Consider the following 144,179-nt stretch of genomic DNA (forward strand, 5'->3'; position numbering starts at 1 on the left):
AGGGAGAGTGGTTTAAAAAATTTTTACGGACGTCGTTAATGTATAGCTCCTAAGAGAAAATGGCTATCTGACATCTTGCGTAAGGAAAAAGATATCATTACGGCCATTTTTTTTTTCTCAAGCTAACAGGGAAAGGTCGTTTTTTTACATATAATATGTTTTTTTTATTTATTTTCCTTTCCCTTATGTTAGTTCAGGTTAAGAGGGGATAGAAAAGCTAGTGGTTAGAAAGTTTTACTATTTTGTTTTAAGGCTTAAGATCGTACTCTTCCAAAAACTGGATGTTCATGATGAAGTATTGAGTCAGGTGAGTAAATTGACAGCTGACAACAATACATAGGCTACCCCTTATAAATCTATCCTGGTGCCCCTGAATAGTCATGAGATATTTACTAATGAATTGTTAAGGCAAACATATGATTGATTATAGGAGGTTGTGCATGTTTAGGATAGTATGAAGTCATCCAATTTCATCTTTGAATTGTACAAGCCCTCTGCTATCTACAAGCTTCTTAACTATCCCAAAACCACGGTGTAGCGGGTCTTCAATACCTGGGAGGTCAAGGGGAAGGTCTGCCGCAAGGCTCACAACATGAAAAGTGACCGAATCCGCACTCCCCGCTTCCTTGAAGGCCTCCGGAAGTCCCTCAAGGCTTCGCCGGGGACTTCCTTATCCAGGTTGGCCAAGAGCCGTGGAGTGAGCAAGCAGCTGGACTCCGAGGCTGTGCATTGCCAAACAACACCTCCCTCACGGCATCCATGAAGGCCACCAGGCTCACCAACGGTAAGCGTCTCCTCAATGACCTGAAGAGCCATGGAGGAAGAATCATCTTCTTCTCCGACGAGAAGAACTGGACTGTCGACAGAAGCTACAACGTCCAGAATGACTGGTGGCTTGCCAAGGAGAGAGAAGAGGTCCCTGTGGTCTTTACCCCAAAGTTCCCGGCCTCCGTTATGACCCTGGGTGTCATCTGCAGCACCGGTGAGGTGATGCCTCCTTTCTTCTTCAATCCCAAGGAAAGGGTTAACGCGATAAGGTACTGCGAAGTCATGGAGGAGTTTGTCATCCCCTGGATGAAGGATACCGCCGCTGGGAGGGAGTTCATATTCCAACAAGACTCAGCACCCGCACACATCGCCATGAGGACAACTAACCTGTTCCACTCTCACAAATTTGGGGGGCTCCAACTCACCCGACCTCAATCCGTGTGATTACTACTGGTAGAGGAAGTTGAAGAGGGAGGTGTGCAAGGTCAGCCACACCGCATCGCGGCCCTGAAGTGTTCCATTACGAGGGAGTGGAATGCTGTCGATTCCGCAGAAGTCATCAGGGCATGCAAATCCTTTAGGGGCAGAATGGAGAAGATGGGGACTGCTGAGGGAGAACATGTTGAATAAATTTATTGCTTAATATCATGTCTAACTTTTTCATATTAATAAATACACTCCAAATTCCATTTTATTAAGCAGGTTGAATTTTAAGATAGTTCCACTTTATCGTGGACACCCTGTATAGCTAATCAAATGCAACATCAGGACAGCTAAGCCGCTCACCTCCAAAACATTCTTCAAATAGTCAGGGTTACCATATAGATTTTCGGTATATTCTTTAACATACCAAAAATGCTCACGATTTATATCCATAGCAATGGAGTAGATCAAAACTACATAGAATCTCCCTTTTAGCAATGTCGTTGATGATCTCATGATTAATTAGAAATTATCTACAATTTTATAGTTTGATTTTCAAGAAGTAGTTGATAAATATACAGTTAATTTTTTAAATCAACACATACAAGAGCATAACCAGGACATTTTAATGATTAATAACTGAAGAATTTAAGTGAATCTGAAAACGAGTACATTTTAGGATAAATGCTAAATATTTTGTACATACAATTCTTGAACCAATCATTATAATTAATCAAATAATTTCTTAGTATTCTTCTTCTTATTGAGCAACATTAACTTCAACATTTTGCTTCAATTTATTTTAACTATTGTCTCATTGTATTCTAACAAATGAGTTGGAGTTGAAATGTTATTTCCATTTGACTTTCCTTTCATGTGGAAAATGAATACTTTTTCCTTATCAATTCATCATAATACTTGATTCATGATGAACCATCAATCATTTCTTTTTTCCTTGTTTAATTGCCTTTATATGACACAATATGAATAGAATTTGGTTCACTCGCAACCTCGATGTAAAAAAAAAAGGAAAACTATATGAAACTTTGGCATGCTAAGCAAAGCGGTACCTTCTTAGCATAAAATTGTAGGTACGATGTATTTCGTTGTCAACTGTCTACTTTTTCTCTTTCTTTTACACCTTAACAAGAGGTAATTTGAGTTCAATCAATCAACATTCATAAGAAGAATAAAGGGAAATATGCAGAACCATCTACAGCTGACAACGAAATAAAGTCTATCAAGTGGTACATTAAAATCTTTACAATTTGAATTTTTAACTTCAAAGAAGTTATAAGTATTTTGCGTGTTCGGAGATTTTTGCTATCTCCATTTCTCTCTTCCATTGAGACAGTTGGGCTTTGGTTTCTATATCCTAACAATATAATCATAATTCGTCACCAGTTATGACCCTTTTTAGAAAATTAGGATCGTGATTGACGTCTGTCGACAGCTCATGAACGATGCTCATGCAACAATTCTATGGGTAAATATTAAACATTTTTAGAACAAACTTCGCTGACAATCGTCTGATGACCAAAACATTCGACAAAAAAAATTATGGCACCAGCAAACCGATGTGTCAATATCTTAAGTAACTTCTCTGGTAGTAATTTTCTTCACTGCTTCAACTTCTGCTTTTCTTCTGTTGTTGACGTTCTGGGGCGTCCAGATCTAAGAAGAGTTTGTACCACTTGTAAACATATTTTTTTTTCAAAAAGAATCACCGTATGCCACTGTCAACATTTCAAGTTTTTTGGAGCATTTACTTTCATTGTTATTAAAAATTGGATGCCAATTCTTTGATCCATGTATTTCAAAAGCAAAAAATTGCCGAACACACAAAATACTTATGAACTTCATGTCTCTCACAAACAAACTAAACATATTATATACCTGAAACAGTAAGTATATGTTCTTGGCGAGTGTACTGACATAAAAAAATAAATAATCGAGAATACCAAGTGTACCTTGCATGCAAAATTTGAAAAGTCATCTTACATTTTTGAACACACCTCGTATGTATTGGTAGAGCCTTTCAGTACATCTGTATGAATAGAGATGTATTAAAAATTAATTTTATAACAGTAAAAAATTTTAGAAATTATAAAAACAATAACATAATTATTAGATTTTTTGGAACTGCATTACCTATTAGTAGCTTAAATTGATATCAAACCTGCATCGTAGTTTTTTTTATGCTGTTTATTGTATTTTGATTAGACACACTATAAAAGAACATTTTTGGTCCCCCTAAAGATAACACCTCGTATCGGAGATTTTTTTTTTTTTTAATAAAAAGGATTAATATCCCTAAGAGACTTTCTCCACATATACTCGTGGAGATATGTCCGAAAAAGACTAACTTTATGTAGCAAAGTTATTTCCTTATTAATAAAAGTTGCAATGACTGAATTCCAACTTTCACTGTCTCCAATTTCGAAAGAGAAAGTATGACATATTGGCTATCTAATTATGTTACCTTCATACAGTGTATACTTATTTTATGTTTTGTAAGTAAATTTGAATATAACTTAGTTTCAGGTTATTAAAAAAAAATACATTATTAATAAGTTTGACAAAAATATAATTAAACAAAAAGTTGTAAAAAAGATGTATTTTTGTATAAAAATAATTTATTTAAAAAAGTAGGGATTTAATTATTTACAATATAGCAGCATAGATACAAATGAATAAAAGAAAAAACCATATAAAAACTTGAGGATGTAAAATTTTTCTTTGTCAAAAAAAAGTTATGATCACAATAAAACCAACTCAAGGGATCATGGATTTTTCATGATAATGGTTTGAGAACTGAATGGATGCATCATATAAAATAGTGATACACGGGTTACCCATGAGTAAGGTTGTGTATTTTCAACTCGCATTTCCAACAAAATGCAGTTCCTTCATCACAGTCAACATTTTTCCCTTCTAAGGAGGTCAAGTTTCATCAGTAAAAGACAAAGCTGACATCCGAGACTTGCTGAGGATCTCCGTATCTCCGAGGAACTTGTACTCGGCTGTCACAGTTTGGTTTCGTGGAATCAGTTGAAGATCTGACACTGTCTGGTGGCTGATAACAGCCAAAACCTGAATTTTCAGAGGAAATTTCCCAGTTGGAGTGGGTTCCACATCTCCCTTATCTCTTGCCCAACCCCGATCTGTTTGGGGATTTTGGGACATGAAATAGTTCAAATGGACTTTCATCACTGAAGAGGATACATTTCCAGTCATCTGCATTCCAAAATTTCCGCTCACGACAGAATTGAAGCCGGGCCTTCCTTTGGTTTTCTGAAAGTTTGGGGTGCAGACGAGGTTTGTATGGCAAAGCATTCAAGGAGTGCCTCAGGTAGTTGATTATAAATGACTTGGATATTGGATAGCCCTTTGAAGTCAATCTTTCTGCAATTTTCCTTGTGGATTGCCTCTTTTTGGTCAAAGATTTTTAAATCACCAGTTTGGAAACTTTGCTAATTTTTTTCTTCCTTCCTTGACCCTTCTGATTTGCAAGGGTTTGTCCATCCTTTCTTTTCTTACACCAATTCTCAATGGTCCTAAGAGAAATATGTAATCTTTGAGCAACGTTTCTCTGCCTTGATCTACCATCTAGCCTTGGCCTTGGTCTCCAAAGAGTGCTTTCTCACCATTTCGGATATTGAATTTTAACTAACATCCTGTGGTGGTTTCTGAGTCCTTTTATACTAATGTATGATACAATCATCGAAAATTATTGCGTCAGAAAAATCCAATATTGCCTAATAATTGTATCAGCCAAATTTCATTTTATTCCGACCAAAAATATTTTCAAGTATAAAACGGATATTTTTAATACATACCATCATCAATTTTTGGACATACTGTACGATAATGTACATTTTGCATTTTCTATTTGGATAGCGGGTGATGTCTTATATTGGTGGTATATTTTCCTGTTTTATTCACTTTAAAAAGGCTAACCAATCACATATGAGAGGAAACAGAAGGAAGAACAATTCCAGTTTTAATTAATACTATGTTATTATGTATTTCGCATCCTTCCTTTCATCGGAAAAAAATAGAAAATATAGCCCAGAATCATATGGTAGTTTTTCCATCTCTTGACAAATAATATAATTACTTTACTTTACACCACGATAGAGTAAATATGAGCCAATATTCCTGAAAATAATTTTCTTCAGGTCATTCTGTCCGTTTTCTAGTTGTTTGTCTTTTTTAGATAAAAAATTTTCGATATTGGATATTCACCCTTCTTGTAGTCAAGGAGAGACTCCCCAAAACTTTATCTTGTAATTCCAGCCTTTAACATTTCTTTGACTTACTATATATTATCAGCAGGCTTATAAACATTTAAACCTGCCACAGCTATCCTTACAGATACAAATTAATATAGAATTATTAATCATTTGTAGTAGCGTTTTTAAGCTCAACTGCTTTAAATAATACAAGATTCAACCCGTGAAAATAGCTGAAAGGTTAATGCATTGTATATTTAAAAAAACAAGTTGTGAATTATAAATTAATCGACAGCTGATAACAAAATACAAAGTATATTTTTATATAGGTGAGGATTTTCTGTTTCTTTTTCGGTGGAAGGTTGCGAGATACAATAAAAATAACGACGTGTCTACGATACATTTTAAGCAATTTACATGATTGATCATAATTTTATGTATGGGTATTGTATAGACATATAACGATGACGACTATAATTTATAAACGGCATATAAAGATGTTAATTTTTTTTAAATTACAGGGTGCACCAAATTTAAAATCACTTTAAGTTATTCAATTTTCGAGCAATTTCAAAACATTTTTTATGACGAACAAAATCTTATTGTATAATATATATATATATATAAAGGACACAAACCCCCTTAATTTTCAAAAAAACGGTCATTGGCCGAAACAAATTTTCGGAGACGTTCTTGAAAAATTATCCCACAGACTTTTCGATATAACCCAAATGCCGAAACCACTCGAATAAAGGGCCAAGACTACCTTCCAGCACTTTAATGGTCCTCTTTGATAGTCCGAATTTTAAAATAGTTATTGCATTGCAAAGCTGAGAAAATTAACAAATGATAAATGTAATTTTACTGGCCGTTTTCTATTTTTTTAAAACCTCTCTAACGTTTCCTCGTAAACAATTGATGACTTTTTGGTTTCGAACACTTTCTTGTCGTTGTAAATGTGACAAACGGGCTGTTTATTTTGTTATTAATTTTTAATTATTATTGCAACTTCCGAAATTTTTTGAAAAAAATCTACAACAACTAAAGCGGGATCATTCAAATGAAAACACGTTGGGCGCACCCTGTATATTATATACTATAATTTGTACTGTAAAGAGTGGTCCAGAATTAGAGTCCCATAAAAAAAAAATATTAACTCACAGATTAGGGTTTGTAATGGACTATGTATTAATACTATTTTGGTGGTTAATATTAACCTATAATTGACCAATATATAATTTAATGTTTTGGCTCTTGTCCTGAAGAATTCGGATGAGACACCTCGTCACCTAACTGGCAACCAGTTCGCAAAAAGTCCGGTATTCATACCCATGTAGACTTCAGGGATTACTTTCTGAGTGTGAAAACTGTGTTGCCCTCCCCTCGTCCATAACTTACCAAGTTAAGACAATTAATAGTTCCAAAGTGCTCAAAATTGTCTTATATATTCTTATATTTCATTCGTAGTGTGGGCTGGGAAATATATAGAGATGACAAGGAGTTTTATTTGACTTAGTTAGACATACCGACAATAAATATTTTGATCTTGAAATTTTTAATACAGTTGCTATATTTGGTGTAATTATATGTATGTTCTAATTCGAAAGGGAAAAAATGAATTTGATTTGACTCTATCTAAAGGAAAACATTTCTAATTATTTGAATCATTATCATAATTGTATTTACAGGAATATCTATTCAATTTATGTCTTTTCGGCGTTATTAATAAGTAATATATAAACAAATAATTGGTTGAATAAAGAAAGAGTTAAAATATTTGAACTATTAATTTCATGACGTTAAGGCTAATGGGATTTTAACTCAAGATCACCCTGTAATTATATCCCAATACGAAATAAGTGTTTTTGTTTTTTTATAATTCTACGTTGTTATCTTCAATTAATCTGTCTCTCTTCCAATTTAAAGTTACATCAATCAAACAATGTGTTTGTTCCGTCTTTTCCCTCAAGAGTTTACAGTCACTACAATATTTCCACACGCATTGTGTCTACTATACTAATGAAGGAAGTTATTCAATAGGATTGTTTGTATATAGGTAGTTTTGAATCTGTAAATACACATACATTACACAAAGATTAGGATTTTTAACTCTTTATTTAATAAGCTATTTTATCATAGTTTTTTTATTCCTGATCAAATAACAGTAAAACCCTTTTAAAGCGGTCAGGAAAGGGAAATTGAAAAGTGATTGCTTAATACATATGATCTCCGAAACCAAGTTTAGTATTTTTAAACAGTTCAAAAGTTGAAAATAGTGGATAAAAGAATACAATATATAAACAAATTTACGTCTGAGAAGTACTGGCTGAAATAACATTCATTCTGCGACAGAAAAGGATAGAAATGTGAGAAAAACTTTCATTTATGTACATCCCTACATATTATATTTATGATTTTGTCAAAAGAGGGTCTACTTATAAGTCTTACAGCTGTAGAATGCCCTCATAGTTACATTATTTCAATCCTATTAAACTTGATATTCCAATAATTTCTATAAACCGTTCATTGAATATATTCGAATTTGTTGAAACATTATTAATTATTGTGTCTAATTGCCTTGCAATTTAATTATGCATTTTAGTTATTTAACAGAAACATAAATTTCAATGTATGGCTTGAAATGAAAGAAGACGATTTCAAATTATGCAATAATTTGAACTTTAAAGGACTCAACATAAAATGAAATTAAGCCAAAGGGAACTAAATTTTGTTTTCATACTCACACTTAATTGAAGGTAGCTCTCACTTTAGATTCTACAAAGGCGTACGCAGGATTATATTTTTGGGGGGATTTTCTTTTTTTTTTTAACAAATCCAAAAATTTAATTATTTGAGAAAAAAATTGAAAAATTAAATTTCTTATTTAACATTTTTCGGCAAAAATTTCAAAAATCTATAGCTATTCGAATTTAAAGAATTAAATATCAAATATTAAATTTTCTTTTAAGAAGCAAAAGTTATTTCATTTGGGGAGTGCTCCAGACCCTTCAACACATCCCCTGCGAACGACTCTGCTCTATATTATAGCCCTAATGTTTAATGTTGTTACAAATAGGAAGGATGATCTATGATCATGATCTTCTATATAATAAAGTATGTATAATGTGTAATTTTACAACTATTGGCGATCTTAAAATTACAATTGGATTCTTGAGGAAGTATTTTTTTTATAGATAGATAGTTATAAAAATGAAGAATTTACAATACATATATATTTAGAAGGAATAAAATTCCATACGATGCTATAAAAGTTCATGTTATAAGCCTTGTCTCTTTTGATTTAAGTGAAACATTTTTATGGCTTATTCCAATACATATAATGGAAGAACTGGAACAGCTGCAACATACCTTTTTTTTTTGAATACCAATAAAGCTACATCCACAACATTTACATTATACCGGGTGCGGCAAAAATATATTTACACTTCGTTTTTGCTACATAAATCAAGGTGTTTGTGAATGTGGTAAAATTTCTTCCAAACAAATACTAAAAATAGACAAAAAAATGAAATAAACAAAAAAAAAATGAATAGATCTTCCTATGTGTCTTAGAAGCTGAGAAAATAGCATTTGATCGTAACCAACGAATTTTAGTGCGCACACTTTTGGAAGCTGGCAAGAAACCAACAGAGAAGAAGTTGTTAACAATCCAATTACCCGGACATAAACGTGGGGTTCCAGCAGGATGGAACGCCTGCACATACGTCCAAAAAGACCCAGAAGTAGTTGGAGGACACCTTGCCTTTCTGGCCAAATAAAATATGGGCCCCCTACTCACCAGATGCCAACCCATTGTACTTCACGTTTAGGGTGTATTTTGAGTCCAACACCATCAACCAGCACTGGGATACCATGTCTGAGGACTATATCTCCAATAGGTGCATGGCCTACCGTAGCCGCCTGGAAGCCATCATTGCTACCATTGGTGCTACATCGATGATTAGGGTAGCCATGACATGATATTAGTTATTTTTATTTTATTGCCATACCCTAGTACAACTGGTTGCTGAAATACATCTTGATAAAGTTTTAGATTGAAAGCTTTAAGCTTTTTTCGCCGCACACTGTAGTTGTAAAATGTATATATTTTTTTTTTTCTTTATTCCCTTTTAAAATATGGCAATATATACATATGCTTTCTTAATAATTAAAATAAAAACAATTCATAATCGAAATCAATTTTAAAGGATAAAATATAAAAAGAGAATGATTAAATAAGTAAAACAGGAATCATATAAAATATAGTAGTTGTATAATCTATTATAGAATAATTGTATTTTGGGAAAAAATTAGACATTTTTTTTGTTAACTATCGTTTGGGATACTAATTTTGAGGGGTCAAACTATTTTTGAGAGAAGTAATATTTTTGTAGGAGGTGTGCTGGAGCGGCTGTAGGAATTTTACTTTTTACTAGAAACTTTATAGCTCAGAATGAAAAAAAATTATGAAAAAATAGGGATCAAAATATTTTATCCAAAAATATATATTTGTAATTAAATTTTTTGAGAATAGCTATGAATTTTTGAAATCTTTTTTCCAAAAAAAAAAAAATTTAATATTTTGTAAATTGAAATTTGTTTTTCAAATATTGTTCAAAAACTAATAATGTAAATTTAATTTAAATTTTTTTAAATACATTGTGAAGAGCTATAGATTTTTGAATAAAATTTCCAAAAAAAATTAATTATAGATTTAAAAAAAAAAAAAAAAAAAAAAAAAAACAAGCTGAATAGTGTTGTCAGTTTTTCATTGTTTTTGGTCTAGCTTATAAAATTTGAATTATTTATTCTTTTGCAATCAGTTGTTATAATTTTTTTACCGCTCAATACTAACATACTCAGGAGAAATTAAAAGGAGTACAAAAAGGGGGGTTGTAACACTTTTTGTAACAGTTCCCATATTGTTTATAATTATATTTACGCTTCATTAGAATACAGACTGCATGTTAAATAAACATAGATAAGGTAAAATGAGTGCATTTGGCGTATACATATGTACCAAATGGCAACTGGCAAGGACATGAAGACTGAGGATGTTTGTGTGAGAGTAAGCTGCATTGAAGTGTAATAGCACATAATATCATTCGATAAAAAATATGCAATTTACAAAACTATTAATCTTCTCAATCTTAAAGCCACCAAGAATATTCACACCCCTATTTTCATCATACTCACTTCACCTTAAAAAGTATTTATGTTCAGGAAAATTCCTGGAGAGAAACTTCACATAAAAGAAATTTCACCATGAAAATAAGCAATATTTCAAGAATGTTTTTAGAACCAATTAAGTCTTTTAACATTTTACGTATTATAATTCATTTTTTAATGTTGATAATTTACTTTTATTTTCGCTGATTCTCATAGTTTTGAAATTAATTGCATATAATAGATTTAGATATATCTATTCAATTTTTTACATAGATATAACAATATGTTGTTCCAATTTATAAAAGCTAGGTATTGTTGGTTAGTCTTTGATTAGAGTAAAATTTTTGAGTTTCGGAGTTCTGAGTTGAATTGTGTTCGTGCTTTGTCAATATATCCATTTGCAAGTTCGGTCGATGAAATGTGATATCTCCTTCATAATACAAAACCTCATCTATTAATAAGAAAAAGAGTTTGTAGTTTCTTACCTTCCTTTTAAAAGATACTTGATATTTGACTAATCATTACTCGAATATTTCGATTTTATGATTATTCAAGATCAATTAAAGTCGGATTTTCCAAAATAAATATTTCGAGTAATTGGAGAAAAATTGTCTTCTTAAGTAAAGTCGAATTTTTTTTCGAGTTACAGTAATGTCGAATCCCACACTATTGAGAAATTTTACATACTTTCTTTGGTGTTTTGATATCCCGTTGTTTAAAAGTCGTATATATTTTCTCATTCACACGCTTTTTTATTCTTCCTTCAAAAGAAATCTAGGATTTTCTGGCTTTTTCTTGAATATTAATTATTCATTTTTTTGGCTCCTTCGGATCGAGGTTTTGTGTATTAAGAATATAACTATTGAATTATAATTAGCTTGAGTGTTGTAATTTATAAAAAAAAGAACGTCAGAGGAAAGAAGAAATTATATTCATAAAGGAGTGAATGAATTAATTGTCTTAACAATTTCGAAATTTACTTTTTATTCACAAATTCTTCAAGGGTTCATCAACTGTTTTTTTTTTTTTTTTTTTTTTTTTTTGTATAAAAGTTAAATACTCTTGCTTAAATAATATTGTTATATTTCATCTAAAAGAAACAAAATATTCCATTTAAGACCACTACAAATATGGTGTTTATATTTTCTCAGTGTTAATATCTGAAAAAAAAATCACTTTTATCGAAAAATAGTGAGATACAAAGTTACCATTTTTTTTCAGTTGTTCATAATTTGATCTGAAACATCTTAAAATAATAATTTTTTCTCGCCAAGGAACGACATATTTTTTTTAAGGGGCCGTTGGAAAGTAATCATGCCAGGATTTGGAGCAAAAAAAAACGGAGCTTTAATGAAATTTGTTTAAATAATTAATTACACTGTCCTACAGCAAAAATGGTACAAAAACAGAATTATCATTACTTCAACTCATTATCTTTATATTCATAAATTAATCTGACTAACCTGTCAGAGACGACACAAATTCTACCAAAAGATAGCAAAAACAACAATGACGATTTGTTGAGGAGTTTTAAATGCAAATTCTTGTTAGACTCGGAGTAGAATTGATAATCAACAATTGTGTAATTTCCGCTTTATATCATTGCTTAATACTTAGTACTGTTTATTTCCTTCATCTCGTTGCTGCTTGCAGCTAGTTTAACTTAATGCACTGATATATATGTTGCCCTTTTCTCTAATATCTTCAAACTATCAGGGTGACCACGTTAATTTTATTCGTGATCTTTAAGTGAATGCTCCTAGGGACTTATTTATTCAGTATATAATTAACTCTACATAATTGATAAAAAATACATGAGGTTGTGGATTGTTGGATGCAACTCACAAAGACATACATTTATATTATATATTCACATGTTTAATTGAGTTACCTTGGAGATAAATGAATAATGTATGTAGCACAGCTGCAAATAGTAAACCATCATTATAATCAAGCTAAAATGTACATAGTTCATATATTTCTCACTCTGTCTTAACACAAGTTATCACTTAAGATCGTGGATCGTGTAGCTTTACATAGCAGCTTTGTGATATGTCGGTTTTTCATTTATTAAGTAAGTAAAATCTGAATTCATTTGTAAACATCTGTTAATGGGAGACTAAGTATGACACTTTTTAATCTTCTGATGTACATACATGTCTATTCAAGTAAGGCTATAGAAACAATGGCAGAAGTTGTCTCATTTTGTTATTTCTAGTAGGTCTTAATTACTTGAATTAATGTCAATTACATTTATAAATATATTTTCAATATGTCTTACCTGAAAAAAGTATTTGGAAAAAAATTAAAATTATATAAGTAAAGATTCATCCAATGTAACGAATATCAAAGTTGTTGAGTTTACAGTGGTTATTCCTACTTAAGGTTTAGCAAATTATGCCTTTAAATATTATATAATGACCATTCCCTTTGTCGAAAGAATAGACAACTGTTTTTCAAATGTTAATCTTCATAATTACATCTCTCAACTTTTTCTCAAAAAACCCCTAAATTTTTTGTTGATAGTTGCGTAACTCTTCCCAACTGTTGCGTCGTTTTTATTTAATAATAGGGATATCTGCAACACAACGTGAAATTATTGGACTTTATTGACATATGCAGCTTTCATAGCAGAAATAAGAAGAAAAATAAACCAATAAACAAACGACAGTTGAAAAAAAAAATCTGTAGGAGATTTTGGTTGGATAACATTCTGTAAAGACAATGCTTTTTATTAATATGTACATATAAAAAACTCTTTAAATTTATCGTATCTCAATGCTTACCTTGAAGGAATAATCAAGAGGATTAGTATTTGAGCTATAGGATGGTTGCCATTTGAATTATCATATTCATTGATAGTTTCAGCCAAAAATTATTGCGTGATTTTGGCAGTGTGGGCAGGAGTTCCATTCTGCTTTCATTGTCATCAGATATTTATAAATTCAGGGGTGTCCCCAGGATTTTTTTAGTATATTTTGTGGGGCAGGGGACTTAGTTTAAAAGTTAAATTTTTTGAGCCAGGCCTGAATCTCATGACCTTTTCTTTTAAAAATAAATTATCTTTAAAAAAAAAAAATCCCAGTAATCATTTTTTTATTAAAACGAAAATCCCTTGTATTGGGGTTGTCCCTCCAGCCCTCCCCTTGCAGATCCCCCTGAAATTACTTAAAAAGTTTCTCTTGTCACTCCTATTAGCTTTGAAATCTTAGTTGGAATTTATTCAGCCTCTTTTGTTCCACTCTGATGCCATCCTTAGATCAATTAAAAAATAATAAATGTTTGCTGACAGTTGATATTTCACACAAGGCTGTGATCACCTGGAGAGGAGGCAATATTTTCCCCCCGAATTCACTTCAATTAGGCGCCCAAAAATAGAAATAAACTGTGATTACGACACAGCCGTAGGACCATAATTTTTAAACTCAGTTACTTATAATCTTATAATTTTTGAATTGTATGATGTTGTAAATTTTCAGTTTTCACCTGACATATAGATAAAATATGTGGTTACTTAAACATTACTCTGGGTTAACTTGATATACGTTATTTCTTTAACTTACCTTTTGATATTGTTTATATTCCTGCTATAATATTTCAATAAAACAATAACATCAACAACTTGATATTATGCTGATGATAAAGAGCTTTTAAATTTCTTTTCTTTACAAAAAAACACAAAAAGACAAACACAATAAACCAATGGATTTTCAAGGTTGTTCAAAGATCATTACAAAATTTGTATTTTAACGATTTATTGTAATGTTTACTTAAATGTGTATTATTTTTTTGTTCTTTAATTATCCAATTGATCATTAGAAGCATCATATCCATTTGCAAATACATACATATATATTAGTATTGTTTTTTGGTCCAAGTTCGATCTAGATCTGTTTCGTACTAAAATTCAATCTGCATAAACAATCAAAATCGATATTAAAGAAATAAATCCTCAAATTTGTTGAATGACTTTTAAAAAAAATGAAATTTTGGTCTGCAATTTCTATTTCGGTCCAAAGTTTTAGAAGATAAATAACAGCTATAAAGTGAAAAACCTTCAAGATTTAAAATAGTATTACCAAAATGACGACTTTTTTTTCCTTTTATTTAATTCAATAGTGTGATTTTTCGGCATAATATATCACATAGATGGTTAATGTCAGCTTTAAAAAATTTCGTCAAATGATAGTTGAAATATTTCAGGGTATAGAAAAAGTTTAAAAAAATGTATAATACCTTTAAAATGATCGAAATTTACACTTATTACTATTTTAATCTTGAAATTTGTACAAAAAACTTTTCTCTCCTACTAAAGTGGTTCCCAAACTTTTCTTAGTTCGACCCTTAAATTATGTGCCTAGACAATTTGCAACCCCTACACCTCTCATTGAGAGATCAATTTAAAATTTGGAATGCATTTTATGCAAATAAATGGCTTTAAGCCCATATAACCCCTATGAAGTTCAACCAAAAGGCAAATAGTATAAGTTTTTTAACTATATTGATCAAAAATATTCTGTATATTATATTGGGAAATATTTTTAAAAAAATAAGAAGAACTACAACTAAGAAATAATCGAATTTAATGTGAAAATAAAATCAGCGATATATATACTTCTTGGAATCATTTCTATACAACTGAATCTCTTTTGAGGGTGAATATAGTCTAAATTGATACTCACAAACAAATATTTTTACGGGCGGTGGGTGTGCAATTAAGTTTTTTAAAAAAATCAAAGTTTTTATATTTTAGTATTTAATAGATGTGTTATGTTTTTGTTTTCTTAATTTTTAAAGCCGTCTGATGAAGTTTATTCCAGATTTTGTCTATTTTACATAATCAATATATCAACTGTAGATTGGCAGCACTTCGGGTTATGATACAATCTGTGACATCAATTGAAATACACTCTTGAACTTCTTAACCTTTCTTCAAAACAAGAAAATAAAAAAGGCCAGAAATTCTTTGGTAATCAGCCAATTACATAATTTATCCCAACTGTTTGTAATTTGAGTTTTGTCGATAATTGGTAATTTAATTATATTTATAATTTTTTTTTTTTTTCATCAATATTTATCCCCATGCCAAATCGAAACAGTGATTGTATGAAGGTCAGACTAAACAATTTTCAATATTTTATCCACATTTTCAACAATTGGGATAAAAGAGTGGGGTACTTCTTTTACATCAAAATTACCGGAACGAAATCTACGGAACTAAAACTGAGCTTAAGTGGCTGTTACAGTATCAGGACCATAATCACTGTTCACATTTTCAGCCACTGGGCTGGTGTTTTTACCAATATCGAAGAAAAACTAAAAATCAGGGCAGTTTTTTCTATTTGCTGGTGTTCATCTTAGACGCACACTCAAACAATACTCTGTCAAACAACTACAAAACTCCCTATTAAGTTTTTTAATACAAATCTTATCATTTGTTGACCATCTAGCGTAAACTAATCGCACTTATACAACGCAAGATACACATTACTAAAGCCACATTATTGTAAAAATAATCTATTTCCTTTTACTATATGCATTGTGCGGCAGTTGTTTCACAACGAACATTGAGTGCATGTTCAGATATGACGTTTTTTGTTATTGTGGTGGCTAGCCAGAAGTGTTTGGCGTCGGTTAAAAAGGTATTTATTCCCCAATCGGGGAAAATTTAGTGTGCTTGTTGCAATCAACGCCGGACGATCTTGAGATTGCAAAAATTTTAAACACCTGGATCAATCACTTTTCTCAAGAATCTGGAGGTTAATGTGAATCAACAGCCTTACTGCAAATCAAACATTGATGTAGTTCTCAGACTCTTTTTTTTTTTTTTTTTTTTTTTTTTTTTTTTTGTTATGTTGGATCCAATGTTTTTGCCTCCAAGAGCGATACAACAACAGACCCTCCTGGAACACAAAATATGAGCTGATGTCAAGGATCTGGAGGAAATTCCGGAATCTACCAAAGGAAACTGCCATCAAGACCTACTCTAGCTTTTGAGGTCGAGTCGATACCGTTATCGACACCAAAGGTTGAATTCATTAATGACAATTTATTCCACTTCATTTGGCATTTGCTAATATGAAAAATGGAACGATTAGTTTAGGAGAAAATCTTCTTTTTTTTTATTTGAATCGTGTTGGTTGTTATATTGAAGTAGCACACTGTATATAAATTAGACATTTCATGTTTTACATCAAGACATTTGAACTATCATATAGAAATACAAATGTATAACTACGTTTTTTATAGTTATAATATAGTAAGGAATATAATACTGTTTTGGATTTTAAAATTATTAAATATATATATATGTAATTTATTGTAAAAATTGTTGAGAAATAATATGACAATGATAGTCTAGGAATACTAAAGAAAGAAAAAACACTTGATATGATTTCTCTATTTGGCTAATTATTAGATGAGTTTGGGCCTTCTTTCTCTTTCTTTTTGGTGGGAAAGTTGCGTTATAAAATAGAGGTAACAACGTGTTAATTAAAGCTTTTTTGAAAAAAAAATCCAAAACTCTACAAAATAAATTAAGTTTTACTAAATTTTTTCAAAGTTACTACCAAAAATTATTTTTTTTATAAAGAAATCTCAACAATGAAATCTTTTGGAAAAAAATTGATAGCTATTTACAAAAAGTTAAATTTTGAAAAAAATCTTTTTTTTTTTTTTTTTGGGGGGGGACAGGGAGGCTACAGCCCCTCTGTCCCTGCGGACGCCCTTGTAGATGTGTGTAGTTTTATTGAAATTATCTATGTTGATTTAAATGTAATTTCGAGAGTATGATTAAATAGTTTCTAGATGTTGTAGAACTTATATAATATCGTAGAAACAGATCACACTTAATTTTTGAAGGGCAAATTCATCGGTTAAAATATTATTATTACTATTATTATTTTTTTTTTTTGTTACTTTATAAAACTTTTTAACATATATTTACTTTGTTTTTTAGTCTTAATCATTACGAGGGTCTTTGATGCTCAGAGAAGCAGTGGCGGTGAGTAATAATCCACCTTTTGATCGAAAATGAGATTGATTGTCCAAATATAGTATAAATTTCAATGAAAATTCACACGACTATCAAATTGCTTGTAATTAAATTGTACCATTATCAAATCATTAGTGATCAAATTGCTTACAATTAATTGTTTAAAAACCCAATTTTCCAAAATTATTTTACCTGACAATATAAATAAAAGTAAATTGACCACTCTATTGTAAATTTGATAGATTGCCCGGGCATTTTGCAAAATTACCAATTTTCCACATTGCCCGTACCATATATATTCGCCCTCTTATTATTTATATACATATAGTTATACAAAATAAAAACTACGCTTTTAGAAAATATTACAAAGCAGTACTATAATAATCTAAGGAATAAAATTCAATGTAGATTTAAATATTACAAAATATATTTTAAAAATGGTGAATAAATAATATATGACGATAATAGTCTGGAAGTATACGAGATATATTGCAATTGGTGAGATTGACATATTTGGCTAACTTCAGATGATTTCGGGCTTTTTTTCTTGTTCCCTTTCGGAATAAAGGTTGCGCGATACAATGAAGGTAACGACGTGTTATCAGTCTTTTGTAGAAACTACAACAGCTGAAATGACGTAGTTACTATAGTAACTACGTCATTTTGAGTTGCTGAAGTTTCATCATAGTTCTTAACTTCTTTTGAAAGAGAAAAGATACCTGTAGGAGATGTGTGACTAGAAACGTATTATTATACGTTCTAGCTATCATTCATCATCTTCTTGGTTATTTCATTCTTCAATCTTTGCTATGAATGAAGAAAATAAAAATATAGCTAGTCCGTTGAATGGTAAAAAATTCGGACTAATAATTTAAAAAAAGACTGAAAGGGGCGGGGAAAAAAAGACTGTTTTGGCCATCAGTCTTAGGATGGGTCATGCCACTAGTGATGACTCATGAAGTAACACCGTAATATTGTTTCTTTAACCGTATTAATATACTAATATTAAAATAATCTAATACGATGCATCTTTATGTAAATAAAAGCCCAATAGTTTCCCTTTCTATAGAAATAATATATAAGCGGATTGTCAATCAGTTAATAAGAGCATAGAAACGAACTGTTTATCATATAATATTATTGTCAACTGTGTAGTCAGTAAAATGTTTACCACCACTCGAGAAAGAAATGACGACTATATCTATCAGACTAGCACCAACAATCATCATGAAGTAATTTAATAATTTAGCTCACATTTGTTGCTTTGAGGAGAAAAACAGGATTGATAACGAGTGTTAGTACAAACAGGCGTGCGCAAGACATTACATAATATCTTAAGGTTTTCCAAAATTTCCCTCATGTGATGATAAAGTGTGCAGTACATACATTTCTGTAAATGTTAATAGAAAAACAAGGTTATACTTATACCTAATGATGAAAATCCAGTGTAGTATGGGCATGTTAAAAAAACAACCGAAAATCAACATGGTAACACTGACAATTTAAATAATGTTTTGGAGCAAAGAAAAAGTAATGATCATAACGTTTCATTATATCTGCTACAATCAGCTGTGACAAAGGGGAAGGAAAATAGAACATTTGCTACAGTTACTCCAATACCGATCCCCAATTCTACTCTGAGTCCAAAAAGGACTTTCAATTATAACTCAACAACAAATCCTCAGGCTTACGCTCCGTGTTTTGTGAGAACACACGAATGTTCAATCAGTTTTTGAATATAATTGAATCCATTTACAAAAGGATGTTCATGACTCAGGAATTAAATAATAATGACAATTGCTAAGTAAATGAAAATTCATTCTTCAGACTACCAATTCCAAAAAACAGACCAGCTAAAAAATACTCCTTATTTCATCACTGTTTATACCCAAATTCATCTTTTACGTGAGGTTTTGACTTATACTCAATTTGATGTAATGTAACTACTCCTGAGCAAAACAGACAAATTTTGACGTCAAAGAGTATAAAAGTCAACAGAGGTACTCTAACAGTAATAAATAGTATATACTCTTTAACGTTACTATTAAAAAGCGTGGTGGAAGCATAGAGTCAGATAAAGTGATGATATGAAGAAGTATTTGACGCCGTCAAAGAAGAAGAAATAGAAGACAAAAACGTTGAAATTGTAATTGTTATGTATGTTTAAAACACAGATTTAAAAAAAATGATGGAACTTATAGCGAGAAATACAATGTTTTCGAATGTTTTGGTCAACTATCAATTTTCTCTCGTCTGCTGTCGGGGCGTCGTATAATTTCTCTTGCTATTTCTCAGTATTGTCACTCTTTGATGTATTTGATCTCTATAGGTGGAAGTCAAACATGTTACTTAATTCAGAAAAGTGTTATTACATTATAAGTTATAATTTATAACCCAAAGACATGTTTTACTAAAAGTAAAAAGTACTTATGTCTTTGCTTCTACCCCAGGACATCAAAGATAATTTCGAGTGTGTGTATTTATTTAGTAAACGGTACGTAATAGTATTTTTTTTTTTAAACTACGGTTACTAAATACTTTTTACAAAATAAATACACGCACTCGAATTTTCTTTCATGTCCAGGGGTAAAAGACGTCTTTGAGTGTATTTATAACCTTGTATTTCTATCAACCTTGCATTTTTGTTATTATTATTATTATGTTCTTACATATGTCTGCGTGTGTGATTTTGTTTCTTAGTTTCTTGCCATGTGTTCGTCCATAGGTGTATCGGTGTGCTGCAGCGTTCGGATGAGAAGAGAAAAATCTTCTTTGATCTACTAACTATTATAATAAAAATATAACAACTGACATCCATTGGTAGATAATAATAACTGAACAAGCAAGGAGAAGGATTTCGATTTATTTCGCCACAAAAGAATTGAGTAAGTTAATTAATATTTAAATAAATATGTTCATTAAAAGTTAGAACTCATTTCGACATTGATTCTATGCCATCATTCCATATTATAATATAGTGGCTTAGGAACCCCAGGGGCCTAGGTCCCTCAATAATATAATTTTTTAGAATCATTTTTGTACTCATAATTCATTAATATTTATTTAATTAAACATAACCATGATAACAGGGACGTGACTATGGGTAGACAAAATTTGGTTGAAAAGTATGATGTCACAATTTAAAATTAATCATTAATTGTTGTCAATTTTTTAAATTCTTCTTTTCTAATATAAATTAAAATTTATATCATGTTAAAATTTTTAAAGTTTAAAATAGGACTTATAATCTCATTTATGAGTCAATATATTTAATTTATTAGCTAAAATCTAATACTTTGTTGATGTGTAGGTATAGATTGGAAATAATCAATTTTGTGGTAGTATTCAAAATGAAATACTATCGTTCTGAATTCAAGTATCTACCCTAAATGAAATTGAAAAGGGTTTTTATTTTTAATTGAATCTTGTCGGTTTTTTTAAAATTTTTTACTTTAAAGTATAAAACAAAAGCTATTCTTAGATTAATTATTATCAATTAATCAAAATTTATTTTTATATACATATATTTTTGTCATTTCTACGTATAGTTCGCAAAAAGTTCTTGGATGATTTTGATAAAGCGTGTGAAATCATTAAAGACATAGAGGAACACTGAGGATTTGTCGGGGACTTATAAGTGTGAATTATGGTAGTACTCTGAGTAGAGTTGAAGATCGACAACGAAGTAATTCCTGCTTACCACTTTATTAGATTCGGTGGGATATTTGTGTTTATTTCCTTTAATGCATAATTACTTGCAGCTAATATACATAATTAATCTCTATGTTAAGTTGTTATTGTCCCCAACATTTTCCAAATTTGTCAAGGCTACCTTTTCATTTTTTGGGTGACTATGCCTTTGCCAAAATTAAAGCTAGGAGATTCAAATTTTGCTATCATCATTAGCATCCTCTAGTAATTAGATTGTAGTTTTCCTTTTTATATCACATTGATTCCACATCTTAGGTAAAAGTGTTTACTTAGATTTTACAGATTTTTTTAAATAGCAGTTGGTGTGATCAACTTATTATACTAACTACCAGATTATTTCGGGCTTTTTTCTTTTTCTTGTTCAAGGAAAGGTTGTGTGGTAAAATACAGGTAACAACGTGATATAGCTCATTATATCAATGTACGTAATGCACTAAAAATAAGAACTTTGAATGATGTAATGATATATGCCAAACCCTGTGCAAATTTATTTTTATAAATGTCATCCATTCAATCATTCATTGATTATATATATTGTATATATCTATCTACTTGTTTAGTTAGAGAACCATGGCAAATTACTCTGATGGTTAATTCAAACTTTAAGGGATTGTCTTAAGTTACAACGATTATTTTTATCATTTTAGTACTCTTAATTGCAATTAAATCGTATTAATACATATACAGTGCAATATACTTTTGTATTCTAAAATACATCTGCAGGGGGGAGGGAGCTGGAGGGATTGTTACCCTCTCCAAAAATGAAGGATTTTTTTTTAATCTCCGTTTTGAAAGAAAAAAAATTAATGAAGCAACAAGGGAGAATTTATATTTAAAAAAAATATATATATATAGTCCTGCGGACACCCCTGATCAAGGAAATAAAAGTATGAAAGAATACCATTTTATGGTTAGTAATTACGATTCTTTAAATATGAACTTTATCTTCAATAACATATCATTTGGCTGTACATTCAAATCCGTCAACTCCTCAGTTCCTTCAAAAATGTTGCTCTGATCCGAAGAGAGGAAACAAAATTCAATTTTTTGGTTACTTAAGTACAATCATAACCTCAACAATAAAATAGGAAAATTTATTAATAATTTCAAGGGATATTTCACATAGTCAGTTATTTATTTATTTGCTAAAGAAGGTTGATTATTATTCTTATTTTCAATTTTTCAACGGTGGGAATGTCAATTGAACGAATCTTCTTTCAACATTATAATAGAAAAATTAGCTCCAAAAGTTGCACTTAACTTTTCTGCTATGTAGTGTATATTGGAAAAATTTTCGAGTCCGAGAACAAATTGTTTTTATGTGAATTTTTTTCTTATCCGGATTTGACTATATTTCCACGGAGCGCTGGATAATTAATTATCTGCTGATTATGCACCAATATACACTGAATCTTCACAGGTTCCAATACCTTGATGCTAAGAACATTACCGGCGTTGAGTTAATTCTTATTTTGACTACTAGGTTTAGGAGTTTATATGTTTGCCATTAAATTATTAGCATAGGGATAGTCGTTTTTTCGCTCAGTGTTATAATACTAGCAAGTATATATCATTGAGCTTTTTTATGTGACGTCACCAAGTGTTACAAGAAAAAAAACGATTTTTTCATGAATATTAAGGAAAATAGTTAACCATTGCTTCGTATCTGGTTGTCAAAATGTGACCAACAAATAAAAGAACTTAACGCTTACTTTCTATCAAAAATTTTATCCCTGTTATGCCTAGTCTCATTATATATTATTCCCTAATATGTATTAAACATATTTTATTACCTCATTATTCTTATTTACTTAGTTTAGACAGTAAATAAACAAACTTTTATATTTGAGGGATGATATAATTTTCTCTTATTGTCCTACTTTTATCGTCCCAAACGCTTGATAAACTAGCTTTCAAAAACTTGACATACCTTGAACATTAACATGTTTTTAGGGGTACTCTGAGGTGTATAAAACCTGTCTTAAAAAGTGAGAACGACTATTTTGATTTTGCAAAGCTTCTATCATTATTATTTAATTCTTGTAGAACGAACATCTAAGTATAAAGAAACCACTATTGGGTATGCTTATGAATGACGTAGAGTGACATTGATTGTTTGCTCAATGGAAGTTATAAGTGTAAGTCCTTGTTGGACTTGGAGTAGAATAGAGTAATTCCAGCCTATATGTCCTATGTGTTTATTTCCTTCCTCTCATGATTGCTAAGCTGCTCTCCTCCTAAACTTACTTCAAATTTCCAGGATATCACATTAATTTTCGGTTTCTTTTATTTTACATACCGGTAGAAGGTTATACCACCATAACGCGTGTACGACTTATGTTTGACTTCCACTACATTTTATTCTAGCAATAGTGATGTCATAGACTATGATTGGTTGCGGGTTTTGTCAAAATCAGACTGTCCTGCCCAGCAGTCGGTTCGAAACATCAAATTCAAAATTCTAGCAAGCCCGATTACATGATGGTCTAACCTATGTTATCTGTACCACACAAATATAAATATGAATATACATGTTCCACTATTGCATATTTTGTTCTAGAAAAAATAGTATTTATTCGTAGGATTCGAAGAGTTTTCTTTTATCACATTGAAGTCATTAGTATTTGATCTACATATATAAATTTATATGTTAATTAATGTAACTTTTTTTCTACATCTTATGAAACTCTCACCTGTAACTACATATTTGCGTATCATTTATAAAACCAAGGGTAAAAGGTACAATGACATGAAAGGTTTTTACTAATTTTTTTTAGTAGACTTGAATACATTTAACTTTTTTAAGTAACTTACATATTTGCCGTATTTTAAGCGTAATTTACTTTCATTTTTAAGTGCATTAGAGTAAATGGTTCAACTTTTATAATATATTAAGTACATAATATAATTCATAAATATAGTATATATGTATGTACTTAAGTTGTTGATATAAGTCATAAAATATGTGCTTAGGTATGTATGCAGATATAAGGAGTGGTATTCCTGCGAAAAGGTTTCATGGGATTATATACTCGTTTTCTAATACTCGCCATATTCATTGTATTTTGGCAGCATCAATTTCATTTTGTGTTCGACCTTGTCCTCATTTTTTTTTTTTTTTTTGTTATTTCAAAAACAAAAACAAAATGGACTGCATCAACATATTATGAAGTAGATAATTCATATTTGTGACCTGATCAAACAAAAGTTAGCTAAAATAATTTGTATATTGAAACAAATTATATTTGTACATTTATATCAACAAATTATTCTGATTCTTTTATTCGAGGATCTGCAAATTGCACTTAATATAAGAAAAAATCATCGTCACCAAAAAAATAAATTATAAATGGATAGATTTTGTTTGAAAGGTATTGTAACGGGGGGACAAATTATGTATCATAAACCAAAAGAAGGCTCTAAACTAGTGATTTCCTATTGGGGCTTCACAGTGCATCGTTAAGAGCTCTGTCATGACCATCAAGAAATATCTTCTTCTTTTCATTTAAAGATCATCAAGAAATTTCTTCTTTTTTTTTAAACCTATATCATGTATATTGGACATTTCAGCTTTCTTGATTTTTGTTCAAGATTGTTTTTGTGTAATCTCACCACATTTTTACAAAGGTTTTTTCATTAAAATTGTCGTTCGTTGATGTAATTTGTTACAAATAACATAAGGAATGTACTGAAAAATTAAATTTATAAGCATTATAGTTGTGAAATAACTGTCCTATTCATTTTTTATCAAATAAAATAGTACTTGTTTTGACTGAATTAAAGCTTTTACACGATTATGAATTTTAATACATAGTATTCTCTCTACAAATAAAGGAAATATAAATACATTTGTGTTTTGCTCCAGACAAATAGACAACATTTATTTTAAAATATAGGTTTGTATGTATCTTTTCTTTATTTAATATGAAACACAAAGTTTCAGCGACACACACTCAATTAGTTACGTAGTCCTAAGATATTAAGCATTCACTCAAAAATGAGCCCTCCACAGGCCGACAAACTTTGCTTTATTAATAAAGATTTAATTCATTGAAATTTTCAATTCAACATGCTCAATATTTAAAAAAAAAATTGTAGATAGATTGTACTCCAAGTCATGGAAATTGTCTTTAAATTTAAATATAAAACACAGTGTACCTCACAGACTCAAAAAATAAGCTGTATTTTGTCGTCAGTTATGTATGTTTCTGTTTCTTTTCTCTTAACCTGTGTTCTTAAAGTTAATTAGTTGAATTCTAGTTAGTTTTATAAAGCTGAGATCAATTCCTAACAATTATAAAATAATAATTCCATAGTCATGAGGAATTGGCCAACTACCAACTATTTTTGTGCATTTTTCCTGTTTCTTTTTTGAGTGAAAGGTTGCGAAATACAATAAAGGTAACGCCGTGTGCACTCTTAATATTTAATATAGGAATAAACTTTTTTTGATACATGTTTTTCTTTGTACTGATTTTTAAATGATGTAATTTACAGTTCGACGCTAATAAATCATAACTAAATGTTATACATTTGATATCTAAACTAATGACTAATTAGTCAAATATTTGTGATGTACATGTGATATTAGTTATTAAATTACTGATGAAATTGACTGCTTATATATTTTGTCATTAAAATGGAATGTAACATAGTCTTTAGTCTGCTGCAGTTTATTTCATAGGTATTGTTCAGTCCAGACATGTTAATACGCAGTTTCTCATAGTAATTTTTTTGCCAGGGGTTGTTTGTTCCTGTGTATGTTCGTGGCATTGAGAATAGATAGAGTAACGAAATTTTAATTGAAGGTAGAGTTGGACGAAACGACTTATCATTGTGAGCCATCTTGAACACGAAAAAAGGACAATTTTTATATTTAAAAGATCTTCATCAGAGTTTACCATTTTCGTAATGCAGTAGGTAAGCATAAACTTGGTCATTATATTAAATTTTTTGGAACATAGAGCTCAGTTATTATGTGACATAGTGATCATTCAGTAACATGAGACTCACGCACTATTAAAACAAGTTTATGGTTCAAAAGTTTCTTTTTTAGTTGCATTATACCACCACGAGCACCTGTATTTACAACAACGTAGTCTTTTCCAATATAGTGGAATGTTTTATCAATTTATTTTAAGTTAAAAATGAAAATATAAAATTATGCTTTGATTTGGCATTTTTTCGTTCTGGAGTGACTTAGTTTGTACGTCAAAGTGATGTGTTTTTGTTCGAAAGATATATTTTTCTATTATCATCAAACAAAATTACATTTTTAAAATCAATTCGTCCATATAAAAATATACACTCAATTGGCTGACATCACACATAAACAAATCATAAGAGTTTGTATTTTTAAGAGTTAAAAAAAAAAAAAGTTGTTGTTGTCCAAAATGATAAATATATATAGTAAGGTTTCTTATTTAACATAAATGAACAATAAAAGTATATTTAATGATAATATATTACATATTTGTTCTCAAAATATTAGAATTGGGGAGTAAAAATAAAGAAATTATTAAATTTAAAACACGGTACAAAAATAGTATATAAATATTTTTGCAGCATGTTTGGGACTAAAATACTCATAACATGATGCAAATTAGAGAAGTCCTGTTATAATAATTTTGAAGTCTTAATTCAACTTATAAAAAATATAAGTCTCAGCATGAAAATTTCTTTTTTTTCGACATTTTAAAGATTTTCAAATCAAAACGATTCCATGAAAGACCTTTTTTTATGCAAAATAAAAAGTATCGTTTTATATTAAATTTCCAACTTTTGCCATTGCGGTACACTCTTTGAATATATAATTTATAAATTCAATCATAAATTACCCCACCTGCAATAGATGAACTTTTACACATCAGTCTTGATCGGTCCCACAATAATGAAATTTGATAAAAAAATAAAATAAAATTTACAGTATTTGGAATGAGAATAATGCAATAATTAAATATTTTTATGAATGTTCGACATATTAGTGGTCTAATTTTTCATTATTTTGATAAAAAATACTGAAATATAAGTATTCAGTGGCACATTATAAAGTTCAAATGGCCAGAGTGATATTACTCATAACACCACGTAATTTTAATAGATCAAAATGAAATGATGGTATCAATTAATAGTTGTAATTAGAATGACCAAGGTTGTAATTAATTAATGCATTTTAAAACGAAGAAATTGTAACTTGTACAATTTGCATGTACAGGTTGTAACTCGTACTGACATTGCAACTTGTACTCGACATGTATAATGTCAAAAAAGAAATTTGTCATTTCTCCTTTTCTTAATTTCTATTTAGGAATGTTTATAGGTCAATTCACTAGATATACCTTCTTATTAAAGTAAAAAAAAAAAATCCCCTTCAAAGCTCTGAAACAACTCTCCCGTTATTATAGGGGTTCCTGTAGTTAGCAAAAATTTAGTTATTTAATTGTAATTTGGTACTTGTGAAAAGGTAGTATAGGAGCCTTTTATAGCCTATTTATCTTTATATCTATTTCAATCTATTGTATTGATTCGATTATAAAACAATACTAAAAAAGTCTTCCATCTTATTCTTCCACATACGTTATTGTTTATTTGTTATTGTCGTCAAAAGATGAGATTTTCTTGTTTGATTGCTTTTAAAGATCCTGATTTGTGAATACAGCTCCCATGGTGATTCATACATTTTAATTTATATAATCTTACTTCCTAAATCAACCTATACTAAAGAGATACTCATTCAAATAAAACCCCAAGCGTCTTATATGTAAGTCAATCTTAAGTCCAACAAATGTAGGTTTGCCCGCCGTTCCCTGTGCCATTAAAAAATTAAAATTAATTATAAATTATTATGCTTCAAACAAAAGAAAAAATAAAGACCGTAAAATTTTAAGAATTATTTTCATTATTGTCAAATATCCTTTTTCTTATTCTTGTTTTCAGAAAAATGCTATTTTAAGGCCGTCATTGCCTTGAAGTACAAAAAAAAATTGTTCAACATAACTTTGTATTGAGCCATAAAAACCTACATGAAAAATTTCACCAAAATCCATTCATTGGTTTCATCGTGATTCCTGGACACACTCACATACTACTTTTATATATAGAAAAACAATTTCGATTCTTTGTTACTTTAGCGTTTTCAAAGTTATCCGGCTCAATATTGTTTCCTTTTATAAACAACTTATTATTTGTTTAGAGGTTTCTTTTCCTCTCAGAATATTTGGTCAATTCTTCAATTAAATACCTTATTGATTATGAGATTTAAGTACCTCCATCATTAATATTGTCTCTCTTTCAAATTAATTTATACTTGTGTGTAATTGGGGGCTTTGTACATTATAATAAATAGGAGTTGAAAGTTGTCGTTACGTATTTCTTTAATTTATTTTAATTTTATTGTGGTTAAAAATATTATTTTTTATATATATAGTGCTATGGTTATGAGCTCTTTGTTTACAGTAACTACACTTTGTTTAAATTCTAACCAAAGAACTGTACTTCAAATATTCTAAATATACCGGGTGTAAACTAAAAAATATACCCTCATTCCCTTTCAAAGCTCTTATATCTTCAGTCACTGATTTTATAAATTCACGTGCTAAATTGTATCTATGAAATAAGAATGGCATCAGAGTGGAACACAAGGAACTCAGTGTCAGCCCGACTGAGCTTTCAAAACTAATCGGAGTGGTCAGGAAGACTGATCCTTGATGGTAATTTAATCTTCCAACTGGATAGAGGATTAGAGCTATAGAAACAGTTTAGAAATAGTTTTGTATTAAGTTTTATTTGTATAACATACTCGTATATTATAAGAAATATATATAAAGCATTCCAGACTAACACAAGTCTACAATTAAACAATTTTAAATACCATACTCAAATCTAGTATTTGGCAAGCTGAATACGAATCTGTAATTAGTTTTTTTCGTATCAAATATTATTTTCAATTTGAAATCTTTGAGTATTTTTACCCTTTTTGTAGGCTTGAGAAAACTTTTGAGCATGACAAAAATCAATCATCTACAAAAAAGTTAGTTGATTTAGGTAAGTCTTATGATAATTTTGAATATGATCATTCAATACTGAAAAAATACAATTTAAATGTTTAAAAACAACTATATTTTAAGGGTCTTGTTTGAAAAGGAATCACACCTCGGTTTTTAAATTGTTATTGCACCAAATAAACTTTTTTTTAAGCATAAATAGTTAGCGTTTAATTTAATAAAAGGTCTAATTTAGCCACATTAGCAATTTCATTTCACTCGAATTGAGGGAAGAATCAATCAGAGGTTGATAAAATAATATTCAAAAGCTACATTATTTTGATTTCTTTCTCTTCTTTTTTTTTTTTTTTTTTTTTTTTTTTTTTGCATTAAAAAAATAAGTTATCCAAGAAATTTAAAAAAAAATCAATACTTAATCTCAATAAATTCTTATGTGTATTTTTGCAATATGTGTACAATGTATATTAAAAAATGTTATGCAACTAGTTTTCAAGTACAAACAAATATTTATTTCACTTATAAGTAACTTATGAGCAAATGTTATTTATGGGTGTCGATGATTCATCTTGCAAACTTAATAAAGTTACGAGTATTTGCATAAACATTACTTCAAAATCATACGTAAAAATTTACAATGTATTTGTTTGTCAGCTGTTTATTTGTTCGCTTCTTTTCAGTGGTACTCTGAATGTTGATTGGTTGAACTACAATTTACTGTTGTTTAGGTGACCAGCAATTGATAATTGAATCATTTTAATTCCATAGTTGGGAAGAATTAAATAATTAACTACCAATATATTTATGACGGTTTTATTTTCGTAGTAAAGTTTTCGATATACAACCAAGATAACGACGTGACATATGCATGAATATTGTATAGTCGGCACTGCGATACTTCACCAACACAAAAATATACATTGTATTTTGTTGTCAGCCGTTTATGTTTCTGCTTCTTATTCCCTTCTGAGGGTTGTTTGGTCGAATTAGAATTAGCTATTATTAAGCAGTGAAAACTTATCAAAAAATTTTGAATAAAAATTCCAATGTTGTGAAGTATTGGCTATCAATCAATAATTTTGGGCCTTTCTTTCTGTTTCTTTTCGTATGATAGTTTGTGTTATGCAATAAAGGTAACTACTTGTCGAGTCTTGTAGAAAAGGAAGCCTCTTTATAGGTACTCTGATGAGAACTTTGAAAATTAGGCCAAATCTTAATCCACTTTTCTAAAAATGGCCAAATGAACATTCCACTATATAGCTGATAAAGTATGTTGTTAGTTTAAGATGCTGTCGCTGTTTATTATGTATTTATAAATTTTTTTAACATTAAAATGTTATACGAGGGTCGTTTGAAAAGTCCGTGCTAAGTCCGGGAGATGGCATTACTGGCGCGTATCGAGGTTATGTTTAGTTTGTAGCATCTCTTAGTGGAACACACACCAATTTTCAGCCAGATCGATATATTTCTTTCTGTTTGGATTTCGTTTGAATCAACTGGAAAGATTATGGCGACTGTCTTTTGGATAGGGTAGGAATAATCTGGAAAAGGGTAAAAATATTCAAGGTGCATATTATTCATTTTTATTGGACCGTCGGAAAACTGAGTTGCAAGGAAAACGCCCACAAAAAAGTCATTTTCTATCAAGACAATACAGAAACTTACACCTCAGAAGTTGTGGGCTCAAAATTAATGTTAAAAGTGTTCCAACTCGAGATGCCCACTACACTAGCAATCTCATGCATCTTCATTCTTCTGTCATTCATCACCATATCATGTATAAATGATTTCTGGAGTATTAACCTCAACAGGGTGTCCAAAACGTTCAGCGTCACTTGTGCCCATATGGGCACTCCGAAAATTTTGAAACCACTTGTAAACTGCTCTAATCAAAGGCTCAGAGTCCCCATAATGTTTATCAAGATTCTTTTTCGTCCATTTTTTGAAAATCCTCCCACTTCCTCGATTCAGACGAATTCCAAACAGAAAGAAATATACCGATCTGGATGGAAGTTGGTGTGTGTTCTTCCAAGTAATGCTACGAACTGAACATAACCTCAATACGTGCCAGTAGTGCCATCCATAATAATAATATAGTAATTACAAGATTTATTAGGAGGAAAAAGAAAATGTATTCGTATTTTCTTTTTACTTATAATTTTTTTACGAAATATAATACATAAAGCCAATAGATTTTTATACCATTAACATGCTTTGAAGTGAATTTCGACATTAAATACATAAAAGCAACTTTATATATATGATTCTTTTTTTCTGCCTATATGATACAATTACTATCTTATCTAGTTTATGTACATTCTGTAAGAAAGAATTTAGAATCATTTAATTGCATTTTAGTAATTGTTTTCTTTAATAATGAGATTAACGACAACTCGACATGTTTAATTGATTAGATGAAGTTGCACCAGTTAGGTATAACTAAAGGGACTATAAGGGAAAGATGCGTCGTGTATATCAATCAATTTTGTCTTATCTCTAATTCTGATTCATCTAAAATGTTGTATGGGAACTATCTTCATCTCTTGCACAGTTAAGTGTACTACAATACCTTTACGTGTTAGATTTGTTTTCTAATTAGATTATAATGAGTTATTTCTATATAAAATAATGAAATTTAATTTGAATTTATCTTGTGTTATTTTTCTCCTGTCATATTATTTAAATAATGTTGCTATCAAGAAAGTAATTTATCATGAGTAGGTACATAGTATGTTTTATTCATGAAAGGGACTATGTATTGTATATATATACATAATATTATGCCTACTGAATAACAACATGAATTAATAATTTATTTAGTTCAAAAATGAGCGAAATTAACATTTCAAATTCATAACTTAATTGCCTTCATCTACGTAATATAATAGATCTATGTATTATACTAATAATAACTAGATAAATAAGTAGTGCATTTTAAGTTTTAATTATTTATCTACCATCCTACCTACGGGAATAATATGTTTCTTTCTCACACCATTTGTTTTATTATAACCATTTTACGTTTTCTTCCTTGTTGTAATTCATTTTATGGGTGTTCAAAAAATGCCCAAATTATTTTAATATTTAAGTTTTAACAATTATTATTAAATTGGTTTGTTTTTTTATCAATTGGACTAATTTAAATGATAAAAACATACTTCTGGAAAAAAGTACACTTGTAGGTCATGATATTACCCCCGAGTTCAACTTTCAATAAAGTTTTTTTAATACTTTGTTTTGTTTTTTTAATTTTTCAAATGATATCTCATTTTTCCGAATAAAATTTCATATTTTCTGACTCCTAATATGTTATGATTATGATTATTTTTTGAAAAGTAATTATTATTTTGTCATTTTAAGAAAAGGCTTTATTAATAAAAACTTTATTTATTATTTTAAAGAATATATTTAATTTTTTCAAAAGGACTTCTTTATATTTTTTCCAACTTTTTTGTTGTCATTGCATGGATAATCCAAATTTTCCTACTCTAATAATCCATTAGGGTGTCACCCCGCCCTCTATGGTACTGGCCCGTCTCCTAGGTACTCCATACATCCAAAACACCTAAATATATGTACATTTTCATTAGCTGCCGATTTGTTCACCGTGTCGCTCCTTTCATAAGTGTTATGAAGGTTGATTATGTTTTCTTAAGCTGTGAACAGTTCTATACTATTAAATAAACAGTCCTACAATTGAAAAAAGTGACAGAATATATTGTAAATATATATTCATTGTACATGGCGAAGACTCAAAAATTAGAAAATTTTAAAAGCCGTTTTCACTTCTACATATTTTTATTTTGTGCCATTTTTATTCATCAATTTTCAACACTTTTTGTTCAATATATCCCACCCCATTGTGAATGATAGCTTTAATACGGGGATGAACAGAAGCATAGCTGGCCTTGATGAAGACCGAGGACAAGTTCTTCCACTCCTCCGTGATCGGGGCCTTGAGTGCATCGACATTCAGGGAGAAGTCTTGTTCGTCTTACCCTCCAAGACGCACCAAAAAGCGAAGTCCAGGGGTTTTACGTCGAGTGAGGACGAAGGCCAGAAGTCTGCCGGCCAGAAACAGCTATGTTCTCCCTGCAGAAATGCTGGACCTTCTTTGACGTGTGTGCCGGGGCGCAATCTTGGGTAAAAATATAGTTGTTCCTGAGGAACGTGATATTCAACCATGGTATGACATGGTACCTGAGAACCTTGCAGTAGACGTCCGTGTTGACTTTCTCGTTGTCATGAAGGTTCCCTTGACCTGAGCTCTTGATTCAGCCAAGAAGCGATCAATTCTCCTGTTTAGAGGAGCGTCCACTGTGAAAATCTACCTGTCGGAGATCGACTTGTGCGCGGAGGAGATCAGACACCTTCTGCCGTTTTACTTGTTGCTCGGACTTTTTTATTACACAAAAACAAAACAAACATGAAATTGTAACTTTTTGTCAGTTCTTTCAAACGGCGCCTAGTACAAAGTTGTCAGACTTTTAGAACTGAAGCTAGACAACCTCAAAGATGATTATAATATTTGAGTCCTCACCCTGTAGCTACCGGTTGTAGAAAAAATAATGAGACCTTTTAAAACACAGTTTTGAATAGATGTTATTGATCAAATCTTAAAATTCCGATTATTTTTGCATAGCTTACATTCTAAGCCTTTGATTGATGCACTTGTTGTAAACAAAAATTATGTATATGTAACGATCAAGACAAGAAGAGCCATCATAGATAATTTAATCTGCGCCGAGAGGAACACCTCGGACATCATGAAGGCCTTAAGCAAGGCCTCTGTCTAGAGGGTCTGATGGGGACAACCTTAAAGACAACCCCAAGAATGCAAGACTCACCAAAGTGAAGCCTGATGACGTCATTGATGCCTTTTCAAACCCATGATGAAAATTTTAGATTACGTCCAAAAGAGGAAGGTACATCGGTCTTATGTGGCCAAGGCCATCTTGAAGGCTGGAGGAAGGTTGCTTAGAATCATTTAGAGGCTACCCCTGTTCCAATGTCCAAAAGAACTCCGTCTTCAGCAATGTCAACAACCCTTGAATGATCTGAAGCACAACAGCAGCCGGGTAAAAGACTATTACAGTTGACCCCGTCAAGAGAGCGGTTGGTATGCTTTTCAAGGCTGACAAAAGCATCAGGACTGTCACCTAGACCAAACTTCCGGCCTCTGTGATGATTGGGGCTGGGACATCAATTGGAGAAAAAATGTCTCCAATTTCGTTTCTTGTTGGATACCAATTACCCGTGAGCGACTACTTGATGGTGTAGAAGGAAAATGTGGTCCCATGTCACCAAGACCTTGAAGAAGTCCAACAAGGCCACGTACGTATTTCAGCAGGACGGGGCTCCAATCCATACAGCTAATATTGTACAAGAGTGGTAGTGTAGCAACATGAAATTCTGAGCAAAGAACCCAGATCTGTATACAATGGATTACTCCATTTGGTGGCAAATTGAGTTGAAGGACTGCAAAGTCCGCAACCAAATATTGATGCCCTGAAGACCTCGGTTAACCAGCAGTCAAGGATCATGAAAGAGGACTAGGTTGATAATGTGTGCAAGGGGTCCCCGAGGCGGTTGGAGGCTATCATTGAAGCTGATGGGGGCCAGATTCATAATTAATGTGCATTATAAAATAAAATTTTCCATGTAGAACATTATCTTGGTCAATTATTAGTATTTTAATGACTACTTAGAGGCAGGTCTCAGTACTTTTTCTACAGCCGGTATTATTAAATCTTTGATATTGCAAAGCCTTAATATCTTAAAACAATAATATAGCACTTCTTACATATTTTTTCTAGTCCCATGATACCGGCATTGGGAAAAATATATAATCAAAGATAAAAAAATACACGTTACACGTTATAAGACTGTTAACAAAATATTGATGCACTCATATCAATAAAAATTGATTCCTGCAATAAAAATGCACATCATCGATTTTTTTTTTCATGCAGGGTAATTCCATTTGAAACTATGATAAGTTTTTACATTTATTGACTTAAAAGCAGATGAGATAACCTGTTTCTACTTCTTGAAGTAGCTCTTCAGGCTAGCCCCATCAAAAACGCCCATGCAGACAACTGTCTTTGACACTGAGGCTAGATTACCGATGTTAGCCAATGAAATGAAATGTACCTTCTTGAATGCTTGGTCTTAATATTCTCCCATTTTGCCTCTTTCCTTTTATTTATGTTTAGTTCCATTTTTACTCTTAAAATCCCTCTGACCTATGAAAGATCCTTGATATACGTAGAATTGATATGAAACATTTTTTTTTTGCTTTAGTAATTGCAGCAATATACTCTTTGAAATATCAATCAATTATTTAGGAAATGCTCATGAGGGGGTATTGTCAATTTTCGTTTTAGACGATCCATTATATCACATACTACTAGCAAAACTCTAAAGTTCGTGACACAATTTAACTGAGTGTTTTAAATTAATTCTGGCAAATGAAGAATAATACTTAATCAAAAATGTTATATGACTGTAGACAAATAATAAATGGCATTTGTTGATTATTTTGAGTACTTTATAACAGGTTAGGTGTCTCCAATTTGAAACATTGTGGCTATAGATCATCAATTTATATTGATATATAGTAAAAATGTGGAAAAATGGCCATGTATGCTGTGAAAGCGTGACATTGGTTGGAAATGCATGAGTCTTACACCAAGTGCGTGATATCATCGGTAGTTAGATTTATCTGTTTTGATTTACATTTATTGAATTTTTTTTACATAGTTTCATGATATTTCATACGAAATTAGAAAAAGAGAATTCCAATAAATACCATGATTATTCAAGACATTTACATTATAAAGGAACGAAATATTAAAATCTGACATTACATTTTAAAACTTAATTTAAACGTAGGAAGTTATTCAATTTGTACATATAGAATATGATAGGGTTGTTAGCAGACTCTACTTAATCATATATTGAATATGTAATTAATCTTTACAACGAAGGAATATAATATTCGTTCGTTGTAAAGATTGATAATTATTTCACGTTCAAGTTAAAAAGGAACTTGTTTCATTTTAGTGTAGAAATGATAATTGAAACTAGTGTCGAGACTCGGTTCAAAATCAATTTTTTTACGGTTTGGTCTTAAATTATTTATTCTATACATACATTTCGGTCCTCACCAAAATTTATATCGAAAAATACTCCTTTTTTGCCTTCAATATATTTTCTGAAAGAAAAAAATTACGTGGGACTGGATCACTACCAATTTTTTTTTTTTTTTTTTTTTTTTTTTTTTTGTAGACTTAACTTTAATACGATACTGGTTCTAACCCAAGTTGGACCGCATTAGTTAAAATTATAATTATATCAGACTGGCCTAGGAATTCCGAAACGAATCCCAGCACTAGTGTCTATGTTATATAAAGTTCAATTATTGAGTCTTATCTCGAGTGTACTCGTATTTACATATTATAAACTTATGTTCATATATTTTTATTTATTTATAGTTTCCTTCCTCTCAAGTTGACGTCAACTCCTCGTTATAACTAACTCGTTTTGATGACATTTATTCATCATGCTAGGAAATAATAGCTTGTTTTGTTTCCTTTGGTCTTTGATTATGCTATGGACAAATGTCAACGGTGGAGCCATTGTACCCTCAGAAAGGTGTATTTATAATTCAACTTCTCCGAGTCAGAGAGGTAACACATTTATGATAGTGGGCCATGCTGGTGGGGATCCCATAAATCATTGTGAAAATACTGTGGAAGCAACAAGATCAGCTATTGCTTCGGGAGCGAACGCAATTGAAATCGATCTTAGCATTTCCAAGGATGGAGTTATTTTTCTTTGGCACGATCCTAATCCTTGGGATTTTTATAGTATAATTAGAAGGTAAGTATCGATTTACGAAAGATTCTAGCTTCAATTAATTATTATTTGTATATAAGCATATTTTTTAAACTACGAATGTTTATTTATTCGAGTTTAAACATTCTTCAACTGTTTCGGGATAAATGGGAAAAACTTGTTTTTTTATCTATTAAAAGAAGTATAAAATCATACTTTTTTACTTCATACTAAGTAAAACAATGATAAGTTAGATTTTGAAAGAAGTAAAAAGTTAAGTATAATTAAGTTTCCCAAGAAAAGTTTCAATTTCAAACAGACCCGTACATACTTTTCCCGTTCAGGACCTCATAAATTAATTTATTTCTGGTTTGTAAAAAAAAACGGGCAACTGATATGTTTTATCTAAATTTTAGTTGACTACGAAGAAACTTAGTTCCTTCGAGATGTCCATTTTGAAGTAACACAGATGAAAAACAATTGTTTTCCCAGAATTAACTTTTTGAATTTACAGAGATTGCGTAATAGATTGCGGGTTTAGCTTCGATTCCCGGTATGTCTTTGAAGAACATTTAAAATGAGTTAATAAATGAACACCGTTCAAATATTTATTTAATGGCTCAATTTTTTCCCGTTCAGTTGTTTAAAAATTAACAAAAATCATGAACGACGCTCATTTTCGCTTAATATCTTAGCCTTGTTTCTCGATTTACTTAAGGCATTATTGTCTAGGTCTATATTACATATTTCCATCAATGCCAAGTTTGGTTAAACAAATTAATTAATTATTAAAACTCTTTATAAAACTTATTTAAACTCATTTATTTTTTTCAGTAAGGTCAATTTATTGATACAAGGGCCTTTCAAGAGCTATCAATAATATGAATTGATTTATACATGAAAAATAATTTTTGAAAATTTGATATTTTGATCATACCTATAAATATATTTCTTATTAGTTATAACTAGGAAGGTGCCTAATGAAGTATTTTTTTACCATTTATTAAATAAAACAAAAACCGCTTGTTTTTCTCCGCCATTTTTGCTTTAATGTGGATGTTATTTTGATTATGTTTGCTCAAATTAAAGATTTATTTATATAATAAATAATAGGATATATAATAATAACAGGTTATTTTTTGTTTAGCAACCATTGGCTAATTAGTTGAAAATATAAGAAAAAAAATCATATTTACTCTTCTGTTTGTTTCTTACTAATTGAATTACAGACTTGTTGGCATTGTAATTGAATAGCTTCAAAAGTAATAATGATGTCTTAATAAAGCATTTTTTTTATTTATGTACTTGTATGTAGGTACTAAAGACGAATATCGATATTGTATGAAATATCAGAACTGGTGATATGCGATGATCAAAACTCGTCAAATGATACTCGAGTTTTATTAAGTAAACAAAAAAAAAAAGACACCAAAAACTCGGCTCGTATACTTGAAAGGCGAATATTTACTCGGAACTCGTTAAAAACTCGTAGCTTGTCCAAACTTAGGATTATCTCCTTTTTCTTTTTCGAGCACATTATTATCATACCATATAAATCTTCTTAGACTGACTTACATTCTCTGTAAATTTAGAATTTATGTTTTTCCACAGGAAACACTATGTTGATATGAACGTTTTCAAACTCCTTCTTTATTTCTTTTATTCGGTTTCAAAAAGTTTTGTGTCGATGCGATGAAGAAATCTGCTTAATCTGATCTCGTTAATTATTTCCATGTATTCCATAAGAATCTTTTATTATTACTTATTAAAGAATGATTTTTAAAATCGATTTCTCCTCTTTAAGAATGAATATTTAAGAAATATATGTTAGCTGTTTAAAAACATTTTTTTTTCTACAATCATTATTTATTAATAGCCATTCATAAAAAAATAATTTTTTCGACAAAAAAAAATCAAAAATCTATAGCTGTTCATGAAAAATTTCAAATATATTTTTTGAAAAAAAATTCAAATATTAAATTTTTTTGATAGAAAAATCAAAAATCTATAGCTGTTTACAGGAAATTTATATTTTTGGAAAAAAAATTCGAAAATCTAGCGCTTGTTTCATATAAAATCATTTGGGAAATTTTTTTGAAAATCCATAGCTATTAAAAGAAATTTAAGTTTTTTAGAAAAAAAATAAAAAATAAATTAAGTTTCATATATTAATTTTTTTTTTAAATATATGAAAATTCAATAAAGTTTCATATATTTAATTTTTTGGAAAAAATATTTTAAAATCCAGACTTGTTCTCAAAAAAAATCAAAAATCCAGAGCTGCTCTCAAAAAATTCATGTTTTGGAAAAAAAATTCGAATATTAAATTTTGTAGAAAAAAGATTCAAAAATCCATAGCTATTCACTTTTTGGAAGAAAAATTAAAAAAATGAATAAAATTTTCATGTAATAGCAAAAGTTCCTTAATTTGGGGGGGGGGGCTACAGCCACTCCAGCCCACCCCCGTGGATACCCCTCACATCCCAGTAAGTAGTATTGCGTCAGTCTTTATTTATTCAATCTAGTCTGAGGACTGGTCATTAAGACTTTCAGCCCTTCGCACTGTCTATACGTGAACTGATTAAAAAAGAAGAAATAAAGCTGAGTGGCATCATCAAGGACCGAACTTTATTTTTAGGACGGGACTGCAGTCTTTAGTCCTAAATAAGGGCTGACACAATGCTACCTATAAGTGCATGTCCTTAGATACATTTTGGTTTATATTTCAGTTGAAAAATTATGGAAATAACGATACAGAAATATTGGTAAACACTTCTTTATAGTAATTTGTTAATACTCTATTGTGATTTCAGACTCAAACATTTATGTTACGCTTTAAAATAATTTTAAAAAACTTGACACGCTTTGAAGGTACAATGAAGCCAAAAAGTATTGAAAATATAGGGTTTCTTTTTTATGTAATTACACTTGATATTTAATTAATCTCAGAATTCTCGGGGCAGACTAGGTTTTCTGACTTGAGTATTCCAAATTCAAAAATAATTGCTGTTTTTATTTGTTTTAATAAAAATGAAATCAATTTTAAATTAATTAAAAACCTATGGAAATAATATTTCCATAAGTGATAAATTGATTCAACCAAATTAAGTACTCATTTTCATACTATGCAGTCAATTTTTAGTTTAAATCAAGTTATAATATTAAGTTTATTTTAATTTCTTGAAGAAAAAAAAATAATGATATACTATTTCACTAGTCATTTTGAAATTTAAAATCTCTATTTGATTAAAAAAACTGTTATAGATACAACTATGGATTTGCTTTGTCAATCAATAACTATTTAATGTTAATCATCCAATTATGGATCAATAAAATTTATAATTATTCTTTTTCCCTCTTATTTTCACATTCAATAAATGCTTATTTATTTTTAATATCAATGTCAGTGCCGATCATAATAATACTATTTTTTGTTAATATCAATAGTAAAATTTTCAATATTTTAGCATTCCTTGTTTTATTGAATCAAGGAAATGAATAATTATTAAATATTTTCTTAATCCTAATAAAATATTTTGTAAATTGAATACAATTGTTTCTTTTAATTTAGTCTTGTGTGTGTAAGTTATTTGCTAATTTAAGGAGTATAATTATTTGAAAATTAGTCATGGATAGTTTATGCTTCGATTACTGGCATTTTATTGCTTCAATAGTTTTTAATTTTAAACCAAATTTAGACAAAATGTATTATTAGTTAATAATGATAGCTGTTTTCAGGATCAGGTATTTATTCATTGAATTAGCCATAATATTGCGGAAGTAATGATACTCTATTGTTATTCCCAGTTGTACTAGTCAATAAAGACTAAGTCTCTTGGAAAATATGCATCTTACCTTCTTCTTCCTCGTTATCTATGTTAAAGATGTGAATTATGCATCGTATCTACTAGCCAATTACTGTACTTTTGCATTGAACACGACTTCTTACTTTTTAAATCGTGAAATTCAAGTAAAGATAAAAATTGAGATCTATAAAATATATTGGCTGTATGAATTAATTAGGATTTGGAACCAAAACCTATCAAATTTTTATAATATACCTTAGCCGTAACTACAGCATGAGAGGCCGTGCCCACAGCCGAAACATTATTTAAATGCAGTTCTATGACAACTGCTTAATTGTGATCACATTCTTTATTGTTGTACATAATAACATAAAGGTAAAATAAATTGACTTTATAAAAAAAATATATTATGAAAATTTCCCATTTTATTTTTAACTAAGGTATTTAAAAAATTGCAAGAATATTATAAGTAATCTTAGGTTAGTTAACACCTAAATAAAAATCCTAGATACGGCTCTGGTTCTTCCTTGGATATGGGTATGGTTACGACGATGAGTTACTAAATATTTTGGGTAATTTTACGCCCAAAAAATGAAGACGGCTTATACTCATAGATGATATGATGAGTAGTGATAAAAACAAGGAGCAAACAGAGAGCTGTAGTAACCCCCCCTCTAAAAAAGGAATTTTTATTAGAAAATTTAATCTTAAATTTTTTTTATTCAAAAAATTCAAATATTTGAAATTTAATTTTTCAAAAAATTTTATAAATTTTTTTTCCATAAAAAATCATTTTTATTGAATATTTTTGAAAAATAATTCTAGAAAATTTAATTGTTTGAGAATGGCTATGGATTTTTCGAAATAATTTAATTTTGAGTCAAGAGCTGTGGATTTTAAATTTTTTTCCAAAAAAAATTTAATTTTTCAGATTAAAAAAAAAAAATCATATACCAAACTGGGGGAGGCTTGGTATATGAATTTTTAACTCCCTCCCCCTCAATAAAAAAAATATATAATCCTATGCACACCCTTGAATGACCATGGGGACAAACTTTGTGTTGCACTCTTTTTTACGAAGTACATAAGTCATAACAAATTCATTAAGTTAAGTCTTAGTTATCTGTGTATATATTATTTCCTGTCTACAAAAATTAAAAACAAAATTTTTCCCATTCTTTCTTTATGTCTGATTGTATCCTATCCAATATCCAAATAAATATAGAAATTTCTTCAATACAGATACGAAGCGGATATTGAATATTTTGTCCAATATATTCTGTTTTCCAATTTCAATTCGATTTATCAACTCACGTCTAATGTAAAATCGAAGTAATTTTTTACAAACCCAATTTCAAATCAACTAATCTCATTTATATTTGATATTGGTTATTAACACTCAGAATAATTAATTATGGAGATAAGATTCTTAAGTAAGCTTTAAAATAAAATGCAAATGTAATATAATTCTAACATAATTTATTTATTAATTATTTTATTTTTTTTTCTAAGTTTTACGGTTTTAAAAAAATGAGTAAAAGTCTTGGAAGGGAGCGCCTTCTTATTTTAGCATTTAAACTGGATGATTTTTTTATAAAAAAAGAGAAGATATCATCTCAATATTGTTGTTAATATTATTATTATAATATTTTACGTTTTTACACGTAGATAAATACCGAAGCAGTTCTGATTTTTTGTTACGTAATTGACAAGACAGTATTTTTATGCATAATAGAGTTCAAAGTACCGATTCCAATATTAGTTTCATCGCAAACGGACACATTTCTGGAAAAAATAACAAATATATTTTATGATGAATCATACTTATTATTATATTAATTATTTGCCATGAATTGCAATTATTAAAAGTTTATTTAACTTTTGAGGATGCTCCAAAGTTGCTGTCTAACCGCTATAGAACAGTTGCAATAAAATTTATAAAAATCCACCAATTAATTACGATCTTACCTCGCTAGTATTTAATGAATTAATTAAATGATAATAATTTAATGAACACTAAATGATTGCAATTCATGCATATTACTTAACATTTTATTTTTTAATATTGGAGTAACATGAATGGAAATCAAAATTACATTGTATTGCTGCATGAATCATCATAAAATATATTCATTATTTTTTTGCCGAAGTGTTTTAAAACCCAAATTAATATAAGGAAAATACTTAATTACCGTTAACCACCATAATACTCTCAACTAAAAATATAATAATTAATGTATTTTGCATGAATAAAATAAAATTATGTGGAAGTGGGATTCAATCGTGTTTTTAGCAATAATCGTGAATTCTTATTATAATGATAGATCTGTTTAGACTAAATGTAGGGGTATTCAAGAAAAATTATCTTTTAGTTGATTGTATTATGATAGTAAAACGGTAAAAAGATGTGTTTCCCTAAAAAATAAGAATAATGATATTAAATTCAGGGCTATTATAAAAAGTCATTAAAAAAATTTCATATCAAGCTGGTCAACTCCAGAGAAAACCCCTAGTCACAGCCCTGGTCCCTGCTAGAGTTTGGAGTGCCCCTCTTTGATGTTAGTTTGGTTACGGAACTGTCTCAAATTCTTATTCTTGAGTGAGTTGATTATGAACACTACAATAAAGAACGTAAATTATAATTTAGAAGTAAAATATTCACGTGTTAGCTTTATTGTATTTCGTAACCTTTTCTCCAGCAAGAAACTGAAAAAATGCCCAAAATTAGTTGGTAATACTCGTAAATTTACATATTTGTGAATTTGATGAATTTGGAATTAAAACATACCATTAAAAGTAGTACTTGTCCGGATTTGACTGTAAATATGTATAACTTTCCAGCTGTACAAATTACCAAGGTGCATCAATTATTGTGTCATTGGGATTAAGCATTTTATATAAAAGTTGTTAATCATTAATAACAAATGTATGTTTAGAGAAACGGCCTACTATGTTCTTTGATTATTTCGTTCGTATCAAGATGATTCTTTGAAAAATGTGTTTTTCGAAATTGATTTTATCATGTACGTTAAGATGACATGTGCGTTTCTTAGTCATCTATGTGTTCATGGGCGAGGGAATTCTTTATTTTTTTTTCACAGATACGTAATCATATTTTTTAGATAATATTTAACAGTAATTGAATGAAAGATTTTGTAATAATAAAGAAAGGCTTATGTGCAATTTGCTACAATCATTTGAAAGTTATTATTGTGAATAAATAAGGCATTATGAGAAGTACCAATTGTAATTTGTACAATTTTCTTATACAAGTTACTTATCATTCAAAAAATGGACAACTCAAATATATATTAGAGTTTGGCGTCGAGGTTATTTTGTTGAATTTACTTAAGATATTACAAATACTATTTTAAATCCCTCATGAAATTTTTGTAATATATAAATATATTACCCCTATTTGTGGTTTAGAGGTATTGGCTCATTTTAACGGTACTAAACTAATAGGTACTAGAAACAATACTTGTAGTTCCACTACATCATAACTGCCCCCCCATCCATCCAACGAAATATTTTGCAAATAGCGTTGTTTTTATGTCTTTTATAAGAAAAATTTTTATTCTACACCCAAAAAAAATCTGCCAAAAAAGGGAAAACACTCAAATATATTTATTTTGGCTTTTTATCTTCTATTGCCTTCCTTTTTAAAGTTTCTAAGTTGTACAATACATATATGTGCTGCAGTAACTTCTTCAAGAAATCACTATAAATAGAGCAAAACAAATGTTGCGTCAATATATTTGAGGATTTTTTATCTGTACAATGTATTTACAATAAATGAAATGGTTCAAATATGATATTCGTATTATTGTCAAAAATTGCAAAAATCATTTACATTTTTGAAATTGTGGAATAAATTATGTCATACAATCTACAACTTTTTTGAAATGTAAAGAAAACAAGTTCTGATATATATACAGTGACCCAGAATGAGAGACCCATTAATTTTAATGAAATTAAATGAAGAGTACTGTATGTAGAGATTTCGTGTTTTCAGAATCTGTGAGTATTCCTTCATGATAGATGCAAAGGCCACGTGAGCGAAATGTTCACGAAAACGTACTAACTGTGAGTCAATGATAAGGCAACTCCGCCCAGTTGTTGGGAACAAGGTGCCCTTGCACATTACATGAGATTTTGGTCCATTGGTGGGCAATATTAAACCTATTAACCATAGTAATATAAGTTAATTTTTTTGATGGTACTCTAATTCTCGAGTACCCTGTATGTTGAATCTGTTTTGGCATATTTTATGTGTTCTATTTTATATTTTGATGAAATTTTTTTACCAATTTGTGTCCCTTCATGCCTCCTTTGTATTATTATCTTATTTGAGTTCGAATTTGAAATGAAAATTGGTTAGAAGTAGTTCTTGTATGTATGTGCCAATCCATCATTTATGTGCCATAATATTTTATTGTCTTTTGATATATTATCAATTATATTATTTATTATTGAAGCATGGAATGAAAGTGTTGTTTATATTTCTAAATTTCACATCACAAGTTCATAATATGTGGTATATCAACACAAAAACAATTTGGAATAAATATCAAGAAGAGGATAAATTCGCAACTTAGGAAATATATATATTTAATAAATTGGTGTAAACAGCCCATGTTTTCATTGGAATATTATTGTTCAGGTCAATTATGAGCTTAATATTCCAATTTATAATATAATTTGAAATATCTAAGAAGCTTGGCCATAGCAAAGAGCAGTGGTTCCCAACTGTGACTTCTCGTAGACCTTGTGCTCCGCGGTACATTGTTATGGTCTCCGAAAAAGAATACATAAATAATAAATAATATTTGGTTGATTATATATTATATTTTTTAGGATCTTATAGGGCTCCGCTTGAGCCTTTATTTGATGTGTCCGACGTTATTTGGCTACAAAACATTTCAACCATTAATCTATTTATTTGTCTTTAATTGTGATAGGGATTTTTTTCTGTGCAATTTACGGAATTTCCAAAGGATTCATCATAATAAATTAAGGATGGAAACTCATTCTCATGGTGGTTTTAGGGTGGCATAATTATTTTGTATATCGCAGAGTAGAATAAAAATCAATGTTTAAAGCTTTTAGTCCAGCTATAGGGTTGAGAGTGCCGAAAGTTAAGGAAACTTTGAAAGAAAGATAGAAATGGAAGATGATTAATTATCACTATCCAACAAAATCACACTTTTTTTTTATGCACAAGAACAGCATATGCTCGACTTAGTACAATTTGATACTTTGATTCCAAATATAGCCTTTTTTTTTCATAGCCTTGTGGCCTTCAGAAAAAGGCAATACATTTTGGTTATTTTGGCTATTTTTAAGGTTCAAAGCTGTTTTAAGCCCTCAGTGTTGAAGATAGGGATAAATTATGTTAATATATTTTAAAGCCGAATGTTAAAAAATTCTAAAACCATTTTTAAAATGTTTGCATCATACTTTTAACTCAAATTATGTTTGTTTAAAGGGGAAAATAGGTGCTTTTTATTCAGAGGTACATAGGTTCAAGACGAATAGATCCAAAATGTTTTAAAATATTGTATTCGACAGCTGATAGTATGAATTTTATTTTATTTTAAAAAGCCTCTCCAAAAACACTGTATATCGTCGTCAATTTAAGATAAGGTCACGACAATATTAAACTCATTTTTGAATTGGTCTCATAATAAAAATCCATAAGTATTTGTATGCCCCAGCTAGAAGAAGATATAAATTAAATAATAAATTATTTCAAGCTTCATGGACACAAGAGGACTTGTTGCATAACCGTAGTGAGTGAAGAATTCCAAAAAAATGGAAATTCAAGGGGGTACTCGGAACAAATCCTTTCCTTTTTCTCTATCTTTGTTTCTATCTCTTTTATTCTTCTCTGTATTTGTTTCTATCTCTTCTAGCTGGGGCATACAAATACTTAACAACTTTTATTATGGGATCAATTCAAAAATGAGTTTTTCCCTTGAAATATTGTCGTGGACTTATCTTAAATTGACGACGATATAGAGTGTTTTTGGAGAGGTTCTTTTTTTTTTTAATTAAAATTCATACTATCAGCTATCGAATACAACATTTTTAAACTTTTTCAATCAATTCGTCTTGAAGCTATGAGTCTCTGAATAAAAAGCACCTATTTTCCACTTTAAACAAAGATAACTTGAGTTAAAAGTATGATACATACATTTTAAAAATGGTTTTAGAATTTTTTAACATTCGTCTTTAAAATATATTGACATAATTTATCCCTATCTTCAACACCGAGGGCTTAAAACAGTTTTGAACCTTAAAAATAGCCCAAAATAATAAAAAATGTATGTCCTTTTTCTGAAGGCTATGAGAGAAATAATAAGGCCATATTTGGAATCAAGAAACCAAGTTCTATTAAATAGAACATATACTGCTTATGTACCATTTTTGCTGTTGGACAGTAATTTATTTGAAGAACCACTGCCATGATAAGAATTTTTTTAGGGGGAGGGGCATTAAAATGTGACTATTTTTCACAGAAGGTTATACAGTGTTTTAAAGGGGTATTTTTAACATGGTGCTTAATTTTATATAAGACATTCTTGACCATTATATTAAAAATTTTGACAACATCGTATCATTTTTAGACACCTATATAGTTCCTTTTACACAAATTATATCAAATTAGACATTTTCGAGAAAAATCATCCTTACTTGGTGACATTACGCGTTGTATTTATTTTAATCCATATATTTTTAATCATTCCATGTGTTAAATATTATTACTCTAACAAAATAAACCTTTTAACGACTTTAGATTAACGGTTGTTTTAAGAAGTTCATACTTATGGATGGAATTATTTCAGGAATGCATAATAAAACATTGTAATGATTTTGTTGATTTTATTTGCCAATTGCTTTGTCATTTTTGCAATATTAATTGAAAATCTAGAGTGCCTAAAAAACACATAGATATTCCTTTATAAATGGCTACTTGAGCTTGAAATCCATTCATTGATATGTTGGCAATAACCTTTTTTATTGTTGTTCGGTTTTCTGGTACTTTAATGGTAGCGGGGTACTGACGTATTTAAAACAGTACCAGACTATATTTATATCGGAACCAGTATAACATCATAGACTATTGTAGCGCCGATGGTGTAACCCCCAAATTTAGGTACAGGACCCTACCCCCTTCTTTCCCTCCCCTAAAAAAATTGTACATTACTGTATTATCTACAAATTTCTTAGCTAGTCTCTATATATATCAGGAGAAGAATGGGACTAGTTGGCTCAGTTTTTCTATTTTTGAGATGTTACTCAGCTTGTAGAAGTGATATTGAAATTTGTAATTTGTATCAATAGTAGGCCAGTAGTGAGCATTGATAAATAATGGTCGAAAATATTAATTTATCAGTATAATAGAAATAAAATTTAATTTAATCAACAAATTATACTATATAATAATGTCATAAATATGTATATTATATATAGAAATGTATATACTATAGAAAATTTCGAGAAAGTGAAGCAACCCAACTTGCTCTCCTCTACCTATTTTTTACCCGATACCAACTTTAGTATCGGAACAATACAAAAATATTGCTATCATGACAACACTATCCTAACAACTTAATGTTTTTATTTTCTTTACAGACTTGGGCTTTTAATGGGAGAAAAGCATTGTTATCCTAAAATGGGTTCTAGCAAACGATCCAACACCTTAAGTTACTATACGATTTCGTCTACTTGGTTTCATTCAGTATCCAAAAAAAACCTCTGAGCTTCAAAAAAATCGTAACTCTTGATGATTGGCTCAGCATATTTGCTCATAATCCTAATATTGACATATTTTGGTTCGACTTTAAAGACTCTGAATCCTCCATAATCGAATTCATTTATCATTTGAGTATTTTACTAGATAAATATCACATTGATACAAATAAAATCATGTTTTCAACGAGCTCTCATAGTAAGGGATTAAAACTCCAAGAAGTTCTGGCTGCAACAGGCTTACCATCAGGTCGAGTCACAGTAGACACCGTCTCTTGGCTTCCGTTCATTCCCTCATGGGTAAAATATAATGGCATAATTACTGGAATGAAAATGTGTGGCTGCTGTGCCAATTTAGGTTCGCCTCTCATCGCTGTCAACTCTGAATCGGCTCTTAAGAAAATAGCTGGAGAGAATGTTCACTATCGTGAATTGCAATATAAAGCTAAGAAACGATACGTTGATATATTTGTCTGGACAATAGACTCTGCTGAGGAAATGGAATCATTGGTGCTTTTAGGTGTTAATGGCATAATCACTAATAAACCTGCGCTACTCAAAAGAGTTTTAACCAAAATCAAATTAAATTACTGATAAAATTTCATTTATTTTTCATAATTTATTCATACATATTTTACCTCATACCTATCTAGGTACATTACATACATATAACGCTTAAACAAAAAAATCCCTATCTGTTTAAGAACAACTGTTAGATTGATACATATTATTGCATTTTTTTTAGTTGTTTAAATATTATTCGTTTTTATTTAAATTTTTTTCACTTAGATTATAAAATAAAAAATATTTATTGAACAAAATTCATAATTTTGTGAATAAAATAATGATATAAAAACTGATCTTTTATAGTATAGATGAACTAATAACACTATGCAACAAAATTTGGGAACGCCCTCCGCCTAAAAACCCAAATTATTTATTGTTATTTAAGTCATAAAACACAAAAATGACCATTAAAACCTTCTGCAGCAATAGGTTTGGCCTTTAGAATTTTTACAAAAAAAAAACGTTTTTAGAGTATAATTACGATTCAAAGCCATGTTTCGAAGTGAAATTCACCGGAATGGAGAATAATGTCGTCAAATAAATAAGCTTCGATTACTGGTTTATTCTTTCAAATATTGCAAAAATTATTTATAAGAATATTTCGAAAATTGAAAGTATATTATAATATAATACTAGGGTTTAGAATTGGATGTCCAAAATGAATCGTTTTGTGGCCATTATTCTAAAAAATTGAAAATTGATGTCAGATGAAAAAAAAGAGTACAAAATGAAAAAAATATTCAGTAAATTACAGATATTTCAATTAAACATCAATTTGCATGTGTCATATTTAGAAGAAAACGAGTTTTCAGACAAATTTTATTTTATCTACGAATTTTTGCACCTGAAAAAAAAAACGAAAGTGCAATTTTCTCCTATTTCTTATTTTGCCTATAACTTTTTTGATATTGAATAAATTTAGGAAACGTCATTATTCGTAAAGTTGTGTTTTGAGACGTTAATCTCTTTTTGATTTATAATTCAACCCCGTATCTTGTCTCCTTGGGTTTAGAACAACCTCCTGACAAAAAAAAATAGTATAAAAAAATCGCCAACGCCGTCTTAGCCTTACCAGGTTCAAAAGAGGAACCCATGAAAAATTTAAGCCTCCTAAGTCCAATGATGTGGACACCCATACAGTACAGACAGACAGACACAAACTCTTTTTTATATACTTACATACAGTTAACAATCTCTTGAACATTGTAGTTCAATCTTGTATGTATGTATTTTTTTACATTATTTTTATAATGTTAGGGTAACAACTCTTGATTAATCAGTATTGTTCATACATAAAATTCAATTCATGATGGTTTTTTTTCGTCTTAATTTTCTATTGACAAGCTTAAAGGTAAACTCAGTCACTTATTCATGAATGAGAATGAGCCTTCCTTTTTTTTTAAATACCTTCAGATTTCAAATCGATTTTACATTAAAGAATCTGTAATACACAATTATATATATTTCCAGTTTATTTAATAAATGAAAAATGCATTAACGAAATGAGTGCGATCTAATAAAAATAATTAGAAAAATAAATAGTTTTTTTAAAAATAACTTGGTATCATTACACTTGCTGTGGATAGGATTGTAATAATTGCTCAATAGTCTCTATTATCTCAGTATTATCCTTCTAACATGAAAATTTACCAAGTACAGTAGAACCCATTTAAGACATTAACTAGCGTCGAAACTCACTCTAAAATATATATTCGTATTTTTTATTTGGTCTGAAGGGATTTTTTTATAGATAATCTGGAACGGTCTAAAACCGTGGACCGAAATTTATTGTTTTAAAAAATGATCCATTGTAACAAATTTTATAAAATTTATTTTTCTAAAAACTCTCATTTTTTGTGGCACCGATCAAGACTGATGTTCTTGTGTAGAACGAATTTTAATACGACACGGCGTTACCTCACTAACACAAAAATACCCTATTTATTTTATTATCAACTGTTGATTTCCTCGTCTCACTTGATACGTTAATGCTATTTCATAATTTATTCTTTTTGATAAATAAACGAAGTAATAAACTTATGCTCCGTTTCCAATAGGACAATTTATTGTTCAGACCTCTTCGTATATTATATATATTGTCTATCTGCTTATTTCTATGAAGATATTTTGGCTAACGTATAGAAATAAAAATATATAGCTACGTTTTTAATAAAAAATTACAAAGCAATATTATAATACAGTATCGAATAAAATACTATTTAGGATTTTAATATTATGAAATATATATGTTACAGGCAAAGTGGAAAATTGGACATTTTTCAAAATTCCCATTAGGGCGGCAATGTACAAAATGGCCGGGTAATCTATAAAATTTCCAATGGGATGGCGTGTATTATAGAATAGTAAAAGGGGTCTTTGATGGTCATGTAAGCGGTGGCGGTGAGTAATAATTCATCTTCGAGAAAAGCAGTTAACTAGCGTAACCTGCTGGCCGGGGTGTATTATAATATATTCGAAGGGGTCCTTAATATTCAGGATAGTGATGGCGATAGGTTTTGATCCACCTGCAAAACCTGTTGGGGATATATATTTTGCAAAATAAAATGGAGTCTCTTGTGACAATTTATTATACTATAGTTTTACTGTCTGAATACAATAAAATTTACTAGATCAGGGTCTTTTAATATAATGGGCTACAGAACCTATTAAGTTAAATATCTTAAAAAAGGACAATATAAAACAAAACTATTAAATACAAATGTATTTCAATTTTACACCAAATATAAATATAGGCCAAATTAAATTTTTCATTGCCAAACTGCATAAAAAAGGTCACGAATGTTACTTATAACCATCTCAGACCGATATAGCATTTCCAAACCAAGATACAATATTAGCTTCAATGCTAAATACAGATATTCATTTATAGTGGGCATTTTTGAAAATTCACAATTAGAAGATTTTATTAAAAAAAGAGAAATAATAAGGTTCCGAAATTAATCGCTTCCTGGTGAATTGCGTCAACTGTTGGACTTTTCTTTATTTAGGAGTATATTAATACAAGTTAAATAATCAACATTCAGAAAATTAATAACTAATAAAATGTACAATTTATTCCTATGTCAGCAGTGAATTTTTTTACTAATCATATCCAGTAGTTTTTTGAACATGGATTGGTTAAGTCTAAATTAAATCTTGTAAAATTGTTAACAATTTTCTACGATTATTGATGAATAAGCTCACAGTTGAAAAGAATTGACTTACTACTTACTGATTTTGGGTTTTTATTTATTTCACTTTTTAGACGAAAAGTAAGGAGATACAATAATGGCCCCATCTTGTATTACATAATATGTTAAATAGAAAAGAAAAACATAAGCATTGTTGTTATCTTTAAAGCGTTAATGTAATATTCAACTTAACAATATTATAAGGGAAGTAAAAGCACAAGGAGAAGGCAGCAGCGAGACTATTATTAATTTACAGTTGATAATTCTATAGAAAAAAAACGCGTGGAAGGAGAAGAGGGGGAGAAATACTTATGGTATTATTGTTTAAAATACTGATGTGATTATCAACTGCCTACTTTATTATGAATTATGATTTTTGAGGGTATGACGAAAGTATTTATTAGTAAAATGTTTAATGAAGATATACTACGTATAATTGACTTAGACGTTTTTTATCCTTTACAGTAGATTTGAAAACGTCACACTGCATGAAATTGTGATTCATTATGAACCATATTCTCAGAATAATAGCTAATGAAACGACAAAGTTGAGTATTTCGAAGTATATTTGAAGTTCCAACTTTAAAAAAGAAGGCTGAAATTAAATAAAATCTACATACTAAAAAATAAACCATCATACATTTATGTTAAATATACAAAATTAAACAATTGTAATCATATAACTAATAATAACAATAAATTATAAATACAGAATATTGAAATAATAGATTGATCCAAATAATATTTTCTTGTTCTGACATGAATTCAGTTAAATATGTCATAACTTTACTTTGCTAAACACAAACCAGACGTAGAGTTTCATCAAAAAGATCATCACCCTTTTTTCTTAATGTGGAAGTTGATATATAAAATTGTGCACAGGATAGATATCGATGAGATCAAAATAATTATTAATAATAAAGTAAATGTCAAAATCATAAAATTAGACAATAAATATACTAATAAAAAAAATGTTACAAATAAATACATCTTAAAGATTTAGAGCAAAAACTAATTATGTAGTAATGTCCGGCGATATTACTCCTTATTAAGGGCATCAAAAAATATTTTTTCCCCTGTTATTTATGCTAGTATAACCGCATACTATTATCATGAAGGATATGCACAATTGGTAATTATAATGCAACCCCCAATGTAACTACCCCCGTTGTTGTGACCATTTAAGCAGTTGTTTTTGCCTTTTATGAGTTTTCTGAAAACCTTTTCTTGGAGCTTATCAACCATAGCTAATCCTTGAGTGATAAAAAAGTAATATTTATTGACTTTGTGATTTTGGAAAACCTAATGATCATACTCAAGTCTTTAAGTGAAGAAAATAATGTCAGACAAACTAGTTGCGAACCATTCAAAGCTACTACCCCCGTTGTTGTGACCATTTAAGCACTTGTTTTTACTATTTAATGAGTTGTGTATCATAATTCTTGATAATTTTAGCTAAAATAGCATCATATTTTATGATTAGATTTAAAAAAAAATGAATACATACTGTTAGATGGTACAAAATTCAGAGTTCCATTTCGTAATTTGGTGTGAATGACTCTAAACATGCTGAAAATTATCTTAACTTCACAATTTACAATGGGGGTATTTCTATAAATGACATCATTACCAACATCTTCCATTTATTAATGATGGTTCTTGGGGAAGGAACGGGTTTACCCGTGTATTTCTCCAGAATTTTTTTGAACCTAGGATGATTGGCAATGGATAAGGTTATATTACATGGAATAAGCATCTTTGTGAGATCAAAGTTAAAGTCTGAATGATGTATTCATCGTTAACTTGATTTTATAGATGAATATCCATACTCTTGATATGAGATGAGGATAATGTGTGGCTTGTAATTCTAGACAGGCTACTAAAGGCACATTTATATCGACAAATCTAACAAGCCATTTGTTTCTCATCTGGTAAGTATTTTCCCAATTTCTGGGCCTCCATTTTCAGAAATCCAGACAGAAGGCGAAGTTATTTTAGGTCTTTTACTCAGTTTTCTATCGACTATCAGCATCTAACATTATATTAATATTGACTAATAATGGCGGGAATGATAACCTTCTTGATAGAAGAAGATGTATGTTATTTAATCTATGATGTCATAAGCATTCATTTCCTTCTCCTTCTATGCTTTTGTATTCTTACCTAACTTATCAACCTTAGTTATTATATAATAAATGCATGCACAACCTATAGAATAAAAAGAGTGAGTTACCCTTCTGCTGTTGGTAGCCATCTTGAGTACTTATTTATACAAAACACTCTTAAGTGACTTTCCTTATTCATTAATAAGTTAATGCAAATTATTGGTGCAGACAAGTCGAGGATTACCATGTCTTGTGTCGCATTTGGTTGCAAAAACAATTATGCTGCTGGCAATTCAATTTCATATCATCGTTTTCCGATCCAGGATCCAGAGAAGTGCAGACAATGGGTAAGGAATCTCAAGCGAAATGACTTTACTCCCAAAAAGTTTTCGGGAATTTTTTCGGTACATTTTACTCCGGAATTCTTCAATCGGACTCTGGACGTTGTAAGGCTGAGAAAAAAATGCTGTGCCTCCTCTATTCAAAGCATTTCTGCCTCGCCTTCAAGAAGTTGCAAGAACTCTTCGAAAACGCAAGTCTCCTACAAGGAGGCCCTCCTCATCTCCTAAAAAGGTCAAACCATCTCCTGGACTCGAGATAGATTCTTCCCACTTTGAGGCTACGGAAAATGTGCAATTGAATCATCTCTATTCTCTCCCATCAGTTCAAGTCATTAAGGAGAAGCTCCAATGGTAAACGAATATGATTTACGTGCTTGCAGGCCGTTCTAAAAAAATACAGATGTCAACGGAATACAATCTCCAAGAAGTTAGGAAACTTGTTTGACGTTCTAAAAGACCTGAGGTACAAGAGAATGCTACCACAAGAGGCTTTATCCATTCTTGATACAATGTCTGACGTACCTAAAAACCTTCTAAAAAGGATGCAAATCGGAAGTGGTATAAAGGGAAGTCGCAGTAGCTACTCAACTGAGCTTCGAGCATTTGCTTTGAAATTGCCATTCTACTCGACAAAAACATATAGTTATGTAAGAAAGACCTTTGACTTATGCCTACCTAGTCTCAGTACCATTCGAAACTGGTATTCGAATGTGGACAATGATCCGGGGTTTACTCAACCTTCCTTTGATATTCTTAAATCGAAGGCAAAAACAAAACGTATTATCTTGACATATTCTAAAATTAGGCTTCATCACGAAACCAGTCTCATTTCTGAGCATTTTAAAAAAGAATTTATACGAATGTCTTTTTCGAAGCATATTCTTTTTTAAGAATCAATGATTCAAAGGTCTTAAATATCATGTGTATATTATATTTATATTTTCTAAAAATAAATAATAGCAAAGATTGTTGTAATAAAATGATTCTAGTGTATTGTTGGTTCTGATGCAACATGGCTTCTCAAAGAATACTGACTTTATTATATAACATTTGTTATAAATGAGAAAGATGGTCACGGAGCATGATGTAAGTGAGTGTAGACGCTGAACGTTGAAAGTGTAAGAGTGATTTAACTAAAAGAAGGATCCCGATTATAGACATTAACAGACGACATAGTAAATAAATGAATTTGGATTAAAAGTGCAAGGAGAAGAACTTGAATCTTATCCTTATCTTAAGCCTTGCACAAATTCGAGAATATCGTTGTGCGTCCAATGTTTGAAGTGAGAGTGAAGTCTCCTATACATCTTCATATACAAATTATAGGTAACTAAGATGGTAGCTGACGGTTGACTCTCCTTTTCTTTGCCTATTGAGTATTTAGTTATTATATAGGTCGGTAATTAAGACCCATGTTAACATCAGCTGCCTTCAAGAGAAAATGAATTAATGCTATATAGAGGAGAACCTTCTTCATTTAAACTAGCACCGACTTGTCCATTAAAATCTGAACACTTGGAATTTTAAACTTCAACAAAATATAATTTAATTAACAGTATAATTTCAACAAAATTAATACTATAAATAGATGTATGTCTGAGCTCTCTTAATCATTAATGTATCTACCTTTAGTGGGGTAATGATGACTGTCTGGCGGCCTCGGAAGGCCTGGTACCTGCTGCACGTGTAGTCATCTGCCATTGTGTCCCACCGCTGGCTGACAGTGGCTTTGAGAGCCTTGTTGTTTAGATGAAGGACACGGCAGACCTTCCACTCGACATCACTCAAAAGGTGTAGTCAAGGGGGTTGGTATCAGAGGTATAGGGAGGGGGGGGGGCAAAAGAGTTCAGAAGAACTCAAAAGACTCATTCAAACATGTCTTGCTACGGAGGAAATAGGTTTCTTTTAGATGGAAAATATAATCATAATAATTTGTCAATTAGGTACTACAACAATGATAAGTTATAATCATGAAACTAAAATCATCCTCAGAATCCCTTTCACATATCAGTGGTAAGAAATATTCAATTCCTAATATTTTGCAGCTAAATCAAGGTGCATACTTTAAGACTTTTTATTCACCATATCTTAAGACAGATTCAGAACAAAGTCGACCGTAGTCCTAAGATCTCAGAGGCTATTGTATAAATTGGATGACGCTACAGATGTTTTTTTTTTTTTGGTAATCCACAAATTAATTTATATAATAATGTATGGTCATGCTTGGAGCTATATCCAGCTTATATATCCACGATGATGTCAACATATAAGAAGTTCCATTTTAGAACTCTCGAGATTTATAGTGCATCAGTGTGATACAATCCTAAACTCCTAAGCATTTACATAACCAACAATACAGTTATCATTTTATGAAATATATTGAAAATGATGAAGAAACTGTACCTAACTTTTACATTTATAACAATTTATTTTGTGTACACCTTTGTATATATTTGACATTCCAATCAGTTTGTTCTATGTGTAATATTGAAGGCCTTTACTTTAATAAACCGATATGTCTTAACACTATTTTAATATATTTACTTAAAAAATCATTTCATATTTTCGCAGAATGGATTTGGCTCTTCATATCGGAACAAACAAATTCAACATTTTTAGATATTGTATCTAAAAAGTTGTTAAGTTTGTTTAAAAATTAAAAGCATTTTAGTCTTAATTATTAAGATCAATAACTTTATAATTATACGTTTAACTCAATCGATTAATTTAATAGTATTTCGGCTGTGAGGTCACGCCCCATTGACAAAGGGAAACGCGTAGTGGAAGAAACACATCTCTTCAAATATGCGTAACTGACATACCTCGTATTTCAAGTTACCTTGAGGGATAGATGGGATAGTATATTTTTCCACCCACAACAGTAGCCAGCAAATACAAGTAGTAGGTCCCCCTATTACATGTCCAAGTATTAACACACCCACGACTTATTCAATAACACGGAGGAACACCAAATTTCTACCAATGAAAGTTGCCAAGAATATAACTCATCTTTGAGCGCAAAATCCATAACAAATCTCAGTTTTCATAAATATTTGAAATTATAGCAATTACTAATTCGAGACTATTATCATTGAGATACATTTTTTTTCTTCATTAAAACAATCCCCAAATTGAAATAAGATGAATAAAACTGATGTAAAAAGGTCTTTTATTATTATAAAAGTATTTTTATTGATTCTGTATCCTCTACTTAAATCAACATATTTCCTTTTTTAGGCTGAAAAATGATGAAAAACGACTCTTCCTGAGAGCATTATAAGTTATAACTTATTCATCATTCATAGTCATAAGGAATATCATGCCTCATATTATAGAAAAATATTCCATCTTTTATTTAAAAAATATGAATCTGAATTTGGTATTTTTTTGAGGGGGCTAAACTAGCAAACAGACTATATTATCTTAATATTGTTTACGATTTCTATGTCCTCATAATGACATCATATCCCGTAATAAATAATAATTATTATTATCATAACATAATACAGGGAGAACTATTTACATAGAGAGTGCACTTATTTTCAGAAAAGACATAAGTTTACATAAACAATCATCTTTAGTTTACCTTCGTAGTATTTGATTGGATAAAAGATTATAGGTAGATGTTTATCTTAAAATTTATAACTGCGTGAATACTTGATCTAAGAAATGACAATGTAGCATCGAGCGTGTATAGTCAAAGCTCAATGCGTCATTTAAAAAAAAACAAAAGGGGATAAAATCTGATTAATAAAGCAAAGTTTTTCTGTTTGTCGATGTATAATAAATCCGAGCAATACTGGGTACAACTGCTAATGATAATATGTTATAAAATTTTCATTTCGCTAGTACAATTTTAAATGTTAAAGCTTCTCTTAACTATCGCAATAATATATTTTTATTTTGCTCAAAATGATTTAACAGGCAGTTCTAAATTCAGTAGTCCATAAAGTCTCTCTGCCACCTTCTACGAAAACCCATCCTTTAATATACGGTGTTATATATTCCGGATATATGAAGCCATGCATATATACGGAAAGAAGTCCTATTTTATTTTACTTTATAAAGAACTTCTTGTATTATACAAATAATTCAAAATTTTAGTCAATCACATTCTTTCTTTTAAACTATAAACACATAATAGTGTTGGATCGGTATAAAAAACTAGTCCTACCAGTTCGTTCCTAATAAAATTTGTCACTACTAGGACTGTTCCTTATTGGTCTTTTAATGAAACTACAACAGCTGAAATTACGTAGTTAATACTAACTAGGTCATTTGAGTCGCTGAAGTTTCATCATGAATTATGATTAATAACCTCTTACAAATAGAAATTTTAAGTAGGTGAGTAACTAGAATGTATTATTATTTATTATACGTTCTAGCAATCATTCATTATTTTCCGCATTATTATATTCTTCAATCCTAGATAGGAGTGAAGAAAATAAAGATAGCTATGACCGTAGTACTAAAAACCGAGGTATCGGACCTTACCCAGGACCGTTGAAAGGTAAAAAAGGTCGTACTGATAAAAAAATAATGATTAAGAAAGCCCCAATCACTCAAAGGACTGATCCAACACTCTTATATAAAAGGGTTTTCTTTTTTCAAAAACCTTCTACTCCTTGAAACAAAGAAATGTTAGTTTTTGTTGTTCTACTCAGTATTATCAAAATGTTGATAGTAGGACTTAAAATAATGTATCTAGTTGGATATTTCCAATAAAGTATAACACAAAAAGCTTTAAGTGAGCCTACAATATTTTGAAATGTATAGTACTTTGTATTTTGATATTATATGTTAGTTTTAATCACAGTCCTAATGAAATCAATTGTATTAAAGTCAATTTTTTCCCGATGTATGTATTAACGAATCAAAGGATACTATTAGTCCCGGGGGGCTCCCATTAATATCTTGTTTTCAGTAGAAGTATTTATCGGCCTATTTATGGTTTATCATCCATAGCCCCTCCAGTCACATTTCTGTCTTAGCCTATTTCTATTCGAGAATGAATTTATTGGTTTTTATAACATTGGTATTTGAATTGAATCAAAGATATGTACTGAAAATTCTTAAAACTAGAAGTATACTCTGATCGTTTTGGGACGGAAAAAGTAGGGTAGTATGAGAAAATAGCTTATTTTTTCCAGTATAATAGTTAATTTTTTATCTAAAACACGGAAATAAGATTGTATATCGATATAGTAACATAGTTTATTACGTTTTAGGGGCATATTATTAAATATTAAATAAAACATTACGAATTGTTTTATTAATTTATATTATATCTTCTATGTTCAAAATATTGTTTTTTTTTATTACTAGGTACTACGTAGAACCGCCGGTGTTTAAATTGAATAAAATATTACTTAACTTTTCAAGTTCAATATCATGATTTCACTCGTACTTTTGTTCAACAATAAAAAAATTGTCCCCTAAATAACATTTTATCAAATACATATTGGGCAAGGTTTGAGATATTAGCTTTAATGAGCCATAAGGATAAAATGCAAAATTGAATGGGAGAAATAATTTCTTATTTAATAATAATGTAAAAAGTAATTATTATAATGCCAAATTGAGTAGGTTAGCTTAATAAAATATGTATTTAGAATATTGTTCTGATTAAGGGTTAAATAAATAGGAAATATTCATCAACATTAAAGATTTAAAAAACAATCCGTATCAAATACTCACGTGTATATTATCAAAAAAAAAAAAAATTCTATGTATATATAGAAAACTGCAAAGACATTATTTGAAAAATATAAAAATGATCTTAAATTTAAGTCAACGAGGAAGAAAAAGATATTCCAAAAATCTTGACTATATATAGGGCAGGCGGTCATCTGTATTACCCTTTCATGACGGTTCGAACAAATTCTTCATAGTTAACATTACCTTGTGAATCTTCGTGTCCAGCAAGGAGTTGTTCAACCTGCAAAAATAAAGATATTTGTTACAATTAATTGATAAATTTGATACAAATAATTCTATTTCTTAAAATGAAGTAGTCATTAACCTTCGGTCATTTTTAAACTGAAATTTTGAGATATTAATAAAAAACTATTTTATTGACGTACATTTGAACTTAATTACAAATAGTATCATGACTTTTTTTTAAATATCTGCAACATCTGAAGAAAAAGGGTCATTGCCCTTTGACATTGCACAAGGGACTGTTGTTCTCACCTCGACATGAAAATGTTCTCATGACAAGCCAGTCTTAAATGAATTCTAGTTAAATAAGTTAACTCAATAAAGTTTGATAAAAGTTAAAACAATGTCAAATATAGAATGGAAGAGTAATAAGTCACTCAATGGCATGTGCCAGGGCAACCCTCCAGACCAACAACTACCGAAGTTAATATAAAATATGGCTATTGAGGAATATTTGCGGAATTGAAGAGAGGGATGAAGTACCTCCTCATCGCTGAGCTTTTCTCCAAGTGTGGTGAGAAGATGCCGCAATTCAGCTGTAGAAATGAATCCATTTCCATCCTTGTCAAAATGACGAAGGCCTTCAACGAAATCCTCTGCGGTATCAGAGCTTCTTCTTGAACAAATGGCTTGGAGAATGGGTAAAAAGACCTCAAATGAAACTCTTTCATCCGCACGTTCCTGGATCACGAGCTTCTTGACTTCAGACTCGGTGGGATTTTGCCATAGTGCACGCATCACATCTCCAACTACCCCCACCGGAATTTTTCCATCTCCCCTATTGTCGTAGAGGGCAAATGTTTCCTGGAAGTCCGCGATTTGGTCATCGGTAAAGGTAATCCTGGACGAGGAGCCCGACATCTTCTAACGATTTCTATTGAGAAGAACCTCTTCTTTCCCTCCCTTAAGTTTGTTTGTACAATTTTATCTACTTTCTCTCTGTTTCTAACTCCCCCTTCTTATGATTCATAATATCTTGTACAAAACATGACTTCACGCTCTACCTTACCATCAACACACTCCTTCAGTAAGCAATGTAGCTAGCTAGAGCAGTTCACTGAGTAGGGAAGATTGGATATGATGTGAAGGAACCCTCAATTTAAAAAATATTACTTACAACTGATAATTAATATTTATTATTTATAAGGTATATCAATTATTATAATAAATACATTATAAGATGATTTAATATTAAAAGTAAAGTAATAGGTCACTCACAGTCATACTAAATACAAAGTTTACTGAGAGTAGACAATTTATAAAATTGGACATTAAAAATATATGAAATTACTAAAAAGCGGGCTTAGATAATTTTATTCTTTATAATAAAAACGTTATGATATCTTATTGATTTTTTTATATTGTAGTAATCACTGTTTAGAGGTATAAATAATTTTTTTACTCCTAAATATCATTAAATTATAATTGTTTGAATACATTTAAAGGACGAAGTGAGTAATCGTAATTGAAACATCAGTTAAAATTGACAATATGGTCATCAAACAATATAAAAGATATCGATACCAACAATCTCTAGCTGAGTTAAATTTCAAGTGGAATATACGAAATATAATTAAATAAAGAATAAGATCTGACTCCGTCTTCCCTATGTTTTTTACCAGGATCTAATTCACTGTTTCTGTTTCTTTCTTCATTCTCTGACTAACCATGGATTACTTATAATTTTATTAAGTTATCCATGGACTAACTAACCTTAACAATGAGTGATTTTCCATAATAATTTGTAATTCAAATATAACTAATTAATCAGTTCTATGTCAAATTAAGTGGTTGCTGTTTGATTATTTTTAAGGGTAACTCTACCTCTAATTCGTTATAATTAATTTTTAGCCACCTAGTTGGAAAAAAAATCATATATTTCTTAACTAAGTATTATTTGATGACAAAATATTAATTAGGGCGAGTGCCAATTCGAATATTCATTTAATATTCTACTATCAATTACTTTATATGTATTGATCGTTAATAGTGATTAATTAAAATCTCCTTTTTGAGAGATATATGCTGGACATAACTGCCCGTGAACTGTATCTAACCAGCAATGGATGATGAAGGATTAGCCTGTTCCACTTTTTTCAGAAATATGACAATTTTTTGCTGTGAGAGTCAAACAAAATGTCATGTAATTATTATTCTGCTCTAAAAATCATAGATGTAATATTTGAAAGTCCACGGGTTACAAGAAAATTGAAAATTTAAATGTGCAAAGGGGGCTGACAACTACAACCCCACAGATACGGTGAGAAATACCGTAATTTATGTTCCATAATACATAATTTTTAAATAAGTTTTGATAAATGAATTGTAATGTACATACAAAAATGGGTGGCTTTCATTTGGAGACAAAGTGATTCAAAATCAGTCATCTTGAACTTATTGGTTCATGATAAAAATGTGATTGGAAAACAATCTGTTGCGCAAAGTTAATATAAATGTATTTATATTTCCCTTGGTGTAACGTGATAGTTATTAAAATTGCGTAAACCTCCTTCCAATTGCGTGAGACTTGAGTGGTCTGCATATTAAGATTTTCAAAATTCGATCAAAAATTTGGATGGGGGCGTCATTTTAACATTTCGCAATAATGATTATTGAATGGTATTTTTTGCATAAGTATTGTTTTTTGATAAAAGTTAAATTAAAGCACTTTCAAGCAAACATTTTTTGAAATTGGTTTAGTCTGAGCGGAGTTATGTTCCACTAAAGTTCGAGGATCCTTCGAAAAGGGTCAAATTTTGAGGGGCTCCGAAATGGGTCTAGTATTTGTATTACTCTAAAATTTCAGACATAGTGTTCTTTTGTTGGGAGAAACACCCTCATCAAAAATTATCAAAATCGGTGATGACCATGTCAAAATTCCGAAAAAGTGTGTACACTTGACATGGAATGCCCCTTCTATTGTATTGTTATTTAATAAAGATTTTTTTTTTACATATTAACTATTGTTTTTAGTTAAAGAACTTATACTTAGCAGTATGGAAACATTTAATAACTTATTTATTTATGTCAGTGTGGAGATTCTAGATTTTTGCAAGAGTAATATTCCAATATGATGATAATCAATTTGTCTATTAAGAAGAATATTCTGACTTCTATAATTTTGGCAATTGCAATAGCATTTAGATTTTCTAACAGAAGTTTACAAAAGTTAAGAGGTCTGTTATATATTTCGTAAAACACTTAATCACTTAAAAGTTATAAATAACTGTATTATCTGTAATTAATGTATTTGTGTGGAAATATTAGTTCTTCGCTAGAGTAATATTCCAATAAGGTGACACGCAATTTAGTTGTTTAGAACAGAATTCCCGATTCAATACATTTGGGAATTGCAATACAATTCAGATATTGTATATAGAAGTATACAGAAGGTAAGAGGTCTCTTATATTCTTATAAAAACATATAACAGTTCCAAATAACTATTCATATGTAATAAAAGAATAGAATATGCAATGCAGACCAAAATATGGAGAAAAGAGAAGCACCTTATCTTTACGAACCATGAATCATGTTCCACTTGATTTCCAATCACCAAAGGGACTCCGTAGTAATAAAAAAATCAGGCTCGAGCTTGAAGTGTCCAGGTTATATAATTATCCGTATAGACCGTATATCACGAAATTCAACTAATAAATGTAATTGAAATGAGTGATTACTGCGTTATATACATCAAGGACACTGAAGGACTGTTATTAATGAAATAGTTTTCTATAAATAAATCAAATCGTATGAGTTTGAAATTAAATTGTTGTTTTTTTTCACCCACCTATCTAGATTAAGAGATGAATTCAGACTTAGTTTCCTACTCCTCAAAAAAGGGGACACAGCGGAGTTGATGTACAAGAATTTCAAAGAAGGAGCTATGGATAGAGGATGAGAACTCCTACTGTTCCTCACTAAGTCTTTCAGGAGATTATTCTGTCGTTTTATGGAACTCCTTAGTTCTTATATGTAGAATTATGGTATAATTCCGTAGAAGATCTGGAGGAGATTATGTATAGGGATAATGATTAACGAGATCAAAAGTGACGCAGTTGCAACTCTTCTCCGCTCTCACTTCATTATTTCTGTTGATAAAGTAAAGGACACAAGGGTCCCTTAAGTAATTTACTGATGTTGTGCAATTGAATTCAATGTCATACCTAAACGCGTAAAAAAGTTTTTGTGAACCAAAAGGAAGTTGAAAGTCCCCCTTTATATAGTCCCAAAATAATTCCACAAGAATTAGAATGTGTCTAGAATTCCATGCTCTATCCAATCAATTTTAAACAGCTCACAATTCTTCTTGCAATACTATCAATCTTTCAATACAGACTAAAAATATTTCAATTTCAGATGTAATAAATTTAATTTATCTAAGCATTATTATTATTTATTCCATAACTGTTTAATTACTTTCATCGTCACTGTCATGTTCATCTTTTATAAGAGGAGGAAAATATTTAACAACACGTACAATACTAAGGATAATTATATTAACTTTGTCGATCAATGAGTTATAGAAGTAATTCAATATTTCAAAAAAATCCTTTGTGTACCACCAAAGCTCATATTGAGTTAGTTAATATTGGGCATCCAACCCATGTTGAAAAATATTTGCTACTGTCTTGACATTTATTTCAAATTGGAGTGCAATTAGGATAAATGATTGATAAGTCTTCAATTTCGTCCAAAATAGATCAACCTGCTCTTCCATATTAAGAGAAGATTTGCATGAAAGCTTTTCATTCAACTGCTGGATACAGTATTTAAAAAAAAAATAGAGTTATTCCAAAAGCAACTCGGAATTTCTGCTCAGAAACTAAGACACATTTAAGAAAATGTGAAGCTGGATTAAAGACATCCTTTTTTAAAGGTGATGTTACAGAATCCTTGGAAAGACTGTGAAATGTCTCTTTAGCTTTAACAATTTTTTTTGGGGACCTTCATTGGATTAAATTTAATTGTTGCCTTCTAATTGTTCTTCGGGAATTGTCTGAACAAAAGCACAACATTATCTGCCACTTTATAATTTGTTTTCATCTTAGATTTCTCACTTATCATTATTAATTTATTAACTAGTATTCCATATTTAATATTGTCTATCGTTTCTAATTTTAAGTGTATGTCATTTCCGCGATACTAGCGCAGTACATCAACTGACAAGTCGTGCTGGACGGTAAAGTCCCTTAATCATAAATGGATTGATATAAATTATAAATGATATATATATATCACAGGCAATGAGTTCTTAGTTATAAGTTATAACTTATAGAAGTCATAACTTATAGTCTTATAGTATAAGAACTCATTGTCACATTGTTACCTCGCTAACACATAGAAACCCTATGTATTTTGTCAGCTGTCGATTCGCACATCTCCCTTGATACGTCATGGCTATTTCATTATTTATTCTTTTTGATAAATACAAAAAGTAAAAAGTTATTCTTTACTTATGCTCATTTTCCAAAAGAATAGGAGAATAATTTCTTTTTGATCCCTCGACGTTTATATAATGTAATATATTAATAAGCAATATAATAATACGTTATCGAATTAAATACAATAGAAATTTTAATAATATGTAATTTATTTAAAAAATGGTGAATAAATAATATGAAAGGGATAGTCTTGGAGTTTTTAAGAGATAAATTGCAGTTAGTGTGATTGACTTATTTGGCTAACTACCAAATAATGTCGGGCCTTTTTTCTGTTTCTTTTTTCAGGAAAGGTTGCGTCGTAACGACGTGATATATATATATATATATATGACACCTTGAAGCACGTACTTTTCACATGTGACGTCATGAGTCTGTTTATTATGTTAGCTATTTAATTTATAACAAACATATTTAATATATATATTATTTAAATCATTCTCCTCAGTGGAATAGTAATTACAATTAGCATCATTTTGTATTGGCCGGATTTTTATCAAGGTACAAATTATGGTGTCTTTGTGGAAATTAGCAGGTGTAATTGGTCCTTTGGGAGCTCTTGGAGGTGTCATGGGACTTTTAAATGTTCGACAGAAGCGTATTGCAGCTATGTCTCATCCTATTGTGCTTGAAACCATTGAGATACTCAAATCCAATCCTTCGGCAGTATATGTTCTTGGGGAGCCTATTTCGATTAAGGGAAAAAACACTCATATTCTTCTATCATTACTTATTAGTTAATACTTACTCATTAACTGATTATTTCTTTCACTTGAGTATTCATGTATGTTTTTTTTAATTTTTTGTATAAATTACATTGATGTATCATATGCAATGGACAATAGTCAATATTCATGCATGATATGATATTAATCAAAACTAAAGATATGACTTTTGTATTAGTTAAGTATATACAATGTAGACTATGAGTCTCCTTGATATGATTAATAAGTATTTGAGATTGAAAATATGAGTCTTCTTTTCCCACTAAACTCAAAGCAAATGGATTTAACCCGCCCTGACTTAAATAATTTTGGAGAAAGAGATGGACATTTTCAAATTTCAACTTTTGGAGCTAAAGGGAGAGGAACACTCAAATCTCAAGTGATTCGTCTTGATGAAAATGAGGTTCCTCCATGGAGAGTAACACGAGTTGAATTAAAAATACATCATACCTCAGAACTAAAGAGAGAAGAATATGAAAACAAACTCTTGTTACTTCATGATTACGAGATGAACAAATAATTGAATAAAACACAAACTGTTTTTCATTCTGTTAGCTCTTTATAGACATTATTTGAGATAAATCAATTTCTAATCTTTTTTTAGTGCGATGAGTTTCCGTGGAAGACCTTTCCGGGGATATTTTCCGGGTAGAGGTCGTGGGCAATGGGGATGGCCAGGTGGACCTATGGATGGAGGCGGACCTGCTGTCTCAAATGAAGGGGGTACTGAAGAAGAAGAGGAATGGGAAGGAGAAGAAGAAATTGGAGGACAATGGGATAGCTCTCAGACGGGTAGCAATAGCAGAGGAGGGGGGCAGGGTGAATGGCCTAGAGGTGTAAACTTTAGAGGAAGAGGCCGTGGCCGAGGAAATTTTCATTCTTTTCAAAAGAATTCTGGAGATGCCCATTATCCTCCATCTTTAACACCTCATGACATATTATCCTGGTTGGACTTTCAACCTCCTTTTGCTATTCAAAGAGTGATGTTTCATTGTCAGTGGTTGCTTCATCAATATGGATTTCCAGGTCCTGTTGAAGAAACAAATAATGCTAATGAGGATGAGGAGGAAGATGGAGAAGAAGGGCCCTCAGGAAGTTGGTACTCAAATATTCCTCCTACACAGGTAGGAGGAGAGCTCCAGAATTTCTCAAATCGTGGCAGGGGTAAACGACCTGGGTTTGGATATCCTTGTGGAGGTCAACAACATTGGACCCCAGCTGGTTGGGTCATGAAAGATAATTCTCATAAAATTACAACAAAAATGAAGCCTCTTCCTGAAAAGGAAATCATACCACCCTTCTCCAATACCTACCCTGACGCAGCAAATGACAAAGAAAAACTCAAAATGCTCATAAATAATTTTAACATGATGTCACAAGAGCTTACAAAAATTTGCACAAATTTTAAAATAGCCACCCTAAATAAAGATGATCTAAGTAGCTACCCTTCCGAACAACAAGATAAACTTAAAACAGCAATAAATTGCGTAAATAATGCTGAAAAGACTTTGGAAGAGTATAAAGAATTTCTGAGGACTGACAAATATAGTACCTGGAACACTGAACAAAAAGCTGCATATGATGAGAAAATTAAAAGTATGATTGGTGAAACGCCTCAAGGAATACCTTATAAAAAGTCCAAAGTTTCTGAAGATTGCGAAGATGAAGAAAGAAATGAAGAAACAGATGGTTAAGAGGCAAATCCAATTATTCTAACAGTAAACCCACGAACGACGATGAACGAATATTTATTGACCGCCATGCATTTCACTATGTGTAGGTATGCGATAATCTTATTGCAAAATATTAAACATATTTTGCTTTGAACTATATTCGAGAGAATATTTTTTTTGAGTATTATTTATAGAGTATTTGTAATATTATTAATTATCTACATCATATAATAACTAAATTCCGATTTACTCTAATCTATAACGTGTGTCTTATATAAATAAAATTATAGTAGGTCTGGAGATTTTTGAAGTTTTGTTATTGATTACCAATTAGGGGTCTTAGTGCGTGTCGTATAAATGCGTCATTTAATTAAAATATTGATTTGTTCAATATTTTGCTATACTTTCTTTATACGATAAACTCCTAACCCACCTTAGGTAAGAGAAAAAATCACATTTTCTTAACTTTACATAATTGAATACACAAAGTACATATTATTACATAAAGGGTTATCAATACTGTATCAGTATAGAACAGGTATATTTATATATAATAATAAACACAGAAGGAAACAATTTTTAGTACCATAGAGAAGAAGAGAGGGAGATAAAGCCTAAACACATATTCACATGAACGGAATTTTTGATATGAGTTCTCTTTTATTGATTAAAATATGTCTTTTGATAATTGTTCGCATTGCAATATCTTTTATTTTAATCATATAAGTGCATTTCCCACAAAATAGTCTTCATAACACTTGAGCATGCAAATCAGTGACGATTAAAATGTTTGCGTTCGTATATGTGTTTGCAAAGTATTTCTTCTGTCACTGGATGTGTTATACTTTTCAAAACTCCTGTAAATGAAAAATAATGAATAAAACTGATGTTTTGATTCCATGATTATGTATGTCAGACCTTGCGCAGTGCTATAAGCATTTGGAAATGATTTATCTGTACGTTCCCTCATAAATTTCCATTCGCCGTCCCACTTGCATTCAATAATTTTATTATTGTATTTACTAAGACCTTTAACGACCCTTATTTGATCGAATGCACTTTTATGACCTCCAACAAATAATAGACCAAGCAGGGAGGGTATATACCTAGAAAATACATAAAATACACATTAAGTAAAATACTGAATAGAATAACGCATTTGACGAACCCTTCCCGGGATTCTTTCACAACACTAAGTTTAAAATCGACAGAGTTATGGGTATGCGGTTTCCACTTTAAAACGCTAGTATCTCTTCCACATTTATATGGCTAAAATGTAAAATTGAAAAGGTGTGATTTGAACGTGACATGCATCAAAATATCCTTACAGTTTTGACGGGTTGAAATACGAGGCCGTCTGGTTCGTGACCTAGACTTTCTTTAGTAAATTTAGGACCTAATAGTGTTCGTGTATGATCTATACTCCAAAACTGTTTTTGACGAATACCAAATGTTTCCATTTCTGCGTTTATGCGACCCTCCTCTCGGGCTTTTCTTCTAGGCATTATGATTTTACTATTGATATAGGCCATTCTTTTTTGAAAATCTCTTTCCATTAAAGAATGTCCACTGATTTGAACAATATCATAAATAAGGTAGCGCGGAAATTTCTGCTTTGTCCGGAAGTCTTCATCAATCACCATTTCCTATATTAAAATGATAAATAAGCCATTTAAAGGCGATTTTGCTACAATCACAATGATATTACTCCATCTACTAAAGTATCTTCTAAATCTTTTTGCATATTATCTTCCAAGAAAGTTATATTTGCCACTTTATAATAACAGTTATCTCGATCAATACAGTATACATTATTGGGCCCATCAATAAGCATCATGTATCGAGTACCATCGGCCTTCCAAGATACCATGTAATTAGCATCTACAAATTTTAAATTGTCTAAATCCATAGACACGGGCTGACATCCAGGAAAACCATTACTTTGATAGAAGAGAAATTTTAATACTTTTTTCGTGAGGCAAAGACAACAAAATATCCTCCTCACCTTTTGAATTGACACATTTTTTGAACTTTTCTTCTCAAATTCGCTAGCAATGAGACATCCGTAACGGGCTCAACACCAGAGATTCCCTCCATAAACTTACCCGCTTTAGCCTGCTTTTGAGAATTGGAAGATGAAGATGGCTCGACTGAATTACCATCTTCATCAGCCGATTTTTCATCGTCTTCAAAACACCAGTCAGGAAGAGTTGGGGCATTGGGAGCATCTTCAATATCACCGTATCGTCGAAAGAACTCAGTTAAATAATCCTGTTTGTAAATTCCAGGAGGCCTACAATTGAGACAAAAATTTTCCTAACAATATTTATCTAAGAGGAGTTGGCAAAGGAAATTATTGAACCTGGATTGAGCAAAGGCTTGAATACTAGCTTCAGGACTCCAACTTTCATGCTCCACTAAATAGGCTCCAATCATAAAGCCTGTCCGATTAAACCCATGCGTACAATGTACTATGATCGCTTTCAAAGGATTTTGTTCTTTAAACTTGGATATAATGGAAATGAAAGCGTTGACTTGATCCTCCGTCGGAGGCTCTTTGTGACCTCCACAGGCAAGTTTCACGTAGGAGCAAGGAATTTGTTTCTTATCATAAAATCTGGATGTATTTGTCAAATCGATCCACAAACCTATCTCACACTTGTAGCCCTCCATTGACTTGAGAACCATATCAGGAGTAAAAATATTAGCAGCATGGATCCTTGACTCGTAACGAGAGTCCAAAGGAGTCTTCATTGCAAGAAACATCCCAGCAATCAAATTGACACTCTTCCGGGGACATCCTAGCCATCGGTCGGGGATACGAAGAGGATCGTGACGGCCACTCATCACAGTAGTCTACAAGTTAGTCCTCAATCCTCGATCCCCCCTCTTAAGACAGATATGAGATTCAATTTTTCTATTTATTAGTTAGAAAACCAAAACAAAACATTAAAAAAAAAAGAAGAAAATGTCAGTTTTTGAGTAGTAGCGACTTTTCTCAATATGGCTACTTTTAATAATATTTCACGCAACCCTATAATATTACAGCTAGTAAAACAAACCACTAAAAATCGAAGTAAATCTGAAGTCATACGTAATATTTAATTAGTTTAAGTTTATTTTAAATGATTCCTTGGATTCAATATAATTAATGAATTACTTTTAAAACTTTGGTGGATTTAAAATGGAATAAATAAAAGTTATTAAAAGACCCGGTTGCCACGTTAACAAAAAGTAAAAGTCCATGATCTGAAGTAACCCTACCACGTACGTTGTAACGCATTGTTTTTTTTTCTCACTTTTAAGACCCTTTCAATGACGCAATACTTGTCCTCAAATGAAGTCATCACAAACATCAATGCAATTGATATCTAATTACATAAGTTTTCTGTTTACGTTTATAGAATTTGACAGAATCTTATATTATTTATTATTTAACATTTAATCTTAGAAATCATTTAAGATTGTTATTGGTAGAATGTTAGAGAGTTGGGATGATGAATTCTTCATAGAGATTTGCCGAAATGGGGATGAGGAAGACATTCTCTCTTATGTCTCTAATGTGAAAGCTCCATTTGTGGGCTACACTGACGAATTTCATCGTAATTTGCTGCACATTGCAGCAACATATGACAGGGCCCAGACATGTATGAGCTTGATAGAAAGAATTAGTCCTGAGGAGGTGGATTTCTACAAGTGGACTCCTCTTCATAGAGCTATTTATTATGGTAACTTCAAAACAGCTCTGCTCTTTCAAGACAAGATATTTTATAATAAGGTATTAATATATCACTTATGAATATTTTTCACCTCCAGTTCTTTATGACATACTTTATTTTCTAGATGGATGTGGAAGGATATACGCCTCTGGATCTTTTGGCTCTAGATAATCTAGATACTTCCCCTTCTGTACCCACTATATTTGCATGGGGTACAAATACCAACTATAGTCTTGGATTGGGCGCAAAAGAAAGTATACTCTATCCTGAAGTACACGAATTTTATAGAAAAAATTGTATTCACCCTAAAAAAGTACAAATAAATATGTTTCATTCCGGTGTTCTTGATTCGAATGGAACATTGTTTCTAGCTGGGTATGGATCCAATGGAAGACTAGGAAATGGACTCAAATGTACACCTTTACTCGAACCCAAAAATATTTTCTCTCCCAACACTAAAGTTATTGATTTTGCTTTGGGAAGAGAACATTCCATTTTTTTGATCAAAAATGAGTCTAAAAACTCTATTTATGTCACCGGCTCAAATTTGCATAAGCAACTAGGTTTAAAAGGAGACTCAATTTACTCTCCAAAACTACTCCTCAACACATGCGATGAAATCATAATTGGAGTTGGATCATCTAATTATTATTCTTGTTATTGGTCTAGTGGTGTTATATATGCATGGGGTCTCAATTTGGGTCAAATGGGTCACATACTTGATGAAGATAACCCTTATAGTGAATCTCCTAGGCTTGTATGTACTTTAACTAATGAGCATAAGATAAGGCAAGTTTATACTTCCGATGCTAGTATTGTGATATTGACTCAAAACGACAAGTTACTCATTTTTCGTGAAACGAACATTAAGCGTTTACAGCTTCCCTGTAAGTCAGTGAAAAAAGTTCAAATTATTGAAGACTATTGTATTAAAACACAAAGGTATATTATACCGCTCAAAATATATACTTTGTCAAATCAAGGAATATTATACTCATGGAGTGCAGAGTCTGGATTGTTTAGGTATTACTCACAAGTCCTTAAATTATTAATTTTTTGCATACTCGTATCTGTCTTATTTCAGATGTCAGCCACTAATAGAAGATCGAAATGTTCTAGTATATGATTTTTTTGTTTCACAAGAAAACATATATATTGTGTCTTCAGATACTCATTTTCTCTATAAATCCTTCTGTGATATTTATACAACTCCTTTAAAAAAGATTAAAAAAGAGTTGTATCGACGTTTTAAAGTTTCTCGGATTCCGAAAGCCAATAAGGTGTTATCTATTATGGGGGATATTAAAGGACTTAATTTTATTTTGAGTTGTTCATGCTCCAACCAAGAAAAAAAGGAAAAAATAAATAATGATATACATTTAAGTGACCAAATAAAACTTGAAGATCATAAAATACTCCAAGATGGTTCCATAATTGTTGGTTCAAAAACCTTCAATATACATACAGCTCTTCTATACCGAGAAAATCCTACACTTGCAAATAAAATTCTAGATTCTCCGAACTCCATTTATAAGTTAGAGGAATTGAACGATCAAAACGATGCAGAAAACTTATTTGAAAAAATGATAGAATTATGCTATGAAGGCGTTCCAAGCAAGCAATCTCAAAACGTAAAATTTCGATCATTGGCTAAAAAATGCGGATTTTTCGAGAAAAAGACAAAGAAGAATAGACTACTTTCTAATAAATATTGCAGAGTCAACCCTGATGTATATCTTATTTCCTCTGATGGGACTGAGTTCCCTGTACATCGAATTATACTTTGTCAAAAGTCAGAATATTTCAGTGCAATGTTTAGAGATGGAGTCTGGTCAGAGAGTAAAAAGAATGCAAAGGTGAAGTTACAAGTAGATTCTAAAAGTTTGAAGGTCATTATTGAATATATTTATAGTGGTACTATACTTAATCAGTTTTTAGAAGAGGCAGAAGATATTGCTAATGTTTTATGTTTTAGTAATCAATATTTCATTGCTAGATTAGATTTAATCTGTGAAAAACTAATGAAGCGATCTCTAAATTTACGAAATGCAATTAAGATATTCAAATTTGCTTTAGAGTTCTCGCTTCAAGGCCTTTATGAGTCCGCTATGTATTTTATTTGTTGTAACATGGGCTATTTTTACGAAAATGAGTGGCTTCAATCACTCGATGAGGATAACATTGAGGCATTATGTATCTACTATAGAACTTCATATTTTTCAAAAGAAAGACAAATAAGTCGTAACATAAAATCATTTCCTGGGACCATATCGTATGACGATACCTGGAACTACTATCAGCAATTCATTTTTGATCTACCTATAAATGCCTCTTTAGATAATAATTCAAGTACAGGGAAATCACAAAAAGCAAGAATATCTTCGTTAAATAAAAAATCGTCTAGAAAGAAAAAGAAACAAATTGCTTTAGATTCTAAGTTAGTAAAAGATGATTTTAAAAGTCATAAAATTTCTGTCGATTATGAAGAACAAGGAGTTAATAACATCGGACTTGCGGAAACTGAAAATTTGGATATTCAAAAGCAAAAAGAAAGTCAGATTCAAAATCCGTCACTTGTTGATGATCAATTGACAAGTTTGGCAGCATATGAAGTAGTTGATGACTTTACATCTGGTTCTTATCACTCACCTTTAGACTTTTCACCTAATAAGTCTATACCAAAGTCTAAAATCACTCGTGTGCCCAAATCGTCATGGAAACACTTAAATTCGGCTACAAAGTTAGGAACTGAATGGTCCGGTTGGAAAACTTTTGAGGATAATGATGAACTAGTATTTGAAATTTTAAACTACCCCGAAGAGTGTTCTCCACTAAAACAACCACCTAAATTGAAAACACCCCGTATTTCTAAATCGTCGTGGAAACAATTGAGTTTTACTAAAGATGAGGAAAGTGAGTCAAATATATGTCCTTGGAGCCAGTCCCCTCCTGATGAGGTAAAACTGGAAAATATTAGCTTTGAAAACATATTAAATGATGAAAAACAAAAGACTGCTGATACAGAGCGTATCAAATCAAAACCATTTTCCATTATTCAAATAGAAGAAAGAGCAATGAATGATCTATTAGTTTATTATCAAGCAGAATCAAAGTCAGATGAAACTATATCTGTTCACCGTTGTATTGATACAACTAAGTTATCACTAGTACCAGCATGGTATACTTGAGTTACTCGATAATTGTTTCTTTTAAATCATGTGATCCTTTCAAATATTGTTTGTTTTATTGTTGCGTTGTTTTAAATATATGTATAGTATTTTCTTATGACCTTATAGATGAGCATCACTTTTTTATTTTCTTGAAAGGTCATTTCGTTTTTTCTATTCCATCGACCAAATTCATATATTAGAGACAATTAGTATCAAAAATAGGAATAAAACCTATCCTTTGACTTGTTCCTTTTTATTTAGAATACCTCACTATTCTTGACCTTTTTACCTCCATTAAGCTCATTTCAGAATTGCCTTAGATTGTTTTTAAATAAAAGACAATTTTGAGATCTAAATATCCCCTTGATTAAGAACCACTGATTTAGATCAAAATATCAATAGTGTCCTTCCTAAGATTGAGTTTCTTAATTGAAATGCGGCATAATTTAATATTTTATCAAGGGTACCGGGGGGTCCATTGAAATAGGAACACATACTAATTCAATAATTAATTAAGGTTGGGTGATTGAAATTAATTTATAATTAGATATATTAAAGCATAAGCAATTAATTACAAAATAAAACAAATCTGAGTTCTCTAGTTTCTGTACATGTCGAGAAAATTATATATGAACGTGATTGACAAATTTCCTTTTGCACACTCCAAGGAGTTGGGGGTCTCCAGGAACACCTTCTACGCTGTCAGCAAGCCCAAAACGTTGGAGAGGAAGAAGGGGTCTGTCAAAATAGCCTAACTGGATCCAGAGGGGTTAAAGAAAATTGACAAGCCAATCCCCTCAAGTGCATGAGGGGCCATGCAAGAGATCTAGGAGTTTCACACCAAAGTGTCCAGAGATCTATCAAAGGGGGGCGGGATGATCCTTTTGAGGATGGAGAGGCCACTTTTGACACCTGTAATGAAATAAACCCATCTCCTCCGTTGCAATACTCTTTTGAATTCTTTTTTCGACATTTTTGGCTACCCTACTGCCCAGATGCCACCCCCCTCGACTACACATTTTGGGCGCATGTCAAGCGAAAGGCCTGAAGTATCCGTCATCAAAACACCGAGGCTCTCAATGCCACTGTAAGCCAACACCGGGATGCCATGACAGAGGACTACATCTGCAGCGGGTGCCAGGGCTTGCGCCGCCGTTTGGAAGCCATCATTGCTGCTAAGGGCGGTTACATTAATAATTAAGAGAGCTCAGACACACATCTATTTATAGTATTAATTTTATTGAAGTTCTATTATTAATTAATAAATTATATCTTGTTAAAATTCAGCGTTCAGATTTTAATGGACCACTCGGTAAATGTTAGTTACTACAATACAAACATACTTGAAATTCAATTGATCACGCACTTCGAGGTAAAACATCAATATATTAAGTATGTGTACATTGTTTAAGTACATACACATCTACTAGTGTGTATTGCTAAAAATCTGCATGATTTTTAATTGAATATTTAATAAACAAGCAATGTGAGGTTGCGGGAGTACAGGTCCAAAATTCAATATAATTGAGTCTTATAATATGTCTAATTGTATCTTTTAAAATAAGTTATCAATATTTGACAGGCAAGGAGATTAACTCCAATTTAATCCTTCATATCCAAAATAATTCATAGTATTAATTACTTATTTAGTGATATAAGCGACTTTTATATTTAGTTTTGTTACTTATCTCTAGCCACCTTACCTTGTTAATTTATTAATTGATCAACAAGAAAATTAAAAAGTTAAATTTAAAAAATTGATAAACAATTAGGGTGCACGTAGAATTTTATTAGGGCGAGTGGGGTTCTTAATTTTTTAGCAGAGACCATTTTTTTTTATTACTGCAAGCCTGAATTTTAAGAAAATAAAACTTTAAATTATTTTGGGTGAGAGCCCCTGCTTCACTAATACTTGATAAACCTTTAAACTCAAAGACGGAATTTCTTGTTAGGGAGAAAAGGAGAACAGAAAAACAAGGTTATTTTAACGTATAAACGTATTCACAACCTTTTTTTATTATCTTAATACTTTAATTAGAGTTCATCAGGGTAAGTACTGTCAGTCTGGATACCTTCGTGGTCAATCTGTGCACAGTTTTGATCCTCCTAAGAGAAGCATTCTTTCTGCATCATAGGTTGTAATTGGTAGGATGCAGACAATTCTCAGTGGAGTACAAATATTCGGAAAGGTATCTCTATCACACTTGTTCAGAAGTAATAACATATAAATTGGGTTATCAATCGAATTTTCCACTTATGAAGCTCCATTTCCAAACTGTAGAATTCTGTGCAAATCTTCTTTGTAGATACCCAACTTTTGGATGAAATCTGGAATATCACTGTAGTTCCCTTTGGTGAAAAGGTCGGGCAACAGTTCAAAAAGACGCATTATGACATCATTTAATGACTGGTTTGACGAACATGGTACTAATTTCTGAAATGACACTATCCAAAATGAAATAAAAATGGTTCTTCTGAGGTATTCTTTTGGATTTGTAGCAGGAGTATTGGTCCTATATTTCTGTAATGAAGTCCATCTTGGTACAAATCCTTCCCCTCCAACTTTCTCACTAAACTGAAGAATGTCCGATTCCCTCGAATAAAGTACTTCATCCATCTCATTTCTCATCTTTCTCAGGTCATCTAACACATTGACAAGAGATATTAGAGACATTTTTAATGAATTGTTATCAAGAATTCGTACTTAAATAATAAATCTTTTCTATTTTGGAATGTTTTTATGAATTGATAATAACATTTATTTTCATCTAGGTATACCATATGTTATATTTTTTAAGTTGAAATACACTCTAAAACAAAAAAAAAAAAAAAAAAAAAAAAAAAGGCTCTTAAGGCCTGTTTAAATTTTAATTGTTCTTTTCGTGTTTTACTGTTGGAATGACTTGAATAAAAATGGGATTTAGCTTGCAACCGTTCCAAGACCTAAATTTTGTTATACAGTATTATTTATGTCATATCTCGTGGAGCCCATACCGATTGACAGCAGAGCACAAAGTCAACCACTAAGATACACAATAGAAGTCTTTAAAATATCATTCAATAAAATTGTCTATTGGGCACCCTTATCTAAAAATAACGATTCGGCCCCTTTCAGCACTAATATGATCGTAAAAAATTGAACGATAGATTTAAAAAATCTTTGAACGTGCGTTCATTTCTTTCCCCTTTTTATTGTTCTCCAAGAGCATCTTTTATCGCAAGATCAAGGCTAAAATAAAGTGTGAAATTAAGACCAAAGATAAATTTTAATAATTTCTATGAATGTTTGGAGGTAGCTCAACAGCCCTAAAGTTTTAAAATTTTACATATCTTTAGGAAAAAAACGTGATTTTGTTTTGATATCATTCGTATGTTACACATTAAAGCCTGTTAGTAACACAAACAAAATTAGTTAAGTTAAACTTCTATCAAAAGTTTTTTATAAATGTTTATGATAAATCATTTTACGTGTCTAAATGAAAAATAAAAATATTTAAATGAAACAGATATAAAAACTTTTGATAGAAGTTTAACTTAACTAAATTTGTTACTTTTAATAACAATCTGTAATGTGCAGTATACGGATGATATTAAAACAACATCACGTTTTTCCAAAAATATGGAAAATTTCAAAAATTTAGGACCATTGAGCTACTTCTAAATAGTCATAAAAATTGTTCAAACTTAGTTAATCGTATTTTTTTATTAAAAAGAACAATTTTTTTACTTCTTCACAAAAAGTGATTTAACGGGCACCCAAGTCTAAGTCTACATAAAGTCAAATATAAAGCCAGGTTCAAAAATGTTGTTACATAGTATTATTATTTACTATTTTATTAGAAGTTTACTTAGGACTACAGACAACTAGAAACAAGACTCGTGACTTTTTAGCTTATTCTATCATAAATGCTAATTAGTAGTAACGTTATATTGAATTTAATCGCCCTTTGACGAGTATAATCATTATTCCATCACGTATTCGATGAACTAACTAACTATGTATGTACTCATAACTTTCTAGCCTTTAAGGGAAATAATTTTTTGCTATAGCATGATTATAATTATATTCTTTGATTTTTTGTTATTATAAATATATTCGAGTATAGGAATAATAATCCTAATGATACGTTGGCAAAGGTATGTAGGTAAGTAATTGAGAAATTGTTATTTGTATTGGATAAATAAAATAATATTATTTGTTAGAGTCAAGTAAACATGAAACATTTCAAATAGCTATACAATATATTTATGTAAATTGTAAGAAACAGGGCGATATTCTATGAGTAACATAAAAGTTAGAATAGATTTTGTATATGCTGTGCGTCAACATAAAAACAATTTTAAACAAAAATCAAGGAAATATAAAAAACCCAATCTATTTATTTACTTCATATAATATATACCATAGCCCAATATTTTAGATACATATTATTTGAGTCATTCTAAAGTTAGTTACTATTATTTATCTGTAAATGTATCAACCAGAGGCAAACTGAGATCATACTAAGATATGAATTACTCAATGAGTTAAATATAATCAATTATTTCTTTAGAATTCATACAGAATATTTATTCACACGTGTATAAATATACTTATTCATATTAACTATGTACGTAGTTGAGCCACAGCGACGAATTCAATCAAATTTTCAAATTGAACGAGCCTCCTTATCTTTCTCCTTCATTAACTTCTCATGAGATTGAATTATAATGATTGGTGAATACACAAATAATATTTCCCTCCCTTTAATGATGATTCTGACGGACTGATAAGATTTTTATAGAATCAGCCATGTGGCATGAACTTATTTTTAAAGAGCTCAAGAACCATAATAATAATTAATTATACTTGAACATTAAAGGATTAAGTAAGTACATTGTACATTTTGAACCAAATTCATTCATACATAGAGGACCCTCGCCATAGGAGGGTAAGCCTCCCCCATGGATTATTGGAGTAAGAAAAAATGGGATTTATTTCCTTAAAAAAATATTATTGATGATTTATGCACTGACAGGAAAAAAATGGGATGGGTTTTTCATGACTGGGCAGCAATTGAAAAATAAAATTAGCCTAGCCATTTTTTTTAAAGGGGACAAAATTTATTCAAATAGGTCATCAAAAGGCCTAGCTTTTTCTTTAAAAGGGGATTCTAAAAATAAAATAATACATTCCATACAATAATACATTTTATTACACAAATAAAAAATACTAAAATATAAGTATTCTGTGGCACATTATAAAGTTCAATTGCCTACTCCTATATTTCGTATCATTACATAATAACCATGTAATTTTAATGGATCTAAATGAAAATTAATATAATGTAATTAGATGCTTTATAAACGAATAAATTTTAACTTGTACAATTGTTTTATACAAGTTGCAACTTGTACACAACATATAATATACACATATTTAGATAAGTAATTATATCACTGTGTTTATCTCTTTTGGGACTTAGGCCTCCCCCCTAAATGTTGAAAGCTAGCAATGCCATTTGTCACTACCCTTTTTCCTATGGGACTGCCTAAATACTTTTACTACTCAAAATTCATTTGAAAGATAATAATTAATTAATCATTAATACTGGATAACATTGATCATTTTTAGGTTCCAAATCCTTCAATTGAATCTTGCAATCTATTTTCGTAGATAAAAAATTCTAATATTATTTTGCTCTTTCTCCGATCTCCCGAATTTCAATCTTATGATAGAAAATTTAAATCAAATGGACCGTCGTCCTGTGTCCTCCTCTACTGTAAGTTAATTTGGGAAGTATGGATAACATTTGCTCTTGGCTTTCCACTTTATTGTAAAAAAAAATGCCCGATGCGAAGTTATTTTCTTATCAAAATAAGACTCAAAAAAATTTCTTAATTTAAAAAAAAATATAAAACAAGATTTAAAATTAAATCTAAAAATCTAAATTTAAATATAAAAAAAAGTAAAAGAACGCCACACATTTTCCTTTGCCATATGTCCCGCTCACGAAAAAACCAGTCATGTGTACATCAGTGGCGGCCCGACTCAACTGTCACAAAGTACCACGTCACCCTTTTTGCAAGGGCATTTTTATTCCACAAATAAGTAAGATAATATGGTTTTTCCAAAAAAATGAATCTGGATTACAGTTTTATTCATGAGTTTCCATATATATTAATACATTATTTAAATCAGAGGTCGGCAAATCCCAGCCCGCTGTCCATATTGGCCCGTGAGTGAATTTTAACCGGGCCGCCATCTTATCAAGGACAATCATCTAAATATAAACAGGTTTTTCACCATTACTCTACAGCGATAGCTGTTCAGCCCTCGCTCATGACACGACATAGCTGTTGTACCCCTACTCTCCAAAAAGGTTGCCGACCCCTGATTTAAATTAATTCCTTAGATGCACAGCAAATTACACTTCAAGATTGCCCAGTAACAAACAAAGACAAATAAGGCCAAATCGTAGCCCAATTAAGTGTCATAAATCAAATGAAGACAGGCGTATTCCTCTTTTATCTCAACCCATCCCAGATATTTGAATATAACGCCCATAATTGACGAGAATAATATCTTTGTCTATGAAATATTAATGAAGTAAAAAAAAATTGGAATTTCTCATTTTCTTGTAATTTTGATCATGATTACTTTTGTGTTGACAATATACTACAAATACTTAAGTGAGGGGAAGGGGTAATATGATAAAATTCCAGAGCACCATTAACTATAAAATCTAAATTTGGTTGACATAGAAATCCCACGGTAATTAATAGCTATAACCTATAACCTTTTTGTTTGAAAACCATTGGCATTTGCGATAAATTTTATTTGTTTAAAAAAATACATTTATAATTTCACCTTTTGGTCAGAAATATGAGGGGAAAAAGGGAAAATTGCAGTCAAAATGGGAAATAATAAAACTGTCATAATAAGAAGGGAGAAAAATGACCCCCAGTGATATGTGTCAGAAAATATTCCTTGAAGAAAAAACCTATAATATTTAAGAAGGGTGAATGAAATAATAAAAAGAATTTAATTATTGAAAACAAACCTCATGCTAAGCAAATGTCAAAAAATACATTTCATATGACCCATAAGAGTAACATACATATTTCTTATTGATTTATTATAGGGATTATTATTGAGCTTCAATCTTCATACTAGTGTTGTGTCTACTCAGCTTGAGTTGATGACTTTTGGACTCGATTCGAATGATAGATTGATACTTTATTCGAACTAGACCCAAGTCAACTTCATATTTTTATTGATCCAGTTTTTGATTTTCATCAGTAAACCTTATCAAAAGTGATTTTCTAACCAATCACAATTTAACATATTTTGGTCCCAAATGAAATTTTGTAGATTTATTCCAAATTCCTATAAGGGTTCTTCTTGCAAATTTAAGGATTCCAGGTAATAGACGTGAAAGCTATTATTATGAGATATTTGTACAAATTTTTAATAAATATGGTTCCCTCACTCGTTATAAAATGCAATTTCTAAGATAGATAAATAATTTTAGGGGAATTTTGCGACTTTTTCACCACCCAGATCAATAACTATTCATTTTGTACCCCTCCTCCTTTCTAACCAATGGGAATCCACCTCTTATACCATTTTTATTTTTACATATCATTAACAGGCCTTTGAGAAAATATCAATATGCACGGCCCATTCTTTCAATTTTAAATTGGATTTTTGAAAAAATAGGTTCCCCAAAAATAAATGCCGGCCCTTTCCTCTTTTTTTTCCAATACATTATGTGCATATTTCATTAAAATACTTTTTACTTTTAGAAAAACAACTTTTATTTACTTTCCTAAAATGACCTTTCGTATTTGAAGGTGTTTCCATATGATCATGCATGGCTTTTTTGTCATAATTTATTTTTGGTTTATATATTTACAATTCTTCCGAGCAAACCTGGGGCACGTGCCCTCAAGGGCCCCTAATATCGGCCTTGCCTATCTTCAGTCTATTAATAAAGTCATTTTTAATCAATGGAAAAATAAAACAGTAAATATATTAGTTGTTGAAAGTTATTATAAATTTATAATTTTTTCTCTTTTTTTTCTAATTTATCGACTTGAGTTGACTCAAGTTGAGACAGCACTACTTCATACTAATACTTCAACTCAAAAACGTGTTTCCCATAATGAACTTCTTCTTTTTCTAATAGAAACTTCTCTTCTATAATAAAATTACATAATTTATTAATGCTTGAGCAGATTCTATCCCACGAATAGTATAATTATAAATAAGCATGTCACAGCATGGCTTTTATAAACAATTTTCAAAGAGGGAAAGAAAGAAAATAAAAGAACAATTCCTTATTCTTCATAAACATTTTTTTTTCACTTATTCTCACAAAGAATTTACTCATTAACATAATGTTTATGTGATTTATAATAACATTTAGCTGTATAACTAAGCAACGATTCTCTGCATCATGAATGAAACATATATGACAAATGATAGCTAACAATGAATTTTAATAACAGCTTGGGCATGAATATCTAAGTAATTGATTACAAACAACGTTATGTTGGTAGAAATATTTTAGTTTGTACGTAATTTATTGGGAAAAAATATATATATTGCTGCAATAAAAGAGTATTATGTTACTTTACAATATATAAATTTACTTTGTATTTTGCTGTCAGCTGTCGATTATGTTACTTTGTTTCCCCCATATGAGCGTTTTGAACTTTTATTGCTTGAAACCGAACTAGCTCTTTTGAATTTGTTTACAATTTCCAAGAATGATTGAATAATAATTCCATAGTTGTGAATTGGCCTTAATACCAACTGATTTTGGGCATTTTTTTTTTTTTTTTTTTGCAGAAAAGGTTGCAAGATACAATAACGATAACTTATTGATAGATTTACGTCCATACATCATCAAAATTATGTAAAGGTATAAATCCTTTTGGCAAGTATTTTTATGACCAATTCATTGCATTGTTCCATTCACAAATATTAATCACATTATTTTATATAACTCATTTTATATAGTACAGTGAGTAATATCGTGCATAACATTGGTTGAGAGCCACTGATTCATCAGTTTGGATTCAAACAGTCTATTACAAATATGTATAGTGTTGTTCCCGTCCTTATTTACGACTGAAGACTCTAACTCGAATCCCTTCAAGTTCAGTCCTAAAAACTGATAAAACTCATTCCTAGATAATGTCACTCAACTTTATTTCTAATCAGTTCTAGTACTTACAGTCATAAGGTCCGAAAGTCTTAAAGAGCGGTACTAAAGACCGATAGGACAGGTTCTCAGACTGAAGTGAACTGGAACCGAAAAAATAGGACCCAACACAACACTATATCCGTATACTTAATAAACAACATTGTTTGATAATTGCTCAATATTGTAAATGCTTATCGCACAAGTTGTAACCAAAAAATAAATGATACATGATAAATAAAAAAATTACGACTTACTTATAATCTGGAAAATGCAAAAATTGGAATTTATTTGATATTTGATCTCAATTAGTAATTTTTATATGAGAAGTCATATATGTTATTCTTTTAATAAGTATTCTTCGGCACACTATAAAATTTAAGTGACCACAGTCGTACAAACATTTACAATAAATTCAAATATGATTAAAACATCAATTAATTATAGTTGGGCATAGTTAAAATGACTAGTGTTATCACATCTAAATGAGACTGTATCTGGCATATAAATTGCAACTCTAGAAAAAAAACTCGACTTCTATCCAATATATGTATAGGTATGGACACATTATGTAGGTCGTAGATATGTCAAAATACAATAAAATAGAATAAAATGGCTTCAAACTTAAGATAAACATGTCATTTAATATTAAATTAATTGACTTTTGAACATATGATTAAATATAACTATGTACAATTATTAAGTAAGTTTGCCTCTCAAGCTCGAATTCCTACCATTTTTAGAATAATAACATACTCCTACGAATATTTCTATATGTATGTATGTAGTTAAAATATATTAATTTCCTGTTAAGTTTCTTAATGAAAAAACATATTTTTTACTCATGCTCTGTGAAAATTGTAAAATAAAACTCCAGACGAAAAATAATAAAGTTTGTACAAATCCATCCATACATATAGCTTAATATTGAATAGAAACTCAAAAATTTAGCTTTCTTTGACCTCCATATCAGGAGTTAGAGGCTCCTGAAGTTCAAGCCTCGAGGCCAGCACCCATGTTTTTAAACAGCTATATCTCTTGTGTTTTTAATGATATCGATTTAATTTAAATGTGATTAGATATGGGTGTCAACATATATTAGTTTATTTCAAAGAGGTTTTGGGGGTGATTTCACATTTGGGTCGACGCTATTAGCGAAATACTAAGAATGGGATGTACAAAACTTGGGTACAATATTAGAAAAGATAATTAATATCGAATTGTAGTGAGACATTTTTACACCGATTTACATATTTTATTATATAGATTTAGTAAAATACGATGTTCTTAATTGTATATGTGATAAGTCTATAAATCAAAGGTAACATTTGGGCTTGATTAGATCGAACGGCAATTCTGCCAAATATTCAAATGTCTTTGAATAACAATTATCAAATTGATAAAATTCACATAAACACATGCAAATAAGTGCTAATGGATAGTAGTTCCCAAAGAGTGTGTATTGAGACAAATTCAAGTATACCACACGATTTCTGACAACCATACATTATTTGCAATGACTTATAATAATCCAAATACTTGGTTTAATTGAAATAGTTAAGAAATTTTTATTTGTCGATTTTATTGCTCTTTTAAAATTGCAAGCGCACTCCCGCTCTTGCTTGTTATTCAAAACAATGTGCGCCCTCCCGCTCTCTGTCGAGAACTTAATTTTGAGTGGCACTCGATTGAGCGCCGCTCACTAATGCATTGGTTATATCAGCTTATATTTGTATAGGCTAAAATAATTTTTACATTCAAATATACTGTATCAGTTTAATACAAAGGGGGGGAAGGGGTGTAGCTGGTGGAGATGAATTAGTTAGGAAAATAAAAATGAGCATGTACTTTATTAAAACAAATGATTGGGAATACTTTAGTTACGTACATACATTAGCAAACAATTGGAAAGTTACTTATTTAGTTTCAACATAGCAAACCATTTTCAAAATGGAACATCAGCGTGGTAGCTATTTAAATGAATTAAAAGTTTGTAGTTATATTAGTTCCTGAGGACCTTCTCAAAAAATGGTCGTTAACATCAAGAAATATATGCATCCCATGTGAGGAGAAGCTAAAAAACGAAAAACCTCCTCAAATAGATACTGCCATTCAAAACGACACAATAGTCTTAAATTCTTCTAACGAAAGTGATTCGAACGAACTTAGCAATCCCAAACTTGCAGTTTTGAACTTCAATAAATGTTTATCTGTATTAGGAGAAAGTCTTACAATAAGAGTTAGTCATATGACTCCAAAATATGTCCAAAAAAAGGCAATAAACATTGAAAGCCATTCAAAACAAATTAATAAATATTTATGGAGGGTTAGATTTAGTTTCGGATATAAATGTTGACGAAGAAACTAAAAACCCATTAAAAGCTCAAGAGTTTGATCAACTCATCAAAGATTTACAAGAAAAATTTAATAACTCAACAAAAAAAAACGAAAAAATTAAGGTCTTGACTATCGTTTCGCATATTTGGCCTATAAGGAAAATCCAAAATACTTTCAAAAAAACATATCATTTTGCCCAATTTGCCATGAAGTTGACCATGGACCAAGGAATTTTGGCGGATCCAAATTCAAGGAGGAGGGCTCCAGAATTGATGAATATGTTGCTCAAGACGTGATCAACTAATCCGAAGGTGGGAGCAGGATAATGCCAGAACAAAAAGATATTGTGAGTGTTTATAAGAATGGAGGCAAGATCAAAGAGCAAAATCACCTCATATTATGTAACTTACGAGAAGCTCATTCATTACCTCTTCAAACAAACATATCCACAATACAAAATAGAGTTTTCGAAGCTTATAACCAAAATGCAATCCTCCAGCTTTAAAAGAGTGAAGAAAGAGTTAGAAGATTGAGAAATTGTAGTAGTTTGTGACTTATCTTTTGTTGTTCAGGACGAGGTGCAAAGTTTTTATTGGAATAATTATATGGTAACACTTCACCCTTTGGTTGGATATTTGGATATAAACACCTGCTTAAAACATGTTAACTTTGTAGTGATATCTGAGTGTAGCACTCACGATACTGTGAGCGTCCATTTATATTACATAAAATACTTTTCGGACGGATATGCAGGACAATAAAATAATTGTAAGAACTTCTTCAACCTTTGCTACTACAAAGAAGATTTTGGAATCTCAACAGAATTGATTTTTTTCCAACAAGTCCTGGAAAAGGACTATGTAATGGTTTATGCGGTACAATTAAACGGTTAGTGAGTAAAACAAGTCTACAGCGTTGTTTAGAAGGAAAAAAAACTCGGAACCAATTTTAACTCCTTTGGAGTTTTATAAATTTTGAGAAGAAAATATTAAGAATATAAATTTTGCATATTCTAAATGTAGTGAATATAATCAAGAATTGGTACTCTTAAGCGATAGACCAAGAAGGGCCACCACTATACCTGTAACTCAGAAATTTCACTCATTTATCCCTGTGTCGAAATTTTCCTTACAGGTGAAACATTTTACTGCTTCTGAGGTATCGATAGTTAAAAGAGTTATCACTACACCAAAAAAAAGTTAAGTATTGATTTAGAAATTATATATAATATACAGCGGCTGTAAGAAAAAAAAAAATATTGTGTGCCATTATAAATTATTTTTGAATTCTTGATAACAGAAATAAAGTTAAAAATTTATCTCGTGATCTTTTCATTAGTCAGTATTTTATTGAAATTGTAAATTTGGTTGGGTAGATAGGAGTTAATATGTTTTTTTTTTGAACTAGGTAGTAAAATTTGTAGTAGTTTAGGTTTATAATACCCTATATATTTAAAAACACTTAAGGCTTTTGTAGTATACCAAATCTATATAAGTTGGATTTAAATAAATATATAAATGGTTATAAATTTGTCTCGCCACAATTCTAAATTTTCTAATATTGTACCCAAGTTTTGTACATCCCATTATTAGTATTTCGAACTTTAAGAGCCTCTAATTTCTGATATGGAGGTCCAAGAAGACTAAAATGTTAGATTTTTGAGTGTCTATTCAATATTAAACTATATGAAAAATTTCAAAAAAAATTGGAGATGGTACCGTAAAAAATATCTCTTTTTTGACCGATTTGGCGTGGAATTACACGAAAGCTAATAATGAGGGCAATATTTTTTCTTGTCAAACTAACAAAGCAGAAAAACGAGGTGGTACTAAAGAAAAATATCCTGCAAAAAAAAAATATGACAAATTAATCTATAAGGAATTACTCAATAAAAATGTAGAAACAACTGCAGAGATGAGATTAATCTATACTTCAATATTTCGAGTTTTGATCATTTGAGTTTGTTAGAGTTTCAAATGATATTTCAGGCGAGTTTAAGTAATACTCGAATCCAACCCTATTAAATCAGGAGTATCAACTGAAGGCAACTGTAAACTTGTGTATTTATTCAAGTCCCCCCCAAAAAAAAAAAAAAAAAACATCCTACGGAGACCACTTTAAATACATATGCATTATTTATATTGTATATTATTGTACATACATATTATAGAAAAGAAGGAATGAAATTCAATTATAGTTTCACTATGCTTTTAATCTGTTTGTCGGGCCAATTAAATTATCTAAAGAACGTAGAATTTAATTTTTTTTTTTATCTTCAAAAATATTTTTGTATATTTTGATATTTAATGAGATATCAGGCACTAATTCAATTTATACATTTCATTAAAAATCCTGATCTCTCATCTTATATACAACCTTCCCCTATTTTAATCTTGATGAGAAGGAGTCAAGTCATATTCGTTACGAGCAGTCATCTCGATACCAATTGTTATTTATGCATTCGGTTCTTCTGTTCATTTTGAAACGCTTGAACATAAAACATTAAAACAGTGTTAATTTAGAACGGCGTTATCTCATTAACACAAAGATACCCTATGTAATATGTTGTAGGCTATCGATTCCCTCTTCTCCCTTATACTTCATGGCTATTTCATAATTTATTCTTTTTCATAAATAAATAATGTAATTTGTTATTCAATACATATTCAATACATAGATGTTTCCAAAAGAACAGGAATACAATTTCTTGTTGATCCCTCGTCGTTTATATAATATATTTATCGGCCATTTTATTATTTCTATGAATAAATTTTGGCTATTTCTTTATAGAAATAGTGTAATAACTTATCATAACTACTCTTTTAATCAAATATTACTAAGTAATATTATATTACAGTATCGAATTTTAATAATATGTAGTTTATTCTAAAAATGGTAAAGAAATAATATGACAGTGATAGTCTGCGATTATATAAGATATAAATAGCGGTGGTATGATTGACTAATTTGGCTAACTACCAGAGGATTACAGGTCTTTCTCTGTTTCTTTTTAGAAGAAAGGTTGCGTGATACAATAAAGATAACGACGTATTAGCCAAAGGTTATAAACTAAGAGGCAAATGAAGACCACGTGATTAATATTTATACAAAGTAGTAGTCTTTAAAATTACACTATAGCTGCCTGCGTACGCAGTCTCCATTATTTATAAGTTACAACTTATAGGATCCTTTTAACTGAATTAACAAGGTGAATTCTTCAAAGGGACGGAAATCTTGCATAAATAATGAGAGACAATAACATAGAACGATAAAGTGATATCATTTGTGCTATAATAAAAAGTAATATCTTCCGTTAGGAAAAACATTTTATTGCTCTTGAACTTTTACCACATGAAAAAAGCTATAAGCAAGTCCTAAAATGACGGCCAGATAATCATTTTTTATCCAATTTTACAACAATAATACTTTTTTGTCCGCTAAGAGTACTGATTGCATCATGGATTCCTCTTTAACCAACTTCGGAACCTCCTTGATTTTGAACTTGATCTGTGGTACTTCCTAATGTCGTAGCAGCGAAATTTTTACAAACTTTGATGATGTGGTCGTCGTTTTGTTTGAAATAAATTAAATGAACTAAGTAACGGGTGGACGGAAATGATCAAACTAGAGGGGGAAGGGGATGTAAAGGGGACAGAGCCTGATGGTTTTATGACCCTTACTTAGTTATAATCCTAATTAAAAACAATTGTATGGATCCTTTTTTTTTTTTAGTGTGAGATTTTGAATCTCATAACCTGACTTATCCAGTTGTTTAACTATTGATGTAAATCGTGTGTATTTTTTAACTGGCCCGTTTTTTGGAATTGGTAATCTGAAGAATAGATTTTCCTTTCCTGTTGTCATTATTATTTAACTTCTGAGTAGTAAACTTCATTGAATTATATTGAAACCCTGATTGAACATTCGTGTGTGATCATAAAAGACGGAGAGTAAACTTAAAGATATGTTTCGGAGTTATAACTCTAAGTCCTTGTTGGACTTAGAGTATAATTGGGGATCGAGGTCGTAGTATCTATTGCCAATTTCCTTATTTATTTCCTTCTCCCCTTCCTCCCTTGTCACAGCTGATTGTAGTTGATCTAATGAAACATCATGACTCTTCCAAAATATTCTTTAAATTTCCAGGGTTACCCTTTAACTTTCCGCTTTCTATTTTTAACATGGCCAAAATATACAACGGAAACCATCATTCAACCGGGATCTCAAGTGGTTCAATAAGGTCTAACAAATGAAGGTTATAAACAAATATAGTCTTTAAATTAAGATTAAACATAAAAAGTCCTTCTATTTGAACAATTGTAGTTCTAAAGTAAGCATTTTAACTTTCTGCTGATTTAAGTAATACCATGTACCGTATTGTTTCCTGTTTTGGATTTGTTTAGTCTAGTTAGAGAGAAAATTAATTTTTGCGAAGCTTAAAAATATACATGAGAAATACAAAGTAGGGCTTGAGATTGGGTAAATATGTGTGAGTCTCATGCCAATTGAGTGAAACTTCTTAAAACTGATCAAGTTTAAGTACACTAAAATGTAGGAGCCTTCAATCAATTTGTTGATATTCTTTCAAAAACTACATTCACAATGAACCGCCTGCATATATAATATGTAATATATTTGTAAATAACTTTTTTTGTACAAGTTGTTACTTATGCAAAGGTATCGTACATCTCAGAATGTCTTACTTTACATTATTACACGAGTCATTTTAAGGGCCACTGAATTTATGATATCCATATTTTTGATATTTTACATATTCAAATTATATTTCTTAATGTTATGTAGAAACAAGTATTGAACTATAGGGCACTAGAATTTATACGATGTGCCGAAATATTTTCATGGAAAAAGTTCAAAAATATATCATTAATATATTAAACATCTTACATAATTTCAATTACTAAGTTATACCTATCAAAAGTACAGTAAATTCTTCTTTAAAATACTTATTTTCATATTTTAATTGCAACCTGTATCAATCCCTTGTAATATGTAGTTTCAACTTATAGCCATATGTACATACAAGTAGTTATAATAACATAGGTAACAGCCTAAACTCAGGGTTAATTATTCAAAAGTTAGCTATAGATGTGAGATCTTCCATAGTATAAATCCAATTAATTGGAATATTAAATATATAAATAGCGTTGTAAATGTACGTAAACTAACAAATTCATATAGGATTTAAATAAAATTTGATAACAGAAGCCTTTACCAAAATCATCCGTTCTGATTTATTTTATTCTGCTAATGGAAAATAAGTGTTATACGATATATGTTACAGGAAAGAAATTTGCATATATATAAAGTACCTTAACAAAATAATTTGCTAATTTAATATTGTTTTATATTTTATGTGGTATACCCCAATCATAAAAACAAATAATGAGTATTTAGGTCAAAAATTAGATTGGTTTAAAGAAGGATCAAACAATAAATTGTTGTCATAAATGTAAAATAGTCAATAATAGGAAATACAAAATATTTTTTATAAAAAATAGCCAGGCAAAAATATTTTTCAATTCAACATAAATTAAAAAAAGAAATGAATAAAATAATGATGATCGAGTGTGTGAACTGATATAGAAAAACTCGTTGTAGATTCGTAATATACGCATAATATACAACTGTTAAATTCAACAATCCTATTTTACAAAATGGTAAAAATAGATTGAAATTTATGCTATTCTTCTGGTAAAGATGAAAATTATAGTAACCGTACTTATCTCTATTTTATCTCGTAACCTTTCCTTCCCAAAAAATGGATAAAATCATTTGGTGTTCAATTCTTCTCGACTATGAAATTATTATTGAAACTGTTCCAAGCTTAACAAGGGCTAATTCGAAGCAACGAAACAACGTTCAGAGCCCAGTTAAGAGGGAGGGGGGATAAGAAGAAACACCACCGGTCTAAACATTTACATTTTGTGAGGTAAGGCCGTGTGTAAGGATGCCCAATGCATCTTTCACCAGAGATTTAACAAAATAAGGGAAACTTGAAGTTAGCTATAGTTTAGTCTAAATTAAGCCAAATTAATAAAGCCATTAATCATGATTAGTTCTATACAATGAAGGACGGCATTAAAACGTTGCCTTTTTTTCTTTCATAGTACAAGTCATTCTACAAGCAATCATTAATTAGTATTATTCGTAAATAAGTAACTATGTCCATGATAAAGAAATGGAAGAATAAAAACTCATAACTCATTTTTATTTTTTTGACGTAGGAGTCTAATTAGTTTGAAATTTGATAAATATTTGCGACATTACAAAAATACATTTTCGAATATTTGTCAAATATACATTCATTATATATACTTTTTAATTTATTATAATACTAATAAAATAAAATATTAATTGACATATGAAGATATTAATCTCGTTCTGCATTAATTAGTTATCGATTAGAGAAGTAGTTATACATAAATAAAGGAACTCAAAAATGGGGAGTATGCTGCTCGTATTACATTAGTGGTGTGTCGACTTGAACAATGATCTATTCTGTTTGGCCCGACTGGATTCGATAGTTTTTGACTCCACTCATATGGTGTGTTGTTTTCAAATTTGAAAAATCCAAGCCGATTTTATATTTTATAGAGTCGGCTTGATTTTTGTCACTGAGCCTCATCAAATTGTTTTGAGCTTAATAAAGGTGTTCTTCTAATCTCTGAGGAGACAGACTATACATACATATACTACGGTTTTGGAACGAATTGTAACATTTACTAAATAAATATTTGTGGAAAGTGGCAGTGGGCATTCGTAGTTTTTCGTTTTTTTTTCTCTTTCTAATTTATCAATATGACTGAGTTCGAATCGACTCAAGTCGACACATCACTATTTTACATTACTACACATTTGTCTTTTAAACCACTATTAACCTTATCTACATAATGAGAGCTGGGAATAGATTTGTAATTTTGTATGCACTTAACTAAGGTGGGTTCTCACATAACAGAGCCGTCAGAAGCTCTCAAACATTGGGCAGGGGGGGAGTGTGTGTGTGGAAAAAACATATTTGTTCCTTTTTGAAAAATAATATGAAAGAAGGCAAGTAAAAAATTTTTTTTTTTCAAATTTCAATTATTTGAGTTGTAAATGCTCTCCCTTGCCCTCAGTGGGTAATTAATTTCAGCGTACTTATATTTAAGATATGTGTGACTTTTTTCCAATAGTTTGCTAGGAAATTGCTACAAAAGGCCAGAAATAGCCGAAGAAATCATTCAAAACAAGTTTTGAAAGTCTCAAATGCCTTGTAGTGATAGTTTCAGCTCATTGAGCTGCGGTAGTTTCTCCTCGATTCATATGACTCACGAGGCTGCCCTACTGAAAATGTTGGAGAGTTTATGGAGAAAGTGAGAAAGCAGTGTAGGTTGTCGTTGGATCAGAAAGAGGACAAATAGCTTTTCGAGCAATTACTAGAGTAAGAGATCAAGCTGTAATGGGAAAAGTCCCAAGGCAGTCATTACCTTCTAAATACTGGGACACACAACCAAAGTTTTACGTCTGAAGTCCGTGCACAGGGATGGACATGATGCTGTCAGATAAAACACCCGAAGATAACTCTCCAACTGCACCACAAGGTCTTGTGCAAATCAACCCCAAGAAACGGGTATTCAGGAGTAGGAGAATTTTCGGAGAGTGATTTAGAGAGACAAACAACAAATAGCTACGATCCATTAACACCTACCTCCTCGGAAAATATACCAAAAAGACTCCAATCAGAATCTACTGTGCTCAAATATATATATCTATGATAAAAATATAAATATACCCAAAAATATCTAAATAATAGAATTACTCATATGAGCAAGAGCGAGAAAAGGCAGTTTTAAAAATTCCGTTAGAATCCATAGTTACATAAAATTAAACCTAAATATATGCACTCTTGCGCCCTAAATCTAAAAAATGGCAATTCAGTAAAAACTATAGATGAAATTTAGATATCGGTTTTTGTGTTGTAAAGGAAATTGACTAAAGTTGTTCAATAATGAAAGAAATATCACAGCTTTTGCAACAAAGGTACTGGAATATAAAAATAAAGTCTTAAATTAATGTTGGAAAATAAAGAATATTCATAGATGCGCCACAGAAAATCTATCTTAATATTTTTGAATTTTTTACAAAAATTTTGAACAAAGTCTATGATTTGATGAAAATAGTCTCTTTAGCCACTGTGCTGCCCTTCCACTTCCAACAACCCTGAATAACATGACGTGAACGATGCAATAATATATTTTTTTAGGGACTTAACACTTAAAATAAGACTTTCCAAATATTCATTTTAGAATAAGGAAGGTTTGCGTCCATAAATGTCACGTATTTATAAAAGGAGATTGTCAGGATAGAGGCTCACATATTTAATATATTTATCTTTATAGTTGTGATGTAGTCTTAAGACTATTTTTGAAGGTTTTCGTTTCTTCTTGATTCAAAGGGTTATTTTAACGAAGGGAATTTGGAGACTAAAACTCTCCCAAAAAAATTCTAAGCACTCCAATCTTTCCCAAAAATGTTAAAAATAGAATATATGTTATAAACTGTATCAAATAATTTTTTTTTATGTCAATTCAAAAGTTTATAGTCTGGGGTTGTCATGATGTTTATCCTTCAAAATCTTGGCCTTATCAATTTTTGGCAACCCAAAGTCTTGGTTTCGAGTAAGGTGGGTTTGAAGTCAACAATACTTCATAACATCTCTCCACTTAAAAAAAAATCATCTCTTTTTATTTTAATTTTCTTCTATGTACTTGTATAAACAATCAACCTATGTGTTCCTTATTTTGAGAATGCAAATTGTTAGGAATTTGAAGATCATAACATGTCTATATTAATTAAAAAACACACACATTGTGCTTTGCACACAATATGTAAACAAGTTCTTCTCTTTTCTCATAAAATTGTCTTTGGGGTCCTTACATTTATGACGTCCGGAAAAAGTATCATTTTTGACACGCCCTATCTGTGTTTGTTCAAAACTGAATAGCCCCCTTTGATTGGACGTCCTAAATTTTAGGTCCCCCTTTTAATGTTTGATATTACCTTATCTTAAATTGGTTATGGTATTTTTATAATTAATAACCCACCAAATTAATTGAATGCACGTTCTTCTTGTAGCCTTGTCCTAAAATGATTGAATAATGTTCTGGTACTCCTCAGGATACTCCTTTACTAGTTGCGACACCTCCCGAGTGTTTTTGTAACATTTTTGTATCTTTAATTGGTGATAGACTTGATTACTCACTTATATCAATTTTTTATACTGTGCTTTTTATTAATTTTGATAATTTTTCGAAATGGAACCTGGTTGTTCATTCTTCGGTTTTCATAGATTTCATACACCAGGGGTTCCCACTTAGAAAAGTGTGTTATATTGATGTAAGTATCCGTAGTATACATTGTAAATAAAATATAATATATTGGGGTTTGTTGATCAGTTCTCAATGTAGGGGACTCCAAAATATCCAATACCCCCTCCCTCATCCTATAAAATACTTAAATCGGTACTCAATTGGGTGTCATAAATGTATGACTCACTCCTATATTCTCAATTCTCACATTCTTTATTTTTATAATTATAACTAATAGTACTTGAGTTAGTTTTTTTAAAGCCTGCGGGTCCTGCTTTTTTGAATTTCGTAACTCACAACAAAAAACTTAAATAGTAAGCGATGAACGAGGTAATTGTTTGGTTGTGATGGAGATTGTATAGTTGTGAAATACACAATCCCACCTGCAGGCTTTAACTTGCACATAACTAAAATCTATGGAACTCTTTGATAAAAATATGAAACATCTGAAATGTCAACTTTAAACCGACTGATTAAATGAAGCCTATATTATGAAATAATTAAATGTAGGATTTCCTCGGAATTTCCGATATGTCTAAGACCACTAGAAATCCCGGCAAAATTGGATCCTTGGAGATAAATCCTAGTGTGAGCCCATCTTAGGAGCATAACAATGTTCTACATAACCAATGTAGTTAGATACAATTAATATTTTTATTGGTACATAGATAAGTGAGAATATTATACATTCAAATTTGAATATGACATATTTTATGTATTAAAACACGTCTGCTCAGTTTATGCAAATATTATCCAAAAACAAAGGTATAATTGCTATTTTGATAATCATATTCATAAATAAGTAGACTAAACCAAATCTGTATCATAAGAGTTGTTATTTCATATTTAAAGAGTATGTTATGTGCTTGATATATTTTAATATTTATTATATAATAGGGGTAGTACCTTTCATTGACCGGAGTTGTTAGGCCTAAAAAATAGAGAAGATAACTAACCAAGAAATCCTCAGTTTTACTCATCATTTTTCATGAACACACTAAAACGTAGTTATTCAATACATAGATGTTATCTCCTCATGAGTGAAATAATAATAAAATCAGCTTAAGTAAAAATTAATAATATGATTACTCATTAGCGATGATGCAGGAGGACATTAGTCTCTAGAGCGCTCCTGCCTGTGTAGCGCTACAAACACTCGATGCTACATGCAAAACACCTGCGAGATTTTATGTATATGACTACATTGTTATTTCTTAGTTCAAAAAGGACTATTTTTTATTTCAATAGTTTATAAACTATAAGATATAGATAAGGACAACCGGCGACAGTTACAACACTTTTTGGCTAGGCTCAATTACTCCTAACTGCTTTCATTTAAACTTGCCAAAACAATTTTTAACAAAGCATAATTAAATACACTACCTAATGTTTTAATATATTTAAAGCTTATACCCGCAAATAGCTTTTCCACAAATTACATTTGAATGAAACTTCTGATTGTTACAATATCTTAAATTTATACTCACTGAGTGAGTATTGAATTTTAATAAAGATATATCACCTGATAGTAAAATAATTATTCATTCCAATAGCATCAGTTATAAGAAAACACAATATTAAAAAGACTGCATTATTACCAAAAATAATTGTCATGAAAAAAAACTGCTCTTATCACCCTTAAAACAGTTTTATCCGCTATGTCGAAGAAAAGAAAAAAAATTATTAATTTTTTTTTCACAAAAGAAAAAAAAAAAAAATGCATTCCATTAAAACAATGACATGCACATTTTATGACTATAGTTTTTGATGTGTAAAGGGGCTCTTTTAACTATCCCCGATCTCCCCTACATAATATATTCATATACATTTGCCTAACTAATTATACATCTATAATTAACATAAAAATCCATATGAACTCTATGAATTTACATATATTACAAGGATGTAGTTCAAACATATGTAGGTACATATATTTTGGAGATATTCAAATCTATCATTATTTTGATTTATGGCTCTCTATTATTATATATATATATATATATCAGGCATTAAACAAGTAAAACATGGATGATTTCTTCTTTATAGTTAAATACTCTTAATATAAAAAAACAAAATATGCCTACATTATCTGAAAAGAGGAGTGCTGATGCATTCATTCCAATTTAAATGTGCGTAAGTATTATATGCATTCATTTGTAAATGTCCATCTATGAGCACATACATATATCCATTTTTCATCAAAAACAGAAATGATTCGTTCTTTTACTGTAGATATATTTTGTTATGTTTAATAGTAATGGCCCATAAAACATCCTAAAAAAGGGATTGAACAGAAATATTTATAATTTTATGAATAATCTCAATAACACATTATGTAATCAATGTTTTAATTCTTTAAATTTATTCAAATAGATTAGAGTTTGTATATAATTGTGTTGTCACGATACAAATATAAGTATTGGTATTTTGGTACTTTCCAGTACTTTCTTTGACTAAAAATATATAATTACATAAATGTCATTAAAGGCACTTACTGGGACGTTCGCAGGGTTTTTTTCTGGAATGGGCCTAGTTCTGAGATTTGATGAATTTTCATAAGTATAAATAAAAATTTTAAGTAATGCTTTTTTTACAAAGGAAATTTTGTTCCCTACAGTAGGAAATTTGAGGGATTGCGTCATCAGCAGGTCATTTTTTTACGATGTAGCAGAGAAGCAAGTAACAGTTCCAATATCAATTTAGTTAATAGTACTGTTTTAAATGTATCAGTAACTTGGTCCACTATAGTACTGGTATATCGAACAATACTATTATAGAATAGAAAATGCCGTCCAGACAAAATAATGTAACAGCATGTCGTCAACTTTATTTTATCTCACAACCTTTCCATCAAAAAGAAATATAATAAAAAGCCCAAAATCAGTTTTAATTAGCCAATTCTTCCCAATAATTCAATAATTGTTGAAATTTGTTTAATAGACACTAATAAAGCTTAATTCAAATTCAACCAATCAACGTTCAGAGTAACACTGATAAATGGAAAAAAGCGATAAAAATAAACAACAAACAGTGAAATAAAGTGAAAAATCCTGTGTATGTGGATAGGCTGTTATAGGGCATACAAAAAAACTAACAAAACATGTATAACCATAATATGATGTAGAGAACCTGAGCAAAAAAAAAAAAAAAAAAAAAAAAAAAATAGCTAAACAACGTTCAAAACTTTAGCGTTTTGAAATTAATCTAATGATATAAATTTTATATCATTTAAGATTTATTATCTTATTTTGAAATAAATCTGAGCTAAGTTTTTTGAATAAGGCATTCACATTTCTCAAGAGCATATCGTGATCCCAGAGCAAAAAGAACAAGGAAATTAAAAAATGTTGATACTATAATTTTGTAATACAAATATTATCTCATATCTAGGTTCAATAGATTTAGTGAGCCATTCAAGTCCTCAACTAAAAGATGTCTTTGTACGCGCATTGATAGCACGCCAATCCTTCACCTCCATTGGGATTGAAAGGTAAAAAAAAATAATGAACATGTCCCTTCCTCTTAGCTATAGACTTCCTTGGCATTATAAAATAATTCGTAATAAAATATATAACACAGGTACTTCCTAGTCTACTATAATATAATATTATATTACGTGTATGTTTGCATGTATGTATGCCCGATAATAAAAACGCATAACCAGAGTATTTATATCACAAACAGAGATTGACTTAAGGTAAATATTGTGCAGAATTCTGGGTTAACTCAATCTTGTGGCAAAAATTAAATATTATGCTTATAATTCAAGAAAAAAAAAGCGGAAATTAAATTTACGTATATATTTTACTGTCATACTAATTTTATAATAAGGCTGTAAAATATTTTTAGTTTAAATGGATTCTAGGGCCAATATAAATATATGGGCCCATTTCTTAGAAGAAAATATATTTTTGAGATACTTTTTTTTCATTATTACAAATATTTAATAATTTTTTTTTTTTTAAATAGAAAATAATTTTTTAGAATGACATTTCTTTAGAAAAGGCCGATCCTACTTGTAGATTTTGAAAATAGATTGTGTTCATATTTAATTTAATGAAGGTTTTCTTAAATAACAGAACAGTATCCAGGGCAAGTGCCCTATAAAACTGGCCCTGCTCGAGCCTATAGATGTCAAGGGGCTAAGTATTTGGTGAGGAATTAGACTTTAAAGTCCAAGTGTTTCTAGGAGGGTAAGTTTGATTCAAGCTACTTGGGGGAAAACAAATAAAAAATCGGAAAAATACAAAGCCAAAAAACCTCCGAATAAAAATTTATTATACTCGTATGGTTAAACATTAATTTGTGATGTCATTTTAGTTATCTTAAGTTTAATAAGTGAATGTTTAATTTATTTTTTAAATAAATATATGTAAAAGTATATATTTATTAGATTATGTGATATACAGAACTCCGGGTTTAATTAACTGTTGTTTCAATTATAACGATGATTATTTATCAATAATACTCAATACATGCGAACATGCCCCATGGATAGGACAATGCTTCTCTCAGTTTAGGTCTCAGCAGTTTACTAACTATGTGGACATATATGACGTATCTCAAGTTGACTTAAATAACTAAATTATATGTAAAATATAAATTATTACAAGCAACTGATTTAATTATATTTGCATGAAAATAAAATATATTATATTTTTTAAAAGAATTGTATCATTAATTTTTACGTTTAATCCTCTAAAGAAAAAACTATGATTTACGATGACATAATACATCTTAATTCTTTTTTAAAGTCATTTTCTCGTATATATTATAATAAAAAATATAGCATGAAAAGAAAAGGAGGGAAAATCATAAAATTTTATTTAAAAAATTTGCTTTATTTTCTAAACATAATTTATTATGAAATCGTAGTATAATGGGTTGAATACATAAAGACTGCTTAATTTGTGTCACGTCATCCTTTTGTCAATTTTCTTCATAATACTTTCTTAGAAGATAATTTAAAAAATATTTTTTTTTGTAAAATTTGCAAAATCCACAATAAGTACAAAAAATTATGAACTAACATTCTCTTTTGAGTATAATCAGTTCAATCCAATTATTACTCCTTCAGATTTAAAGGAAACTTATGGGAACATAATATGTATATTCTCCATTCTTTCAAAACCCAGATAACTTGTTTTATATATCAGAGCAGTACAACAGTTTAGTATTATTACACAATTTAAATTATAAAATTTAATAAATTTTAAGAACAAACAGAACTTCAAGATAATGTTGTGATTATCTAAAGTACAGTACAGGGAAAATAATTTTTTTTGTTCCTATCCTTCTATTCGAAAGTTTGCCTGCTTTGTAAAATTATTTGACGTAGACTAATTATTGTTTGACTAAGTCTGAAAATTTACGATATTCGATTTTTCATTTTTTTTCCAGATGATTTAACTTCAGTATAACTTATAATGAGTTATTTTCAAGGAAATAAATTACTTTGTAATTTTATGAATTCAGAGAAAGTTTTCTCTAATTGCATTTGCACTATTTTTTAATCTCATGAAAAAAAAAAAAAAACACACATGTTTTTTGGCTAATAGGGTTTCATTTGTCATATATGTGTAGTATTCTGTTAAGCAGTTTAATGATCCATAGAATAATATATCTATGCAAAATACATATTTGTAATTAACTTGAGAAGAAGGGAAAAAATAAAAATGCTCTACTCTATAAAAATGAAACTGCCCATATAGCTTATAATAATGTTAGATTTCTTCCTTTTATTACTTCTCTGACCCCCTATGAAGAAAATTTGTTTATCTTTATGACCTCTGATTTGCTACTGTATGTAAAGATACTCTAAGAGATTAAATAATAATAAAAAACATTTGCCCATATTATATGTAACTATTTTATGACTCTAAATGATAAATGACTAAATAAATAAGCATATATTTTTGCACATACATATGTATATATAAGTAGAGGAAGTTATAAAATAGTTATTGCTAAAAGAGTCAGTCAATACTGATGCAAAGAAATGATTAATAAAAAAAAATTCCCTTAGAAATACACATAATAAAGATCATATTTTTTTTTTAATGTTCCTTTAATTGGTTAGATGGAGTTGCACTGAAGATCATATGAAATTAAAATTATGTAGAAAACACTTCATTGGAAATAATATAATTTCTGGATACCACGGTTTATTTTCCGTGATTTACCGGGGTTTTACACCACGTGAAATCCCACATTTAATTACATAAGTCACCATAGAATTTTAATCAGAAATAATTTTGAGTGTATCTTACAGCATTTTTTACGTTGATTCCAAATCTGTCTTTCTATTTCTTCTAGCAGCTAAAGTTTTTATGATGGAGCTGATTTTTTCTTCTAGAATATAGTATAATTTGAAAAAAAAGTATGTCCATTTAAAAAAAAAAATGTCGGTACATTTTCTGTATTTTAGAATTTAATGGGATTACTTGCCTAGAACAAGCTTCTGATTGAATATCCAAACATAAAGTCAGCACGTACAACATTAAAACATGATGATTCATTGCCCATTCCCCCCCACCCCCTAGATGACTCAACAGGTTCTATAGTAGATGAAACGAAAAAATCCTGAAGGGATAAGGTGTTTGAGGCTTATGCCTTTCTAAAGATAAATCAGAACTTCTTACTTCAACACTAAATGAAAAAATAACTACTTGAGCACGAGGTTCACATAGGCTATTACCGAATTTTTTAAGGACCACAAATGAGGTCATGTTTTGTAGGACACTTAATTTCAAAAAGCCTTACTTCCACTGGAATTGAACGCTCGGCTAGCTTTCAAATGGATATGTGATAATTTTCTTGGGATCAACAAGTCTCCTGCGTATAAAGGCGATTGCCGAATGTGGTTGAAAATGCACTTCCTGCATTCCCACATAGATTTCTCTCTGGAAACCATGGTGCAGTGAGGAGAGCATTTCACCAAGATATTCGCACAACGATGAATCACTTCCCAAGATTTTGGAATAAAATCATGATGGCGGACCATTCTTGTACGCTTTATTGTGAAGATTCAGGCAAAATAAACTACAAGAACATACTTTCACAACACATTGTTGTTTTTGTTCCCAAAATTATACTAAATACACTAAAAAATTGATAAAATTTCAAACCACTGTATTTCTAAAACTCTACGTGCTACAAAAAAATTAAAATCAGATTTGGAATCAAAGTAAATAATGGGTTTAGAAAAAGGCAATGAAATTTCTGATTATATATGCATACTGAGTTTAATTTTAGCCAACTAATTGGGTTGTGTATTTAAAAGTTATTTATGAGAAATGACCATAAGCGGAGGTTTCTGCTATACCAAATACCTTTTCTTCTTCTGAAAACAAGGATAAAAATTGAAATAAACAACAGATAAAATTGACCAGTGCATCTATACTGAACTTATTCACTATTACTATTTTCGTAGTTTTAATTATTATTTTTTTTTGCTTAGAATGTTTAATTTCTTATGTAAAACAATGAAGTTTAAGTATGAGCCTTTAGTACGTGGTCATAAAAAGGTATACTGTAATTGATATAAAATTTGAATTATAATAGAATGATAGACATAATAAAATAAAATATATTTTCAACAATTATTTGTTTATTCATTTTTGCAAAAATTTATAACTAAATATAATGTTCAAATACTGATTTTCTGTCTAAATTAACCGTATCAATTTTATGTTGTAGTAATGCACTCATTAAACAAAAAATCAGTGCGAAGAGGGATGGGGTGAAAACGTAATTATTACAATCTAAAAGATAAGGAGTTTGTCTATTAATATACATTTTGGGTAAGGGTATGAAACAAATCCATCTGTAACACGTTCATATTTTACCAAGTGGCTATTATGGGGATGTGAATACTCGTGAAATCTCTATTGCTATTAGTTTCCATTGTGTATGTACATAATCATTAAGAATAATGGGAGAAAATTAGCAGCCTGTCTCTAATCCTATATGTAATTACATACACACTTTAATTATAATTATCAACTACTTCATAATAGTAATCTCAGGATTCTAAAAACTTTCATCAGCGATTCGGTGCTATAATTTCCATTATAGAGCTATGTACATTGTACAAACAAGTTAGTATAAATATGTCAACACTATTTTTTTTTATTACATTAACAAATTTATAATATTATTAGTGTTCGTTTGGGTTTATTTTACTGCTGTATATAATATTAGTAAATTATTGTTTGATTTACTTATTAGTAAAAAGAAAGCAAACAGAGGGAATAGAACTTTTTTGATAATAACTGGAAATTTATTATCCGTTGTTGATATTCTACGTATTTGTGAAACACAAAAAAAAATCAAATTGAACTAATATTAGTATATATTAGGGGGTTTGGGAACACTTCTGCGAAAAAACTTTTTTTAGTAACAAATATATTTGAATTATGTGATCCCGTTAGTTAATAATAAATGTTGTGAAATTTTTGCATATATTTTTATATTTTATGAATAACTAATAAATTTTAAAGTAGTCTTATACATTTTGACAAAGATGAAATGATGTCATTCTCAATTCTCATTTCCTTCATGTTTATCACTATTAACAATAGTGAGTGGCTGGATATTTTTAGACACCATAAGTTCCTTTTTTTTTAAAATGTTGTAGACCGATCCTACTTAAAACAAAACAAAACAAAAAAACAACAACTAAAATAAGGAGCAAAGAAACATCTGATTATTGATAGGCTTGTAAAATTTTGAAATACAGAACCCAATACGCTGCCTAGGGTGGAGTTTATTTTTTAAATTTGAGAAATGTTAAGCTCTGAGGCTCAAAAGTTTTGTAATTTTACGATTTTTTTCAAAAAAGAGTATTTTGACCTGAATATCACCCTTGGTTTCACAACAAATCTTCAAAAATAAGAAATTTAATTTAATCAATTTGCAATTAAAAATATTCCATTATTTTTTTACTAGCGATTGATGCTAAATAGTCAAAAAGAAGAAAGGCTACTATAAATTACATTTTTGCTATATGTCCATCTGTCTGATCGTAAAAGAAATGATATCCATATTTATAATAAATTTGCCCTTTATATCACTTTTTTACTGACCTTTTTTTCGAATAAAGATACTTTATAAGCTAAATCCATTTAATAAATCGTAATTGAGATATTAATAAATACGCATTGTAAAGACAATGATATTTTTCTGGCCTTTACTTGATACAAAAAGTCTTCATATTCCAATTTTAATAAATCAATAAAGTAATTGAACTTTATTTTATTTTATACTGAGATAAAATTTCTGAGCATTGCTATTTAGTTCAAATTTTTCATGACGTTTGTCGATCCATTTTTCACAACAAAGGTTGTTACATTGTTGTATTAAAGGCTATTTCTTGAAATTGTTTGAAAATTGGAACATAAGAAGAAGATATTGGTTCAAAACATGACTTGAATGCTGCTCCACTGATGTCTACATGCAACTTAGTTAGCTTTTCATACCTGGCAAAGAGGAAGGGAGGATAATTACCTACTTAGAATTCGGATCATATAACACGATGTAATCTAAACTGTATCTTGTAACCTTTCATTAAGTAATATAAAGGTAAAAAGGCCCAAAATCAGTTGATAGTTTTTCAAATAATCGTAACTGCGGAGCAATTCTTCAATAATAATAAAAAAATATTCACAGCTTAACAAACAATCAATGCTTAGTACACTAATGAGGGACCATAGTTGTAGAAATATGTTTAGATATTTGTCATAAATCATATTATGTTAATTTATAAAGTGTTATTATTCATCATGAAGATTGAACAAAATACGGGTAATTTTCTACTGGGCTATTTTCCTAACTGGCAATTTTCTCCAGGGCAATCTTCCACGGGCAATTTTCCCACGGGGAAGTTTTTCTAGTAACATCAAAGCTATTCATTATTTTTTCTATGTAGTAGGAGACTCACTCTACCAACATATTTAACACTCATGCTCTATTCTACCGATAACTATCATTCCTGGGTATTTCAACCAATCCTAGAAATTAGAATCGAAAGTCCATAATTTATGGGATAAGTCAATGGGTCATATTTATTTATAAAGAAATAAATGTATACATCGTAGATTTCACATTTTCATGATTTTTGTATGTTCAATATTGTTTTTCTATTGACGTCCATGAATATCTACTCTTAAAGCCAAGCCAAAAGAAAGAACCCATCTTCATGCACTCATTTTTTAATTGAATATATCTTTTATGAGTTTACTCGCGTGTTAATGTACATGCCCATATATTAAAATTTTTTTAGAGGGGAACGTAAAGATTTTTATGATCCTGTTAGTGGAATCTGTCCTAAAAATAAAATTATAATCTTCAATAATTTTAAAAGTTAAACATCCATTTAATAGAGGTTTATCTAAATAATTCCTCACTATCTGTAATGATAAAGGATATCAATTCAAAACATATGTAGGGTCAGGGGCGTTTGTAGAATTATATATATATTCTTTTTTTTTTTTTTTTAGGGTGGGGGGGGGGGGGGGAGGGAACTTAGTTTTTTGAATTTTCATGAAAAAATAATTCAAAAATTACAATTTTGGGGAAAAAAATTTAAAAATTGAATTTTTCTGAAAAAACAATTCAATTATTAAATTTTTGGGAGAAAAATTTCAAAAATCCAGGGCTGTTCACAAAAAATCAAATTTTTCGGACTAATATTAAATTTCAAAAAGAAAACTTGTTGAAAAGATAATTAAATTATTAAAATTTTTCGTAGAAAAATTTCAAAATTGAAAAAAAAAAAATGATTTTTTTTATTTCTTAAATTAAATTTCAAATATAATTGTTTTGCAGAAAAGCTTAAAAATTCATAACTATTCATATACAATAAAATTTTTTAGAATTTTTTTTGAAAAGTGTAATTAAATTTCAAATATCAAATTATCTAGTAAGAAATAAATTTTCATTAATTTGCAACAGCCCCACCCCCACGCCTCTGGCGTGTGTCAACACAAAAGCAAACTTGAACAAATTCACTTTTTTTTATAAATAAATATACATATATGTACTAGTATTTCATTGACTTATGTAAATCTGTCTTTATGGGCTTCATATTATAATTTGTAGAATGGGCTTGGATACCTACATAGAAACATTAGCTATACTTACCTGATATACCATACTTTCTTAAGTTCCGATATGGTGTTTCAAATTGAATCTATGTTACCTTTTTTCTATAAATGATTTATAATTATTTACTCGATCTTTAAGTGGCATTTAAGACTCCTCCAAATGGTTTATAAAAATAATTTGTTAATGTAAATATAAGATAAATAAATTCAAAAAACAAATGTGGTTCAGTTTTGACAAATATCTTCCTTGCACGCTTTTGTGTTGACGGGCCACATTTGTAAAATCAAATTATGAAAGTTTAATGAAGATTGCATTTGGTGATTTTATTTGTTTGTTTTTTCATCTCAATGCAAATCATTATATATTATATTGTATGTACAATGTACATAGATACTCACAAATTATAAACACTGTATTTAATTAAAATCTAATATTTGAGAATTTGATTAAATTTATATTGATTTTCATGATTTTTGATAGTTAAAATCATATAAATATCTATGCATAAACAAAGATATTTTTTTCATATAATTGAATTCCAGAATATAATTTATAATAATACCAAAATCAATTATTGAACGATTCAAAAATTTTTAGAATCTTGCCCATAGATGTATGGAGATTGAGTACAAAATCAGTACCGTTCATACTTTTAGTGATTTTTTTTGAATGAGTAACGGGCAAAATCAATTTATTATATTCTTCTCAAAATATAATTTTTGCAACTAAGACCAAAGATAAAACCTTGCGGCTAAACAACTTAATCACAAATTACATTCTATAGAAGTCCTTATTGTTGACGTTCTGTCAAAGATCCATCCAACATTGTTTATTTCTTCGCCTTATATTTAATTAAATACATATACGACACGTAAAGAACTATTAATTGCTACACTGTCATTCATTTTTAATATCCGTTAATCTAACCTAATTTTATCATAACTTGCTCCAACGATTTATGTAACTATGCCTGTTTGCTATTGTAAATACACAAGTCATGCTAGACCTAAATAAGCTAATTAGAGTATGTGTAATATAGGTGGATGGTATTTGATCAATTAAAAATTTCATATGATGACATTCGAATCATAAGGTATGTAGAGTGACTAAGCTTATCCTTTAATAATGACCTTCCAAGATCTTGAAACACCTATTGTATATACATTATTATTTTTGTTCACATATTATTTCTAAAGAAATTAAATATCTTTAAACAAATGCATTTATGGGTCTTATTTTAAATTATTCATGTATAAAAAGGTTTGCATTGACAATAAAGCACTGGAAAAATTCATGAAATTATAGATATCTACAAAAAATACGGCATTTTTACTTTGAGTATGACATATGAGTCAATTTTTCTATTGTTTACACGATAATAAAATTTAGTAGTATAAGGCTAAATTTATTTTGTTTAATATTTCGAAAATGATAATATACAAATTTTAGCAAAGATGGGTCTTCCTAACCTTTTTTTATTACAAACTTTAATCTTAACAATGATTTTTGACGACCTTTTAAATGAGCAAATGTTGAATATGAGGTATCCACTATGTAGCAAAATTTTTAAAGTGAGTTTCCAGATATATTGTGTGTGTACACGTAAACATATTTGGCACTCTGCATTTATTAATCTTCAAACCTAAACAATTATTCTTATCAAAATGAAAATGTTTCATGGTTTTGATGTTTCTTGTTTTGCAGAGATAAAATGCTACAAAGAGATAATTTTTTAAACAAGTTAATAATTGCCGTGCATTTAAATTTTTTAATCGCAGATTTATTTATTACTAGCGGGAGTACCCAGCATTACTTGGAGTTATTAGTCATCGACGAAAAGACCCACTTTCTTTTAATATCATATATGTTTACTCCAAATTTATTTTCTTTTGTAATATGACGAGCTGAGCGCCACACACGCTCGTTGCTTCGTTGATATTTTTTAGATCAAGTAGTTACGCAGTCCAATTTATTAAGAGCACACTCAAAAATGAGTCTTCTTCAGACAGATAGACATACGATATTTGCTTGATTAGTATAATATGTATAGTAAAAATAAATCCATTATTTTTAATATATTTTTTAAACATGTTTTCTTTTTGAATTAATGATGATCTCCTCGTCAATCAAGACAGTGCTTACATGTCGTTCTGATATTTTTGAGTTACAACTTGTACAATTTTCTTATAAAAGTTACAACTACTATAACATCACATCTTGTACACATCATATACATACATTCCCTGCGCATGAATTTCGTCCTGTCTTTATTTGTTCATTAGTAGGTAAGTTTTGTTTTAGTCAGAGTACATGTCATGAAAAAATACCTTGGTTAACAAATACCTTTTTTGTCCATGCCCGTCTGACTAAATTAAAGCAATTATGGAGTTATTCTGATATTTGTAAAAAAACCTAAGTCATTCGATCTCTAAATGAAAAACTGTATGTTTATAATTGCTGACCTTAAATATACTTTATAATTGGTTACGTCATAATGGTTAATGTACGTATAATTTGTAACTAATCTTCTGTACTAAATTACGTCTACTACATATTCAACAGATGTAACTTTAATGTAGGAATCTAAGTATATATTTGATGAGTTAACATAAAAAGAATCAAGAAAATAAGAAATGTCTAATAATTATTTTTTTACAACATATATAAATGGTCAATATTTTATATACATATTTCGCCAAGTTATAGGTAGGTCTTATATTACAACTTCTAGGATAAGTTGAGCTATCCAAAATGTTTACTATTGTTTAGTGCCTTCATTTGATTAATGATACTTTTTTTTACCCCAATATGTTCTCTTTCAAATTATATCCATCACTTTCTAATTATTTAAATGTGACAATGCATTTTACTACTTTAAATAGTGAAATGTAATACATCTATAGGCTTCATTAGAAAATGTGTTGATACACATTTTCAAAAAGCGAAGATTACAAATGTAATCCATGCTCAACTTTGAGAAAAATCATTCTAGCTTGCTTATGTGCTGACGGACCAAATATGTATAGTAAATAGACGAAGGTTTAAATTAAAATAATAAAAAGGATAAGATCTATTTGGATGATAGAAAAATTCATTTACTACTTTTTACAATAAAGAAAATATTTCTTGCGGTCATTAACTAATTATAGTTATCCTTCTTTAGATAAATATGGACAAAAAATATGGTCAAAGAAGTTTGATCTGAACTACGGAAATGGATCCTTGTATAATGTATGTCCTCATCTCAAAAAATCCAAATAACCTACTCAGTAAGATATAATTCATAAACTAATTTATTATATATTAAATATCAACATCATTATCTGAAGGCCAAACTAAGATATATTTTTCCCTCTTGAAGAAGTATGAAGCATTTTTAACATACTTGTTTACTTCAAGACTTCTCTGACATATGTCAGAATAAGAAGAAGAGAACAATAACAAAATATAAGAAATAGAAAAAAAAAATACCTATTTGACATCTATTTTAATACAAATCAAGAATACAAAAAAGAGCATTGTACAGAAAATTCATTTCAAATTCCGCAACGTACATAATTATTTATCGATTCATGTACGTTGTACATAAATGTCTCATAGTTAAAAAATTGTTGCAGGAACAGGGCTCATCATCATTATTTTAATTATTAGCCCTTGACATGGGCACATATTTATGTATGTATGGCTGTGTTTGCCATATTATAATGTATATGTACATTAGGATGTTTCAATACAGAGGGACGAAATTAATGCTGGGTTTAGGTCCAGACCTGACAGGAAATAAGAACTTAAATTGTAAGTATCTTATTTGTGATGGAGTGGGGGTTGTATAATTATGAAATCCACAACCCGTCCCAAGGGCTAGAAGTCAACTCTGGATACGTATATTTATAATAAGCAAATGAATCTTATATTATAAAATAATTAATTGCAATATGTCCCAGGGGTTTGCCATAGTTGGAAAATCCTGAAAATCCGTAGAAAACAAGAATATGGGAGAAAAAAACATATTAAAAGCATTTATGGCAGGGCTGCAGAGTCGGCAAATAAATTGGGCGACTCTGACTCCAACACCGACTCCAGTATTTTGATTAATGCCGATTCCGACTCCAACAAACATTTTTATTTTTTTATTATATGTTTTATAGCCAATATAAGCATTATTGAGTCATTTGAGTCGATATACTTTAAATAGAGATGTTATTTATAGCTGTAGGTAGTTATTAGTTACATTTAGTAAATAATTGTGCTTTGTATAAATAAAATATTTGGAATATAAGATATAACTAGATGAACAAGAAATGAAATGGATCAAAATCTATCTAGTGCTAATACATTCATAAGTTTTTGAACATAATTTATGTAGTCGTAACTGAGGAACGATAATACACACAACATGTTTCTGCAATGTTACACTTTTCTCTGATGACATAATTGACTATTTACAATTCTAGTTAATTAACCAACACGTCTAGTTGCTATGCTCTAACCAATATAATAATTTAGACTATAGAAGTGTTTAGGACTTGTGATTGCATCGACTATGAAGTATGTTTAAAATTTGTGAACTAAACTTGTAAATTAGTTAACTTAGTAAGTTTCATATATTAATAGTGCTATTAATTTATAAACATTTAGAAAATAACATTAAATATACTCAGTATAAGCCTTAGATAATAAATTAGTTTTGTTTACATAATTTACAATATTTTTTGTAGCAAGAATCCGAGTCGGTACGAACATTACGACGCCTGACTCCACCAAAAATGGTACTGACTTCGACTCCGCAGCCTTGATTCATGGATCATATATTAATGAAATTGTTCTAACCAACGCTTTCTGCTTCTCAATGTGCGCTACAACTGTTGATAATAAATACGAATAAAGGAAGCAAGTATTTTTTATTGTGTTGTAGAACATTTTTGAATTTTTGGTATGTTCTCTGGCCATTTACCCTTTTTTAGTTATAAAATAAAGAAATAATTTAAAAAAATATTTTGTCTGAAGGGCTTTTGATTTTTGTTGGAAGATCGTAGATTTTGGAGGTAGTGATATTTTGGTAAAATAAACTTTGGAAAACATTTGTTATGGTTTTTCGTATGAAACACCTTAACAGACATTGTACAGAGTACCATGGTACGATGCTAATCTATGTGTTCAATTATTATTATATGTAGACGAGACTTTTTAATTCATATTTTTTTACAGGCTGCATGACTAATTTTCTCAATTAGAAACATTGTTTGGGATTTGTGTGAATGAGGTCTGAATGTATGTTTAACTATTTTTTGATTTGACACGTTTGGTGTCAAATAAACATTTTAACTATGTATATACATACATTGATATATATTTAGATACCTACGTAAGAATAGGCAAGAGAACGTTACATCAAACATCCAGTATTTTAATTTTCTTTTGCTAAGCTGTAAATATTTCCCAACAACTACTGAATAGTAACTCCACAGTGAGGAAAAAATTTACTAAGAACTGATTTAGAGCTTTTTTTGTGTTTTTTTTTGGGGGGGGGGAAGGTTCCGAGATACGATAAAGGAAACGACTTATAATACTTAGTTTTGACTCGAACATTTATCCACACGGTTCGACTCGACTTGAGTGGATGATTTCATATTTTATTGCGTAAGCTTATTTTTATCACTAAACCTCACCAAATGTCTGGAAGAAATGGATTACTAACAATAAAGGCTACTTCATAATGTACTGAGTGGTCCATTAATATCCGTACACTTTGAAATTTAAACTTCAACAAGATATAATTTGTGAATTAATTATGAAATTTCAACAAATTGAGTACTATAAATAGATGTGTATCTGAGCTCTCTTAATCATTAATGTAACTGCCATTAACGCAATGATAGCTTCTAGGCGGCTGCAAAATGCCTGGCACCTTCTTTAATATAACAAAACATAAATTAATTTCAATCAGTCAACCTTAATTAATTATTGAACTAGTTAGTGCTCAGATTTCAGTGGACCATCCGGTATTTACAATGTATATAAACTATCGTTCTACATTTATAGTAGCTTCATTAAATTCGAAATTAGTATATGATCTTTAATTAATAATATACTTAATATTTGTCTAGTAAATTAACAGCTTATATTTATTATCATCTGTTTTGTTTTCCTTCTAATTTAGTGGAAAAAAATACAACTTTAAAATAAACACTTATGTCTTATAAATTTATATTTGCTTTTAACCACCAATTTCAATACAAAACCAAACATTTTAAGTCTCTGGAAAATGTCATTAAAATGTCGAACACAGGCGTTAAAAGCACTTGGTTTTTTCCCCTTGTACACATACATACATAATATGTAAACATCTTAAAACAACGTTTTTCTCCCTCCCATATCCCCATTACTCAATGTATATGTACAGCTATAGATTCAGATAACAAAATTTGAAAAAATACGTTTTACTATGCTAAGTATTAGATAATAAAATTACTTGATAATTTTAGTTTCATATCTGCGACGGAATTATATATAAAAAAGGTATATAATAATACTACCAATTTTACATTTCATTTACCAATTCCTCATAATGGTTTTTTTCCTTATTATGGAAAATGGAGATAATTTCATAAATAAATAAATTTATAACTTTTAATTTTTTAGGGTTATATTGTTTTTTTAAAAATATAATTAAACTTATTTTGTAATTGTATAACTTGCCTAAAAATAAATATATATTTTTTTCTTCAATCCGCATAAGAAAAATAGAACTATATATTTTATATTATTTCAGGGTATATAGTTCTATTTTTCTTATGCGGATTGAAGAAAAAAATATATATTTATTTTTAGGCAAGTTATACAATTACAAAATAAGTTTAATTATATTTTTAAAAAAACAATATAACCCTAAAAAATGAATGAAATTATCTCCATTTTCCATAATAAGGAAAAAAACCATTATGAGGAATTGGTAAATGAAATGTAAAATTGGTAGTATTATTATATACCTTTTTTATATATAATTCCGTCGCAGATATGAAACTAAAATTATTATACAATAGTATTGATAGTCATGCTATCAATACTATTGTATCGGAACCTTTATACTTTTTAAATAAAATATCAGACAAAAATGTTGTTAAAGACATGTATTTACAGGCGTGTCAGCAGGATTTTTGGGGTTTGGGACTAGAAGAGCTAGCACAAAAATTTGCGTGAAGTTTTTGTGCTAGTGGTGTAACACTGTGATTTATTACGCAAGTTTTTTAAATAATTGATTAAGTAAATTTATGACATTAAATCATATCGTTGAGTGAATTATTTTTTTAAAACTGGTTACATTTTTCTTGTATATGTATTATCATTATATTAAATAGTTCTTTATGACTAGACCTTCGTACCTGTATAAATGCAAAATGATTACAAAGCTAAATGATTCAACAATTAAACCGTCAAAAATACTTTGAGCAAGAAAATATGCGAGTAATATATGACAAATGAAGACAATTATAATCAAATTATTATCTTTATTATAGCTAATTATCATATAAATAATTTTCAATTCAATGAAGATCCTGATCAAAAGGAAATAGTATATAGTTCTTTGACGGCCTTACAATTTTTGTGCATTTCTTAAACTTATTTATTATTCCGACATATTTATCCAATTTTTAATAATTTTTTTTTCTACCCTTTAATTGTTATTCATACGTATTAAAATATTAAGAAACTTAATAAAAAACTCAAAAAGTAAAAACAAAATTAAACAGTAAAAGCAAATGATCATCTATCCATTATCGCCTATATCATAATGAACATCATATAAACAGATACTATTTTATATATTTTAAAACACTCACATATAGCTTCATGATGTTTAAAACTCTTTAAGTGTTTATCTTTGTAAGGACGGCATTAACTTTTTGACTGTTTTTATCTCTAAAAAAAAGTCAAAAAGTTATATAAAACGCAAGAACATCCATATATATTCTACTTAAAAGAGCATATTACCCAAGAAATGGTCAGTATTTTCCATTATAAAGCAAAAAATGAATAACCCACGTTTGTTATATAAAGCTTACATCCAACTTCCGAAGTTAGAAGTTTAAAAATTAAAAGCTCCTCTATGCATATATATTTTGATTTTTCTTTGTTTAAGGTATTTGATAAAATAGTCCAGTGTAAGAGATTGATCAAATTTTCTAAATAATGATAGTGAAATCGTTGCAATCCTCAATCTGAATGAAATACTTGGAGATTGAATTGTATTTTTCTTTTCAAATATAGAAAAATAGTTTTGTTTACAAAAGATAGGTATATTGCAGTGTTGCAGTGATATACATATTTGCTTTTGTTCCCGGTGTCTCCCATTCTAAAGATAATTCATAACTTTAATCTTGATAAGTAAGTAGAGAGCGTCTTTAAAATTTTAGCCAGTCCAGTAAAGGGATAAGTTTGGCTTTGTTTCATAAGTTCCATTTCATTATTGTAAGCGGACTTGACATATTTTTTATCCCTATTATGTTTTTGAATAAAAAAAAAATTCCCTTATACAAAGCAAATATCAAGGAAATGAGTGAACCAACATGAAATATTTATACATTTATTGTGCTTAAATTTTGTAATAAAAATGTGTCATGTCAATATTTACGAATAACAAATTTTAACCAATTGAAAGAAACAAGGTTACTTTTGAATTTTTTTTTTTTGCAATTACATAGAACAACTCTAATAAATGAATGACTTTCAATGTACTTTTCGTAATTAGCTTTTTATTTTAATGACAGATATCCTTTTAAGGATTAAATAACCACTAAATTGGCGGAAGGTACTCATATTTCTCTTTACCTACGAGTAACCAGCAGAAAATATTTTCAATTAATTGCATTTATTTATTTATCTAAAGGGTGTTTTACACATATATAGAAATGGGCAAAATGTAGATAAAAATAGAGTTTTATGATTAGAATAGGAAACACTGTTGATGTTATAGTTCTTTGATTCTTTTTGTTTCTTTTTTTAACAGATTGTCGTGATGTTTACATCTCTTGTGAGTGAAGAATTCTCGCCTACTTTTAGTTTAATTTAAAAAAAAACAAACATATATTTGTTTAACATATAATTTTACCATATTTCTTTGCACTAATGGTAACTCAACTATAAATTTTTTCTCTTTAAAGCAGTAATTCATTTTCTCCATCTGTAATCATATAACAGACAGCTAATGTTAACAATGGCCTTCATTCAGAAGTACTATAAGTCTCCCTCCCACCTTCTTCCCGTGCTCTACGCAATCCACCCTCTCAAATCTATCGTGCGCGTACACCTATAAAATAATTTATTTATAAGAATTGTGTATACTATTATCTTCTAACCTAAATAATCTTCCATTTTAAAATAATTAAGTTATGTGATTTAAAATGTTTTTGATATCTTTGAGTAAAAATGTCATGGCTAATTGAATTTTGGATGGACAAAAATTACTGATGTGGCATTTTCTCTCCTCCAAACAAGAAACATTTTAAATTCTTTATTTTGAAAGGGAGAATTGTTAAGTTTTGACGATTATAAAATGCAAAGTTTTTAGAATTAAATTGTATGTACAGTGTACACGCATGATAGATGTGGTAACCTACCTTTATCGTAACTAATAACGTTTCAAGATAATTTTATTGTTATCCATAATTTAATTGACAAATCAAAGTCATGTTTTTATTTACCTCATAAGTAAATAGTATATTACAAATTTGTGATATTTCATATCAGTTAAAAATAGCCTGGATTGTGATCTTGAAAATATGCAATTTCAACCTTAGCCAATTGTCATTGGGTGCATCGACAAAAGAGAGATTAACGGTTTCCTGATATTTTATTTTCATTTGTGCTACAGTTTTATCCAACTAACATGGAAATTCACCTAGTATTTTTTGTGAACTGTTAATTTTTTACTATTAATGTCCATTATTAGTGTTCTGAACGATGATTCGTGGAAATCCAAGTAGTTTCTTAAGCTGTCTACAATTTTCTCCTATTAAATGCAGAATAATTAACCAGAAAGGAGAAATTAGTTAACTACCATCTGATTTTGGGTCTTTTTTTCTTTCTCTTTTGAGAAATAATAAGGTGGTTACGACTCGCTTTTTGATATAAACAAAGATTCATTCTATTTTCCTCCTAACTGTTTTCATCAGTTGACTTTGGTATTATTTAAAGTGGCATACTTTTCATATTTTGTACTTAAAAAATATTTTAAAATTAAAGATGCTAGATAAGCTGTTATGAGTTTTACCTTCGTTTAGAATTCTTGTCATTTCATACTCAGTCATTGATTTAATAATATTAATAAAATTATCAATTCAATGTATATAGTATCCAAATAATAATTTACAGTTGGCAACAAAAAAACAAAAAACAAAAAAAACAAAGGGCTACCTACAATATATTTTTTATAAATCATTTATTTCCCAGGTTGTGCCCTTATCGGTCTATCGGTTCAAGGGGCTACGGTTCTTGAACCGTTAGAATTGGGAACGACAAAGTCGAACCGAGATCTCTAAGCAATATATTGCGGTCTTGGTGTGCTTTTATTCCTATACAGAATGTAAAAATATAATATATATTATAAAGAATAAATTAGCTTTCATGAATAAGTCAATTTTCTGAGTCCGCTATTAAGCTATTCAGTGCCTTATAATATGACTACTATAATATTTTATAAGTAAGGGTTCTATCAAAATTTACTGTCACAAGGCCCCCTTCACAAATAAATTTTCAGCTGACATGCAAAACATGTGTACTGTGTATATGTAGACTGAAAGTAGTCATCAATTCTTCATCTTCCTGTGCCACCTCCCAAGCCTCCCCTCATGGCCCCACTTTGAAAACTATTGTCTTAAGCAACCTTAGTTTTTGGGCTTTCTTTGTGAATGTAAATAAGCAAACACAATAATAATTCAAATACCGTCATACTCACTTAAAATTTTTAATAAAGCGAAATTGAATCCCTTAATATATCAGTTACTATATCTTAAACAGCTACATTATTTAAAAGTCCATCATAGTATAAATAAAATCAATAATTGTACGACATTACCTTTATTACTATTGTTATTCTTTTAATTTTACATGTCTAGACAGTTTGTTAATTACATATTTTTATTTTTTTAGGATCTTTTAAAAGATTATCTTTGCTTAAGGTACATATTAATTGGATTTTTAAAATACCTTGTAGCAATAATAAAAGTAACTTAATTATGTATGAAGTAATTAGAATAAATGACCGACATGTATGTTACTTAGCGGAGAGAAAGGGGGTGTACCTATCTATGTGAATAGAGTTCTTAATTACTCTATTTAATACAACAATTGCTTAATAAAAAATTTTTTTACTCATTATTTGAATCTACACATAAAATATCACTTATCAGACATTATCTTTAATCTACATTTACAAAAGTCAAATTATGCAGAAAATTCAAGATACCCAATAACTAACTGGGGATCTTAAATTTTAATGGGGACTCTAAAACATTAATGAGGAACCCATTGACTTCTAATGGACAAAAGTGATTCTGATTTCTAATGGCCCCTTAATCATTCTACATAAACAAGGCCGTAATGGAAAATAAATACTACCCTTTCTCTGCTCAGGTGATCGAAAATTCTGAACACTTCTTCTTTTTTTGACCGTCAGTACGACAATTAAAGATCAAAGTGAGGCTTATACTTATTTTATACAGACGGGTAAATATATTTTTCTCATATATTTATTGTATGTGTAAATCCCTGATCTTCCCAGGAAAACCAGAAAATCACCTATTTATTGGTCAATTTATACCTTTTAATTCTTATTTTAAAAACCAAGTAAAAATAATAACACCAAAACTCAAGTATATCCCCTATAGCTCCTAAACAATTTCCCTTATGACCATCAAAAAGTGATTCATCATCTATTAAGATTTTAGACATCCCGGATTTTTTATCTTACCGCTCCTATAGTACTGAGCACTTCATATTATTGTTAGTTATTTCAAAATATATGGCAATATAGTTTTCCTTATATCATTAAAATTATTATATTTAAAGGAACATTTATAATATTTATAGAATAAAAAATGCGCGCATTTTTACTTCTTTACCAATATTACATGGATTTTCTAGATCAAAAATATTAATTAAAGGTAGGCCAGAATTTTGAAAAATGACTGCATAGGCCTTGTCTGGGATTTAGTCATTGTTTAATATAAAAATATTAAATTGTGTTCATTTTTTAAAGTATGGATTTTCCTGGGCATTGAAAAAAAATATGTGTAATAATTAATTTGCAAACTTTGACCGATCCCCAATGCTTCTTAAACGGTCATACATCGGCAGATATATCGATCGGAACATAAAACAAATACATTTAAAAGGACAGTGATGAATTCAAAATCTGCAGTTTCGATATGATTAAATATCCTGGAATGGTCTATATTATAATTTATCAATATATCCGATATAAGCATCAACAAATAAATACCATAATTTGCTACATATATTTTCATTTGTCTCACACAATGTTCAAATGCATTCATTGTATGTCACTCTATATTGTTGTAAATTAAAAATAAAAACACATTCAGGCCACCATGTGATCTGTTTCTGCCTCAAGGTTAAACAATATATATAAATTCTCTTTCCATAAATGATAATTGATTTTCTTACATAGATGGGCAGTTTATGTACTTCACATACAAAGGTTTAATTAAAACATGGATTGGTCACGCCATGAAGGTGATTTGGGCTATCCATTGGTTCTATTTTATTTTATTTAATAGGGATAAATCAGTCCTTAAAATTGGTCCAGTCCATATTGTTGGTTCTTGAAATGTGTTTTAAATTTTAAAATACGATCTACAAGTCATTATTTTCAATAGTATTATTTTAAACTACCTCAGTTTAACATTTAAGTTAGATAACTCTAAGTATCTTTCAAGCAAGATAATAGTAAGCCATTAATTTTAATTAAAGCCTTTATTATTTCACAAAAATTGATGAAGATTGATTGAGAATACCGTCACAGGTTGATATCTATGATGACGTCATTTATAAAAAAAATGTTTTATTGGTCTAGCGTCTCATTCGGACGTATTCTTAAAATTTAAATTGAGACAGGACCGAACGTCCAAATTTTAAGACTGATATATCACTAATATTTAAATTAATAGTATTGAATAAAATATTACGTTACTTAAAACGGCTCATTCATAGTACATATTATTTTTTATATTATAAGTCTATAATTTACTCTCATGTGTTCAGAGTACCGCTTCTATTACTAAGATGGTTTAAATGAGTTATAGCCAAGTAATAAATCATCTTTCCTCAATCTTCTTCTTATTAAAAAAAAGGATATATCTAATTCAAATAGGAGAGTCAATAAATCAGACATCGAAAGAACTGTAATGGGTTTAAATTTATTCACATGATACTTTTGGTTATGATTATACCCGTATAATGTAAATGTTACAGTATGGTTTAAAGTATATATACAACAAAAACAGTCTATTTGTTAAATGAAAATTAATAACAAAGAATAAAAATTAACGAAATAATTGAATTAATAAAGTTTCTAAAACATAGTAGACAATAGGTTGTTTTTTTGGTTGAATATGGGGCTTAGAGGAAAAGTAGAAATACGGAATCATAGTTCCACTTTGTTTCTTCTTTATAGGGCTATTTAGTGACTGGCACGACTTTTTAGTTGATGCGCAGCGCTTGTATAGTGGTAATAACTCATAGTTGAAACTGAAAACTATAATCAATAGAAAATAGTATTTGTGAGTGAGTACATAATAATGTCAAACCCAAGATGAAATCAAAGTATAGAGAAGAGAAATATTGTTATGTTGTTGGTTGACTATCACGACAAGACAGGTTTACTTAAAGTTTAGTACATGATGACTCCGTTTTAATAGTTTTTTGTACTGACGCACACCTTGTGTCTCAAACAGCACAAATTAATCTTTTTTTTTTTTTGCATTAGCGATAGTTATAACACAACTAGGCATATCTCCAAATAACTTATTCATATGAACTTATATTATCATTTTATTTTTAATCTGATGAATAATTATTTTTCAGAGCAACTACGCAAATTGTTTCTTTTCTATAATTAGATATTAGACATTCCTAATGATATCATTTTGGCCTTTAGTTTGGACCATTACCTTTCCACGTCTGAACATAAAAGTTGTAAGTTCTCCATATTCCACATCAATTTGTATGCAAATGTAATGGCAATTATCAATGTAAGATGGATTACAAATTCTTATTTTAATAGTTCGTATAAGTTTTTGGGTCATGAATTTAGATCAACAGTAATCAATATATATGTATTCGATATAATATGCATGAAACTCTGATATAGCGTCGAAAAACAAATGGTAGAATCCAAAAATGTCGCACGTATAAAATGATAAAAAGATAAAACGTCGAAACCCAAAAACGTCCAACAGTTATCTAAAAATTAAACTTGAAAAGGGTTGCTCGGGTGTAATTCCTAATAGGTTCATAAACAACTCTATGTTTGTCAGCCTCCTGTTGTTTTTGATCCTGATCTTAACACCGTTAATCAAATTTGTTGTCTTGACCGTTTATTTTTCTATCCAACACGTTTGTTTTTGGCTTCTATTTCTCTTCTCAGCTTGGCCTTCTCCGTCTGATGGATGGAGACTTGTCTCCGTATTATTAAAGCAATATGATCTTGATTTATGTTACTTCCTTTGTGTGATCAAATAAGGGTAAATATACATTAATTGGTTGCAAATTCATCATTGTCTCCGATCACTTTGTTTTTGCATTTTCTTTGTTTCATATTTTTTTTTTCTGTTTCGAAATGTCTCCATAAAAATTGTCTGTTCTACGTTTTGTAGGCTTGATATTTTGTACCTTCAACGTTTTGTCCCTCTATGCATTGGCTTCCAACATTCTGTCTTTCGACGTTTTGTCCTAATTCCAATAAACATATATAGAACAGGAATTTTTAACCTTCAATACCTCAATTATACCATTTCAGAATCTCAATAGAGATAAATTATGAAGGGAGTTTCTGAGTGTACTAGCTCAGAAATTTAACAACCTTTCTGTTTATAAAATATTATTTTTTTTCATTCTTAAAAATGTATCAAGTGATGGACTTTTGAAAACAATATTTAAATGATTCACTGTTTGGAATCACTGGCCACCCTAAGGAATTTGTTCCACAGATATACTGGACAGATTAAGACAGTCAATGATACAAAGTAAAATTGTATTTATTTCACATGTTTTGAAAAAGTCTTTAATGGATAAATTGAAAGTACCACAACAAAACGCAGATTGATTGAATCTAGAATATTTATTTATAAATATATCAGAGGTGTGGGCTTGGACTTAAGATTTGCAACTCAATTTGAATTGAGTCCATATTTTAAAGACTTAAAATTCGACTTGATCACATAATGAAAGACTTGAGGCTATACTGTGACTCAAAAACTAAAACTAGGGACTCGATTTGGACACAAAAGTAATTACAATTTTATTCTTGATTTGAAGTAATTTTAAGAAATATGTACTTTATTTTCTGAGGGAATGAGTTAGTCAGATTTTGTTATTGCGGAGATTTTATTTTGCATATAATATAATGCTCTATACAACACTCTTAAAAGCTACAAAATAGTAGGTATCTATAAACAATTACAATGAATGAAATCATAATCCTCTATTTATGTTAATTAAAGTCAGTATATATGTTATTTAAGCTATGATTACAAATGTGTTTTGCATTGTTTAGAATTTGTCCGTGTGCATTGACGTCATATATTTTGGTTAAAAGCTCTTTAAAATATTATTTTAACCAAAGACACATTTATAATATATTATATTGATTTTGTTTTGAGGTTAACCTACAAATGCACTTATAATTTTACATTTATTAGTGTATGTAGGGTAGACTGGGACAATTTCTGCACTTATTGTTTTTTGTTCAATTAGTATGAGTTGATGTGACTTACAAATATCATTGTTATACTAATAAAAACTATATACAATATTTTGTAAAAAGAAAGAAAAAAGAATAAGTATTTTTTCTAGATTTGGTTAAAACATAATCCATAGTACAGCTTTTTAGTCAAATTAACAAAGTTAGTTAAATTAAATTACTATCTAAATGTTTATATACATTTTTGTGAAGAATCAGTATTTATCTATCTAGAAGAACGATAAAAGTATTTAAACAAAATGTAGCCTACTGCCCATTTGTCTGTTTCTTAGTGTATCAAAGCCAAACAATTTTACTGATACATATGGAAATTTGCAAAAAAATTATTCAAATGAATAAAAAAGCGATAATTTTGAGGACCTTAACTTTAATGATCTTTTTTGAAAAAAAAAAAAAAAACCTATGTATCCAAATTTTCGACAATAAACTATAAATTTATGTTATGTAATAATAGTAAAAGCGTAGTGAAAATTTAGTAGGTGCTAATTGGTTAAAAAAAATGACCTCCAATTCATTTGATTCCGAGGGTAACCTCAAGTTAAATACAAATGTATATTTTTTTCTATTCGTTAGTAATATCACAATGTAGCAAATTGCTTTAAATTTTATAATAAATCGAAAGTATTCCCCTAGATCTTTAAATTATAATTCCAATTAAATCACAGAGAAGAAGGAATTGAATGTAAGTGTGCTTATGGTATACAAAAGTTTTGATCCATTTATCTAAGACATCAGACACTTCATAAAACGACCATAAAATCATCCAATACCCAACTATTAATAATCGTATTTGAAATTCAGTATAATTGAAGTTTTCCAGACATTTATTGTACATGTCGGTGGAAATTGTTGGACTTTTATTTTTTGGTGATTGAGTAAGTTTGTTATGCAAAAGGTTGATACGAAGCTCTCTAAAAGCTAATACCATTGAATGAAAAAAGTTAAATAGTTATTGTCCATGTACATAAAATTTGAAAGACTTTGTCATGAATAAGGCAATAAATGTTATGAAATAATGAATTTTAGAAGCTACTCCTGCATCATGAAGTGAATGAGATTATTTGATGCAGACATAAAAAAAAATGTCGTCTCTAAATGTTATTAATGGGGAATTACACTTATACAAGAGTATAGTGAATATTAAAAAATAAGAAAATGATTTATTAATATTAATTGTCTTATCTGTGTCAAAGTCTATCAAATGTTTATGCACGTACACAACGTTTTCATTGAACTTTAATTACTCTTTATTGTTAACGTTTTTAGTGGATTTTTCAATAAAAAAAAGTAAAATTTCAAAACTTTAATGCCATAGAACTACTTCTAAATATTCTTAAAAATGGTTTAGACTTTGTCAATCGTTAAAAAAAAAAAAAATCATAATTAACACTTTTAAAACTCCAAATTGTTAATTTTTCACACAAAAATAATTGGTGCTCTTACTGCATATGTCTGCTATTCTTTGAATCTAGTAAAGGTTATACACGTAAGTATATTTTCACAAATTAGATTCAATGCCACTCGTCAAAAATTTATAACTGTTTCCGTAGCCAGAGACAATTACAACAGTCGAAAAAATTCAACTATCTTAGTGGCTTGTTTTTTAATTTTTTTTCGTGAGTCGACTGGAATTTGTATGATAATTGATGTGAGTTCTTTTTTTTTACTGATTTTTATGTAGTAAATATTTTGTGCATTTTTGATTATGTTCATATTTTTAGATTTGATGTATTTATGAATGTCAATGTTTGTGAGCCTTAATCTGTTGAAGGAAATTTAAGCTATAATGTTTGATTATATTTCTTCTTAAATGCAACTGCCTCAGAATTTTGTAGATAATTTATATATATTATTTGCTATCTAAATATAGGTATTTAAATAAAAATCAAATAATTAAAGAAAATTTTACAAAATAATGTTTATTGATGAGTAAATAACTGGATTTTTTAATGTTATTACTAAATTTCAATGTATTATAGACTAAAATGTACACAATAATATTTATGGTATACTGATAAGTATTATAAATTAGAGAAATTCACATTCACAAACTTATTCTGGGCCCTGCTCTCCCTAAAAAAACGTATTTCCTATAAATTTTAATTATATCTATATTAATAAAGCAAAGTTTGGCTCTCTGTGTGATTGTATGAAAAAGAATCACTGTATAAAGTACTCCATATTGTACATTATAAACATATTTTGATATAAGAAATAACAATGTAGTCGAATAAATGAAATATTGAAGGCGTGTGTATATAGCATCGAACATGTATATAGGTTGTAAATCATTTAAATATTTTTGATATAAGAAATAAAAATATAGTCGTATTAATGGAACATTGCAGGTGTGTTCACTGTGCATGTATACAAAGAGCACTGTTTCTGTTTGTTTTTGTTAGTGGTCTCTTATGTTTATCATAATTCATGTTAAGATTTGAATGAAATATAAACGCTAGTATATTAAAAAAAATTATTCGTTTTTATTAGTGAGCTGTCTAAAAACTAAAGTACCCCTTAACCAAACATTTTTTTCTTCTCAAACTCTTATTATTACTACTATTTCCTTATTGAGAACAGACACCTTATGGATTAATATAAGTATTGAGTAGTTACGTGTAAGTTTGCTCATTAAAACCGGAGAGTAACACTGAGGATTTCTTGAGGAGTTATCTACTATATTATTAAAGCAAATTTTGTCTTTTAGCCGACACCTAATTACTCCAAGCAATGTTGGGTACCACCTCCAGTAAAATAATACAGATGAATAAATAATTTGAGGAAAGTTGCTACTCTTTTTATCCAATATCTCGAAGAAAAATTGACAAAAATTATTCATCCTCCCTTCCAATATAATCTACCTTATACCTATTATACAACTGTGATGTAAATTTTGTGGCTATAGCTTTTTTGATATTTGAGAAATTTGTTAAGTTGCAACCGTCCTCCCATGTTTCAATTGTCCCTTAACTCCCCCTATTGTACATAGTAGTTTATAAAAAAATCATTTATGTATACCGACAGGAAATTCTTAACTGTTTTTTTTTTTGCAATTTGGAAAAACATAATTGTAATCTGCATTAAGAAGAAATAAGTTTAATATGTGATGAGTAGTCATAAAGTTTTTTTCATTAGTATATGTAATACAATGGGTATATAAATGAGCGGTGGTTTTCTTTTTCTGAGGAATAAATGAAGAAAAAAATAATAGGATGAACAATTGTGATAATGAAAATATAGTCATTATATTATTATAATCCCAAAAAGATAAGAACCCAATCCATTTATGTACGTACAGAGACGCAGTTGACACAATTACTGAGTTCTTCTATATTATTAAAACATGTTAATTCCACTTCACTGAGTTATGATGATCACCTCTTAAGATATTCTTTTTTGATGATCGTCGTTTGTAAAGATCTCTCAATATATATACGCTCCTTTTCAAAGGTTTTTGTCTCTGTGTGGTCCATTTCATCTTTATCTTTTAAGTTATATTATAAATGTTGTACGTGTATACCTCGTGGATATTAAGGAATTTTGATTGGGTGAGTTGGTTTACAATAATTTGATGGGCTATAAGTTTGATTAGAAGATGATGACTTAGTCAAATATATTTTATAAGTCAACAATTTTAGAGCAATTTCGTCATTTGAATACTTTAGTAATTGGTTTTTATGTTTGAATTCTGAATCTAAATCTACCTAATACACACTAGTGTTGCACTGAAATACCCTATAAAAACTTTTAGAGATTGGAATCAATAAAAGAATACGACTTTGGTATTGTATAGAGATGAACAATATTCTAATACTGTGTTTTTTTTCTAAATTCATTATACAATCTGTGAATAGGGAATTCAAATATTTAAATTTCAAAAAGTCAGAAACGTCTTTTATAGAAAAAAAGGCCATCAAACTGTATATTTCCTTCACGCCGACAATCCCTTTTATTTTCTGGAATAAATAAGGAGTATTCCCAGCTTACTTTTCTGTTGACAGGCAATAATATTTATCATTGAATACACACGTTGAGAAAAGTTTTACAATATAGGCATTGGAAAAATGTTATTCCTAAAAATCATTAGATATTTGCAAATGGTTAAATAGGCTGAAAGGATAAACTCACAAAATCTAATATATTCAATGTTTTGAACATTCTAAATCTGTAAAATGTTATTTTGTTTAAGAAGAAAGGATATAATCACATCCTGAGTAATTGAAAGGGTTTATTTTCAACCGTCTACTTCTTAAAAAAGGGGTCAAATTATTCAATTAGTCTTTAAAAAAAAAAAAAAATAAGCAGCAATGGTGACTAATCTTACAAATAATTCACTACTCCCCCTTCCCCAAATATTACTAATGCTATGTATGTTTGAGCTGCTTCCGGTCCTTTGAGGAACCTATAATCCAATTGAACTAATTTTTTTGTTTACGCATTCATTGAGTAAGAATCTAATTTTCTTTATGTATAAGTATTAATGCAAAGGCTATTGAACAATACATTATTATATTCATAATAAAACTGTGTTGTAGATTTATGAATAAATCTACTATATTTATAAATAGTACATTAATCAATACATTTGAAAAAGGATTAACATTCAAAAAGCGTATTCAAAAGCATTTTAATGCTCAGTACTAGTATATATATACCTAAAGTATTCCGATCTTAGGAAAGGTAGTTTATTGAAATCTACTTGCTATAGCTAAAACTCTAAGCTAAAACTATTAACTGTGGAAAGTATTTGGAAAAATATATAAATAGGGCCAAGCAATATGGGTACCACGTGATCAGTATTTATTAAAAGGATTTGTCAACGCAATATTCTATTTTTGTCAACTAGAAACGTTGATGTACCCTGGATATAACTCTTTAACTAACTGCACAACCTCCTTGAATACACTCTTTTAATTGAATGAACAACAAGTTAAATTCTGCAAACGGAAGAAAAAAATGTACGAGTATCCAACTTTAGTTAAAATGGTAAACACATGGAGAATGCATAGTTAGTTATAAGTTAAATGTTATTTATAAGTAATATGCGAGTTTACTTGACGCCCCTAGTGGAGTAAAAAGTAGTTGTGTAGACAACCATATTTCGACAAACGTTGATCACGTGGTCTTCGTTTCCTCACTTGGTTCATAGCTTTGGGTACATTTATAATTGAGATGATTTTTAGGGATTATGTATTTACATCTTAATACTAAATTTATCTCATAACTAATAAGCAATTAGGCTGTTTCGATAGTTTGAAATAATATAACGTAAGTACATAATTTTAAGTAAATTAGGTATCATTCCTGTATATATGACGTCTTTTATGTAATCACTAACGAATACTTCTAGTGGCTTATATTCATTCCGAATAAAACTTCTGCTATTTAACAGTAATTATGGTGAGAGGTAAATATATTGATCTATTTACATAAGTTAATAGTATAATTCCCCCAAGCCTATTTAGGGCACATTTTAAAATTCCAAATAATATTAATCTATTTCGTCAATCCCTGAAAGGGCAAAAAATAAATCATAAAACTTTTTTTCAAAAAAATATTCAATCGAAAAAATCAGTTTGTCTTAAAAATTATTAGCATATCGTCTAGACAGTATTTGATCAATTTTATTAAACTCTTTGTTTGATTCTCTTAAGGGTTATAGATCAAGTATTAATTGATTATGGTAATATTTATCTCATGATTTCTAATTATAACTATCCAAGGTAAAAGATAACAGTACTAATTATTGAGTTTTTTATCTATTAAAATATCTTAATGAAATTTGTTATTAGGGATGTTATATATTTATACATTACAATTTAATATATATGTAAAGCAATTTGACCAAATTAATTCATAATACAAGGGATTTTCATGGGTTAGGTACTACTTACATCATTATATGTACACCAAATTTCTCTTATTAATAAACGATTGGCTTATTTTGATACTTACATAATCAAAGTACTTTGATGCAATCTGTATGCAATTTGAAAAAAATGATATTGATTGGTTTTTTAACAATTACAAGCAATATTATTAATTATAGAGTGTTCCAATCACCAACATAAAGCTAGATTTAGTCTATTGCATGGTTGTGATTGGGGGTTTGAACTCGATATCATATTTTGGAGACTTGACTTGAGACTTTATGGGACGAGCCCATTTTATAAACAAATGATCCAACAATATTTCCTATTTTTTTTTCACTGAATATATAGTAAATACTCTACAATGTACCTTTTTTAGGGAACAACACAATTCGAGCCAGAATAAGTCGAAAAACATTTTAAATGAACTTCAATCCATCTTCAAGTGGCAATTTTACAAAAAAAAAACAAAAAACTATGATTGATAATATTCAAATAGGTTTTAATCTCATTCTACTTTTGACATAACTGACAATTGGCGTATTTGAAAGGATATGGAAAGTTCCTTTAATTGTGAATCACAGTGTTATCCCACTTATAAGAAAAACACATTGTATTTTGTAGTTTGCTGTCGATATTAATACTACTTTTAACATAATCCGTATTTTGAACATGATTAAACTCGATGTTAAGCTATGAACAATTCCAAACGATTATTGAATAACAATTTTATAGGTAAGAAAAATTTATACATATACGTTCACTAAAATAAAAGGCGCAAAAATTTAATCAAAGGGATAGAATAAACAAAAATACATATGTGACGCAAAAATAAAATAAAAACTTCGTCCAAAATATTGAATGGTAGAGTTTGTTCACTGAAGGACTACCCGTTTGAAAATATGTAGTTGAAGTTTTACAACGTATAAAAAACTGTAGATATCATAGTCCTAGGAAGCACATCATACAAAATATAATGAGTCTTTGTAATAGCTGCGTTAATAAACTTCTCCAATTAACCAGATTAAAATGCTAAAAAATCATTTTTCTTAATTTTATAAAAAAATGTTCCTATAAAAGTTCACCGATGACTTTATATATTGGACAAACCTTCTGGCATTCAAATAGAAAATTATCATTTGCGTTTCGCTCCCAAAACAAATTTTGCCCTTACTACTTATTGGAAAGGATACTATACTTAAGTCATTTCTTTGATGAAGATAGTAAGAAATTTTTCAGAATACTAAATTTACAGGGTAAGTTATAACCCTTCTCTCCAGGTATTTAAGAAAAGGGTCATATGTCCCAGTTTGATTGGATTTTCTATGTTTTGACGTACTTATTAAAAATAAAAACTTTCCTCGCGATGAACTTTGCTTCGTGATGAACATGTCTAGAGATCAATTTGCTCGGCAAGAGCGCGGTGAACTTTCCGTATTCCATATTTAAAAAAATTATGTTTTCTACTCAATGATATTTCTTTTCTTATTTAATTTTATAAACGTCATCTCCATCATAAGAATCTGCATGGCAATTATTTCGTCATATTGAGTTACTCGTAATAAATGAATAACTTTGGAGATTATATGGGTGTTCTAAGTCTGAATTTTGTGCCAGGTGTTAAAATTGAAAGTTAAAAAGAACCCACAAGCCCACCCAATTATTATTATTGAATAATAATTCAAAGTAAAAAAGAATGGATTAACTCTTTTTTTATCTACAAACCTTTTATCCAAAAAGAAACAGATAAACGGTCCAAAATTAACTTGTAGTTAGCCAATTCTTGTCAACTATAGAAATATTATTCAATAATTTTTGAGAACTGTTAACATCTTATGAAGAACTCCCTCAAGTTCAAGCAATCAAAGCTTACAACAGTGATTAGAGGAAAAGAAGCAGAAAAATCGAAAGCTGACAAGAAAATACAGTGTGAATTTTGGGGTAGTGAGGATAATCAACTGATTTTGAGTCTTCTCTTCTGGTTAATTTTAGGAAAAAAGGTTATGAGATACAATACATTTAACGAAGTGGAAAAAGATTGATTATTTTTATAGAACCCAATAAATAGATAAAAACCCATAACACAGCTGTTATTTCGTGATAATTAAAAATAGGAATAGATTGAAACTATTTTAACTTAATACAAAATATTTGATAAAGTTATGCTAGGGATTGAAAGCCCCATTATTAAACTTTATTTTTCATTTATGACGGATGATAAATTACCCAATAACAATAATAATAAACCCTTGTTTATTGGCAGTTACTCAGTGAAAAAATATCTTATAGACTACATAGAGTAACAAAAGTGAACATTCCACACAGATGTACATAATATTACAAACTAAATTGCATAAATTTTTTCGAAGAATATCAAAATATACGATTTAAATTAAATGTTGATAAAAGATTTATTATATATTTTAGAATGTCACTTTTTAATAAACTTTTTATAAGCTACATTAACTTAATTTGCTATAATATACTTACGAAAAAAAAAAAAAAAAATTCAAAGAATTTATATTTGCTTCAACCTAGTAATGTGTCGATCACATAATATTCGATCTAGTCTATTTAAACACAAAATACATTACTCTCTATTAGTGCTGGATTCTTATTATAATTATATGAGCTCAGTCAAGTCATTGAATATTTTAAGCATTGAGTCCCTTTTAGTTCGATCAAGACATCAAGAAAATAAAAATATTTTTTCATTGAATTAATAGAATCTAAGCTCAAATATTCAGTCAGTTTAACTACCTCAACAAGACAGCCAATTATTAATCAAATAATGAAAGTAATTTTAGAAAATATTCTACAGCATATTAAGAATGCTAAAAAGGAGAGTGGTGTATTTTTTTGTAAAACTACAATACAAAACAACTAAGCAAGTAACATTATCAGGTTAAGTAAAAATCATTTTATGTATGATAATTATTGTTTGGACTGTATAAAGATTTAAATCTTAAATAATCCAGCCTGTCTTAATTTGTATATCTTAAAACTGGTCTTAAGACCAGTATGCATACTTTGTAAATCTGGCTTTGTAAATTTTAGTTAAAAATATCATTTGTGTATTGTGCTCGCTTGGGACATACTTTTGCATTCTTTTCTTATTTGGATTGATGACATTTAATCGGTATGCTTAAATGGTTTTAAAATTTTTGGAATGGGGGAGGGGGAGAGGAGAATGGACCAATATAAAATTCAAACTGTGGCGGAATGAAGACCACAAAATCAATATTCGTTCAAGAGGCATTGATGTACCATGATAAATAAAAACACCCTACCTCAACTCACCCTTTTGATGATTTATTGGGAAAAAGATTAAGTAATGTCATCTGTTGATTTCGTTGACAAGGAATATTCTCAAGCTAACAACAGAGTTTTACCATTTCGTTTGTAGCTTTCTAATTTCATAGTGAATTCTAATTATTATCAAAGAGCTTCGATCTTTGATAACAAAAAGGTTCTTAAAATTAAAACAAATATATATATATATATGTAAGAAGTAAAAAAGGATACAATTTTCGAAGTATTGGTTTGCTTCTGAATATCAAATCAAAATGCAAAAAAGGATAGAGAAGTAATAATATTTGAGATTTACTTAGATAATAATAATTTTTTTACTTCAATAAAGATGAGAAAATAATTTATACTTTTCATGATATCACCAAGGACAAATTTTTGTTATCCTTGAGGACCAACATATGAGACTTTACCAGGCTGTGGTCTTTGGTCTTCAATTAGGACTAATATCGACCATTCCTTTAATTAAAGAGGAACACTTGTAGTTAACTTTTACTTTACTTTTGAGTGATACTCTGAAATTCACAAGTATAGCTTAAGTAAAGGCGAATTAAAAAAACAATTTCGTGTGAGTTCAAGTTATTTCCATAAAATTGTCTAGTTTTTTTCCACGTTGGAGTAATACTCGAAAGCAAGACTAATATTTACACAAAACTTACTTTCAATAACTATTTTCAATTGTTTAATAATTTTCCAATTTTAAAATGCCAAAAATTCAATTGACCATGGACATAATTAGGATATTTAATTTCTTCGTCTCTTGAATTCCTCTACTTACACCCGCTTCCATGACACATAATCATAATAACATGTAATTCAAGGAAGTTCCTCTAAATACAAGTTTATATTATACAAGTACAATTTACACATATAAATATAGGCATATGCAAAAACAAAACACTTTTGGTCAAGTTATAAATTATGAGCATAGTAATAAAAACAATTGTTATTAATAATAATCTGCATTTATTAGGTAGAACTGCCCATAATTTATAGTAATGACAGTACCCATTAGTTATTGTTAATTTAGCAAACAATGTGTATTTAAATAAATAAAAATATTTGTATTGTCTGCAAAAAAGAAAAAAAACTTTTAAAAAGTATTAAGGTATACATATATATTTGCATTTTTTTAAACAGTCTCTTAAATTTTTTTTATAGGACCGTTATGAATACATATAATAAAAAGTTATATATATATGTATAACTTGTAGTATTTAATTTTTTTGCATGATTTTAAAATCTATCTCTAATAGATTTACATTGTTTAAAGTGGATAAATTATTATAATTACAACAAAACAACATTTTAATAATGTCTCTTTTTAAGGATATTTTGAAATTGATCCTTGTAATCCCTTCCGTCTGACAATCATCATTTTCTTACAGTCATACGCACATATTATCTAAAACAAGGACGGCCAATCTTAGGGCTACAGAGTGCCAATTTTATTTCATTCACTTACTCAGATGCGTCATAAAGTATTTATATTGCCATCTCTTTGTGAAAATTACTGTGGTGTTAAGGATATGTACAAAAAAATAGATAGCATCAAATGATGAAAATTGTTTTAATTACACAATAGAATTGAATGCCTCATTTATAATCAAGTCATACACCATAGTTTCAGTATTTCTAAGCAGAATACTAGTTTTTTAGATTATTAGTTACATTTACTCCTTGCTTGATTATAGAGGAACAATCCTACATATGTTGGACTTTTTAAAATAAAACGATTCTAAAAAAAATTAATAAATGCCTTAATTAAAAAAAAGTTGCCAAAAATAGGATTTTTACAAAAAAATATCCTTAAAAAAGTAGTAAATTTTGGTTTAAATATTAACCACAGTAAAAAAAACAAATAATCTAAATGCTACCTCTCCAATAAAAAAGGGCTCTCTTATTTCTAAATTATATTCTTTAATAAATTCAAATTTATTAACAAGAAAGAAAAGGCCCCTCATATTTATCTTTACCATAAGAATCAGGATAAAACTGGCCAAGGATCTAAGCGATATTATTCTTAAATACAACAAGGTTTTAATTTTTGATAGCACAAATTTAATGGTCTACAACCATTTTCTATCATAATATCAATATTTGCTATTGTCACAAGACTATTATAGAGTGGATCCGGTTCTCAAATCTTCGCCTAGTATTCTGATAGGCCAGTTTCAAGCTTTACTCCCTGGAACAGCTATCTAAATAAACTAATCATTTTGAGACATTAAAAAAATCTCGGATATAATATCCCCATAGATTCCTCATTTTGCCTCTAAACACTGTATCGTACATTGCTCCGTTTGATACCAAATATGTTCGAGTGGCAAACTAAATTTATTTACGTCGTTGTCTAAATTGAATTGAAATTAAATTTACATATATCAATTCGCTTCCCTTTCTCTACTACCGTCCAGTAGAAAATCTTCTGACAGCTTGACCAATGTGGTAATATTCTATTTTTCTATACAATTATTTATGTAGATTTGTGATTTTGTAGATTCTTATGTAATTTTTGCCAGTTTCTGATTGATCTATTAGGCTTGTCTCCTACTAAAGTCGTTAACACTGATATGTTAAATTCGAATTAAATTTTGTAAAGCATTGAACAAATGCTTATAATTAAACAAAAAATAGTCCAACATTTGGTAGAATAACAATATTGGCTAATCCTGAGTTAGTTTTGGGCCTAATTTTCATTTCGAAAAAAAGGTTTCGAGATACAATGAAGATCAATGTGATGTACTTTTACGCTATAGAGGCCTATTTTTCAAGGCATTGCATAATGCAAAAGGCCTAATGTGTCCTATTTTTCAATGTATGTATTTTAAAATTCGGGATTTTTTTTAGATAAAAATCAATTATAATCTCTTAAAATCCATGTTTTTTTAAGGATGAAAAATATTATATTTTCTCTTGAAATATAAAAAGATTCTAAATTTTGATATTATTCTCGTTTTTGATGTTATAGTACGATATATATTTATGTTCTGGAACAATCGTTTTCCATCTACTTTTATAGCATTATCAAATTCAGGGACCATTACCTGAGAAAATAGACTATTTCATCTGGCTTCTCTAAAAGAAAATATTTTTTTTTGTTCCACTCACTAATTTTTCGCCTCTATCTCGTATTAATATTTTAAAATAAACCATTCATTATATTACTTATGTGAAGGTTGTAAATATATTGTGCACTTTGTATAAAAATTGCAGATGAATACTTTAAAAATGTAACTAAAACAAGTGGAAATGGCCATACTTGGTGTAAATTGATAATTGTATAATCCTTAAATACATTTTCATTCGTTCAAACGAACAATTAAACGAATATTTCGTCATATAAATTGATAAAAATATATAAGCGTCCCACACGTTCGTAATAAATGAATAATGATTTATATTTGTTTTTATGTAAATACATATTGAAAGGTTATCTATTACCCACACTTTAATATCCTTAGAATAATTTTCATAATAATCATGAATAGGAATTAATTTGTATATAATATCTATATCGTATAAACAATATTAAATCTAAACGTCACTTATCATTACCCAATAATTTAATTTTTTTTAGAAATTAAACAGTAGAAATTTGGTCTTTTGAAGTTATTTTATGGCAAACAACTATAGAGCTTTATCAATTTGTGCCCAAATTTAATTGGTTACAAGAATACTTCTTTTATCCACTAGGAGGCACTGAGCATATCATAAGTTTTCAATAAATATTAAAAATAAAAAAACTGAATAAATTTTTTTTTACATACATCATGGGAAGAAAGGACAAAATAACGTCATCTGTAGTAACTCAATAGTGATTATTGCAGTCAATTTGTTCAAAAATTTATCAAATAGTCTTAATTTTCTTTGAATGTATAAAAAAATAAATGGAAGAACATAAATAAATTTACAAATGTTTAAGAGAACGTCCCAAATAAACGGTTGAATGTAAAAATCTAAACGAGTCCAACCTTGAACATCACTAATGGTTACCCATATACTATAATATAAAATGATGTAATGAAACTGATAAAAATGGAAGATTAAATTGCAGAAAATTTTGTTTTTCTTTATTTTGATAACATATAGAGCTTATTAATGTAACTATAACCACTTACAAATTAAATTTTGTGTATCTTCAAAAAGATCTCATTCGTTTTAAATAGAGATTTATTATGAGCCTTCTCCATTTCAGTACTTTAATATAATTTGTCTAGACATAAATGATTATTATATTATTAATATTTTAAAAGCTATCCATAAAAAAAAATATCGTTGCATTTTCAGGATATTAAAAATTGTAATTAGTAATTTGATGGATCCCCCTACATGTTCCTACATATATATGTATAATTACATCTAAGTCATATATATTTGAAACAAGTAATTAAAAAAAGGCACAAAGTGTTATTGTGTAATAATATATGCTGACCTTATTTTATTTAAAAGAAAATGAAAAAAAATAAAAATATTATGTATTAAAATTATAACGCACAAAATATATAGTTAAAAAACGCATTATAAAATATATTTAAAAGATCGTAAATTAGTTGTGTTAAACAATATTATACATAAATATTATGTAAGTATACTTTCAGAAATTCCTTGTATATACAAGTACAATAGGGCAATCCTTATTTTTTTAAATTATCATTTCTCTTTGAGGGTCATGATTTTGTTAGACAATTGAAAAAAGAAAGTTAAAATAGTTTTTCTTTAAAAAAAAATTTTACAGAACTTTTATATGACAATTTCGAATTTGTACTAATTCTTGGGAGAGTTTGGATGATTCTTTTTTTTAAATATTGTCATTGTTTCAAAAATGTAAATAAATAAGAATACAATAATTTATTTAAAAAAAATACAATTACTTTGAAGTTTGAGACGTGTTAAGTGCTATTATATCATAATCAGAAATAAATTTTTACCAACAAATCAAATGATCATTTAGAGTATCAAACAACCTGTTATGGTACATAATATTCCCAAGATTTTTGAGTGCCAAAAGTCTGAATTCAGTATTATTATATAAAAATCATGCAACCTGTCATAAATTAATGCAAATTTGTAATCGATATTTTAGAGTTTCTACAAAATATTTTTCAGAACAAAAATCATTTTAAGAATCTTTGTCCTAGTGTTTACCAAAATTATAAGGCTAACAAATATAAAATCATTTTAAAAATAAGGATCCTCCTTTTTTAAAGGAGATGAGAATTAAAAATCACATTTGAGAGTCAGTCTTAAACTTAGTATAGAACATCGGCGTACTAAATTCGGAAAAACCTTCCAGAAAAAAAAAAAAAAAAAGAAAAAAAAAATCTGCGATATATGTGGATGTATATCCACATAAATCTTTTGCCACACTTTTGATATAATGAAACTCTTAAGCCCTTGTAGACTACATATAAGCAAAACAGGATGAAGTTTGAGTTCTCTCCAAATCAAATCGTAGTGATAAATAAAATATTCAAATAATTTATTTTTAACTCTGAAGCGAGGAAGGATGACTGCATAGAACCCCCCCATTTACAGAGAGGGGACCCAACAATTAAAGATCCAATTAATTATAATTTTATCCCCTTTTTTTTATAACAAGGTTGTATTACGTACTTATACGGCTGGTAAAATAAAAATACATAAGTTTTTTTTTAAATCCCGAGACCATTATTATCAAAAAGTTCATAAGTCGAGAAGAATCAAAACTTATGTAGCAACAATACGGCCGAATTTTGGTCTGCCTTTATGTGGCCCTACTCCAGTCCTGACCTCAACAACAATCTAGGTTTTGCAGTTTAGAACGTCTTGGAGAAGAATGTCTGCCTCACAGGATTTGTTCTTGCTGCTATCAGGACAGTGAGGTAGAACATGGACACGGTCTTCATCGTCAAAAGCTGTTAATATGTTCGCCGGCGTGTCGAGGCAGTTATTGCATGTCAAGGATGACATATTGTATAAAAATTTAGCTAAATTTAATATTTACACATATCCAAATTGGTTTCAAGTTGTCTTTTCTTGATTTCATAAAAATCTCATTTGGTAATTTATTTGTTTTGGTTACCACTTTGTAAAAACCTGAAGGGATCATGTATCCCCCTGTCGTAGAGACTTACTGCTTTTCTTGTATTCCAGTTAAAATATATTATGGTAAATAATATTTCTGAAAATATATTAATATAATTTTTTAATTTTATGGCTTAAGCTGTCCAAGAATAATGATTATACTTTAAAAACTTCAAAGTGATTAATATGACATAATTTTACGCAAATATAGCTTTTCTAATAAAATTTATCAATTTCTGATTCTTTAATTGTGACGATGCATTTTTACTATTTTTAGTGCAATTTGCGGCTCTTTAAAAGGAAAATAACAGTTGACATATTACTTTATTTATTCATTTTCTAAAATTGATATTTTTTGATTATTTTTTTAGATATGTATAAGGTTCTTAATTAGCTATTTCTTGACAATATATTTGTTGTTGTTATTTACAGAAAAATTTCAATGCCGTATAAGCCAAGGGTTATTCAAGATTTAATAACTACCAATACAAGATTGAATTAATATTAAAATTCTGTGTTCTTTATAGAAATTCGGATTGAGTCGAAAATATTCATTATGTGGATAAATTGGGTCAATTCCTTTCCAACATATTTGTATCTATTATCCGAAAAATGTTATAAACAAAATAGTAACTATTTGCAATTTACCATTACAGCATTCAATTATATGAAAAAAGGCAGCTGCATCTAATAATGTAGCCTATAGTTGTAAATGGCCAATAGAAAGAAAATAGGTTGAAAAAAAAAATGTTATTTTTGAGATTATAATCAATTTAAAATTCTATGAAAATGACAGATATTCTATTTAAAAAAAGAAAGTGATAAATATGAATATAAACAGTTGGAATTTTTAAATATTATTCTATGAACATCGATTGATGTTTGTGTTTTTATATAAATGAAATAAAATTAGGATTATTGTTGCTAAACCCAGAAGCATATGCAATACGTCAAAATAAAAATCTATCTTAAACAAAAATATAGAAAATGAAAAATAATCAGACCATTGTTTTATATCAAAAGTAGATACGCATTAATATTTAATTGACTTATTTGAGTCAACTATGAGATTATATTTGATAGATTAATTCTTTTTTTTTTTTTGCTTTGACATTAAATTTCAACTAGAATAAATCATATCATCTTTCTCTAACTGTAAAGGGAATTTATACGACCATTATGTTTAATTTAAGACCCCTCTTAAAAATTATCCAGATGATTTATTAATAAAAATGTAAGATGATTAGATTAAGAATACAAATGTAATCCAGATTCACCTTTGAAAAAAATAATGCCAGATAGTTTGGCCATGCATAGTGTCATGTCGGTAATTATTTAGGAATGAAGATGGCAAATTCCGTCTAGTTCAGTCTCGGTCGAGTCCAGTTAAGCCCTCCATATCAGTCCTAAAATTTATAATTTCGATCTATGATGTCGTCATTCAATTTTTTTTCTACTTCATTTAATCAGTTTTAGTACTGCTAGTACTGAGAGTCTGAAGAAATGTTCCCAAGGACAAATAGAACTGGTCCGAATACTGGAATAAACGGAATAAAAAAGGAATAAAAGTTCAATACTTCAAAATGAATTCTTTTGGCAAAAAAAAAAAAAAAAAAAAAAAAAAAAAAACTTACTTAATTGACACAAAACTATAGAAAGTAAAAATATTATAAAACTTGAAAGTACAAAAAATAATCAATTACACATTCTTGATCAGTATATCATGTGTAACATATTCAACAAAGTAATTTTTTTTTGTTCACATGTGTTATTTATCTTTTAAGTGTACCTTTAAAGAGACTGATTTTTTTACAGTTGTGGATAAAACGTAATGGGAATCAGTACATAAATTAATATACTAGTTGGCAAGCGTGTCTCTCTATGTATTTTTTTAATTGATACAAATAATAGATTTATAGATATAAACCCATTTTGTACAATAATATTTAATGTGAGGCCATTAGTACTCTGTGCGTTAACACATATCGTGAAATAACTTGTGTGTGTTATTAATAATAATAAATTACATTAATGTATTTGATTAAAAATAAAATATGAAAAGACAAAAAATTGGCTCGAAAAGTCAAAGATATAGCCAAATTATTAGGAAACAAATCTATGAATCAAACATCAAAGTGACAAAAATGTACATTGTGATACTATATATTAGTTTATTTTAGAAAATTGAGATATTAAAGGTTTAAACTTGGACTCAAGACTTGAAATTTGACTTCTTCCCACATCCAAAGACTTGCAACTACACTTGGACTCGAAGGCTAATATTTGCATTTCAATTTTTCCCTGTATATATAGTTAGTATTAATAGAAAAGGAAAAAAAAAATATATATATTAGGTGGGTTCCACCTAATCGGTTCCACCTGTTAACCTGTACAGCCCTTGTACTAGGGTAAGTTATAGCAAATTAGAATGATTCCTTGGTGCCTAGAAACAAAGTGGTGGTAGATTTTAAACTAAATTTATAACCTGAGAGCCGGCGGTGTATTTTGGGATATTAAGAGGTTGCCTTGATACTCAAGGAAGCGATTGCGAGACTGAGAGTTCGGCGTCTGACCCAAAATTAAATAACAACTTCCTCATTTCGTGAAAGAAGAGTGCTTATATAATACCTAAATATTAGTATACCCATAAAACCAACATGAGAATAATTCTTAAAAATTTACAGTCTTTACTTTTTTTTATATTAAGCAGAAGAGTTTTAATTAATCTCAATTTATTGATGTCCGGGCAACGCAGGGCAAGCTTACTTTAGTATATAATTAAATGAGGCCTATAGTATGAAAAAAATAAATTCAGGATTTTCCGGGTCAAAATACATTTCATAGAAAGTTTCTGTATGTGAGAATCTCCTTGAAATTCCGAAAAACCAGGGTCCCATGATCTCCGGAGTGAAGTCATGGCTGTTATAAAATAACTATATTGTCTCATTCATGACATAAGCTACTAAATTTTTGAGAAAGACAATTGTCTTTAATAAAACATATCAAGAATGATAATTATCTCTTTTTTAATAAAGTCTAAGTCAAATTTATGTAGCAGCAATACTAACATTTATTGCATACTTGAATAACTTTTTGCACTAAAAATGTATGTAAGGTGCAATTTACATCAACTACCTAAGACGACTGCAGGGTTTCTTTTTGAGGTGGGGAGGGGTATTGGGTGGTTGATGATGTTTTTTGTTTATAAAAGACAATTTCTTTTCCTGTTTTTTATAAATAAAGGACAGTTTTTTTTTTGGAGGAGAGAACTTTTCAGAAGTTTGGATGGTTATATAATCTAGTGGCCAATTTTCTAAAAGATGTAATATCCCTAGAAGTTTATAATTATAAAAAAATCGTATAAAATAAGTAGTATAAATATGTGTCATTAGATTTCTTGACTTTAAATAACCTAATCCAAAAATAACAATGAATACATTGTAATTAGACAAATATATATATAGAATATAATAAGTATTGTACAAAACCGATTAAAATGCGTATAAAGAACAACAAACGATGTAAGGGGTGCCACAAAAAGAATGACATTCCCCATGAATTATGAAACAATTGATTATTTAGTTAATAACTTGCAAAATATCTTTAAAAAAAAATTATTTCATATTTGAGTCAAAAATATTAAAAAAAAGGGGTTTTTTTTGGAAAGTTAAAATTTACCACTTTTTAATAAAGAGTATTCTAAAAATAACGTATTTAAAAAGAATCATAAAATATTTTAAAAAAAGCATATGATAAATATTAGCATCAGTAAGAAAATTTTAAAAATATAAATCTTCGGTACACCATTCAAGAAAAAAATCCTGGTATCTGGCCTGCTTTTTTGTATTTTGTCATTTCTACATATCATTTTACACTTAATTCTCTTTTTTCCCCGTTGATGGTAGGTAAAGTTTGAAAATAAAAAAAAATTATGTTAAGTATTATCCTCTTCACTGTGTGGTTCATTCAATTATTCTTTCAATATTAAATTTGCTTCTAATTTTAATAAAACTTATATATGGTATATAGTATTCATTTGGCTAATTATAAGATAAAATAGTGAATTTATTAATTAGCATGTCTATGTCACATTATAATATCCCTTGTATGAAGAAAATTAATAATTTTCATAATTATCAGACCGGAAATTCTTTTTATTTTAAAAAAGTTTTTATTGTTTTATTTTTGTTGTTGAGGTTTTTGCCATTTTTACAATATATAAATATATAACATATGTAAGTATTTGCTAATAAAAAGTAGTTTCATCATGGTGCAAAAAAAATATATTATGTGGGTAAGAGTGACGTCAGTCTAATCACACACAATATTCTTGAACTTTGTATGTAAATATCCACAAAAATGTACATAAATTATTATCAATTGATAAAAATATGTAATCCAATGGGAATTTTATGAATATTTAGTACAATTTGTAACTTCTACGAGCAGATTAAAAAATGTATACGTCTTATTTTAACATCTGACATATTTACATCAGTCTTATTAATTATTAACTATTGATTGATGCTGTCATTTTATTTTCTTCTATAAATATCGCTTACTCATTATATATATATATTTATTTACAAGTATTAGGATCAGATCACAGTGCCTCAAATCTTTTTTAAAGTCGGCAAAAATAATTACTAAGATGTTGATTAGAATGTTGAACACCAATAATAAGTCATAAAAATTACTTCCTTGTCCCACAAACCCACTTGTTTGATGTATTCATATCCCCCCTCCCCTCTTCTAGGGCACTGCAAAGCGGCAGGGACTTAATATTTTGAAGACTTGAAGAATTTTTTGGTTTTATTTTTACGTCCAACTCCAATGATATAATAAAGTTTAAAAAAAAATATTTATTGTTTTAAAAGAAATATTGATGAGCAAAAAATGCAAATATTTTATTTTAATGATCTTAATTACATAGATTTACAATACTTTTAAAAATAAAGATAAAAAATATTTAATAAAAAATTAGTATTAAGCAATTTACTAAAATATGAATTAAAGTTATAATTGTGGGCAACATGTATTTAGTTTTGCTATAATTTTTGATAAAATTAAATCATAATTTCGATCTGACATATATTTTATATTGTTATGTAATAGTTAATAAGCTGATTTTTAATTCCTAACATTAATTATTAATTAGGGTGTCATTAAAGTAGATAAACAAAATTATGTAATATAAATGGTTTTTTTGAAAGACAACTATAAAATAGAGAGGAAGAAATACCCTTGGAGTTAAAATACAACATTAAAAAAGATTTATAATTATGTTTTGTAAATTTGCTGATAAATTTATTCTTAATGTATTAATTCTTTTTCCTGATACATCTTCTTCATGATTTTAATT

General features: G+C 29.4%; 5 protein-coding genes and 1 long non-coding RNA gene across 11 annotated transcripts; 3 read left to right on the plus strand and 3 right to left on the minus strand.

Annotated features, from left to right (window-relative positions):
• The first annotated feature begins 20,276 nt into the window (after positions 1 to 20,276).
• On the plus strand, positions 20,277 to 49,556 carry LOC121118061 (uncharacterized). Of its 5 annotated transcripts, XM_040712607.2 has the most exons (4): positions 20,278 to 20,474; positions 21,138 to 21,274; positions 36,797 to 37,184; positions 48,584 to 49,556. In XM_040712607.2, exons 3-4 carry the CDS (start codon positions 36,865 to 36,867, stop codon positions 48,708 to 48,710), a joined length of 447 nt encoding a protein of 148 aa, XP_040568541.1. In that variant the 5' UTR covers positions 20,278 to 20,474; positions 21,138 to 21,274; positions 36,797 to 36,864; the 3' UTR covers positions 48,711 to 49,556. The 5 variants fall into 5 exon arrangements, 4 of the variants coding, with proteins under 4 accessions (XP_040568541.1, XP_040568540.1, XP_071744774.1 ...); XR_011780238.1 differs by lacking the exons at positions 21,138 to 21,274; positions 48,584 to 49,556 and adding an exon at positions 38,455 to 38,588 and having other exon boundaries at positions 20,277 to 20,474; XM_040712606.2 differs by lacking the exon at positions 21,138 to 21,274.
• Positions 29,790 to 33,258, minus strand: LOC121118062 (uncharacterized). Its single transcript, XR_005864322.2, has 2 exons — positions 30,966 to 33,258; positions 29,790 to 30,841 (listed from the first exon to the last, which is right to left on the minus strand). It is a non-coding gene; the product is annotated as an uncharacterized lncRNA (long non-coding RNA).
• A 10,931-nt stretch (positions 49,557 to 60,487) lies between the features above and the next one.
• Positions 60,488 to 61,802, minus strand: Mlc-c (Myosin light chain cytoplasmic). The gene is made up of 2 exons (XM_040712958.2): positions 61,328 to 61,802; positions 60,488 to 60,842 (listed from the first exon to the last, which is right to left on the minus strand). Exons 1-2 carry the CDS (start codon positions 61,703 to 61,705, stop codon positions 60,759 to 60,761), a joined length of 462 nt encoding a protein of 153 aa, XP_040568892.1. The 5' UTR covers positions 61,706 to 61,802; the 3' UTR covers positions 60,488 to 60,758.
• A 4,579-nt stretch (positions 61,803 to 66,381) lies between these two features.
• LOC121118388 (uncharacterized) lies at positions 66,382 to 68,983 on the plus strand. 2 transcript variants are annotated; one of them, XM_071888674.1, is made up of 2 exons: positions 66,382 to 67,558; positions 67,613 to 68,983. In XM_071888674.1, exon 2 carries the CDS (start codon positions 67,617 to 67,619, stop codon positions 68,700 to 68,702), a length of 1,086 nt encoding a protein of 361 aa, XP_071744775.1. In that variant the 5' UTR covers positions 66,382 to 67,558; positions 67,613 to 67,616; the 3' UTR covers positions 68,703 to 68,983. The 2 variants fall into 2 exon arrangements, with proteins under 2 accessions (XP_071744775.1, XP_071744776.1); XM_071888675.1 differs by having other exon boundaries at positions 66,629 to 66,784.
• mRNA-cap (mRNA capping enzyme) lies at positions 68,982 to 71,668 on the minus strand. The gene is made up of 7 exons (XM_040712957.2): positions 71,044 to 71,668; positions 70,687 to 70,974; positions 70,390 to 70,621; positions 70,010 to 70,327; positions 69,850 to 69,950; positions 69,600 to 69,787; positions 68,982 to 69,538 (listed from the first exon to the last, which is right to left on the minus strand). The coding sequence occupies exons 1-7, from the start codon at positions 71,526 to 71,528 to the stop codon at positions 69,453 to 69,455; spliced, it is 1,698 nt and encodes a 565-aa protein (XP_040568891.1). The 5' UTR covers positions 71,529 to 71,668; the 3' UTR covers positions 68,982 to 69,452.
• Positions 71,669 to 71,995: 327 nt separating this feature from the next.
• Positions 71,996 to 75,693, plus strand: LOC121117521 (inhibitor of Bruton tyrosine kinase). Its single transcript, XM_040711982.2, has 3 exons — positions 71,996 to 72,459; positions 72,525 to 73,423; positions 73,485 to 75,693. Exons 1-3 carry the CDS (start codon positions 72,160 to 72,162, stop codon positions 75,586 to 75,588), a joined length of 3,303 nt encoding a protein of 1,100 aa, XP_040567916.2. The 5' UTR covers positions 71,996 to 72,159; the 3' UTR covers positions 75,589 to 75,693.
• The last annotated feature ends 68,486 nt before the right edge of the window (positions 75,694 to 144,179 follow it).

The sequence above is a fragment of the Lepeophtheirus salmonis genome, chromosome 5 (genome assembly GCF_016086655.4).
Source record: "Lepeophtheirus salmonis chromosome 5, UVic_Lsal_1.4, whole genome shotgun sequence".
Lineage (NCBI taxonomy): Eukaryota > Metazoa > Arthropoda > Copepoda > Siphonostomatoida > Caligidae > Lepeophtheirus > Lepeophtheirus salmonis.

What these genes read in the sequence shown, in the direction of transcription:
- LOC121118061 (XM_040712607.2), top strand. Translation starts at nt 36,865, where the DNA reads ATGCTAGGAAATAATAGCTTGTTTTGTTTCCTTTGGTCTTTGATTATG. An exon ending in TTTTATAGTATAATTAGAAG is followed by an intron (nt 37,185 to 48,583) that starts GTAAGTATCGAT and finishes TTTTCTTTACAG; the next exon opens with ACTTGGGCTTTTAATGGGAG.
- Mlc-c (XM_040712958.2), bottom strand. Translation starts at nt 61,705, where the DNA reads ATGTCGGGCTCCTCGTCCAGGATTACCTTTACCGATGACCAAATCGCG. An exon ending in AAAAGCTCAGCGATGAGGAG is followed by an intron (nt 60,843 to 61,327) that starts GTACTTCATCCC and finishes TTATTTTTGCAG; the next exon opens with GTTGAACAACTCCTTGCTGG.
- LOC121118388 (XM_071888674.1), top strand. Translation starts at nt 67,617, where the DNA reads ATGAGTTTCCGTGGAAGACCTTTCCGGGGATATTTTCCGGGTAGAGGT.
- mRNA-cap (XM_040712957.2), bottom strand. Translation starts at nt 71,528, where the DNA reads ATGAGTGGCCGTCACGATCCTCTTCGTATCCCCGACCGATGGCTAGGA. An exon ending in CAAGCCTTTGCTCAATCCAG is followed by an intron (nt 70,975 to 71,043) that starts GTTCAATAATTT and finishes TCTCAATTGTAG; the next exon opens with GCCTCCTGGAATTTACAAAC. An exon ending in GTGAAAGAATCCCGGGAAGG is followed by an intron (nt 69,788 to 69,849) that starts GTTCGTCAAATG and finishes TGTATTTTCTAG; the next exon opens with GTATATACCCTCCCTGCTTG.
- LOC121117521 (XM_040711982.2), top strand. Translation starts at nt 72,160, where the DNA reads ATGTTAGAGAGTTGGGATGATGAATTCTTCATAGAGATTTGCCGAAAT. An exon ending in ACAAGATATTTTATAATAAG is followed by an intron (nt 72,460 to 72,524) that starts GTATTAATATAT and finishes TTTATTTTCTAG; the next exon opens with ATGGATGTGGAAGGATATAC. An exon ending in GCAGAGTCTGGATTGTTTAG is followed by an intron (nt 73,424 to 73,484) that starts GTATTACTCACA and finishes GTCTTATTTCAG; the next exon opens with ATGTCAGCCACTAATAGAAG.